Source organism: Corapipo altera, unplaced genomic scaffold, assembly GCF_003945725.1.
Source record: "Corapipo altera isolate COAL_440 unplaced genomic scaffold, ASM394572v1 61411, whole genome shotgun sequence".
In the NCBI taxonomy this organism is placed as follows: domain Eukaryota; kingdom Metazoa; phylum Chordata; class Aves; order Passeriformes; family Pipridae; genus Corapipo; species Corapipo altera.
In genome coordinates, this window is record NW_020884875.1 from 20638653 (window position 1) to 20766195 (window position 127543).

General features: G+C 38.8%; 3 protein-coding genes across 12 annotated transcripts; all 3 read left to right on the forward strand.

Annotated features, from left to right (window-relative positions):
* The first annotated feature begins 13400 nt into the window (after window positions 1-13400).
* DAB2 (DAB2, clathrin adaptor protein) lies at window positions 13401-38128 on the forward strand. Its single transcript, XM_027635397.1, has 15 exons — window positions 13401-13624; window positions 25364-25492; window positions 26641-26780; window positions 27493-27591; window positions 27905-28036; window positions 30005-30088; window positions 30333-30356; window positions 30624-30662; window positions 30843-30905; window positions 31698-32324; window positions 33170-33308; window positions 33897-34465; window positions 34941-35032; window positions 35844-35908; window positions 36666-38128. The coding sequence occupies exons 2-15, from the start codon at window positions 25390-25392 to the stop codon at window positions 36692-36694; spliced, it is 2205 nt and encodes a 734-aa protein (XP_027491198.1). The 5' UTR covers window positions 13401-13624; window positions 25364-25389; the 3' UTR covers window positions 36695-38128.
* Window positions 38129-39975: 1847 nt separating this feature from the next.
* C9 (complement C9) lies at window positions 39976-62287 on the forward strand. 4 transcript variants are annotated; one of them, XM_027635392.1, is made up of 11 exons: window positions 39976-40110; window positions 46516-46633; window positions 47238-47385; window positions 48778-48925; window positions 50570-50708; window positions 52343-52558; window positions 55896-56136; window positions 57525-57653; window positions 60733-60911; window positions 61117-61345; window positions 62102-62287. In XM_027635392.1, the coding sequence occupies exons 1-11, from the start codon at window positions 40025-40027 to the stop codon at window positions 62266-62268; spliced, it is 1800 nt and encodes a 599-aa protein (XP_027491193.1). In that variant the 5' UTR covers window positions 39976-40024; the 3' UTR covers window positions 62269-62287. The 4 variants fall into 4 exon arrangements, with proteins under 4 accessions (XP_027491193.1, XP_027491196.1, XP_027491197.1 ...); XM_027635394.1 differs by having other exon boundaries at window positions 39991-40110; window positions 46540-46633; XM_027635395.1 differs by lacking the exon at window positions 57525-57653.
* A 2523-nt stretch (window positions 62288-64810) lies between these two features.
* FYB1 (FYN binding protein 1) lies at window positions 64811-117539 on the forward strand. Of its 7 annotated transcripts, none has more exons than XM_027635385.1 (20): window positions 64811-69063; window positions 71926-71998; window positions 82173-83304; window positions 95336-95483; window positions 97134-97183; window positions 98309-98328; window positions 99205-99251; window positions 100276-100393; window positions 102485-102641; window positions 103661-103805; window positions 106660-106688; window positions 107823-107895; window positions 108442-108582; window positions 109260-109291; window positions 110349-110415; window positions 111699-111804; window positions 112057-112219; window positions 115835-115868; window positions 117040-117071; window positions 117184-117539. In XM_027635385.1, the coding sequence occupies exons 1-20, from the start codon at window positions 69032-69034 to the stop codon at window positions 117210-117212; spliced, it is 2628 nt and encodes an 875-aa protein (XP_027491186.1). In that variant the 5' UTR covers window positions 64811-69031; the 3' UTR covers window positions 117213-117539. The 7 variants fall into 7 exon arrangements, with proteins under 7 accessions (XP_027491186.1, XP_027491187.1, XP_027491191.1 ...); XM_027635386.1 differs by having other exon boundaries at window positions 95339-95483; XM_027635390.1 differs by lacking the exon at window positions 108442-108582.
* Window positions 117540-127543: the final 10004 nt, after the last annotated feature.

Genomic DNA, 127543 nt, shown 5'->3' on the forward strand with positions numbered 1-127543 from the left:
CTGTCCAGTTCTACTGACTATCAAGTACATCTTCCTTGTATATCTATACTAATTTGTCTTTGTTGTCTGTGTAGTGCACTATAGTTCTCTGCATTCATATAAACACATGTGTACTTGCACTTAATCAGTAATATGAGTTTCCAAGCATATAGCTACTTTCTTTGGGTCCTTTTTCCTGTTAGGAATGCACTTTTACACAAACAGAAAAGTAGCTGAAATGGGGTTTGCAACAGGTTGAAAACAGCCAATCTACAATCCATATAGTCTAAGTCAGTTCTCCTTGAAGAAAAGAAAAATATTAACAAATTAGATGATTCACAAATTCAAAACAGTCATTTTCCCATAAAATTCATTTGGAATGCTGAGTTTTTAATGAACAAATATCCTCCTGTCATCGTTGTCTTACTCAACTTTCACTTCTCCATGAACCAACTTTATCTCAGTCCTGGAAATGGTGTGTGAGTCACTGTATTTTCCAGGGCTAGTCACATTCATAAAGCTGCAATTTAAGAGCGGGATCTAAGTAGCTTGGACCAAATTCTGCAGTCTGTCCTCACTGGTCCAGGGAAACATGCAAGCAGGACCTTGAATGTAGCTCCTCCACTCTAGGAATAGGTGGTAAAAGTCTAACAGGAGGTAACCCACCTCTATTACCTTATCTGGTAGAAGTCCTCACCAATAGAGACATTCTGACATGCACATACTATCCATGAAGACCAGAAGAAGAGATAGGACAAGGAGGGAGGGGTGTTGAGAAGGTTTTGGGGGTAAGGCGGGGGCACGCAGTCCCAGAAATCAGAGAAACAGATAGTGGAGTTCCACAGAGCAAATTTTGCTCTCTCAACAAAATCAGATTATTTGAAAACATGGAAGTGATGTATAATAAGTTAAATATTGGAAAAAAATCCTCCTTGTCCCTACCCACCGCCTTCCCTCACCCCAAGTATAGTCAGTTAATGGTTTCACAATACTTTGTGATATTACAATATTTTTTAGTGTTGGTTTTGAAAAGAATTCAAGTATATCACTCATCATGACTATGTACCGACTTAGCAGAAAAGTCTTACTTAACTTCAACTTTGTCACACAGACAAATTATGGGATCCCTCAGTTTGTCTTGTACCCCTGATGCAATTAATTATTAAATAATTGAACAGCAGTGGAGGAGTGCAAATATTTGTCTCAAAACAGTAGACTGGAAAGAAATAAGTAGAAGTAGTAAATGGAATCACACTTTACTCAACATTTCTCTTTTTCCTTTACTTCTGACATGGGCTACAGTAGCTGCAAAATCACCTGGCCTGTGTAGTAAAGGACCTTGCTTTTCCAACCTGACACCCAAGTAGATGTCAGCAGGGTGTGAGAGTTAGGCTGGTCCTGAGTCAGTTCCACTGTGTGAATTTGCAATCTAGATAGATAACAGACTTCCGTCCTTACCCTTTATTATATTTTTGGACTTATATATGAAACAGGAATCATGCCAATTTCATAGAACTTCATAGAATATGCTGAGTTGGAAGGGACTCATCAGGATTTTTGAGTTCTCCGTTTAAGTTTCAGAGGTTGGTGATTGGCTTCCAGGATATTTTTACTGAACTGAACTTGGATGATCTTTCCAGAAAGCTGGAAGGGAACTTGTTTGTTTTTGTCACCTCATGGAAGAAGGTAACAAATAAACTGAAATTTTCTAATACTCTTTGAAAAACATTTTTTTGCCTGGACTTCATGCTTCTGTAAGTGTCAAAATGATAAAAGCAAACAGTAGAGAGTGCATTATTTACAGAGCAGATACACTGAGGTCTTTCGGCACAACCTGCAGGTGTACATCACCCCTCACCAGGGAGAGCAATGCTGTCATCATGGTCTTCCTGCAGTGCCGTCTCTTCAGGAACTACAGCTCACTAGCACTAATTCTGATAGAAATTTGGGGTATACTACTAGGAATTAGACTGAGATCAGTCACAGTATTTCGCTTCTAGACTACACAGCTGACGGCAGCAGTGACAGCTTTCACGAAGGACCTCTTGCCAGCTGAGTCCATACTGCAGTGTAGCTGTGGTTCTGTTTTCAGCTTGTCCCAACATCCTTGGCCACCACAAACTTTCCAGATGGGAACATGCATGCAAGCTGCAAGTTTTGCTGAATTTGAATGTCAGGTGAATTCAGTGAAGGTCCGTTTTGAGCTCATGTAGTTATATCATGTACTATAAGATGGAGTTTATAACTACCTATTTTGCAAGGGTACAATTAAGTTACTGTAGCACTTAACAGCAGCTCTGACAGTCCATGTCTGGTCTTCTCTCATCACATTTCCATGGCTTTTCAAATGTCATCATAAGTATTGTTAATTTTAGCCTTCTCTGTGCCTCCTATTTGTTCCAGTTTTCCCTCTGTTGCTGACCTTATATTGGCTGAAATTTTTCTTTCCTATCTGAAAACCATTCATATACTATTTCTGCTGTCCAGAATTTGTACAACATGTTCTGCCTGGCCATGTCTTATTCAGTTTTGCATAATGATATTTTGGGGGTCCTGCTCTAGGTTTTGGTCACAATTAGCTGTATTGTTAAAGACAATGCAGGAAGCTGGGGCACTTTGCCAGTGATGGATGGGAGCAAATGACAAAGCTTTTTGCAACATTTTATCCTGCCTACAACAAGGGGTCCCAAATTTGCTCAAATTTTGCTCAACTCTCTAATCCCTACCAAAACAATGCAGTGAGTAGGTAGCTAGGCCATTGCCTACCTGTATTTTGAATTGTTAGTGAAAGTAATCACAAAAAAATCACCAGCCACCTATGCAAATCCAAACATCATAACACCTTTGGGCATCGCTACAGTTTAACCAGGGAGATGAAACAATAGGGCTGCTCTGTGAGTGAGGGTGGGCAGGGAGCTGAGGGAATGGCAAGGCAGGAGGAATCATGGCCTTATGACAGGGGCCCATTCCCACAGTACCCTAAACACAGCAAAGAGAGCAGTCCAGTGGCAGCAGCAGGGTCAGGGCCAAGCAAGGTGAGGATCAGAAGCTCATGACCACCAGCCCAGCACATCTGCAGTGTATCTCCAGAGAGCAAGTGCCTGATCCAAGATTCCCATGCTGAGGCCTGCCCTAGACCAGACATCTATCAGCTGTTTTCACAGCAGCTCAGTCCAAGGTTACACAGCTGTGCTCTATCAAAGCTGACCTTGTATGCATCTTCCTAGGATGGGAGAAAAAAAATCACTATTTTTGTATAAAAGCTATTTATTTCCCAGACAACAGGAGAAGAGCTCTTAACCAAAACATTAAAAAAAAAAATAAAAAAAAAAAAAAAAAAAAACATGTCAGTGTAAAAAAAATTGTGTTTCAAAACATCTTTTTCTGCTTGCATTTTTTGTTAAAAATAATACAGAAATCCTGTGACACTTACATGAGCTGCATGGAAACCGAAATGGAAGGTGTTTTCTGAACTCCAAACAGACCTTGTGGACAGTACAGTCTCTAAAGCTTTCAGTGACAAGTAGCTAAATAACTTCTAAGAGCTAGTGCTATCCTGGATCCAGATTCTTGAACGTACTGTGAAACTTAAGGACATACTTAGAGAAGGTTAGAAAGAGGAGAGAAAAACATGGGATAGGTGAAGACAGGACATTATGGTACATAACTGCTTCCTCTTTTGGAGCACTGCACAATGAAGTGTGTATGGGCCCTGGCCAAATACCTCCCTCCAGTACAGGATATACAGGTTCAAAAGGGGGGCTAATAAATTCAGCTGAAGAAATTGTTTGCATCAGCCATTATCATTCCGGTAAGAAATTCCATCCTTGTAGAAAGTGGACATGCTTAAAAGTGTTTGTCTTGTCACTAAAAAAAGATGTGTTCTGTGCAGGACATTGCTGCAGCAAACTCTTTGTGCCCTTCATCACTTCCTGTGCTCTGATTCACAAGGACATTGACTTTGCAAGATCTTGAGAACAGGGACTTTGGGTATTTGTACCTGGCTCAGATGGTATAATGTAGGATGATGGCTCAATGTAAATCAGTGAAAGACAAGTCCTTGTTTACAAAATTTTTATATGTATTTGAATTTTGTGGAATTTGAATTTTTAAATATTATGGGTCTGTCCCTTTAAAAAGGAATTTAAAAATAGTTATTTAAAATCAAAAAATGCATATTTTAGCCCAGAACCAAGGCTGAACACAATCACAGAATATACTGAATTGGAAGGCACCCAAAAGGATCACTGACTCCACACAGGATCCTCCGTAACAGTCACACCACATGGCCAGGTTTTACCTTCCACATTTGGGGAGTCTCAAAGGCTAAAGTGGCACAACCTCTACCTGGAGTTTTGTGAAATGCCAGTGCAACACCAGAAAAACTAATGGCCACCTGTATTTACAAGAGTCCACACATAGCAACCTCTGCAGGGCAACACAATTCACCCTTGAGATCAACTCTGTTGAAAATGAAAATCACAGTGCTGGAGAGGACCATGAGGCCAGGTTCCTACAGTCACAGACAACTATGCCAAAAAGCTCTTTAGTCCAGAAGGGTCCCCACAAACCACAAAATACTTCCCAACACCCTGTAACAAGCCTATGACCTATGGTGCAAAAGACCAAAAGCCACAAAGACTCCAGTGTGGCACAGGAAGAGGGAAGGAAAGCTCCAGCTCACCACCACCACCTTTGGCCTGGAGAAAAACAAATAATGCTCCTTGGAGAGGAATATTTTGTGAACTTATCTTTAGTAATGTCTTTTCAATCTGAAAATTATTAGGTAAATACATTTCCAATTGTGCTGTAAAACAAGCCCAAATAATATTCAGTTAGGAAGACAAAACTAAATAGCCATGAGTCCCTAAAACTATTTTCCTTTCAACTCAGTTTTGCTAACTGCTGCTCTGTTGCTTTCCACAGGAACTGTGCATCAGCGAACATTAAATACAGGACAGGTTATACTGAAGCGTCCTTCCTTGTCCTTCCCTGTCCTTCCCAGTATTCCTCAACCTTCTTTACCAATTGTATTTGTGAAAACCAATCAGAAAATGTATTCAAGACACAAACCTGTGATTTTCCTTATTCTATTTAAAAGCTCTCAAATTTGGAGTGAAGCCCAAATTTGGATTTTACGCCCTCAAAATATCCTATGAGCATCTGGCTGGGTTGGTGGTTGGTTTGTTTCTGTGTTTCCTACATGGTAAGTTATATTCAAGGTCGCATGTAACCTAACACATATTTTTATTGCATTTGCAAAAGAAAGGCAACAACAATAGCAGTAGAAGTTTGATTTCAGAGAGATGTAGAGCCAATTTGGATTTGGCAGGCAAATGTTGCTTTAAACGTGGCTTGACAGACCTCCCAAAACATAACGAATATGGCATCAGAATATGCTGAAGTGGGAATTTTGGTTTGTTACAAAATTAGAGTGTATTATTTTCCCTTCATTCCAGTTTTGCTGTCTAGTATATAGACTATTTTCTTCAAAAACTCAGAATCCTGCTATTCTCAGTAGGAGTTGCATATTATGGCAGTGCTGTTGGAAGTCTTACTTAGAATGACTGTAATGTTTTTGCAGGGTGTCAACTTCCAAGTCATCATTAATGTTTACAGTCTCAATAGCAGCTTGTATTGTTATAGCAACCCTTAAAAGAGCATTCCTTACAGAAAATTAAAAGAAAAGGAAGTTACATTTTTATCAAATGCTCAGAACACAGGGATTGTTCCTGGGATATTTCAGTAACTTGTATTTTAAACAAATGTGACCTAAAGAAAAAGAGGGCCTCGCATATTAGCAAATTATTTTTATATACTGCCAAATGATGGGATGAGACAGAACTTGGATAGATGCCCTCTCTTAAAAAATATAACCTCTGTCAGCTCTGACTGAAGCAAGTATGGAAAAGGGGTTAAGAAAATTTAGGCTTCTTGCCAGCAAATTTTTTTGTGAGGAATTCTGTGCCTATTAATACAAAAAGAAAAGTAAGAATTCTACCATGATTTTTCTATTTACCTCTAGGCTAACTTACAGAAAATCAAGCTGTTTTCTGAGTAATTAGTGCCATGCACTGTAGAGGGATCATTGATATAGTAGTTTATAGCCTATAACGTCACTTCCTGAGAGTGAGCTACAGTATATGCAGTAATAATTTTCCCAAGCAGAAGCAAATTGTGTTCAACTCCATACATTTGTATAGTTGGATTTATGTAGATGAATCTGTGCCATGTTTCTCTAATATTTCACACAATCAAAAATTCAAATTTCTTTCATAAAGCAATAACCTAGTAATTTGCATTTATTACAAAAGCCTTGAACCATTTTGCAAAGCATTCGTCTTCTAATAGTGACAATGTGTTCTTATCTTCCAGACTGCTTGGAATGCTATACCTGGGGAAAGGCAGTCAGACTTGAATGTTCTCAAATTTGTCAAATCATAAGCACTTTATGACATTGCAAATGTTTTTCAACAGTGTTTTACATCAGTTGTAAAAAAGGGAAGCACAAAGTTTAATTTGACCTGTAAAAATATCAAACTCTGAAAAGCACCAAGAGAAAGCTTTTCAGGAAAAAAACTTTTGCAAACAGGAAGTTTAGAGGAATGAGCAAATTCTGAGAAGTAAGAGTCATATCCTAACGCTGATCTTACAAGTACCCTACAAACTTTATTTAGTTTGAACTCAAAAATGACTTTGTCCTAACTTTCCTACTAATCTGAGTAAAGCAAGCTAAAACTGATGTGGTCAGAGCCACAAAGCAAGCGTCAAAGCTCCAAGACCTTGGTTGCCTAAGATGAAAACATTTCAGACTCAGCAGGAATCATCTTAGTCTGTTAAAGCTCAGTAGCCCAAAGAAAAGTAATAAAAGATCTGTTCAGACTATGAACAGCTCAGATCACCATTATTTCTTCATAGGCAAAACATAACAAAGTTGAGCCTCCATATTCTGGTATAGGTTAGCAATATGTAATAGCAGTTTGCATAATCATCCTCTGTGTCCTTTTCAGTAAACTAAACCCACAAATATTAACTCTTGGTGAAATACAAAAATTTTTAGATGGACGTAAGGATGGGTCAAACTGAACAAAATATTACCAGCCAAACTTCATAAACTTTAGAATAAATGAGAAGACACAGAGGTGGGAAGGGATAGGTCAGTGTAGATGGTCTCCAAATGTCATTGAACTGGAGATTTGTCAACTCACAAAGGCTAATATAAAGCTCACATTTGATGAGCTGAGGCCAGAGACTGACAAACTAAAAAAGAACAAAAAGGAAGGGGCAGCAGTTTTACTTTCCTCATGATGCATTATTTACAAGGTAGAAAAGGAAAATGCAAAAACAGGGGTTGATAATTAGACAGCAGTGCTACCAAGCTATTCTAGAAAATCTGGATGTAAGACAATGGGACAATCCTAGTTGAAGATGTAGTTCCAGAGAACTAGGGAAACAAGGACCAGGGAACAAGCTAAGGTAGCATACACTGTCTTATGTGAAAAGTGTAGAAGTAGTTCTAAGAAATACCAAGAGACAAACAAAGTGAGAAGAAAAACTTAATGAAAAGTAAAGGACAGAAAGAGGATTGATTCTTCTGCATAGAGAACATATCACATAACCAATATTTAAATACCATAAATGTATGGTTAATTTTCTAGAAGTTATCACCTCTGTCACCTTGAGGATGTTAAATGGGACTAAAAGTATGGAAGAACAAAATTTGTGCCAGGCACTGTTAGCAAACAAGTGAAAGCCTTTACTCAAGCAGATTATTTTTAGTACTTGCACAGGAGACCTGAGCTCTAAGTCCATTTTGTTGTGAAGTTACTCTGCAGCATAAACTACACCACTCTATCTAATCCCAGGCAATAAAAACAACTACTTACAGAGGAGTCTGTGAATACAAAATACAAAAGTTCTATGTTCTATGTTCAGACAGAATTGGAGGTTCACAAAAATCACCCAAAATATATTTCACAACGTTATATGTTTCTAACTTAGAGGAAAAAGTTAGCTGGACTAAGAGAAAGATGCACAGACAAACAAAACTGTTTAAATGAAAACTTTTCACATGTCTGCATTGCATATTTTCACCCAAAAAAGTTTTTTTAAAGTATTTATGCCACCTTTTGAGTATTGAGAAATATTCCAGGGCTGGCCTTCCAGAGCAGTATGTTACTCTAGGATGCACTGACTGAATCAGGATGAGTTAACCTGTAAAGTAAATGCCGTTTGAGGAAGATTTTGGACAGCACATGATCTCAGAAAGGCTGTGACCAAAGTGCTTCTTTACAGACAACAGAAGAAAGAACCATATGTGTTTCTTCTTTTGGATGACTGATCCCTACAGTGTTGTTTCCTGGCTTTGACTATTTATGAGATAAACACAAAAATAATCACAGTCTCACATAGAGGTAGCTGACACCTTTCAGACACTAGTTTGTACTTGTTTGGGTTCCTTAGTTACATACTCATTTACTTGGACAAAATGAAAGATGAGGTTTAGTTCCTGAAATTTCAGAAAAATTTATTTTATCTCAGGTTCCCTTTTGCTCAATCTATCTACTTTATAACTACAGAGACAGTCTTTGAGAAATGCAATAGAAACCATATTGGCAAGGGTGTCTACACCTGATTATGTTACATCAAACAAGATTCTGTGGTCTTTAATACATTTTTCTAGATTTCCTTAGATCTAAATTGTGTACAATGTCTAATTTATGCAACTTTGCTTCGCATATCACAAGGGTTAAGGACAAGCTTCCGCAATGACACATACAGACAGGGAATTGTGAAGGGCACCAGACAGGTCTCAGACTGTCAGGAGTAAGACTAAGTTTGTAAAATTATTTAGATTATTAAAAATCAAGGCATTTTAACCAGAATTTACAAACACGGCTAAGCAAGTCAACTGTCAAACTCCATTTAACAGGTTCAGAATGATGAGCCAGACCCCAGAAGAGACTTACATGTTTGGACGCTAAATATTATGAAGCCCAAAAGTCAGGCACCAGCTGTGGACTCAAAAAACAGAGCCAGAATATATAACACACACAAACAGAAGGAGCTACAGCCAGCCAACATGAATCACTGCCAAGAGGGATGAGTCTGAAATTCTCCCTCTTTTCTGGACATAACACCTCTCCAGGGAAGAAGCACACTGTGGCCAAAATCCTTTCCTGAATCCAGGAACGTATGTGCACATGTACTGTTGTCCAGGTCACAGAGTCTGGCCTTTTTTTTTCCAAGACAGAAAGCAGTCACCTCCCGCTATTCACAGAGCATCACAGCAGACAACATGGCTTAGGTATGGCCTTTCTTGATCTTGATGGCTGCCAAACAAAATGTTGTGTTTATTTATCTAACATGGGTGGAGGTAGTGCACTCTTTCAAATGAGATGATATTGCCTACCAGCATAATTTTTGTCCAGACTGATTCATGGTCCTGGTTAACCATACCAGTGATCAAGCACTGGGTTTCAGTAATGGAAATGTCATTTCTGCTTCAACTAAATTAAGCTGGCCATTGAGCCAGGCACAGCCACGCTAGAAACAGAGGCACTACATGGTTGTACACCATGTCCGTGTTGTGCATATAAAAGGATACCTACCCTCCATGTTTGCACACATCCACAGACAGGTCTGATGAAAACCATGGCTGCAGATGAGAGGATATATGAAAAACTGCTGAATAACTCTATATTTCTCTTGTTTTGGAAGAACTGGAGAGCTGCAACGCTATAATGGTAAGGCATATGCTTCTAGGCCCAAACTTCACCATCTCCTACTGAAGTATCCCTGTGTGGAGCATGGCAGACAGTAAAGCACTATTGGAAATCATCCATTCTCAGCCATATAGGAGTAGCCATCAGCTGAGAGAGAAGTTCGCTTTACCTGTTAGCAAATACCACTGAAGGCAGTTTAAAATAATTGGGCTTACCTCACTGGTTAAGGCACAGACTGAGAGTGCTGTTGTACTTCATCTGAGGCTCAACAGTTCTCACAGTTCTCCTACTCAATCACTTCTGAGTGGCTGAATGTATTACCAATTTAAATCCCTATGGAAGTCTAAGTCTGAAATACTCAAACTTGGGCCTCAACAAACAAAGCTTTGATTAAATAATTATTCAAGTCTATTCCTTATTCCAGGATAAAATATTTTCAAGATAAGTTTGAGGTCTGTTGATGAACCAGTATTTGGGTACTTAACCTATCATTGCACATTTCCTAGAGTCATACTGAAATAAACTATAGATTGTAATTTAAGATTTTAAAACAGCAAGGATGCTTTTTGCTTCATATATTCTGTGGACTTCAACTGAATTTATAAAAAGAAGTGGTCAGCAAGTCCAAGTCACATGAGAAACTTGGCTGAGAAGTCCAAAGGCTGAAGTACAAATTCTTCCTTTGTGTTTCCTTTGTCATACTTCGCCTTTTCCAGCTGTCAGCAGTGAAGCTTCACTGAAAATGTACTTTCTAGGGCAGTTTTCCATTAATTTTTATTCCCACATATTCCAAAGTGAGAATACTCTAGGGACAACATGACAGTCTGAACAACTACTTCATTCCTGCCAGCCTTTTTTTAACTGTAAGACACAAGTTTGCAGGTCCTCTTACATCCATTCACTTATTGTGTCTGCAACATCTGTAGCAGTGCAGGAAAGTCTATAGGAGCAGACAGTTTACCTTATGGCAAATTCCAAGGCAGCATTTAAAGTTCAAATGAAATTCCAGCTTTCATAGTGGGAGGTTTAAGGAAAAAAAAGTCCCAGGTCTGTCAGTGAAAAGTTTAATTATGGACAAGATGACATACACATAAGTAAAGCCCACAAAGGCAGAAATACCACTGTGGAAGCACATTCCAATAAAATCTTAAAAGACTACTTTAATAATAAACCATGCATTCCTGAGCAAGCCATCGCAAGATTAGCTACCAGATTGCTTTGCTGCAAGCAGATTTTGCACAAACTGTTATTGATACCGCTTTCGAGGCATTCATGAAAGTTGATGTCCCCTGTTTCTACCCAGACTGGAATCCCAGTGATCTTAATGATGGTCTGTGGTTTGGACAGTGTTAATGTCCAGAAACACTATAGAAAAACTCACTGAGGTGAAGATTTCCAGCTGCAACTTCAAGATAATTTTAGACCTGCTGAAGAAAGGCTTGTGTTTGGGAAGTGCTGATACTGATACTGTTCTGTACAAAAAGCAGTTAACTTCAACAAAAAAATCCTTGGGTAGAGACTGAGTCTGTGCCAGCAATAGTAAAATCAGACACAAAAATAGAAGAAAAATGTCATCACTCTGAGAACCATAGCACTGCCTCTCTACTACAATGTTTTAACAGTCAGTTTAGAATCATAGCAGCCATTGTCCACTTGATTCTGGGTTTACTGTAGAGAAATAGAAATGCTTTTACTTTTCACAAACTGCAAAGTAGGTCCTCTAATTACTGCTCTGCAGTATAGATGAAATAATTGAATTCCTGTGGGGCTTTCTGCCTGGATTCCTCCTGCATTTGGTAGGCAATCCTATTACATATGTTTAATGTAACAGTTCTGAATTTTAGCATGTAGCTTAACAATGAATGACATCAGGGAGCTGTTCTAAGTTGATTTACTAAATAAATAGTGCATTCCTTCAAGCCTTGAGATTTTTTATTTTCTAAGAAAACTTTAATTTTCAAGTTAGTTATTAAATACTTTTCAGTAAAAAAAAGTTTTCCTGTGAGGTTCTTAGTGATGTCCTAACTGTAGGTACACAGTGAAGGACCTCTTACTATTTCTGTAGTAGATGTAATTTCATTGCTCCTCAAAAGGGTTCTTGAAAAGCATTTTCATCTCTTCCAAATTCAACAACAAATAGTATGAATCATATTTGTAATCATTAGTTAAACTAGTGAAGGTTATTTCAGTGAAATGTGCCTGGGGATTGTGTTGGGCAAAGCACAAATGATAATCCTGCTTATGCCAGTATCAGGCTGGCCTGTTTTATAGAAGTTGCTTTGTTACTGCACCATGTTTAAACTAGGCACAACGTCATCCTTCATGTGAGGCAGTCTGTGTGACTCCCGTAAAGCACGCTGAGCAAAGTATTATTCTTTAAAATACACACTGCCCCAGGACCACAAAACTCCAGTCCTGCTGTGGGTGTTTAGCACAAGTTGTTCAAAACAATGTACAGTGGAGTGCAAGCTGTACAAAACCAACATTGTTAAACATGAACATGACTGTGTCCCAAGGAATTCAGATCTAATCCTGCAAATACCAATGTGTGTGTAGCCAGCAACCTGTTAATTTTAGCAAATGCCTCCTTACTTACGCGGCATGCACTTCCTACCGTGAACACTAGGCTAGTATATAAAAACACGTCCCTCGTGTCCTTTTTGGTTAAAATAAGCACTTCTCAAATGAAAGACAGATACAGGCAAGTGAGACACAACTACTAGCTTTTCATCGCCTCAGGTACAGGGAGGAATAGCACACTTCTGCTATTCATAAATAAATGATAAATACCATGCCTTATCTAGGAAAGTGGAGTATCATTTAGGAGCTTTGGACGAGGATGATTGCCAAATGCATTCACCAGTTTTGAACCCCGAACTACTTGGTGGTAAAATAATTCTGTGTTAAATATTTCCTCTTTTGAAAAACTTCAAAATACCTATCAGATGTATTCAACCTGCAGAAAAATGAATATTGCAATATAGGGAAATGTCATAATTTTAAACAGAAATATTTTACACTGTTCTGAGAAAATAAATGTTAAGTTAAATTTACAGTCTTGAGAATGAAAAAAAAAAGAAAGTTCTGCTACAAGGACAAAAATGTGATTTTTTTATCAGAGCCTCTTTCATACAAGTTGGAAAGCAACTGTACTGCTCTGGGAAACAAAATATGATAGATGTTGAAATAAAGTGAGTGAGAAGTACAAAGGTCAGGTCTGGATGTGACCCGCAAACTGAATTGCACTGACCCAATATTTCAGTTCAGTTAGCCACAGATTTGGGGATGATGAAGGAGGGAGAGGGTGGTATTTTGGTTTTGTGGGTGTCAGAGAAAAAAAATGGGGGGGAAAAAAGAAAAATAAAAGAAAAGAAAAGCGCTGTTGGTTTGGGCTTGGAATTTTTAGCACCATCACCGCGCCCGCGCTCGTGAAGGGGACCCGTTTTCTAAAAAAGCATACTGGGCCCATTGCTGCCTGAGAAGGACAAGTACCTGTGCCCTGCAAATTGTGGGTGTCACAGGATTCCCTGACGCCGCAGGGTCCACCGTTTTCCTACCGCACCCTGCTTCCCTCCCCGCGTGTCCTCCCTGGGGCTCCCGCCCCTCCGTGCCGGGGCTGTGCGGCCCCAGCTGCCTCCCACTCCCGCGGCAGGGGCCGGAGCCGGTGGCTCGCAAGGAGTTAATGTTGTGAGAACCGACACGTTGAGGGGGAGTAGCCAAGACCAAGCAGCAAAAACATCATAGCGCATTCCTGGGTAGTGCTCAGCTGCCAGCATCTGATTAAAACCATATCGCTCGCTGTGAGTGGCTAACTTATCTGAAGGCGATAGTGCAACAGAATATTTAACCAGTCCCGCGGTCCCAGTCAGGCTACCGGCTACGGTCACTGGATCATGCTCGGAGCGGCACGGATCTAACACGTAAGGAGCTTTGCGAGCTGGGCTCTGCTCTAGCACAGCCCGGGGAGGCAGAGGGAGGGGAACGGGGGAGGGGGGGGGGGGGGGGGGGGGCGGTGATGAGAGGGAGAAGGAGCTGTCACCGGGGAAAGAGGGGGCACAACTTTTCCCAGGAGGACGTGACAGCTGGTGGCTGTGGTAGGGTGAGGATGATACCCCTGCGGGGTGGGCGCTAACGCGGATGAGGCGCCGGAGGGGCTGCGTGCGGCCGTGTCGGGGCTCGGCTCATCCCCGCTCGCTGCCCACATCCCGCATCTCCCGCAGGAAGAGGCGCCGGGGGAGCTCTGCTGCCGGAGAGGCAGCGGCGATGGGGCTGTCCCGGTCCCGGCCCCACGGAGGGTCCCGGGCTGCTCAGGAGCGTGTCCTGGCCGAGGGGGGGTGGAAGCCGCACGTATCCTGCTCCCGGCTCCGGCAGGACTGGCGGCTGGGGGGAGGCAGGAGGGCAAAGCAAAATAAACGTGCAGTTTCGGTTTTGTGTGTAGAGAAGGAGGAGGATTCAAATCATTAAATATAGTAAAAATTAAATGTATAAAAACTAAATTTCACATAAACATCTTTTATGAAAGAATCTCTCTAGCAGCAGAGATTAGCACAGGATGCTGTGAAGACGGGGTAAGGTTTTGTTTTGGTTTTGGATGGAGTATCTTTGCTGTACACTCTCTGTCTGCTGATGAATTTCAGGATGCTACTTCTGCCTATGGTAAATGGGTATAGCTGTGGATGTCATGGATTGTCTAGAATGAATCTTATACCTGGACTGAGAAACTGACTTCTCAGGTGGTGTGTCTTGAAGTTAATCATATGGTGGTACTTAAGTTGGGGTAGTGTCTGTGCACTGGGTCATGGAATTAATGCAGGTGTCGCCAATATAGCTCATCTTCAGCTGGGTGTCCCTGTAGCAGAGCTTTTACCCCTCAGAAAAGTTGAGTCTGATTACCTGAACACTTAGTAGGAAAGCATGCAAACCCACTGGTAAGGTAGGATTAACTTGATTTTTTTTTTTCTTTTTTTGTGAATGGGAAATTGGTTAAATCTTCTCTTAATGAAGCTAGTATGCCTTAAAAGGCTATATTTTTGCTTCAGAAGTCTTCTAAAAGGCTGCCCGAAATGAATCAAATCTGAGAGCATGCAGGTTTAGATTTACCCACTGTATGCTAAAGAATAGGCATAAGTATACTTGGGGATGGCAACACCTGTGTAAGTTGACAAAACAGAGATGCAGATTCAATTACAGAAAATTAATTATGAAGCTGTGTATTCCAGTTGGCTGTGAAGTCTTGCCAGGTAATGTTAAATTGAAAATATGTCATTGTGTCTGGTAGTGACCTGCTCTGCAGTTATAATGCTAGTGAAGTCCTGTGACTTATGGTACTTCTCAACTCTTGTGCTCTTACATTAAACAAAGCTGTTGGATGAGCACCAGGGGTTGTACTCAGAACTATTGGTTGGAAGGATGGGCCAAATGCCAAAAATCTGGCATCAGTTTCTTTTTATGAAGGTAGAGATGATTGTTCAATCTAACATAGGCCTTCTGCTACATTGCTAAGAATTTCTAAAAAACTGCAGTACACAATCCACTTGTTCTGAGTAGAGTATTGCTCATCAAAGTACCTGCATAACCTGCGTAACACTGCAGACCAGTAGCTGCTATGGCTATACTTTTATAATTCTTATTTAAGGCCTTTATTTCACAAGCAGATATGAAAAGAAACAGTCTAAGCATAATATATGCAAAGGGTAGATTTTTAACTCTGCGGGAAAGCAAATAAATGCAATTAGTGTCAAGGAAGGATGACTCAAGGGCTAATGCTTAAAGAATTAAAGGATGTTTAGAATAAAAACTATAGCTTGAGATATGAAGTAATGAAAGTACACAATATACTGTGGTCATTGAGTGTTGTTGCCAAACACATAGAATTTTCTCTCCTGTTGATGCTTTCCTTTCCTGGTAAACTTTATGCTGCTAGGACATTTGTGTGACCTGCTGGATTAACCCAGTCCTTAGGAATGCCTATGGACTTTATTCAGCAAGGCTAGCAATATTCTGAGTACTACAGAAGCATGAAGTTGCTTGTACAATGAGGCAATAAATTCCACATCCAGAGAAAGCTTCTTCTAGAAACAGTGTTGATGGTGCAGATCGTGCTTACTGAATAGACTCTGGCAAAATAAATGAAGAGATAGCATGGATGTAAGTTGTAATCTGCAAGGATTTTGGAGAAAAATCTTAGATCTTGCATGTAGACTAATGGATTGTTAGTAGAATCATTATGCTGCCACAGGAGGTGGATGGGGGAGATGTCTTAGTAAGAGGTCTTAGTGAGCTTCTGCTCTGAAACACAACCAGACATAAGCTACTACTCCACAACCTCAGCATGGACTCCACAGAAGCAGAACTTGGGGTTGTACTAGGAAGATCAAATAGGATAAGGTATCCAAGCATCGTAAGTGATAAGACAAACTGACTTTAGAAACCTTATTTTGAGCATTTGGGTTCAAGGGTCTCAGGGCTATAAAGAAGCTGGATGAAGCACAGTGGAAGGTCTAGTCAATAAACAAGAGGTACCAGTTTCAACAGGATTACCTTGTTTACACAAGCTGGGCAGCTGAGTGCTGAACAAAGCATCTTCTCCCAACTAGCCCTTCTCAGCCCTGACTGATGGGGACATAGACCATTCTAGTCTCCCTCACCTAAAAGACTTTGTCTTGCCTATGCTCTGGAGTCCTCGAGGATGAAGTGTCTCAGCTGAAATGCCTTGCAGATCTTTAATCCCAAATACCTGCAGGAATTTTTAATTAGTTTTGAAAGTTTTTAATACAGCTTCATAGCTGGTGTATGTACACTTAAATCTCAAAGTTCAGACATTACAGGGCCGGTTAAGGACAGATTATTGGCCTTAAAGCTGAATTTCCTGCTGCTCTGTCAGTTCATGTTGCATCCTGAAGCAATAAAATGAGAGGTGAAATACTTGATGAGGATTATCTCTTCAACAGAGCAAGTAAACCTATGGGTGAAACTTTCTTCCTAGGAAGGGACAAGAGTAGTTGGGAGCTCTAAGGATGTAGTGTTAGTATTGTAACCTGTGTTTCTACCTTATAGTTCTCTTCTGTGTTTTCTCAGACCACGGTTGTTTGTGCTTTGGGGGAAGGCACAAAGGTCACTCTATGAGTAAGGACTAGTCTTCTAGTAGCTTGAATCATAGATCTGTCTGCAAACAACAACTAGCCTGATTGATGGAAGGCAAACTCTTGATCTGACGCTTGTTCTTCCACGTTTCTCATGGATGGGGCATTCCTATAACATGCTTTAAAGATCATCATAGAGATGTGAAATTAGAGAAATCCTGGTCAGGATTACTTTATAGTCTGGTTTTAGGAGCAGTAATGACACTTCTAATAAAGTACTTCTTCTAACATCTGTTGTAAGTATGTGTAACTACAATTACCAATAGGGAAACTTACCGCAGAACAGTCATCTGTGAAACTTTACTAGCTGTTTAGTAGGACATCTACTGAAGAAGCTGCAGTGGAGCTCTGAAAATCCTGAGTAATCCTTTCTAATGTCTGATATAGATCTTTCTGTACCACCCTTTTAGATTGGAATCTTGATTAGTTATTCATTGCCTTTCTTCCTGCATATACAAAGGAGAACTGATGGCCTTTGTAATGACTAACCTTGAAGGCAAGAGTAACCCTTATACTAAGCAGTATGCTTCATAATACCTAACAGGACTGAAACTGCTGTAGAAGAGCCTATCCTCATTAGGTGCAAGCGGAATTTTCATGGGTCTTCTCATAACACACAAAGAACATAATATGCATCTCTTACAAGAGGCAGCATGGAGTGACTCTTGTGACAGTTACTGCTACTACAATTTATGGAATGAGAGGTACACTCTCTGAGGGCTAGGTGGAGTGTTTTTCAAAACTGCTGAAATGAATATTTAATGATGGGCTTCTTATGGGATAATCAGGCTGGGTAGCAAACTGCAGCACTCAGTGGTGTGGCCATGACTACCTAGTTTTAGGTTGCATGAATACAAGAATAACACAGGAAAATCCTATTTTTCATACAGATACATTTATGAACAGGTAAGAAAACACAGTTCAGCATAAACTGTGGAGAACATATGTAATCTGACTCAGTACAGCTTGCACACACCCAGACTGTGAAGGGGGATAACTGCGCCAGCAGTGGACAGTTAACAGCATGCAGCTGAAATAACCTATGATAACAGCTTCAATATGTGTCAAGTTCCTGCTCTGAGAAGGAGGGGTGAAAAGCATGGTTGTTGGCAAGAGTCCTTTACTATACTAACTAACAAGAAGATCAGAAACAGGCCTTCCAGGCAGGAGGGCCTTAGAAGTGCAGTTGGAAATGAAGTGTTTGATTTGTTGTCCAGTTCAAACTCAGTTGCATCTGAGTAAACACTAGCTGCCTTGAATAACAACTTCTTTGCTTCCAGGTTGTTTAGTATCTTCAGTGAGTCTCAACAAGGAGTATTGATAGAAGATTGAGCTGTAGGCACTGCAGCTACATGGTTTGAGATTCCTCATTCTGTGAGTAGTCAGGTGATGCTTTCTTTAGCCATGGTTAGAACAGACTGATGAGCTCTGGCTCAGGTGCACTGATTTATGAGGCTTCAAAACAAGCAATTGGAGAGAGTGGTATAGAAGAGTGGCCCCTTAGCATATTGCAAAACATTTTGCCTTTCTGTAAGACTTATAGGAAGAAAACTTTTGTGGATAATCCCAGTATGTTATTTAATAATAAATCTATGTTACCAAATTAATCACTCTCTATCAAGAAAAGGCATACTGGGATACCTGTCAATTTCTTTCTAAAGGAAGGATCTGGAGTTGAGATGCTGTTATTGCTCATACTAAAAGTGAAGGGGGTTCTTAATCCAAAAAATTAATACGTTGGAATGCTAGATAGTGAACAGAGGTTGGAAAGGTTGGTATCAAGACTCATCGCAAGATGCTGTCTTATTCCTGGAACAACTCATAATTTGAGATGGTCTAGCTAGATGACTAGACACTACCTTTGGACGCTGAACTTTCTGGCTGAAAAATAACTCAGATTATGACAGTGCTAGTTTCCTTCATCTTGACATGAAGTCTTCAGGGAACCAGGTAGCACTAGCTCATTAAATGCTTTTCACTTGCTAATTTATATTGTTCTAAATTTTTCATCAGCTTCAGCTTATTTAAACTGGTCAATACTTCCCCTGAGCCCCCTGTTTTAATATTCCTGCAACAGTTGTATTTACTCCCATGACAAGTGCAAATAAAATCCAAAATAGAGCTACTGTGTTAGCTGGGTTGAGAATTGATTATCTTATCAAAAATCATGTGCTTAAAAGCACAGTTGAATGACAGAGAGTACCAGTTCAGTTGCACCACTTGAACTGAGCAACCTGTTCAGTTCCAGCTGCTAACTTAGTGATATTCTCTTGGTTGTGATTAAAGTGTGCAGAAAACACTTTCGGGAACTAAGTTTAAATTTGTGTTCTTGCTAAAAACCAAAGAGCTCAGAATAGACTTATGCAGTGATGTGATGAGAACAGACTGTTCTGTTCAACTGATGAAACAGCAGTTGGCAAGTTGGCTGAATGGTAAAATGTCTGTGTAGCTTCACAGACATGATCCTGCGCCAGCAATGGTACATCTGTAGCTGACATGACTAATCAGTGTACTAAAGCCTTTATCAGTGTTGCACTTGGTAATAGGAAAGGGAGCAGAATGAAAGAGGTATTCCCTAATGTGTCCAAGATCATACTTCTGTCTTACCAAGCAGATGAATGCCACCCTTCCCTGTTTCTCATTACTGGTTGTATGAGATGAAGATGGATGGACTATGTTCTCTATCCTGCAATATGTAAGTACTGTTGTAGCTTATTTCAAACAGGTATTCCTGTTGACAGAGGAAGTCCTTAGAAAAAGTCTGCCTTTACACCTCAGCAAGGTGTCAGTGCACTCTTTTAGGTAAGAAGACAAGGCTTAAAGCAAGTTGCACAAAAGATGTTCCCTAAAATAAAATCCTGTTATTCTACTGTGCTTGTCCAGCAGGTGAGTTCCTGACTTAACTGATATCAAGCAAATGATCTCAGCCATAAATCATGTTTCTACCTACCTACAGCCTAAACAGGACAGTTAAACAGGCTCTTTGAACCTAGTGATGGGTGCATTGCTAATCTAGACCTTACTGAATTGTGGGAATGACAGATAGCTTCGCTTGCCAAGCAGTGTAGTTCAATATCCTTTTCATTATCTCTCTTACAAGACTAACTACAGGACCTTGGGTTAGTCTCTGCAGTGTAAGAACCTGTATTCAGTCACCTTTCTGGCAAGTAATGCTACTCTTGCATTCCAGACATGGAAAAAACTGGAGGGAAACAGTTCCCAAGCTGTCTGTGAACTTACTTCTACCACTAGTCTTCAAGAAGGTACTTGTTATGTGTAAGTGTGAACATGTCAGACATAACCTACCTGTAGATAAGCCTGTTACTTCTCCTGTATATTAGTTGTTGGATGTGCTGGTTCCTAAGAGAAAAATTTGATTGTTGTAGTAGAGAAAACAGAGTAATGGTAGTGCTTGCATCAGAACAAACATCTGGAATTTTCCATCAAAATCACTATAATCTCTTGTCACATTACAGAACATTTATTTAACTTGAACTCTTAAGACACTGTCAGATACTAGAGCAATGGGTGTTCTAGTAATGAAACAAAACATTTAAGATTATATTTTGACTCCTCAGGATGACTGACCCTGTTTAGAAAGCAAAAGTCGGATTAGCACATTAATGTTTTTGATTTAATAATGCATGCCTAGTGCTTCTCAAGGCTAGTTGGGGTACTATCATTGCAGCAGGAACTAGGCAGAAAATATAGCAGTTGGGAAGTTGTTAGATGCAAATGTCAGTCACTCATACTGGAGCTCTACATAAATACACTATTATACTTCTAACATGTGTAGAACTCTGCCAGTCAAAATGGTCCATTATTAGTAAATTATCTGGCTTTACATCTTTGACTCTTGCTAGTCATTTTATGTACTGCTGTGTAGCCTTTAGTCTGTTTTCTTAGCCTGAAAACTAAAGTTTTGAATTTGCTCAAGTGGAAAGCTTGTCTATAAGCCTTCTGAAAATGAGTTTACTGAAATGAGGTTACTGTTTACTGAAAACAGGTTTACTTGATGGCTAGAGATATTTCTAAGAATACCTTGTGCAGGTCCTGATACAACCTTCTAACAAGAAGAACTTAACTAACCCTCCAAGAGTGCATGGGGGAGGGAACAACCTGCCTCAGAATCATGTTCAGCACTTGAACTATTGCTGTGCTTCCTCTTAGTACTTCGTTCTGACACTTCACACTTGGCAGTAAAAGCTTCTCTTGTCCTCTCCTGGCCTTGCAGATTCTGATTTGAGGTTAATATTTACGTGTAATAACTCTTTAAGCTGAATCATGTACTTGCAGGGACAAAGAAGGAGCACAAGCTGTGAAAAGGACAAAGTATTACCCTTCTGAGCAGATGTTTAGCTTATCTGGCTCTGACTTTTTAGGTGTCCCTAACCTTTTCTCAGATAATCTCTCATCAACATTGAGACATTTGTCTTTGTCTGCTGAGAGGAAAAAAGCCTGTCTGTTCAGTCCTTACTCCCATGACAGACTACAGCCATAATTAAGATTCTCAATTGCCTTGTGCACAGGACAAAACATAATCATTAAGGGTATCCACTGTGTTGCCACCCCTTACTCAAAGAGAGGATATTGGTAAAAGCATCACTAAGGGAAACTAAATGTTGCTCAACAAAATTGTTTGGCATGTTCTTCCAAGTCTTGCTAAGAAACAGGTATTTCAAGGATGACTTGTCATTTCTTACAGCTCTCCCTGTAGAGAGTTCAGAGAAAACACCAAAAGCACAGTATGCCAAAAGTCATAAGACCGGGCTTTCCTAAGGTAGACGTGTGGAAATGAAGTACAGTGCTTGAATTGAGAGTAGCCTGACTTGAGGCAGTATGTAAGTCATGCTTCACGCACTGTGTGTTAAGGGCCTGACATGGTCTTTCCCTAAGGAGGGATCCTCTCATTCTTCAAAGGAGAGTCCCTGTAGGAAAGGAGGAAGATTCTACTTGTGGTCTCTTAATAAGACTTTTCTGGAGTAAACTGAAAAGTGGGTGAGAAAAATGCATATGGTGCGTACCTACTGATACAGTAGTTTGAGCTTGGGGCACTTCTCCCAAGGTGTAAATCTGTAGTCTTTAGGCTTTTGAAACAGTGCATTTAGCATAGAAGTTTAGATGGATCATACAGTTGCATAGTGAGTAATTAAGGTGTGATAGTAATGGACTCATCTACATGGAGGAGATTCAAACTTCTTTAATTCAACAGTGTTGACATAGTTGCTGTGGAAACGATCTTGTTCTTTACTGTGGCAATATGTCTGAAGGCATGACTGCCCTTGCATCCTTGCATAAAAGCACATGCATCTCTAATCCTGTCATATTTGCTGGCTGACTCTTTGAAGATGAACTCAAAATTGAAGTGTAATAGAATAATGCTTTACACCTGCAGCTGGAGTAAGGAAATACTAAGAAAGTGAGTACTTTGAAAGGAAGTCTCTAAGCAATAGCAAGATCTACAAACAGAAGATTTTAACTTCATTTTAGTTACTTGCATGTAGAGCACACCAGAACTTTCCATTAAGACAAACTGAAGTGCTCTTCGGACCTTGCTAAGCTTTGGCTTAGGTCTGAAGCACAGAATCTATATTTAATTGTGGTTGAGACTCCTTTATGGTCAGCAGACTAGAATACTGCTAGCTTAAGCTATGTAATGTTGCCCTCCCTATTCCAGTGAAATTTTAAGGTAAAGCCTGAGGCAGTTTTGTGCTAGTCTTGTGGCTTAACTCCCATGTCATGAAGTAGGTATTTAAAATATGACCAAATATTAAGATCAGCTTTTTCTATCCTTGCATTCTTTAGTTTCACTAATTCTCTTGCTCCTGAGATGATTCTCAGAGACACAGAGCTCTCCAGAGGTACAACAACTAACTGTCATGTACTGTGAACTCTCATCAGGGGAGATGAGCTGTGCCAGATCTCAAATATGAAAGTTTGTCCTGTAAACTGGTCAGAAGGCTCTCACTAATCTAAAATTGAATTTCTAACACTGAAAATGACCTTCATAGTAAGACGAGGTATTTGCAAGGGTTCAGCCAGACTTATGTGTAATCCTGCCCGTCTTCTCCCATCTTAAGGTATTTTGCTGTGTGGTTCTAAGTGGTCTGGCTTCCCTAGGAAGGAGGTGGATGACAATGATGACTAGAGATGCCTAGAGCTTAAAGATGGCAGCTGCCCACCTTACAGGTGCCAAAGTATGGTCTTGCTTGTGCATATTTGCTCCTTCCTAGGTTATTTACTTGTTAATACCTCTTAACTGTCCTTCAACATGAGATACAGTAGCTGTGTAACACCAGAGCTGTGTGTAGCTCTACTTAATTAAATTGAGGAAACAGGATCACTGGCAGTCAGGACTCATTGCCTCAAGATTGTTGTTTCTTCTTTTCCAGCGTAGAGGTGGGCAAAATATCCTAAAGCTATAACTCAGCTTCTTGACAGCGAGTCCTGGCTCTGTCTCTTCTGGGCCCTTTCCTTCTATTCTCTAAACAGTAACCTTCCAAATGGCGGTGGTTAGTTAACTACTGATCCAACCTTAACACTCTTTCCTTTATCCCTATTTCTGAAGGACTTGATAAATCTAGGGAGAGGCTCCCTATGCTTATGTCTAAAGGCCATCTCCACCCAAAACTATACTATCAGGCAAGCTAGTTTAGTTTTAGAGTAGGCTTCATTTTACCTGATTAAAATGCAGTTTTCAATAGATACAATCTGTTTTAGCACTGTTGCAAGTATCCTGCAAAATCCCTGTTGGCTTTATTAAGCCCCTTGATCCTTTGTCAGAATGGGCACACAAGCCACTCTTTCAGTGATAACATTTCTTAAATAACCATGGCTTGCTATATAAACTCTTCCTCTGACACTTATTACTACTCAGAACCACTTGAAACTTTCACAGCAACACCTTTGTTCTCTTGCATCAAATGTACCCTAACTGTGGCCAAATAAGTTGCTTACAGAGAAGAACAGGTACAGCTGACAGATCTTGGCCATATGAGTGCTTTTATCTCTGTTGATTTACTTGAGCAATGCTAAATGCAATTCACAAACTATCTGTTAAGCAGCTAGATCTAATTTTGCTTATATTAACAGCCTAAAGGCCTCTCTCCTCGTTAAATGAAAATGGAGGCTTTCAGAGTGAAATTCTCTCTTTAACATATTGGAATCTGTGTACTTCCTAGTTTAAGAATCAGTTAAGCATTGATATCCATTACTCAGTTAGCTAGCGGCAAGCTGGGTAAGTCAGTGTGTAGCTATTGACTTAGTAGTGAATTGAGGAAGAGTGGAAGGCAGGAGTGAGAACAAAACCCTGAAAGTGAATTTCAAGTAATGCATAAAGCACCAACTGTAACTAAGGCAAATGAGGAATAGGCTGTTGAAAATAACAAACTTCTAATGCAAGATGATATACAATGCTCCAGCACTTGTATCTGCAAACACAGTGTGTCTCAAATGCTGGAGAAAAGCAGTGGCTTGATCTGTGACCCTTTGCCTGGCTATAAGGGGAATTAGAGGGTAGCCCAACTACTTAATCAAATAAAAAATTTCTTGACTTCATTAATTACCCTAAAAGTCAAGGGACTAACTGAAGCCATTGCAATATCCCAGACAGAAGATTGATAGCATGGTTTCTGTAGCAGATCTGAATGTCTAATTCTTTCTGGTTGGTATCTTCATAACTCTACAAAGCCACACTAGGTGGTAAGTCAAATCCAATCTGTTTGGTAAGTGTGAATCAGTGCTTCAGCTGTGTAGGAACAAAACATGGTGACTGCAGATTATTTTCTAAATTTGTGTCTCAGAGGCAAAAGGGTTGTATGGTATAGAGTGGAGTTCTAAACCTCCATAGTTTCTTGTCAACTTGCATGATTTCTTGAAAACCTGAAGGTTACTTGATTACTGTTAAGACAAGTGGTGGGGGGGGTGGTTTGCAGTTTTGTTGTGTTTTTCCTGGAACAGTCTGTCTACAACCTAAGGAAATTATTTGGTTTTACCTGTTGGGTGGTATAACCTCAGACTTCTGCTAGTTATAGAAAAATGAATAATATCTACTTGCTTCTTTTGGGTGTTTTGGTGTCATCTTCATGGGTGTTTGGAACAGATCCTACCACATGTTTCTTGCATTCTCAAATATCCTCCTTCAGAGATGTAGCTGAAGAATAGAGCAGTGCTGAAGAAGAATAGAGCAAAATATCTGAGACTCTATAAATAGCTTTAAAGGGTAAAAAAGCTAAATGTTGACAGATTAAACAGGTAGATGCAAATACAGCCTGTTGATGTAGATCTGTGTGATCCACTGTCTAGGTATTACTGAGGTGAGGGTTCATCACCTAGTGGCCATAACTTCGTGGTCTCTGTAGCCTGCCATGTCACGGTTTCCTATATGATCACCATAATGCTTTCAGGCCTTAGCAAGCAAATTAAGCTAGACTAATAGGTCTAATAAGAATATTTATTCTTCAAGGTAAAATATAATGTCTGCCTACTAATAGTTATTTGCATTTTTTAAAACTACAGAAAACGTAACTGGCCACCATTTCATCATGTCTACCGAAGCTGAAACAACTACCACCACCACCATCACCGGCCAGCCTGAACAACAGGCTCCACCAAAAGCACAGTCTTCAAAGAAGGAAAAAAAGAAAGGTAAGTAATGCTTACCTCTTGAAAATCTCCTCTATTTAGTGTCCTTAATCTTTTACACTTACCTAAACCAAGATCACTCTATCACTATAGCTAAATCCACTCTGAGGTTTCAAGCTGACTAGAAGAGTGAGGAAATAAGCTAGTATAATGAACCTAACCAGAAGGTAGGCTTTTAGTTTTAAAAGTTTTTTTCTAACCTTAAGTTCTAAAGCTCTCAGTTCCATTTGTTAAATGAGTCATTTGCTGAGCCTGGGGAGTTAGCAAAAGCCCAGAGTCATGAAAGCCTCCTGAGGAGGTGACCAGACCCTGGACCATCAACGTAGTTATCAGTCTGAACCTGAATTTGACTCTTCCACTCCCTCCAGAGAGAGGAGTTTGTGCTGGACACAGATTCTAGTCCAGAGAAGCTAGAAAACTCATTCCATGAAAATTATTGTAGATCAGATAATATATTTTTGATAGATTAGATCGTGTAAAGATAATTACCTCCCATAAAAATAGATACCTAGGTTCACACTTAAAGTATATTGGGCATACAGAGAAGAAAAGCAAGCAGTTCCTACTAGCAGGAACAGCAGAAATAACAAATTAGCTAAAATCCCAAGTGATTAGATTGACAGGAGTATCAGGACTTGTAGACAAATGATGGTGCTGATAGAAAGTTCTAGTGTGGGAACTAGGAGATTGTTCTTGCACACCAAGGAGAAATATGCCTACACCAGAACAAGGAGATAACACCTGAAGGCCTTCTTGAACATCCTGTATGGTCATGGGAAGAACCACTTCTGCTTGTTCTTCTTCCTTAAAACCTGTATCTACTTGGCTGTTGCCTGCAAATATTTTAGTCTTTTAAACGATGAGCAGTTGTTCTGAACCTCCCAGATATTAAGCACTGGGGTCTTTGAACTGAGCCATATTCTGCAAGAGCACTGTGACCTTAAAGGAATAACCATCTTGCAGCACACACAGGACTGAAAGAGGTAAGGATTGTTAGTCAGCTCTACTCAAGGGAATGTTTTACCATGTACTTATATGGCATATATTTTTTAAAGATCTCAAATCCACAACACAGACATATCTCTTAACAAAGATAAAAAACAATTTTAAAACAAACAAACAGACCCACTAGACCTCTTCTCTGTCTCCAGGGCCAGAAAAGACAGATGAATCTCTCTTGGCTAGATTCAAAGGTGATGGTGTAAGATACAAAGCTAAACTGATTGGCATTGATGATGTCCCAGAGGCAAGAGGAGACAAAATGAGTCAGGATTCAATGATGAAACTGAAGGTAAGGGCTTGAGCTGTCACGTAAGGAATCTGTTCCTGTTAGCTTTCAAAAGGCTAAGGTCACTGGCACAGTTTCAAATACAGTTTAATGGTAACATAGTAATAACAGCACCATCCTAGATGGATGTTATTTCTAAAGCTGTAATCCCTGTTTCAAAGGACAATGTTTCTCCAATAGCTTGGGAACACTCCTTTGGGTCTGTAGGTATCCAATGTGAATGCTAGTAGCATGGATTTGATCACAAATGGTAAGGTTGGGTTTTGGATGGGGAGAAGGGGAATACTGTGCAATGTAACACTGACCTCAAAGCACAAATTGACATTCTGTGTCAATGGTGACACCAAGAGATACAAATAAACCAAAAAATAAATGAAATACTGAAGCAACGAAGACTATTACTTCTAGAGTGTGGATCACTCACATACCTTCAAAGCAGGCCAGAAAAGCAGGTAAAGATGCTGCCACTGCAGCAGTTTTGTGAACTAAAATAAGTTTTAAAGCTCTAAAATGCTTATAAAGGAAACTAGTTCTGAGTATCACTTCAAACCTATGCAGGCATATATTGCATGCTGCTCTAACTCTACAGTTGCATGGGAATAACTAGATTAGCACTAATAAGGTCACAGCCATAGGCCCATGAGGAATACAAAGGATCAAGTTAAAGCTCCATCTGCAGAAGTCTCATCGATATTTTGATACTCATCCTCTTTAGGGAATGGCAGTGGCAGCCCGTTCCCAGGGTCAACACAAACAGAAGATCTCGGTAAACATCTCCCTCTCTGGTATCAAGATAATAGATGAGAAAACTGGGGTAAGATATAACACATTTTCTTAATGTGATTCTTAAAACAAGTGAGATACTTGGAGGTTAGACCAATCTGAACTAGATTCCTTAGTGGCACTGTGCCCCACTTCACATATAAAAATTGGCTTGCGAAGTGGGTTGTAATGCTAAAACCTCCTACCAGAAAGAAAGTTACATCCTATTGTGGTTAGTTAAAGGGTGGGAAATCTGAGACTTGAACTGAAGCCTTTTGACAGTCTCAATCATTTTAACTACAGAGAATAGCAGCTGTTGTATCTCCTGCAATTTAAACCAATAGTTATTTTTTTCCCAAATCTAGGTTATAGAGCATGAGCATCCAGTAAACAAAATCTCCTTTATTGCTCGGGATGTAACAGACAATCGTGCCTTTGGTTATATATGTGGAGGAGAAGGCCAGCACCAATTTTTTGCCATAAAAACAGCACAACAGGTATGGATCAGACACCCTCTTCCATTTGCTATGAAAAGAGGTATTGTGTAAACATTTAATATGTGATAAGGGCGTAGTGTTTTGCTGGTAATCCTACAAAATTCCTATGGGGAATACCAGCACAGATGGGGAGGAGGACCATAGGAATTGATTGTATCATCACCGGCTTCTGTCTTGTACAGCTTCTTTGTAGTCCAAAATAAAAACGCTCAAGTAGTCTTGCTTACTCTGACTAACAATGCTTAATATGTCCATGCACCATGCATGGTCACTAGTGAGATGAACAGAGCCATTATCATGGGCATCTCTCAGTGAGAATGCTAATTCTTGAGTAAAAGAGCCAGAGCTTCAATCAGAATTAACAGGAATATAGAACTACACTAGTCTAGCTCTTGTAATGCTTTGTCTTGTGCAGAGAAATCACTTACTCAATTGCAAGAGTGATTCTGCGGCCAGTGAATGGCAGGCCTGGTCCTTCTAGAGTTGCATCCGTGAGGTATTCAGATCCTTCTATGATAGGTTCCTCCCATGCAAAGTTCCTTTGTGCAATGTTTCCCTTTAAAGAAGAGTAGGAGATTCTGTACATAAAGAGTAGTGCAGGTAAGCTACTTAAATACTCCTGAGAATCATGTAATATCATAAACTACCTGAAGTTAGGCATCTATTATTTATTAGCTTGTCATTATATTCTTTTTATAACAGTCACTATAATGATGAATCAAGACTTCAAAGCTAGAAATTTCTTTTACGCATCCCTGCCTGCCCTCCTGGAGAACCTGTTGGCAGCTTCAGGCCCACTACAGGTGGGACTGAGGGGGTCCTTGTAGCATGTTATTATTTCATTAGCAAATATAGAGGACCCTCTCCTAAGTCTGTTTCATTAGTTTATAAATGTTATAAATGTTGTACTGGTTTCATTGGAATTATAGATTAAGTACAAAAGCCTTTTGTATGTACTCTGTAGTCTGTTCCCTCATTTCACCATGGTATGCTGCTTGCCAGCCTCTAAGGTCAGCCAACCTGTAGACAGCCCTCAACTTGCTTCTAGTTGTTTTTGTCACAAACTTTTCTAGCTGAGAAGTAAGGACTTCTGGAGCTCTAGTCTGCTGCAGCTGTACTCTTTGTTAAAGCTGATAACTTTTTAGATGGCTCTTCCTGCAGTTTCATGTCTAAACCCCTTGATTTAGGAGAGGATGGTGTGCAGATGTAAACAGTGAGATCTGTTCAACGAATTCTCTACTTGAGCCAATGGTAGTGGCTGAAGAGGGGGACCTGTCCTACTGTAGATGTTGACACAGCTGCTGCATGCCTAAAGCAAAAGTTCCAAAGCAGTACAGCTGAACCTGCCACCCTCTCAGCAACAACATTCTTATTAATGGATGTGCAGGAAAATCCATGATTTCTAACTCACATTAGACTGTCATCATGACACAGATCTCATTTAAAGCTGGTCTCGGCTTTACACATTTGAGGTGATAATAATCTTGCCTTATGCTGGCCTTGCTCATTTGCTATTTGTATGCTTTTTAGAATAAATGCAGTGTTATCTGTAGAAGCTTTCTCTAGGTTTAGTACTAGAGTTTGTAAAAAAGACACAAATGTAAAATGTTTTTCCTCTCAGGAGACTGCCAGAAGATTTGGATAAATTTTTGCATTTCTAGGACTTACTATGAACTTCTGAAGTATTGCACTCCAAGCTTTTCAGCAAAAACATAGCAGGCTTAGCACAAATACAGCCACTTTTCTTGTGGAGTTAACAACTGTTCTAAACTGATTGTACTCCATTTCCCTTAGATTCTGCATAAGCTCTCTTGTATAAAGACTAAAAAGGCCTTTAAACTCTTGCTTTTCCTGTTATCTCAACATAACTCTTGCATCATTTAGGAAAGTTTGGCTTGCAGCACAGATTTCTTCAGTTGAAGTACAGGGGAAAGTAGTACATGGCCTAAAAATCTACATTTTTTTCAGGCTGAGCCTCTAGTTGTTGATCTTAAGGATCTCTTCCAACTGATATATAACATGAAGAAGAAAGAAGAAGAAGAAAATAAAAAGGTGAGCAAAAATATAGCACTGGCATTATTCTGAATAGAAATAAAACTTTCTTCAATTTTTCTGAGTTTTGGGCTCTTCTAAGATTTGACACTGAGGTCTGTCTAAACCCAGGAATACTTGAATTTATTGGTTGCTAGTTGTACTAGCAGTCTGATTACCTGGGTCTGGTAACCTTCTCCAAAGTGAGAGACTTTTGATGTTCTACATGATATCTTGGTACTAAAAGCCTTCTTTTTTTCTTTAGAGTGAAGAAGTAAGTAAGACTGAGGTAAGTCACTCCAACTCAGCCTCTCTTGATTAGGTATGCTGCTGCACCACAACTAGCTTTGACTTTCTTTACACTATCAGCATTACGGAGGCAATATCAGATGCCTAATTACATTGAAATGGGACTAAAAGGGTTGTGTGGAACTGAGTAGTCATCTCCTTCATGCTTCCTCTTTCCATCACTTGCTCTTTAAAACCTGCAAGTCCTTTACTTGAGGCTAGTTTTGATATTCTAGTTATTGCTGACATTTATATCCCTCTGTTACAGAACAGTGGTGAAGCCGATCAAGCTGAAAAAATGAAACTGGTAGGTTAAATTATAGAACTTTATGCTGATGCCGTTAAGGAGTTCTTTGCTGGCTTTCTCCATATTGCATGGGAAATGCAGTATTTTTAGATGCATTTACAGTAAATCTGCATAATGTTTGATTCTTGCTCTTGTAAGAGCTCTAACAGATACCAATTCTTTCAATATTTCTGGCCTCAGGTAGTTGACCAGATGGACTTGTTTGGGGATATGTCAACACCTCCTGATATGAGCAGTCCCACAGTAAGTAGAGTCTAGATTTACTGTCTTGGCTTTTGCTTTGAAAGCAATGTTAGTCCTAGTAATAGGTAATGATTTTACTGAGACATCTCTCTAATGATCATTAGTGTATTAGGGGGTAGGGCTATAGAAGTACTCACTTACTAACTAGAGTAACTAACATTATTCTAGTAGGTCTAGCTCAGAATTTGGCCTAATTGCACAAAAGTGTGCATAAACCTTGTCATACCACAGTATGGCCCAAAAATCCTATCACTTTCAATTCTGCACTGTAGGCCACCATCAGCCATGACACAATTGGTGCTGTCAAACCAGCTATAGAGACCAAGTCTTACCCTTTTACTGCATGCTTGGTGGAGAATTAACATATTTCACTGGCAAGTAGCTCTACAATCTTATTCTGAAATTGGGACTGCAACTTGAAGTCACACTAAGACTGTGTGATTTGACAACTCATCAAAACAAAGACCTAGAATTCAAACAGGGGTTCTTGACTCAAGTGAAAGCCTAGGCATAATTAGTGCTTAATGACCCTACATTCACTAGACTGAAGAACAAGTATCTGATATTTAACTATGGGATCTGTAAAAAGGTGCTTTCAGAACTGAGTTTCAGAAAGCAAGTAGCTGTGATTTGACTACAGACAGCAGTGCCTGCCTGTGTGACTTTGAATATTTACTAGTATAATGTATTGGATGCTAGAATGTCTTCTTTTGCAGCTATTTTCCTTGAGCTTTTGCACCGTGCAGCAAATCCTATATAAAACTAACCTTATTTTTCTCTCTGAACAAATAGGAGGCTAAAGAGATTCTGTTAGTGGATCTTAATTCTGAAATTGAGACCAAACAAACTTTTGCAAAAGAGGATCTCTTCTCGAATGGCATCACAGCCTCTCTTCCACAAACAAAGGCACAGCCACCCTTCTTGCCTGAGAGTTCTTTCTCTGCCAATCTCAGCTTCTTTCCCACACCTAATCCAGACCCTTTCAGTGATGATCCTTTCACACAACCAGACCAATCTGCACCGCCTTCATTTGATTCTCTAATACCTGATCAGAAGAAGGAAAGTCTGAGTCCCTTGACATCAGTGGGTAATGGTGCTTCAAATGGTAATGCTGACTACTTCGGTAAACAGTTTGACCAGATTTCTAATAGAACTGGCAAACGAGAAGCACTAGCAAGCCAGTGGCCGCTTGAGAATAAGTCTGCAGCAAGAACTCCAGATGAGGTACCAGACAGAGAACCAGACTTTAAGAAAGTCCCATCAAACCAGTTTGTGAACTGTCCTTCTGAAAGATTCTCTCCGCAGAATGGAGTAAAGCTGGATTCTGAAAACAATATCCATTTCATGACACATGAGTCTATAACAATTAGCCCACCACCACAGAGTACCAAACCAGGAAGAGGAAGGAGATCTGTCAAGGTGAACAATGTTCAAGTAATTTATGGTGATATGCATGCTTTTACTTGGAGAAGCTGGGTGAAGGAAGCTTTTCTGTCTTCATGCTGTGTAACTGGCTAAATAGCTTCACAGCACATCTGTTTCTCTTCTGCCTGCCACGCTTACTCAAACCTTTCTGCAGCCATAGTACCTTTTAATATTCATGAATGCTTCATAGTACTTGTGGTCACTAAATTCTATACTTTCTTCCTTAATGCTGCCATACTTCCATAAAGGTCTGGTAAGTATGCTGTTAAGCATATTGACACTTAATAGAATGCCTGAACCCTTTATGACAGCAGTATGCCCATTAACCTATGGTTTCATAACAGTGAGCTACTAGTATCAACTTACAGATCAATATACTTTCTGAGTATTTGCCTCTTGAGGGCAATCTCAATGACCTGTCCAATTAGACACAGGGTAGCTCTGGGTCAGCTTCGTTTGTCTTGTACTAAAATGATGCAAAACTCAGTTGCTGACCTTGCCACAACTGTAGGGGTCACTGCAGACTGAGCAATAGTGTTTAAAGAGGTGGGGTGCAGAGGGGAGCTTATTATGATAGCAAATAATTCAGTCATTTCAAGTCCTACTCTTCTGCTGTGACTTGTGACTACTATATATTATACCTAATTAATGCCATGTATCTCCATAGGCATGAACAAAATAGCGATGTTTGAAACTCTTATACTTGGTGTCTAAATGATACATCAAAGCTCCCTACTCTGCTTTAGATGAAATAAAAGCTTGTAGCTCTGGGTTAGGAAGCCTTGATCGTGCTACATATGTTCTGCCGTGGCATCTCACAAAAACTTTTTTCTTCCTAGACTGCACCGAATGACTTATTCAGCCCAGACTTCTTTCTGCCAACTACAGAGAGGCTTAGCTTGAGCTCAGTGCCACAAACAGGACCTGCACTAACTAGTCCACTGGACTTCTTCACAGCACATTCATTGGCTTGTCTAGGTTAGTTTACAAAGTGAAGGTCTTGCTTCAGTCTGAGCTATCTGTTAACATCAAAACAGGGTTTCTAGTTTTTACTTTATTTCTTGTATAGAGCTGTATCCTCTAATCCTTTAATGTGGCCTAAACTATTTAATTCTGTGAATAGAGGCCTAAACTCTGAATTCTTAACTGAACTGGGGGTTTTTGCTTTAACTCTGAGAGTAATTTGCTGCTTCAGGTACCCAAGGCTCACCTGAGCCAAGCAAAACTTGTAAGGGTAATATTGCTGCAGAGTCTTAATAATCATTTACACAGAAGTACCTATATGGCAAATGCACCTGTCACTTCTGTGCTAGTACTAAGTATGTTCCTCCTTTTGTTATGTCAACCTCAATTTTGTTCTTCCAGCATTGAAATGCAGCAAAGTAAAAAATTAACCCTCTTCCCCCACCCCTACTTATCCCTGAATGGTTTGATTTGTAAGTGTAAACCAAGAGATTTTTGCAAACAGTATCGGAAAATGTTTTGCTGGTACCCTCTGTGGAATTCACACTCCTGCTTGTGGTCTTCAGATGACTGAATTGTTGTGTAACAACAATCTCCCCCCAGGTGGCTTGCCAGTAAATTCATCAGCATGGACTACACAGACACCTTCCTTCACTCAGACTACATCATCAGTCTTTCCTGGGTCTATGATAAGTGCTCAGTCTACAGGATTTACTCAACCACTTGCCTTTGGTACTCAAGCAGTCTCAGGCTGGAACCAATCTGCATCTTTTGGTCCAGCAGCCACTCAATCTTCTGGTCTCTGGTCACAGCCAGCACAAATCCCATCTAGTTCTTGGTCACAGCCATCCAGTGCTGCAAATCCCTTCCAGAGCAGTATGTTCACATCTTCAACGCTACCTACTCCATCACCATCTGTACTGCCCTCCCTGTCAACAACAACCAGCACACCTCAGCCACCACCCAGAACTCCACCACTGAAGGAGCCATCCAAGAAAGAGAGTGATGCTTTCATTGCTCTGGATCCACTTGGAGATAAAGAGATGAAGGATATCAAGGAAATGTTCAAAGACTTCCAGCTGACAAAGCCACCTGCAGTACCAGCAAGGAGAGGAGAGCAGCAAAGCCTTTCAGGTGCTTCTGGAGCTTTCAGCAATTATTTTAGTTGTAAAGTAGGTATTCCTCAAGATAGTACAGATCATAGTGATATGGAAGCTAGTGAGTTGTCTGCTAAAATACCTGGTAACATTTTTACTTTTTTTTTTCCTTTTCTCCTCTCTTCTCATTGGGTGGCTGCTCATAGAACCAAAAATTTGAGTTAATGGTTACTGAAGCAGAGGGTTGAAGGACTGTCTCTACCAACAAATTGAAGAATTGATCAACTACACTGGCTAAACACTGTCTCCTAGTGCCTAAACTACTTGACTAGAACGAGGTGCACTTAAGTTTGTACACTGTTAGAATTTCCATCTAGCTTAAGTCTAGTGAGTGACAAGCAGGAGTTAAATCTGTGAGGTCACTCTAAGAAAATTCCATATACCTTTTTTTGTGTTTCTAATTATATGAATGTTGTTGTTGCTATACAAGTAGAGCTGAGTACTGGCTACAGCTGTTAAGTGATTTTAGGAGTATCTCTCTCTTTCTCAGAACCACCAAAGCCTGTTCCTCGGCGAATTGCGCTGCCAGCTGATGGTCTGTTTGAAAGTCAAGCTAAAAGAGATCTTTTCAGTTCCTCATCTGTAAGTAGTAAAAAAAAAACAACAACATCACCACCACAAAAACTCACCCAGGACCTTTCTTCCTCCTTAATTACAGGGGTACCTATATTTGAACACTGGCTTAGTTCTAGCTTTAGAGGCCTTACAACAAAAACATTTTGCATGTTTGAGGTTAATACGTAATCTAATAGGAAGCATTTGTTGCAAGAAGGCTAACAAAGTATTATTCCATTTGGCTTGACTCAATAACCAGTTCCCCAAGTTGCAAGCACTAGCAGAAAGTTCTTTAGTATTGGGAGCTTCTACAAAAATATATAAAATAACATAGCTGCAGACATATTCCACTTCAATTGTACTTACCTCTCTTTAGAGTAGACTGAGCAGTGTGGATTGTGTAACTCTCTAGCTGAACGTATGGGAGATTCCATGTTCAGTACTCCTTGGGTGAGGAAGTGGCTTCACCACATTATTCCCTTTGGGACACAGCACTTGAAGCCCCTCGTGGAAATTCTGAACCAACTTCAGAATACTGACTTTAGACTTCTAACATTTGAAAGAGATGTCAATGTGACTCCCCTGTCTCAGCTCTAAAGGACTGTTCAGTAACCACACATGGCTTTTCTGAAAGATATTTTGCCTTTTACTGGGTTAACTGCTAAGACAGCTTAGAGCCCTCTTCTCTTGTTAAAGCAGTACAGTTAATGTGCATTTAACAGAGACTCTAAGGTATTCTTTCCAGGTGTTTGTAACATGAACTACCTGATAAAGCCATGCATAGTAATCTGGTGAAACCTGGAAATCCACTAACAGCTTATTTCTCTTTCCTTAAAAGGAATCTCAGAAACTACATTCTGATCCTTTTGGTGATAATTTTGGCAACCCATTTGCATAGATCAGGTAAGTCTTCCACTAATTAAACAACTTACATCATTCTCTGAAATTGATTGAGGAAATCTTTGGTAAAGAGCTGGCTAAAACTACAGTACTTTAACACTAATGGTCTCCAAAGTATGACAAACAGTCCCTAAAAGAATAAGTCTGCTAGAGTGCCTCTACTCAGACTTGTACATAGCTGCATTTTGTCTAAGCCTAGACAGCTTTACTTTCTTAGAAATAAAGACTTTTTTCTTCCACAAACTTAAATCTCAATCCCACAGTAGATCTAGATTTCCTTTCCTTGAGGAAAGTTAATGAGTAAATATGTGCTGTAGAACTCAAAGGGACTGACTTACTATCTTCAGATAAATGAAGGAGCATGTTAGCATACATGTTAGCATTGCCCTATACATCTTTCTGAAGTTCAATCACCTAAATAATTGCAGGTTTGGACTCCAGGTGAATCAGAGTAAAATTAGAATAAGGTTGTTATAGCCTTACTCTGATTTTAATCAAAAGCTGTTAGAAGAGCTTTTGTTACTAAAAACTAACATAATTCTAGCTTTTATACCATTGGCTAGAGAACATGAACTATTGATCCAGCAAATCTACTACTCTTCCGTACTCTGTCTTCCCCTGAAATACTGTCTAGCTTTTGACAAAAGACAAATGTTGGTATTTATTGCTTTAGTTTTGTTCTCAGTGGCTCTAAGCTAGTTTAAAGAATAAGGCTACAGCTTACAGCCATCCTAACACTAATTCCTTTCCATCATTCTAGGTGTAACCAGAAAAGGACAAATGGAATAACTGGACCTCTTCTCAACATGATTTTTCTACATGTTTCACTTTACTGTCTGTCATTCTTGCTGCTGTTCCATGATGTCTGCAATCTAAAGCATATCCAAGGGGATTAAAGCATGAACACTCAAAGAACATGCTGTGAAGATGATAATTCAGGGCAAAGCAAATGGGGATATTGACTCACGCTGGAAACCCAAATTCATATTGGTGGATGTTAACTTTACTTTAGTTCTTTGCAGTCTTCTGTAGAAGAGCTCAACAGCACTAAATCGTGTCTTGTAAATACGATCATCATTTTCTTTTATGTAGCACTTACTGTCCCAAAATATAGGAACTTAATGTACCTGGGGAAGAGGTGTTACCTTCAGCTGAGTTGAATTAGTAGCTAAAACTCCATACCTTAAACAGCTAGGTCTGTTGCCTGTTATCACAGCAGCATCCAGCTGTAAAGTTGAGTGGATGCTACTCAGTTCTAATTGGTGACTGGGCGCATTGCTTGGTCTCTGAGCCACAAAAATTTAACTGTATGTAGAGGAAAAGAGTCTAATACTAGTCTATTTCACTAAAAGTAAAATTATCATTCTACCATAAATGTTTAATAAAGGGACTGCGGGGTCTGTGACAGCACTGCTGAAGCCCTGAGTACTAGAGGCCTACACTGTAGAGTCAGATAAGCAGAAAAACTTCTTGCAGAACTTTGAGGTAGTTGTGGACGCTAACAGTTGTCTTGGTGCTAATATGGCATTTTTCAGGGAGGGAAATCTACTAAGATTACTTTACTATTAAGGTGGCTTGGCAGACAAATGGAACAAGCAGGTAGGCTTCTTGCTTATGTCTCAGTGAATGTTGCTGATGTTGCTCAGTTTGAGTTGTCTCATGGTGTAGTGTAGCATGTTTCCATTAAGTTAGAAAGCAAAAAGACAATAATGGCTTCACTCCATGCCTAGACTCCTTGAGAACAGGTGCACCACCTATTGCCATTAATGTGAGGTAATGCTCTTGAAAAACATATCTTTCCTCAAGAACCTCTTTACTTACAGATTTTTAAATCAGTTAGTTACAACTGACTGTAACAGTTACATTCTTGGCCAGTGGTGATGTGTCAGAGGTTTTTCTGTTAATACAAAGTATAAACTTGAAATGTTATTGTTAAATCAAATGCCTAAGCAGTTGCTGAACTGCAGAGCTAAGTCAACTTGAATACAGCCTTCATACCCAATTCAGCCATTCACTCAATTAGTCTTTTATATAAACCTCTCTTGCACTTTCAGCAAATGCAAAAAAAAAAAAAAAAAAAGAAAAAAAAAAAGGCACAAATTTAAGCGTTTGTCTCAAACTGGAAATGTAGAAACTTATGGATGTTACATCGTTATATAAAACTGTAGTATCTCAAGTGATGTTACCTAATGACATTAAACAGAAGCAACTCTTCATACCAAATGAACGTGTGGCTGTTTATTCTGTCCTCTATAGCTCAGTCTTGTGGTGTATTTGACGCTGCAAGTTCAATAGCTGTCTGATGGCAATGTCTTTCTCCAGCTTCCTGCATTGGACCTGTTCAACAAATGCCATGCCACATTAAAAAATGAAATCTCCGACTGATTTAGTAAACTGTCACTAGAACCTTGTCCCATTAGCTGCTTAACCTGAGCAGCCTGCTACTAAATATGCTTTCTTGCTCCTTTCTTTAGGACCATGGAATCTGGGTACTTAAATTGCATTGCGTTTGGAAGTTTCATTAATTCAGCCTGTGTTATCCAACTTTGCAGAATATCTAAACTGATACTGGGAAAATTTAATTAGAACATGTAACTTATGTTCAAATTATATAACTCCTTTAATAGAGATGGTGATAAAAAGATAAATCCACTAGAAAGCCATTGTTTTAGACTAGCTTTCTTATTTTTAATACTATTTGATGGTTGAAAATAACTCATTGTGAAGGAGTTGGTGTCCAGCTTGAAATATAGGTCTTAAGGGGTTTTACACAGAATCAGATTTTTAATTATTATCATTTTTTTCCTTGACTGCATGGCAACATGTAATTTAGTTCCATTAGAAATAAAAAGACAATTGGCTGTCTTAGTGTCTGTGTGAAGGAGTATGTTTACCAGCAGTTGAGTTAAAATTCTAAATCACTGTTTGCTGGTCAAGGAAAAGTTTACAGTCCTACTATGCTGGAATTTTGAAATGGCTGCCAGGATGATCACTCAGAGCTTGGTAGCAGGACCTCTTACAAGCTGGCCAAAGATGCTTGCTGGTCTGCTAACTTACTTTGAATAGCTGTTTACTCTGAATCCCTGTCTTAAAGAACCACAAATTGTGATAGCAGGTATGATGAAACAATACAGTATTGCAAGTGTCTGTGTCTTGCATTCTTGTCTAACAAATGAGTTAAGTGCAACTGGACTCATCAGGCTGGACTGGAGCTGCAGCAGATTTAAATTCCTTGAAATGAAATTGTCCCAAATCAAGGCTTGAATAGGGAAAAAATTGCCCTGCCCTATCTCACACACTCCCTCCTCCCTGCCACAAAAAGCAGAAAACAGAAAATATTAAAAGTACCCTTTTTTTTTTTTAATTACCCATGTTAATTTGTGATATCCTTATACTGGATGATTGTTTTAAGCTTGCATCCAGATACTGAATTCTTAACAGCTAAACAGCAGGTTATTTATGAGTGACTTGTGTCTTGTGACTGTGTCCAACACATGATGCCTTAAATCTAGATTACAGCAAAGTACTCAAAAGGAGTGCCCTTCTAAAGAGCTAGCTTGTGGTTTGGATGTTAGTGACAGAGTAAAAGCTAGAAGAGTTTTAGTCTCCTTCAAAACCACAAAAAATGGTGTGTTGCTCTTTTATATTGGCTGGAGGAGGAATAAAAAAAGAATCTTGGGACTTTAGTCCTCCATTACTCCAAATGAGGATTCCAAAGATGTTAGACAGTAAACTTGCTCTTGTACAAAGCTCTGCTTTAGGAACTCTTTGTTCTTTGCGTGAGTCACTGCTATGACAGCGTTTTTACTAAGCAGCTAATGGTTTTCTAATTCAATACATAATGTCTTCCCTATATTAGAAAGATACTATTAAACAAAACTTGTTTGTTTTTAATCTTTAAACTACTCCACAGTATTTCCCAGTCCCCATTCAGAGGAAAAAGTGGAATTTTCTGAAAAGTGGACTTTAGGGCATTTACCATAAGGCAGTTTCGGCCCATTACTGGCATTCTTCAGTAAACACTGCTTTTTGTTTGTTCTCTTGGTAATAAATAACAAAAGGAACAGATAAATAAATTGCAAATTCGGTCATGGCTATTCTAGTCTATTCAGCTACAAAATGAGAATCATGCTTGTTATCCTGCAGTTTATATCCATACTATGCAACTTAGAGATGGTTGTCTCACTTTTGGGGGAAAGCAGAAGGTAAGTGTTCTTTGTCTTCTGCAGCTGTCTCTACTATTTTATTTCTCTTACCACAGAGTATAAACATCCAATGCAGACATTTCTTGTGGCAGCTTGCTTAGATACCCTATGAAAAAGCAAACTATTTCTTGCTGTATTTCAAGGATTTAAATAGCAATGCTGTATCCATTTATTCTGGATGTGTGTGACACAATAAAGGTAACTGGTAGCAATTGAAGCCGTATTCTTCCAGGGTGGTGAAGCTCAGATGCCTGTTTTCTGTTGCACACTGAGTGTTAAAATACTTAATATATTTCTTTCTGAAGATGTACAATTTTATACTGACAATACTTTTCTTACTATTTAAAGTCTGCCTATTTCTAATCTTTGGAAATATAGCCTTTGTGTTTTCACTGCAAGTATCACTAGGAAGTGAACGAAGGCTTAGTCCCTACAAAATGATCACATGAAAACAACTAAAGCACTACTCTGTCAGAAATGTCTATATGTCATTTACTAGAATGGCCAATATGAATGATGAAAAAAATGTAAGTCTTATGCTGGAACAAGTCCAGAGGGCCACAAAGTCAATAAGAGGACTGGAGCACCTCCTCTACAAAGACAGACTAAGAAAGTTGGGGTTGGTCAGCCTGGAGAAGAGAAGGCTGTGGAGAGACCTCATAGCAACATTCCAGTGTCTGAAGGGAGCCTACAGGGAAGCTGGAGAGGGACTTTTCAGCAGAAACTGTAGTGGTAAGACAAGGAGTAATGGGTACACACTGGAAGAGGGGAAATTTAGGCTGGGGACCTTAAAGATCATCTAGTCCTAACCAGACTGTTATGTGCAGAGACACCTCCCACTAGACCAGGTTGTTCAGAGTTCCATACACCCTGGCCTTGAACACCTCAAGGGATGGGGCATCCTCAACCTCCCTGGGCAACCTGTTGCAGTGTCTCACCATCCCTACAGTAAGAATTTTTTCTGAATATCTAATATGAACTTACTCTCTTAATCCGCTTTCCCTTGTCCTGTCCCTCCATACTCTTGTAAAAAGTTCCTCTCCATCTTTCTTGTAGGCTCCCTTCAGGTACCAGAAGGCCGCAATTAGGTCACCCCTAAGCTGTCTCTTTCTAGGCTGAACTATCCCAATTCTCTCAACCGTTCCTCATAGGAGAAGTGCTCCATCCCTCTAATCATCTTGGTGACCTCTGCACTTGCTCCAACAGGTCCATACCCCTCTTGTGCTGGGGACCCCAGAGCTGGATGCAGTGCTCCAGGTGGGGTCTCACCAGAGCAGAGCTGAGGGGAAGAATCCTGTCCTTTGCCTGTTGCCCACACTGCTTTGGATGCAGCCCAGGATGTTTGACTTTCTGGGTTGTGAGTGCATGTGGCCAGTTCGTGTCCAACCTCTCATCCACCAGCACTCCCAAGTCTTGCTCTCCAGGGTTGCTCTAAGTTGTTTATCCCCCAACCTGTGTTGGTGCTGGGGATTACCTTAATCCAGGTGCAGTACCTTGTACTTGGTCATGTTGAACTTTATGACATTTCCATGGAGCCAATTTTTGAGCTTGTCCAGGTCCCTCTGGATGGCGTCCCGTCCTTCAGGTGTGTCAACAGCATCGCTCCACTATGTGTCATCTGCAAACTTGTTGAGGGTGCACTTTACTTCACTGTTTATTCATTAAAATATTAAATATATATAAATATATATAATAAATATATATAATGACCATGTTAAATAGCACTGTATGGACCCCTGAGGTACACCACTTGTCACCGATGTCCACTGGGACCCTGAGCCATTGACCACATCCCTCTGGATGCAACCATCCCAACTGCTTCCTTATCCATCTAACAGCCCACCCACTGAAACCATCTCTCTCCAATTTAGAGAGAAGGAAGTTGTGGGGGACTGTGTCAAAGGCTTTACAGAAATCCAGATATATAATATATGTAGCCTTGTCCACTGATGTGGTCACCCCATCATAGAAGGCCACTAGGTTGGTCAGGCATTTGCTTCTTATGTTTTGATGATTATTATTATTTTGGCATTCAGATCCAATTAAAGCACAGGGTTGATATGTTCATTAAGAAACAGTCCTGCCAGAATATACAATTATTACGGGGAATCCATAGCAGGCAACTTTGGCCAGCAGCTTGGCTTCCCAGTGTACCAAAGACTGTGCAGCTTGATGATGGGGCTAGCAACTACAGTTGGCAAATGTTATGCCCTCATGTGATGCTATCATGTCTCCAAATTCAAGAGATCCATGCTTTGTCTCTTGGTCAGTGATAATTAAGCAACCAAGGCTTTTTCTTCACTCTTCACTTTTGTCACTGATGAACTCAACAGTCCTCTATTTTGAAGTATGGCTCAACAATAAATCACCAGAGCTCTGTGGCCTGATGCTGTACAGAGTGTATTGTGCAATCCAAGACAAGGTGCAAACAATTCTGTGTTCTGATTGTGAAATGGCTTTTGCTTTCCAAAGAGTACCCTCCTGTCCCTCAAACCTCTCAATAAAGGATTGCAGGGAATGTATTTTGATTTCCTTGCTTGTCTGCAAAGTTCTTGCTTTCAGCTGTCACCTTCAGTGAAGTTCAGAAATATGTTTCACTACAAACTTCTCTAACACCTGAATATGTGATGATCACTAGGAACAAGATGTACATCTGCCTTTAGAAATCCTCTTAGACGTCTCAACATATCTTTAAGGAACCTGTCAGTCTTTAACCTGAGGTGTCGGAATACATGTTGTTACTCAGAGGTTTACAGTCCTACATCAGTAAGGAGATGAAAAGATCATATATGAAGGCATCTTGCAGATATAGGAAGTGCTGATTCTCAACCATTTGCTAGAGCAGTAGATTTTAGTTTCTTCCCACTGGTGATGCTACTGTCTGCTAAGTGGGGGGAAAATATTTTGTAGAATGCTGCACAGCAACTTTTCAAGCATTATTTGTTTACTATTAAGTATCTGTAAGATGAGCTAATTACAGATGAAAGTTGTTTTTGAAGACACTGGAGAGCTGTGTCAAATTTTGAATACACTACAACTTTCCAAAATTTCATAGAGCTGAAAAATACGTTGAAAGGGACCTCTGGAGGTCTTCTACGATGTTCTGTTCAAAACAAGGCTTTAGATTAGGTTATCCAGGGGTCTTGTCAAATAGTCTTGAATAATTCCACGGTAACCTGTTTCCCTGCATTTCCCTGGGTAACCTATTTCAATGTTTAATGGTTATAATCATAACTGTTGGGTTTATTTTAATATTCAGATGACATTTCTCCTGAAGCAAATTCTGTATGGGACCTTTATCTTCTATATAACTATCTTCTAGAACTTAGCCTTTCCTATAGAAGTTTCTAAGAGTTGCTGTACACACTTCTCTTTTTCTTTATTACTTTTGAGTTATAAACCTTAATATAACATAGGGTAAGTGTTACTGAAGTGGAATTATAATGTCAAAAATCTTTATCCTTTCCCAGGCTGAATTATCATTCTGATCTATGTAAGCACATATGCTTAGTCAATGTTTGACGTACACACACCTTGTAGTAAACCTCAACAGCACTGGAGAAAAAAAGCTGGCTCCTAATTGGTCATGTGAAGGAAGAAGAAAGGACTCATGTTAAAAGTACCGTGTTGAATCTAATCACAGTCTTTCTGTGTCAGGGTAAAGAGACAGAATCACAGAATCATGGAATCAACTGGATTAGAAAAGACCTCCAAGCAACACCACTGTGGTTACTAGACCATGGCATTAAGTGCCACATCCAGTCACATCTTAAAATCCTCCAGGGATGGTGATTCTACCACCTCCCTGGGCAGCCCATTCCAATGCCTGATTACCCTTTCTGTAAATAATTTCTTTCTAATATCCAACCTAAACCTCCCCTGGCACAGCTTAAGACCGTGCCCTCTTGTCCTACTGTTGGTTGCCTGGGAGAAGAGACCAACCCCCACCTGGCTACAACCTCCTTTCAGGGAGTTGTAGAGAGTTATGAGGTCTCCCCTGAACCTCCTCCAGGCTAAACAACTCCAGCTCCCTCAACCTCTCCTCACAGGACTTGTGCTCGAGTCCCTTCACCAGCCTCGCTGCTCTTCTCTGGACCTGCTCCAGCACCTCAATATCCTTCCTGAACTGAGGGGCCCAGAACTGGTCACAGTACTCGAGGTGTGGCCTCACCAGCACTGAGTACAGGGGAAGAATCACTTCCCTGGTCCTGCTGGCCACATTGTTTCTCATAAAGGCCAGAATGCGATTGGCCTTCTTGGCCACCTGGGCACACTGCTGGCTCATGTCCAGCTTCCTGTCAATCCAAACTCCCAGGTCCCTTTCTGCCTGGCTGCTCTCCAACCACTCTGTCCCCAGCCTGTAGCACTGCAGGGGGTTGTTGTGGCCAAAGTGCAGGACCCGGCACTTGGCCTTGGTGAACCTCATCCTGTTGGAATCAGCCAAACTCTCCAGTCTGTCCAGGTCCCCCAGAAGAGCTCTCCTGCCTTCCAGCAGATTACCCCATACCTGATAGTGATCATTAATGGATACACAGGTAGAAATGTAAGAACAAGACAGATGTTGAAAGCCATCTCCCTCATTCCCAGCACTTTCAACTGCCAGATAGCGGGTTATAGATTTAGGTGCACAGAGTCCACCAGAATATTAGTGAAAGGGAGTTCTGTGTAAAATGGACTTCTTACAAGGTTGTTTCTACATCCTCTATCAAGCGCCCCAATTCCTGGTGTCAGGGACAAGTAAAGCTTCATGTTTCCCTACCAGGTAAGAGTTTGGAAGGTCCCTGTTGTATGGAGAGAATTCTTCATTCTTTATCTCATTTCTCCTATGTATAGAGATTGGGCATACTTGTGCTCTTCCTTTTTTTTTTTTTTGTTCATAATCCCACCTGTTAAAAGCAACATCCTCAGCCAAGGACATATTTACTGCAGGTCCTGGGTTGAGGTCAGGGGACTTCTGGGAAGGAGCTCTTTAGGAGCAGCAGGGAAGGCAGTTGGGAGTCTATGATACAGATACTTCCAACAGCAGCTGTGTTGCATTTTTACTGCTTGTTTGTGTGACAGTAGAAAGTCTGGGGCATCAGAGCCAGTCAGGTCAGCAGATTATATAAAATGTTGCACAGCAACCCTGTGATCCCTGAGCTGTTTAAAATTCAATAGCTAGAAAGAGGTTGATTTATCATCTCGATGACAACTTACTACTTATGTAAACTGAACATAGAATAAATGGCACAAGGAAGTTAGAACAACTGTTATATCTTTCTTGTTCAAACTGCAGATTTCTTAATCTTGTGGAATCAGGTTATATTTGTTTAGAATCCTGACGTATTTGTACAATGTGAGGGGCTCAAAGAGCAGAGGGTAAGGCCCTGCCTGCAATGAATACCCATATGTACATCAGACTGCAACCTGCTGGGCTCAGCAGAGAAGGTCCCAGTGTAGAGCAGAGGCAGCAACATTAACCTGGAGAGACGCAGAGAGGGTGAATGAATATGGAAGCATGTAAGGCCAAATTGGAATAAATTACTCAGAGCAAACCAAGCAAGTCAGACTTTAATGATCCTTCATTCCTCTGCTGTCTAACATTGTTACCTGTGAAGATAAGGTCAGCAGTAAACTAATGGCCTTTTTTAAAATTAAAAAGTCATTCTACAGTGCATTAGTTTTTAATATCTACCAGTGAGTGCCTTAAAGAAACTTTATTTCTATTATGACCTTTTACTTAATGACAACTGGAAGTTTGTTGGTGTTTAAAACTGAGAACCAAAATGAAGAGTCACTCTAAAAGAAATAGGCCTCACTGCAGAAGTATTCAACTTGACAAACTGAACAACAGTAAGATAAACACTTGTCTGTTTTTTTTCCAACAATGTTAGTCTGTTACTAAGTAATACCTGTATTTATGAGTTTTCTTTCAACTCAGGAAAATATTTACGCTTTTATCCAGGCTTAAGAGCAATGCCATTAAAGTTAATAAGCTAAAAAAATCACAAAAACATGTATTGAAGTACTGCATCTATTCAAGATGTGCTGCTGTGCCTTTGTCTTTAGACTTACATATTGGGAAGCACAGCCACTGTCTGAATGGGGGACTGCAGATGTTCTCTGTGTATTATTGTTTCATTCTCTTCAATAACATGACCCATCAGAAGAGCATTTGTATGCATGAAGATCTAAAAAAGGGGAAAAGACCTGGCTTATTAAGTCTTCAAAGTGTTTTTAATGTAATTTTAAGCCACGAAAGAATTTAATATTAGGCAGCTGTTTATACAACTAAGTACTGCTATGAAAGTGAAACAGAAATCAGCTTGAAGATTCTTCCAAAATATTGGCCCACGGTTTAAATACAAACTCACATGTGATTTTAGTGTGCTGCCCAGGACTGTACTGGAATGTTTTGTTTGACAGCTCTTCAGAAAAAGCTTTCCACAGGGGAACAAGAGAACTGAATGCTCCATCTCCAATAGATTGTAAACTGAGCAGCTGGAGCGCGTGGGGGCCCTGCGACCCATGCACCTATCAAAGGGTAAGCTGTTGTTGGAAGTCTTTGTTCCAAAGCCACAATCAAAGGGATGCTATCTGTCTGGTTGTTGGTTACGAGAAAACATCAGACTGCAACTCTTGATACTGTATGTTCATGACTCAATGACACCCACAATCATTTCAGATGTGAAGCCATAAGAATAAGACAATAATGTAGAATACTGTCAAGTGCTCTCATTCAAAATGTTTTCTTCATAAAAATTATCTATTTTGGCCATATGGATGTTTCTATTGAAAAGTAGATTTTTATTTTCTTAGGGGAGTGGTTCTTACGAGACTTTAGAAAATAAAAGACTTGAAAGCATACAAAATATAAGTGATGCACTGCCTCCATGGAATGAAATAAAAAAAATTAGTGAAATAAAGTAATTAGTGAAAAAATAGCATCTGTATGTACCAGCTGAATATTGATAATTATTAATTCAATATTGTTTTAACCATAAGATGTGCCTGTGTAATTTCAACCAAATATTTCACCAAAGATGCTTCATTTTGAAAAGTTCTCATGTTCACGTAGAAACCCTTCAGTTCTGGTAGAGTTCTCTTTTCTCTCTGGGCAATGTTAATAGTGTTATTTGTCTTTCAAGTTTCGCTCTAGACGTATTGAAAGATTTGGACAATTTGGTGGAAAACCGTGCCTGGAGGCCTTGGGAGACACACAGACCTGTGAAACCAGTGAAGTCTGTCCTGAAAAACCAGAAGCAGACTGTGGTGCTGACTTTCAGTGCACTTCTGGTGGGTCTTGTTTTTGTGTCGTATAATGTCTTTACTCAGAAACTACACTTTACTTAGTGCTGTAAGTTAAATCATTCTCCATTGAAGACAAAATACATACACAAAAAAAGAGATATATGCTTCATTGCTTTTCCAGCTGGAGGTGATTCCCTGAATCAAGGCCTTATGCCAGCACTTAAAGACAGTCTGTAGGCAGCTGGGTTCACAACCACAGTGACAAAACCACAGCATGAACAATGCTTAAGACAGAGTACATTCCTTTTATCTTCCATTATAATTTCCATGTAGTTTAAATTCTTCTGTAATTTCTTCTTCACGGTTAGAGGCTGACCATACTGCGAGTATCCTTTCTTCTACCTTAACTGCTCCACCTGTTACTGAATCACTATGTTTTATGAAAAATCACCGGGGGAGGGGGAAAACCTAAGGCTAAAAGAATTTTAACAGAATGGATATGGAAGTTTACTGATCTGAGGGTTATGATAGATGCTAGCTGGAGACCAGAATGCATCTAAATTGAAAGTAAGATATAAATTTGTAAAGCGATGCAAGCATGGCATACAAATTAATGTAGTGCTCAAGACTCATCAAAAATCAAAACAAAATAGGAAAAGTTAATAGTAATAAATCTAGTCAAAAAAAGAAATGGAAAGATTGTAACTGAATTTTGAGCACCGAGACATTTTTAGTATTGTTTTAAAATCAGAGTAGTGCAAAAAGAGAAATTAAAAATTGGAAAGTAGGCCTTTAGCTACTAGTTCACAGGCATTGTGTGTCTTTACTGGAGAGGTAGATGATATCAAGTAGTGATGTTTTATCTTGCTAGGGCTAATTCATCTAAATCTTTAGATCCTATGGTGAAAAAAAATGAGTCTTTGTAAAACTTGTGATATGCAGCCTCAGGAAAATTACTACTACACTGTTGCTATAGAACACAAATCACTACAGTTTTAGACACTACAGTGGCCATAGTATTTAAATAATATTGTCCAAATTACCACGGTTTAAATAATTTAGAAATAATTCTTTGTTGATGTTGAATTGGCATTTTCCTGTACTCTCATAATACAAAAAAAACCAAACCCAAAACAAAACAACCAAGCTAACAATCAAATTTTAATATAGAAAAAATCTCAGGTTGTAACAACTTTCTTCATAAGACAGCAGTTCTCCTGTGACTTACTTTTCTCAGCCACCCTAATAACTCCTACTTAAATACAGTAATATGCAGGGGGCTTTTCATTTGAAAGAGACAGAGTGTAGAATTTTAATCCCTCCTGACAATAATAGAAATGTATGTAGAGGGAGATCTCAATAAAGAGTAGCTGAGGGTCTCATTTATAGTCCATCTTGACAAAAATGCATTCATGCAATGTTTTATTCTTTGATTAGGTCGGTGTATAAAGCAACGACTTGTGTGCAATGTAGACAATGACTGTGGAGACTTTTCCGACGAAGATGCCTGTAAATCTGACCCACGATCACCATGCCGTAACCACGACATTGATGTGTCTGAAGTTGGTAGGACTGCAGGGCATGGGTATGTATGAAGTAAAAGGTAGTATTGGGCCTGGTGAAGAGTTTAGGATTGTCTCGAAAGCCGGCTGAAAATACTGGGGCACACTGACATTCCCAAAAGTGGAATCTCAATCATGTTTGCATTTGTATTCAGAAATGCTAAGTAGCTTTTGGAAGAACGCTCAACTACCATTTTATTTTGTATACTTGTGGAGGATAAAATATTTATGCAGACAGTGAAAATCAATCATAAAGTTAGTAAACAGAATCATACATAGATATTACATGAATTAACTTAAAATGTATATTATTCAAATGTAAAGTTCATAGAGATATAGATATGTTTCAAGTGATATTTCATAACAAATCAATAATTCCCAATTACTTTACTAAAAAGCATGTGTAAAAGGGAGAAAATATCTCTTGATTGTTTATACAATGAGATGCCTTACTGCAATAACACTCTGCCTGCAGCTTTTTTGCACCATTGAATTCTCCACTCCCCAGATCTTTGTTGTTTACAGGAGTTTTCATCGTTAATCTAAGTTATAAATGAATCTTTCTATTCTCAGACTTTGCTGCATTTCTTTAGTTTCAAACAAAAATAAGAATGACATATTGTTTATCTACAGTTAGAAGACAGCTATCTAAACTGAATAGATGAAAATAAAAGTGTACAACAGCACCACTCTGTGTTTAATGAAAAGGATGATCCTTTTCATTTAATTTCTTACTGTGTAAGGGAAAAAATGCTTCTGTTTAAGCATGGGGAAGTAAACCAAGTACTTAGGTAATTTTAGAAGTAGCTTCTTTATTATTTCTACAGCAACCTACTACTAGAATCTTCCATAAGAAAACCTTGTATAGAGATGCAGTAGTGATGTTGGAGACTTTGATGATTCAATTACCACTTTCTGCACTCAGATAGGTACAGGCATTTCTCAGATGCATATGTTGTAAATACTGAAAATATTCAAATGTATGAACCAGGCACAGAAGAGCAAAAAAATCATGCAGAATCCTCCAAGAGGCAATTATTTTTGGAAATATTTCTTGTGCATCAGTATATAGATGCACAGAGTTTTACAGCCAATGTTCTTGCCTCCCTTGTTTTTTAATGATTCAGATTTCCTCTCTTATGCTGCAGGAAATACTGCTATTTCACCAGGTCACACTCTGAAAGAAGAGACAATACTAGGAGTAGCTATATATTCCTTCTACAGATTTGATGGGTGTTATACACGCTTGATAATGGAGTTCCTACCAGCAAACAAACTAACATAAGTTATGAAAAAACCCAAACCAAATCCAGGTTAAATACAGGTGTTGAGATGTACTTTTAAATCTATAAGGAGTGCTTTCTCACAAATATATTGGTCAAGCAGAAATTATTTTAACCTCCTTTTATTCCTAAGGTTCTCACTGTGTTTGATGTTTAACATTTTTTATTTGTTTATTTCTCACACATGTAAAGAACTTTACAAAAGATGTTACCTGATCTTCATTACACAGATGAGAAGACCACAAGAGATGAGTCAAGCTGCCTAGATGAAGCAAGATTCAGTTTCACAGCTACAGTCCCCATCTCTTGCAGAAAATGACATTTCCAACCTTAATACCATTGTCTACAGGTGCTGACACCTCCTGTCTTGTATTTTTCTTATAGAATCAATATTTTAGGGATGCAGCCAATGGCCAGCCCATTTGACAATGAATTTTTCAATGGTCTTTGTGAAAGGGTGCGTGATGGAAACACACGGATATACTACCGCAAGCCATGGAACGTGGCTGTTCTCATTTACGATGTAAGTTTAAGTCCTGTGCAAACTAGGATGTGTTTAACTGAATGCTGAATCCTGACATCCTCCTGGAAGACTCAGCATACCTCTCGAGTCAGGCAGCTGAAGCTTTTTAGCATCAAGCTTGTGCTGAAGTCTAGAGAAAACCAAATTTTGTTATCATTTACTTTGGGAGTTAAGCTCAGTTGTGCCAGATAAACTCCCACATGTTCATTGCTGCACCTTTGCACAACAAATGAAACTGTCTGGAATGTTTACAGTATGAGTGGATGAGATGAGCAGAAGCTGTACAGAAAGGATTATGATATCTAACTTTTACTCAGTAGAGAAGCAATTAAGCTACTTTTTCAAAGACACTGAAAAAAAAAAGGCAGGAATGGTATTAGGATACTCTGGTCCTACTTGGTTTCCCTCTGTCCCACTGAAAAAAAAAATCTGATAGGCTTTTGAGTTTCAGACTATGACTTCAAGTGAGGCTTGAAAACCAACAATGTTGATGATTGTTGAAACATAAATGTCAGATGCATTTCAGAAATCAAAGCAGTATTTTGCTTACCAAAGATTTTGCCTATTTCTTCAAGAAGGAACTTCATAAAACAAATACAACTTAAACCACCTCCTGCCCAAAATATAAATCTGACCCAAGATGATGTATTATATTTGATTTTGAGGTAGAACCATTTTCAGTTATTAAAATTCTATGTTCTGGTAAAGTATACTAAACAACACTGAAATAGGTATTTCTGAATTAGCTACTGTCTGCCGTAAGAAAAGAAGACAAAATCATAATTCTGACTTATTTCAGATGTCAGGACCTATTAGCAAATCTTATCTCCATTCTAGGAAAGAGATGGAGACTATTATTCCTTACACAGAATCACAGAATCTCCTGAGTTTGGAAGGGACCCACAAGGATCAGCAAAGTCAACTCGTGGCCCTGCAGAAGACCATCCCCAAGAGTCACACTGTGCACCTGAGAGCATTGCCCAAATATTTCTTGAACTCTGTCAGGCTTGGTGCTCTGCCCACTTCCCTGGGGAGCCTATTCCAGTACCCAACCACCCAAGATGCTGGGTGAAGCACCTGTTCCTACTATCTGACCTAAACTTGCCCTGACAAAACTTCCTGCCATTCCCTCGGGTCTTGTCACTGGTCACCAGAGAGAAGAGATCAGTGCCTGCCCTTCTGCTTCCCCTATGAGGAAGCTGTATACCATGTAAAGGAACTCTTAATTCACATAAGTTACTTGGACAGTTTTACATGCTGAGATTTAATACTCGCTGAAATGTTGTCATTGCAGCTTTCTCTTCACCATTGAACCACTGAACTGATTGAGATAAGGTGGTTTGTGGAGGGAATGGTATTTCTGTTTCCATTTGATTTGTTTTAAAAGAAAAAAAGAGGTGTAAGAAAATGTATTGCTAAGTGATGTAAATTATATAGCTTTAAAGTGCTACTTAGATTTTTATATTACTGTCTGCTTTGTTTTCTCATACAATCTTTCATTATCTTTTCTCATACAAAGGCAGACAAAACCTTGAATTTTTTCTTACACAACCTTTTCGTTATCTTTTCTCAGACAAAAGCAGACAAAACCTTGTTTTGTTTTCTCATGCAACCTTTTCATTATTTTTTCTCAGACAAAAGCAGACAAAACCTTCACATCAATATTCTACCATGATCGCTCAAAAATGTTGCAAGAGGTCTACATGGAAAACCAGAAACACTTTAGTGTTGGCCTGTCTCTGAAATATACACCTACTGATGGAAGCGATATTGATGTAGAAGGAAATTTCAAGTATAATTATAGAAAGAATGCAACCTTAAATTCCATTCTGCAAAGCTCCACTGAAAGGGTGAGTTTAATTGAACTAAAGGTTTTAATGAAAATATTCTACAAATAGCACAATTTGTACAGTGTTGGAATAACAAAATAATATTCTTTCTAATTATTCTAATCAGCTGCTGCTTTTCTGTCATTTATTAAAAAAACAATGGTAATAACAGGGTTAAGATTTCAGATGTGGACAAAGGGTAACCAAATGTAGCTTCTTTTTCGCACTGTTTCCCCTTGGCTAGCAAACACCCTCATCTCCATCAGGGGTTGAAGTTAGAAAGGGTCAAGACCTTAGGTCTCATCTTGATTAAAGAGCAGCTCTGATCTAGTGCAATGTGGGCAAATTAGGTCAAGTTTTGTGGCAAAAACCTGCCACTGAATAGACCTACACTATGTAAACAAAATAAACCCGTAGAATAATGACTGAAAGGCCAGATCCCAATCATTTGGGTACCTCTGTACTAAAGAACTGGCCAGGGCTAAGAGGCATGGGCATTAACACTGGTACATGGCAGTCCATTGTTTTTACTAGCATGGTTTTGGCAGTGTTTGCTCTCATGGTCTCATAAGCAATGCCCATCCTGCAGTTCCCTACAGCATGTTTAAAGCAGATGTTCTCATAGGCAGTCTGGAGAAAGGAAGCCTATTTTGGGGTTGCACAAAAGCCGTATCACTACCATCACTTTGAGACAGGGGAAAGACCCATTTTATTTACAAGTAAAGAATTAGCCTTAGCATTTAGTGAAGCCCAAATGAGAAAGACTGTAAAAAGTGACACTATATGTGTTGTGGTTTAACCTCAGTCGGAAACCAAGCCCATGCGGCCACTCCCTCATTCTCCCTCCTTCAGGATCAGGGAGAGAATCAGAAGGGTAAAAGCTAAAAGTCTCATGGGTTGAGATAAATACAGTTTAAAAGGGAAAGCAAAAGCTGTGCACACAGGCAAAGCAAAACAAGGAATTAATTCCCTGCTTCCAGTGTGCGGGCAGGTGTTCAGCCATCTCCAGGAGAGCAGGACCCCATCACATGTAATGCTTACTTGGGAAGACAAACACCATCATATCAAACATCTACTGCTTCCTCCTTCTTACCTCCTGCTTTACGTAGTGAACATAATGTCATATGATATGGAAAATTGCTTTGATCTGTTTGGGTCATCTGTCCTGGCTGTGTCTCCTCCCAGCCTCCCATGCAGCCCCAGCACCCTCCCCAGTGTGGCAGTACAAAAAGCAGAAAAGGCCTTGGCTCTGTATAAACAGTGCTCAGCAATAGCAAAAACATCTCTATATTGTCAACCCTGTGTTCAGCACAAATCCAAACCACAGTTCCGCACTAGCCACTGTGAAGAAAAATAACTCTATCCCTGCCAAAAAGCAGCACAACATGGCATTATGGCCTATTCCAGCAGCTATGTGCTGGGTCATATACCGTTCCTCACCCTGTATGCTAAGGTCTGTGATCACGATGCCATCGTGTACAAGGTACATCAATTCCATAGCGCTGAAGTGCACCATGTGAAAGCAAGAATAGATTTGCCTCAACTAATTCAAATTTTCAAGTTTATCAGCCTTGTTACCTAGGACCTGTTCAGAGCTCTGGAGATCAAGTGGATATAGGGGAAAACTAATATAACTTCCACAACCTGTTAATTAAAATAATGCTGAAGAGAGAGGTCTGTACTATATAGATAATTTGACACACAACACTGACTTTGTGTTGGTATGAGTTTTCTTGGGATGGAAAAGAACTCAAACCATAAATCTCCACAGACGCAAAAGATCAAGTTCTGTAGCTTAAGGTATTTTATGGACTGCTTAAGGTATTTTATGGACTGCTTACAGTCAAGTGGGGACCCCTGGTGCTCTAGTGGTTAGGATGCAGCACTCTCACCGCTGCAGCCTGGGGTTCGATCCCCGGTCAGGGAAACTCCCCCAGGCAGATGGAGCTCGTCAGCCCTGTAAGGCCATCCATCCAAGAGAAGGTCACTCTAAACAAACCTACGTCCTGAGGACTTCACTGCCACTGTCCAAGCTCGCTCGGCCCCAGCAGATGAACCTTAGGATTAAAGGGTGGGCTCAGCTAAGCGCACACTATGTCTCACCTAAAAAATCCACTGTGCAGGCTCGAAGAGTAAAGACCTTTCCCAAATCCTTGTTCGCGAAGACTGGCCATACATATACACAGTCAAGTGACCTGTGATAGGAATTTTGGCCTCAAATTCTTTCTCAGAGATCAATTCAGAGAATGAGTCACAATCGGTCACCAGCTGAGTTCTATCACTGTAAACTCACATGGCTGAAGGGCAGTGGAGTGGTAGCCTCTGGCTGGGAACCCTCCAGGGCTCACCTGAAAGTTAAAGCCAGGAGGAGCCTGGAGGCACCTGGAGATCTAAGGATTTTGTACATCCTGGTTTGCAGGAGTATTGCACCTGCAAAAATTTCCTCACAGTCATTTAGATGGCTGCAGACTTCTGTTGGTCTCAAGCAGCCTCTGAGTCACCAGTTTAAGATCCTTTAAGTGGTGCCAGCTAGTATGATGGTCAGGTGCTAGATCCCTTTTACAAACCTCCTACTGGGCACTACTGTTGAGGGAGTCATATAAGTACTGCAGATAATAACGGAATTTGGAAGGCATGCGTTTGGTTAGATTCTTAAGTAACTCTTTCACAAAATTTTATTTCACAAGTTAAGGGTAGTAGCTAGATCCTAGTTTTGAATATGATATAAAACCACCTGGAGTGTAATTTACAGACATATCAGTCGCTGTAGCTAGACTTACAATGTATGTACGGGTCAAATGACTTATGGGTTTTTTTCTGTCATTAATTCTCATTTTATGATGTTATTTGGGGAGCTTTTGTTCTTAATTGGAGCTGTGCCCTTCCTTCTGATGGTCTGAGAATAACAGGGAAGTGATCCAAAAAAAGAGAGAACTTAGTTCTGCTCTGACTATAAATGAAGACAAAACTCCATCTTACCCGGAGTTGGCAGCTTCCGTTGTCTATATAGAATTACTTTTCAATGTTATGAAAGTCAGGAAGCCACTTTCGGTAGACATTGTACTTACAGAGAAGACCCTATTGTCAAATAGATCACAAAGGGCTTGCTGAAATTAGTAAGGGAAGAGTTCTGCAAAACTGGAAGAACTGAAATTATGTCAGTCTCTTGATGCTTCCTCAGTTTAAATCAGAGAACGTTTAATTTTAATCAAACAAGTTTGACCCTCTTCCAAAACACTAGACTGAATGCCATGTTTAAAAGTGCTGCAGCTTTTTTACAAATAACGTAGAACAGATTTTCCTGCTGTGCTGCATACCAGAATGGCACTCTCACCTCTTTTCTTCTTTCTACATTCAGAACCAAACCTTTCTGCATGTAAAAGGAAAGATTCAGCTGGGAAGATTCCAAATTCGGAGTCGTGATGTCCGTCTCACAGATAGTTTCCTAGATGATTTAAACGTTTTGCCTGCTGAATATGATAAGGGGGAGTATTTCAAATTCCTAGAAGATTATGGAACTCACTATGCGATCTCTGGAACTGTAGGAGGAAAATATGAACTTGTGTATGTGCTGGATGATTACGCTATGTCTCGAATAGGTATGCACTTTCTTGGTCTCCCTGTGGTAAAAATGTTCTAGCCAAGTCTCCAGACATTCAAAGAGATGTATGATGATCGATCTGCCTATATGATATGTGGAGCAATACTGAGAACAGCACAGTTCAGTGTGTGCTGCTTGTGGTACACCAGTGGCATTACAGAATTACATGAGTTCAACAGATATTAGAGTCAGCCTTTCTAACTGACAGAAATATTTGAAGTCTCTATTTTAAGTCTATAACTGAGAGGCATTTAAAAAAATTAGAAAGATCTCTTGAAAATATTAGGAATTGTAATTGCTGAGACATGATTTACAAGAGATCCCCAAAGCCTAGAAACTCTGCCTAAACCTTAAATCCAATTTGCTAGTTGGTACTTTTTGTGTTGCAATCACTCTAAGAGTACAGTGGTGACAAAAAGCAAGGATGAAATTGAAGTACTTCCTAGAAATCACATGGTGCACTTGAGTGTGTCGAAACTGATTTCGTAGCCTTTAGCATTCACACTGGAATTTTCCATGTCCTAGTTAAGATAGCAAAGCAGAAATTTAATCCTCCCTCATGTGCAGTTCAGAAATATGTGGGTTTGTGCTGGGTTAAAGTGATTACTCCGGAAAAAATTTAAAAAAGGCAATTCTCATGCTGATTTTGGAAATCAGAAAATAATTACCTGCTGCATGCAGTGTCAGCAACAATATTACTGTCAGATATTCAGGCTATGCAAAGGTACATAGGAGAAAGACGTCACATATCCTACTGTTAGTCTGTTCAGAACCTGGAGACTGTGGTGCTAGATTTTTTTTCAAGTACAAATTTTAAGCACAATTCTTTCTGAATACAAAAGTGAAGTTGCAGATGATATGTCTGAGTTTAATAAACAGAAAGGAGGTGTTGGAGGCAGTAGTGGATAGATGAGGATTAGAATTAATGGGAGTAGTGTACTTGTAAGAGATTAGTAACCTTGATTAATTTTATGGGGAAAAGGAGTGGAGAAACTTGCTTGACATTAGGAGAGAGAGAGACTGGGAGAATTGAATGATTTGGCCCATAGAAAGTGTATATGTTAAGCAGATGTGAAGGAAAAAAATCTCAGTATAATAATTGGAAAGAATGGTTCCTAGAGGGCCATTTGCTTTCAACTAGATCAAAGAAAAGAGAAATCCATTTTTAATATTTTCCTAATCACTATAGATCTTACCTGCATCTGTGCAGGCACTTCAATTACAATCATCCTCACATTCATTTCGTAGAAGAGGACAAAGCAGAAGATAAATGGGAGTAAGAAAATCACAAGCATTTTCAGTAGCCCCCAAAAAATTATTCTCTATGAATAATATCACATTATTTATGGTCATGCAACTTCTCTTATTACTTTTTTCTACTTCCAGGTATCACCGTAGAAGATGTGCAAAAATGCCTTGGTTATCACTTAGATGCCAGTATTGCATTTAGAAACTTGCATGCCGATTTTAATATTGATAGTGGCAAATGTAAAAAGATTCATGTGAAGGACAAATGTAAGTATGTCCTTCATTTACATTATGTCTTTTGCTTAAGAAAAGATGATAACAGTTGCTCCACCTTTTATAATCAATATAATCAATATAGTTATTGCTTTTAGTAGACCAATACAGGTGAGGCTGACATAATTCCATGCTCTTGAGACAGCCTGAGAATGTGTTTCCAGCACACACACACACACACAAACACACTTACATGATGCATACATACGTGCACACACCACTGGCCACACAAATAAATACAGAAAAAAGCACAGCACTCAGGCATCAATGGTTTCATCCTGTTCTCCCCTCCATCTGACCAAGGTGAAAGTCTTTTAGTGGGTAATATCACAGAAACACAGGATGGTGGAGGTTGGAAGGGTCCTTTGGAGGCCATCCAACTCTCCATCTCACACAGGTTCAACTAGAGTAGATGTTCTTCCCAGGCAGCAATTGAATGAGCAACTGGATTGTTATAGTCTCCTGTTAGTGACTCTTAGATATACAACACCAGGCTCACAGCTGTACTCCCACTGCTGGTACAGACCACCTGATGCACACCAACACACACCCATACACACACTGTGGATGCCTTCAGTAAGTGGCCTTAGGTACCCAATCTACCCAACAATTGTCCCTTGAATCCTCTTACCTCCATTTGCCTTAGGCAGATATACCCTCACATACCAACAGGCCTCAGTCAAACCAGGGACCTTGACATCTCTCCAGTATTTGGCCTAGAAACCCTGGTCACTCCAGCAGTCATCTCCTCCACTTATTTCACTCTGGGGATATAGAATCATAGAATAACAGAATGATTTTTGAATGAGATCATCTAGTTTTAACACCCCACTATTGGAAGGAATTCCACGCACAAGATCATGTTGCTCAGGGTCCCATCCAACCTAGCCTTGAACACTTCGACAGATGAGGCATCCACAATTTCTCTGGGCAACCTTTTCCAGTGCCTCACTGCTCTTTGAGTAAAGAACTTTTCTCTCCTCTTTTAGTTTAAACCATTCCCCTTTTTCTGTCACTATCTAAATGTGTAAAAAACCCACTCTCCTCTCTTTTTATAAGCCCCTTTTAAGTACTGGAAGACAGCAACGAGGTGTCCCCAGAGCCTTCTCTTTTCCAGGCTGAACAACCCTAACTCTCTCAGCTTGTCCTCAGAGGAGAGGTGCTGCAGCACTCTGTCCATTTTTGTGGCCCTGCTCTGGGTTTGCTCCAACAGGTCCATATCTTCCTTGTGCTGAGGACCCCTGAGCCAAACACGGGTGGTGTCTCATGTAAGCAGAGTAGAGGGGTAGAATCCCCTTCCGCAACCTGCTCTTCTTACTGCTCTCAATGAAGCCCAGGACACGCTTGGCTTTCTGGGCTGTGAGTGCACATGGCTGGGTCATGTCCAGCCTCTCATCCAGCAGCACCCCCAAGTCCTTCTCACCAGGTTACTCTCAATAAACTTTTCTTGTGGTCTGTACTCATGTCTAGCATTTCTCAACCCAGGTGTAGCACCTTGCATTTGGGCTTGTTGAATTTCATGAGGGTTTGGTGGGCCCACTTCTCAAGTTTGTCTGGGTCCCTCAGGATGAAATCCCATCCTTCTATTGTGTCAACTGCACTCAGCTTTGTATTATCTGCAAATTTACTGAGGGTGCACTTAATCCCACTGTCTATGAGATTGATAAAATCTCATAGACCACTGGTCCCAAGACAACCCTGAGGGACACCACCTGTCACTGGCCTTCACTTGGACATACAGCCATTGACCACAACCTTCTGGCTGTGTCCATCCAGCCAGTTCCTTATCCACCAAATGGTCCATCCTCCAAATCCATGTCTCTCCAATTAGGAGATAAGGATGTTGTGTGTGACTGTATCACAGGCTTTACAGAAGTCTGGGTAGATGACATCGATTGGTCTTCCCTTGTTTCCATTGCAGTCACACCACCACAGAAAGCCACCAGATCTAGGCCAGAGAAACATCTGCTTTGATACCTGGCTCCCAAGCCACTTACTTGCTTAATACCTGTTAGAGATCACACCTGGCGTATATATCCTCACTTGCTCCACTTACTGGCACCACAAACACCAGGTCCCCATCAATCATTGTCCAATTCTAGATGCTGGCACACAGATCTCCATACACATGAGTACACACAATAAGGTCCCCCTGCCCTAGAAAATAGTCAGAAATGGACTTTAATGGTAAGCCAGGACAGACTGCAAAGATGAAAGACAGTACATGGTAGACAAGCTCACTGATCAGTCACCTTTCTATATGCAATCAGCCCCCTTTTTTTGCTTTTGTCCCTCTGTCTTCCTATGTTTATTCCTCCCAAAGCCACCATGATCACCCCTTACCTCTTCATTGGCACTTCTCTAAATATATACCAATTATTTAAATTTGTGCAATCCCAAAATGCCATTCTTTGCATTCAGAGAACCTTTCCATTGACTCATCTTGGTCTTGACTCATCCTCAACCTCATCCTACAGGGCTAATGGCTCTGCTGGGACAAGGTCTGAGAGGACTCAAGGCGGGGGCTTCCTTTCCCTGATTAGCCTACTTGTGTTCCTTTGCCTGTCACTGGTCATCTCTGCTCCCTTGTGTGTCTGGAGATGGGCTTTGTTTCACATGACATTAAAGTTGCAGAAAGGAAGGAGATTTACTACTGGGTGCAGAAGAGGCAATTAATTTCAGTCCTCTGCTGTGTTTGTATTACAAAGTAAAAGATGCTACTCGTCAAGTCCCTGCCCTTTAGTGGTTCTGCTCAGGTGATACAGTAGCATTACTCATATTATCTTTGGCTTGTTATCAAATTACTATGATCTCCATAATACCTTTCAGTTTGTCCTATTCCTTCTTTTCATTTCAGATATAGGGTTTTCTACTTAAATTGCAAAATAGATTTCCTCCCACGTAAAAGGTAGGAGCAAAGAAAGATTGAATTGTATTACAACAGTGAGTGAAGGGGTCTATCCACAATCATTTTAAAAAGAGGAACTGGCTGAACTAGAAGGACAACTGTGCTTCCAGATGCAAGGGCATTAAACACTCTTCTTCTTCATCCTCTCTTTTTTTCTTTCCGTAGCAGAATTAAATGATGATGCTGTCATTGATGATGTCCTTTCCTTAGTTGAGGGGGGAAAGATTGACTTTTCAGTTAAAATAAAAGAAATGTTACTACGAGGATCTAAAATGGTTGATGTGGAGGATTATATACAGTGGGCAAAGTCTTTGGTTGATGCTCCAGTAGTGATACAGCAACGGGTAAGTACAGCTTCTTCAAAGCTGTGGCTTTTATAGTTTGAAAGTTTTGTTCTAAGATGGAGGTAAGACACCAAGTTTATCATGAACTTTCAGGTATTTTCTCATCTTGAGAGTTTCTTCAGATGCTTACGCTAGTGATGGCCATATAAAAAGGATTCAGAATTGTGGAAAAGTGTGTTTTGCATGGGCTTTTTTTTTTCTACAGCCTTCTCCAATACATACACTTGTTCCAGTTAAGATGAGAGATGCACATTTAAAGAAACAAAATTTGGAAAGAGCAATTGAAGACTACATTACTGAATACAGTGTGTGCAAATGTGAACCCTGCAAAAATGGAGGCACTCTTGTGCTGGTAGATGGAGCCTGTACATGCCTGTGCTCAAGCTATTTTAAGGGAATTGCTTGTCAGATTCCCAAATCAACATTAATTGAAGGTTAGTAAGTACTCTAAATAAACTAAAATGAGTATATTTGTTCTTGACAATATCCTGGCAAAATGAGCCTTCACAAGGACAGAAGAATTTCATAGTACTCCATTATACCTATTGCTGTCAAATCTCATGGGTATAATGGTGTGGAAATAAGTGTAAGTTACTGTGTTCTTCCCATAAAGAGGGTACTCTAATTTAGAGTTCATTGTCCCACATACATTATTGTGTCTGGAATGACATCAAGTTCATTTGAATACACAGGAGCGTTACTGAAGCATGGTGTAGTAGTGGTAAACTGATTTCAGGAAAAAGCAATCTCACCATGTCTTAAACTATTTTGTCTTCAGCCTTCTGCAAAAGTGCTGTGTTTGCAAACACATGATCACATTTCACAATTATTGTGCTAGCTTAATTTTAGGTTGATCTACAAAATGGAAGAGGGAGAAGAATGCAGTTCCACAACTGACAATATAAAAAATTTATTGTATAGTAAATTAATTCTCTGTGGTCGGGTTTTTAAAGCACAGGTGCCCAAAATTGGCCTTAGAACTTGATTCCTAGGATGAAATATTGTTGAAAGCCTGGGGCTCTTAAACAGTGCCACTGACAAGAACATTCTCAAAAGCTAAATCTGTGCTTTGGGTTGTGTGCTGGAGGCTGCAATGGTCTACAGAGTCACCATAACTCAGAATGTAAGAGTTGAATCATGGTCTCCTTGAGAGAGGTGGGTGGACTGATCTTAATATTATGGTGCCTTAGTACCAGTTGTCATCGATGGAGGCTGGAACTGTTGGAGTGCCTGGTCCACCTGCATTAATGGAGAAAGCACTCGAACTCGCCAGTGTAATAATCCTGCACCAGGACCTGGTGGCAGACCATGCCAGGGAGAAAGCATTGAAAAACGGCCCTGTGAAGGAAAAAAATAGCTATGCTCCTCAAAAACAGGTAAACAGCTTCTTTAAATGTGTTATTGAAGGTTATATTAAATGATCAGAAAATACTTGGAGCATTTCAGAGACACAATTGATGAAGTGGTAAGTCCACTTTCATCTTTCATTTAAATCTGTTCTTTGATACAGCTGATCAGCCACCTTGTATCAAATTCAAGAACGGTTAGATTTGTATTTGAATGTCTTGATAAGTAATTTTATACTATAGAACTCAAGATTAGAATGGATTTCTGGATAAGAACAGACTAAAAATGCAATTCCTAAAAAAAGAGATTTCATGTCCAGTCAGACTTCAAGTCAAAAAGTTTATATTTCAGAGAGAGGGGAAAAGATGTATTTTACAGAAAAAAAATATTAAGACAGTTTGGGAAACTGAATTCTCTTCCTTGATAAATAGAATAGTTAAATCTAACAAAGCTAGTGTTCTGGCAGTTTCGGAACTTTTAGCTTAGATAAATTTCTTCACCTGTTGAAAACAAGAAGCTTGTGTGCTGTCGGATGTGACAGTAATAGTTTTCATGCCTGGGAGGAAGTGTTTGGGTTTTCTGCTTAACATGTTGCCATAAGTTCTTTATCTTCTGGAAGTCACAAGAAGAAAACAGGTGGCAAGATAGGAAAAAGACGTTAAATGTTTTCCCACCAAAAGTCCTTGATGAGAATTCTTGCAATATGACCTCGACTTGCATAAAAAATATATAACAGAAGATTTCTTGTATGCCTCCCCTTTCTCAGCTTCAGTACAGTTCAGCTACATCTAATATTTTACTGCAACCTGAAGCATGGCCAGCAAGGCTTAACAGCACTCATGGGCCATCTAGCCATACATAAGGGAATTAAAAAAAAAGGAATTAATCACATTGCCAGGCTACCAGAGCTACTTATTCCATAAAGTGAAAAAGAGAAGACTGAGAAAAGAGCTGGAAAATCAAGAGCAATATAATGAAGACAGGTATAAAAAGTGGAGTAAATTAAATAAAACAGCAAGTGGCAAAGGAGACTACTCCTTCTCACAATGGGCATACCAAAAGTAAATATGCATTTTAAAACTTCAAGAGAAAATAATGGAAGGTTCTTAAACATGTAGGCAATCATGCTCACTTAGGAAGTCTCTGAGGCATCAATTTTTGCAGGATCAGAAAGTATTCTGGAAAATATCATATTTCTGTGTGTTTCCCTACTCCTGGACCTTCCCTAAGTCAGTGCTATTTTCTTAAAGATAGGATATGAAGTCAGTCTTTGCTTGATCCAGTTATTAAAAAAAATTAAAAATAATAATTTAAAAAATCTCATAACCAGCTTAATTTTATTCCTGTACTGTATCATTAACATATTCCTGTTCAGCCATGAGAGCAAACACGATGATAATTATTCATGACACATGCATATTCACATATGTTTCCTGTGGTATGGCATAGTAAAAACTCTGAAAAAGCAATAACCTAAATTTGGCTTCTGATATTTATATGGCTTCAGCCATGTGGAGCACTCACTCTTCAAGCAGAAGTCTGGTAGTTCAGTTTTCTGAAAATCACACAATCACTAATCATACTTCACAGAATTACAGAACCACAGAGTGGGTCAGGTTGGAAGGGATCACAGTTGGTCTTCTGGTCCAACCTCACTGCTCAAGCAGGTCCATCCCAGAGCACATGGCACAGGATTGTCCAGATGGTTCTTCATTAGAACCATTTCACATTACAGTCATATTTGAAACACAGTGAGCCATAAGACCGCAATTTCTCTTAAATTTTAACAAGTATATATGTTGTGGCTACTACCTTCTATCACTGCTTCACTATTCTTCCTTCTTTTTTTAGAAAAAAATAATGGATTTCAAACGAATTCCACCAATCAGTTTCTGCTGTCCAGCTAGATACCCAAGAGCAGTGGAATGGCATGATAAAAGTACCTGCAGCTTCAGTGATCGGTAATCAAAACGAAGTAATACACCAATAAACGTATTAACAGTCATAAGCTGATACACTGGCTGTGGTCCACCTTTTATTCTGGATCCCTTTCCCCACCCACGACATGGGGCGGCCCGGTTCTAGTTCCATTTCCATCTGATGAACCCTTAAAGGAAGGGGAAAGGGAACTCCAGGGGTTTCTTCAGGGTTTTCTTCTGGCCCTGAGCCTGGAGGGGAGAGGTGCTCCCCCCTCCCCCCCCACACGTGGCCCCATGGCCGGCACAGAGACAGGACACCGGGCATGGAGAGGAGGCAAGAGAGTGTTTATTGTTGGGGATGCTACATTTATAGGGTTTAGGAGGAGTCACAGAGTAACCAATTAGAAGTCTCAAGGGGCTTACAGGAACACCCAATCACAGGAAGGGGTTAACAAAGGCCAATGGGAAACACCTCAGGACACCTTCCTAGGACATTCCTGCATGGATAACACTTGTCGTGGGGGGTGCTGGGAAGAAGAAACATGTGTTTGCGAAGAGACTACCAAAAGCCATTTTAAGACATGTTTAAACAACAGTTTCCCCATATAATGCAGGTTTAGTGCTACACTTTTATTTACCTATGGCTCCCATTAGAGCATCTGTCCTCCATCACTGGCATAATGGTGTCCCTTTATCAATGTTTTTTCATAATTCTTTGTGGTATGTTTTCAAACTGATTTTCAAGAATTCAAATCCAGCATAAGTATCAGAAAAATGTATATGACATCCACTGACGGATAGTATATTAGTGAAGAATCTGGGAGAGTCTTCATCTTCAGCAAAATGCCCTTGTGGATTTTACATTTTACATCTAATTCACGCTATGAATCACCAGCCTGTTTATGAAAACATACAGTTTTGCTAGAGTTATTACTCTTACTTCTCTCAACATTTGCTGAACAGTCCAACTTCTATCTTGACTATGGTAGTGAGTCAAAGATATGAAATCAGAGGCACATTACAAAGAGATAGAGGAATTGTTATACTACCATCTATATTTTTAGCAGAACTTCCAAAGGAAACAAGGCTGATCCAATTGTATTGTCATTGCACCTGCCTGTGAAAGTCCCTCAACTATTTTTGTACCTAGCAGACAATTACTGGAAAATTTATTTGAAGGGGGGAGGAAGGATAGTTCTCAAATAGGTTTCATTTGAAAAGGCAGCTAAGCTGAGAAAAAAAAGGAAATTATTGTCCCTGTTGAGCAAAAGATATACATATTAACTTAGCTACACTACTAGACCTCAGAAAAGCTACATGGAAGCAAGGTTTAAGGAAACAGTCAATAACAAAGGTATATGAGGGCTGAGTGGTTTGGAAATACAGCAATAGTAAAAGCCATCAGAACAGTGAGATTGGTCCCCTCCATATTGGCAGTCCAGGTCTGGAAAAATCCAGCAGAACTTTGTTTATCTGCCTACCACCCACCACAAGTGGCTCTGAAGACTCTGAGTACCAAGATCAAACATTAGAACGAAGGAGAGAGAACTGTTTCCCAGGTTCCTATGGTAGGAGAAAATTCAAAAAGTCAAAGTGTGCTGACACCCTATGCTAGAAAGGCAGAACAGAAAAGGTCTCCTCACCATCATTAACAGTTCCTTTCAGACCATGGGAGTGGCAACAGTTTTCCACCTAATTAATAGGCTTCCAGTGGTTCATGTTCCCAAGTGCAAACACAGGATTTTTTTGATGGATGCAGCATACATGCACCTAGCAACCCTTCAGTCTTCCTGGGACATTTCAGAAAGCCTCAGACCTAATACTTGGGCTCTTTAAGACACTGTGAACCTGTAATAAAGCTGCTTTTGGTGGAAGATCCAATGTTACTATCTCACAGTGAGAACAGCAGAAATCTTCATCAAGAGCAGAGCTATCAGGTATCAGGAAATTCCTACCAGACAGAGTGATTCCTAAGGAGCTGGACATAAAAACATTCCTGCTTAAAAAAATACAGAGGATAGGTCTAGGGAAACCCACCACAGTCTAAGATTTAACACTCAGTGTGAATAGACATGGTTCCAAACATCTTTCCACACAATTAGCATAGTTAGTGTTCTCTATCTGATAAACAGATTTTTTTTCTAATAGCAGAATTCTCCCTCTACTGTGATTAAGCCTCTTTCATAAATTGCTCATGTAGCATGCGGAAGCCTTACTGGTCTACTTCCTCCTCTACTCTTTTTGGAAGATCATTCCTGAATACAAATGACTAAAAATGAATATAAATTCAGCTTTAAATGTACTCCTAACCTATTTATACCTGTTTGATTTCAATCCTATATGTTTTGTATAAATAATCATTTTTCTCTGATACTTGCAAACCTTTTCATAACCATTCATCTCCACTTTCTTAAGGTACCCAAGGTAAGCTCTTTCAATGTCCTTTCAGAAGCCAGGAACTCCTTCTAGTCATAATAGAAGACTTCACTTTTACTTGTGTCAGTTTAAATTCATGATCACTCAACATAGTTGACCAGAACAGCACACGAGACTCTAACTGAGCTCTCATCAGTGCTCTACACAAATTCTTTCCCTACATCTCTCAAACATCATTGGCCTAATGTGCACTCGAATTATACACTCTTTTCACATGGGCATGTCATTTTAGTGACTCATTATCTCCCTGGCACAAAGCAAAAAATCCTTTTTTTAGCCCTAAGTATATGACTTTATTGTTAAACTTTGGTTGACTTCTATCACTTCTATACAAAAACTCTTCTTATCCTTCCTGTATAATGACTTGATTGTCCCCAGGACCATTCAGATAACGTTGCTATAGGCCCAGCTCTTGAACCACACTCATGATCCAGGTAATGGATCAGACAGGATTAGTCCCATGACCAATGCCTATCTACTTGCAGAACACTGCAAGTAATCCCAGTAAAACTCAGTAATTCCCTTCCCAGTGCTAAAATGATGCTTCTTTAGCGATCTCCTTATTTACCTTGCAGTCCTTCTGACAGGTTACATCCTCTCCCTGTTCCCATCACTTAAATTTCAACAAAGAACATTGTACAAAATATTCTGTTTAAGTCTAGATGGATCAAGTTAGTTGTATTACTTTTGCCTAAAATGTCAGCTAAACTTCACTCCTCTTCTTCCTTCCTTTACCTCTTTTCTTAAGCCCTCTGTTTTAGTTTTTGGTTTTTTTCTAGATCCAGCTCAATGCAGTTATGACCATATGTCCTTTATTCCTTCAATTTCCGTGCATAGGAAGTCTGCAGCACTGCAGAATTTCAATATCCTGGCAGACCAGGACAACCTTATGTTTCTGGTAGTGTCAATTATGGAGACATGAATAATTTAAAAATAATTGGTAGAAATATAGTTCAGTTTATTAGAGGCATAAAATTACTTCAGATTTTAAACATCTATGAAAGTTTGAACCAGAAGGAGACATGCATGAGGTTGATAAGGGAGTCTAAATACATGAGAATTCAGGAACCCTGAGTAGGAAAGACAAAACAAACCTTTTTAGTTGAGTTGAAGATTACTGAAAACATAGCTATATAATTTTGTCAGCAGCATAGACCTGATTTTCATAACAATCTTTGAAGTAATAAAAGGAATAAATAAAACCCAGTTGCTATCATCTGTGCTTCAGAGGATTGCAGTGTAACCTAAAAAAAATAGCCATTTGAAGTTCACTTAGGTCTCATAACCTTGAGGTAAGCATACTTGTTTAGACCATGGTTATCCTGATATTACAGTTGTATTCTTCTGCGGTCATCCTGTAAAACAAGAATTTGTTGATAAGTTTTCCTACAAAATCTGGTTAGATTGCATAAACTTTTGCAAAAAGGGACATTAACATCAAAGGGTGAAGAACATCTTTGACTTCAGTCCAGGACATCCTCTTCAGCAGACTTGTGGAGACAGAAATATCATGGCTATAGTAAGTACAGAGCTCTATTCATTTTCTTTTTATTTCATGGATGCATAACATTTAGTTATAGCTGCTATGGATGTGAGAGCAAAATTTTAAATTTATTTCTAATAGTTTTCAAATCAATTCTTTGCATCTGACTTCCTGCTTTTGGGGGCATGTAGAACCCTCTTGTTTTAGCTCCATCATATAAACTGGTTTGTATGTGCCTCAAAATTCAAAATTAAGGAAGAGAAGATGGCTTCTTTTAAGGACAACCTGACAAATTATTTTGTGTATCTGGAGGAATTCCACAGTCAAGTATTAATGTGACATTGAGTAAGAAATGGGAATGGGTAGCACCTTCTAATTAGACTTTTCAGAAAGCAGTTTTGTTGTCTTATTTTGATTCAGCAGGACTTTGTAACTAAAAAGATAAAGGGATTTTTTTCTGTCTGAATCGTCAGTATAGTTCAAGGAGAAGTGTGGTATGTTTAGCTACATTTGGAGCTAACATTTTTTAACTTGTATTTAAGGAGCCCAAATATATGTGGAACCTTTTGTTTGCAAAACCCTACTTTAGAATTTGCACAGCAAGCACACTCTTCTGGTATGATTCAGTGTCTTGCTGCTTTCACAAAAGGTTTGGTTAGAGCCATTGCATATGTAAATATGTTGAACACAGAACTTTTGCTCTTGCCAAATGCAGCTTGAAAATAAACAACAATTTACAGTCCCACTATTTTTATTTGATTTTGATTAGTTGGACAAAATTGCTTCCAGAAGTCCCTGCTTGCCTAAATTATGTTGGAAGGCTGTGATTTGTGTCGGCTGTGATTTGTGACTTATCCACTGGAGGTCACTGTTCTGCAGAAAACCGGAAAAGGCACCACAGGAAAAACACACATAGTGTTTCTACTCAGAGCTGCATGGAGAGGTTCTCTTCCCTCATAGTTACGAGGTGAGATCCACCAAACTGCAGGTGCGATTCATCTCACTGTGTGTGACGGAATGGGGGACACACGGCCCACTTATCTCTCATTTCCCAGGTAGCACATTCCAAATACCAGATAAAAAGGGGAAAGGTGAGGTTAGCAGAAGAACCTTGGAGAGTAGGGCAGTAAGAAATAAATGTTCTTTTTGAAAGAAACTCTGTATACTAGTAAGACTTTGTGTACACTTTTTGCCTAAGCTGGCTTTACCGAAGTGACTTCTAGCAGATGGAAAACTGATCATGGGTCTCTGCTGTGATTGACAGAGGCACAGATGAATGCATTCTTATTTAACCTGACTTGCACTTTCTTTTGTTTATTGATTTATATCACAGGCTAATCAGTCACTTTAAAGAAGGTTTTTATTACCAACTTGCTACCACCTGCTAAGGATCAGGGATCAGAATTCAAGTGGATAGTCAAAATAAAGTTTTTTAAAAGGCTAAAGGGTAGGGACGTAGAAAAGGATGTCAGGTATTATGCAAATACAGGCAGAAAGCCTTAGGAAATTTTTTTTTTGAACCATTCTTCTTAAAGCTGTTTGGATTAAACTGTGTTTTCATTTTTAACCTTTATTGTCTTTGATTAAAACTGCTTCTGAAGTTACTTTGTATTTTGAAATGCTTATGCTGGGGGGCCATCCTCTTCGTTGTTATTTAGGCCTGTGGCAGTTTGAGCCACATTAGAAATCTAAAATCCAATTTTTAGGCTTCTTCCCACCCCTTCCCACAATTTATCCTAACACTGGAGAGAAACTTTCAGGCCAGAGACTTCTGTAGGGGAAGGGGGAAGTATATACATTTATTTACACAAATAAATACTATGCAAACTAAAGGCAACTATATATATATATTACATTACTATCAGTCAGTCCTTTCAAGCCCCTCCTTTAACTTTAGTCCAGGAGCAGCCTTTAAGGCTGATATGTAACACAGTCTGCAGTGGGAGTGTTCTGGCCTCCTGAACATTCCCTCCTCACCAAGTTCCAGAGTTGTTTGTTGCAGTCTCTCCTCATGAAGTCCGAGAAGATAGCTTTGAGTCACTACTCTTCTGCTGCTGGTGATTTCTCCCTCTCGGTGTCTCACCTCTGTTCATAGGCTGCTGTACTGCAGCTTATCAAGCATCCACATTCTGGAATCTTCATTCCTCCACATCAGTTCTCAGCTGCCCCGAGTCAGCTTCGGCAGGTAGCTCCCGAGCTCTTGGTTTGTCTCCAATTTTGCCTGGGACTCTTCTCCCGAGCGCCGGGCCTACCTCCACGGCCCGTCCACTTGGCTCAGCTTCAGGGCTGAGCCTCTCCTCCACTTACAGTGGAGGGAAAGGAAAAAGCCCCCCTCTACAGCTTCACTGCAGAAAAGGAGGGGGGAGAGGGCTTGGCTGCAAAACCTGCCTCTCTTCTCTTACCTCAGGTGCTGCGAATCTCTTCCTTCACAGCACACACTCCAAATGCTGACTCTAAGTCTAGCTAAAGGCTGAGTTGGGGGGTCACAGGGCTCCCCCTCTCCCCCCCCGGAGGGGAAGAGAGGGAGCCCAGCCAGCCCCTGGCCTTGTCCACCTACCCGCAGCAGATACCAACAGCAAAACAACCAAGACAGAACTGCCAGCTGTTTCCAGTGCAGTATACGATTTTGAGCAGAAGCGAACAATATGAGTGGTGATTGGCTCTCCAGGGAGCACTGTCCTGGCACCCAATCACCTCTGAGCCCCCCAGCTTCTCAGGGGGGCCAATCTCAACCTATGACAGGCCACATCACTGTCTTTATTACTGGTTGTGGTAGTTTGGTCTAGGCCTTCCTTGGTGACCAGTTTGTAGCCAAGGAAGGGCCCAGATTTACCCAGTATTCCCTACGATTTTTACATAAGCCAGGCTATAAGAAGAAAGGAGGAGAGGCCTTTGTTCTCTTTCCTTCTGGTGGTTTGGAGGTGCAGGTTCCCTGTTGTTGAGTCTGTCGTGTTGGGGAGCGAGGCCTGGTGAGGCCTTGCCGACCTTGGGAGGCGGAGGTTGCCGGTGATCGTCTCGGAGCGACTCTCGGTTGTCCCAAGGAGAGTCGTGGGATATTTCTTTGCTAACTCTTTAGTTACTAGATCTCGGGCTACTGACTGGGATATATATATATATATATTTTATTTTGGTTTTGTTCCTTTTCCCTTCCCCCTTCCCTTTCCCTTGTGAAATTGTATATATTTGAAATTGTATATAATTGTAATATAAGTGTAAATATGTTTATATCTATCACTTTAGCTGTCTCTCTCTTGTTTCGGGTTTTCTTGGTTGTTTTTTCTCCCTCTTCTCCCCGAGGTTGGTGGGGGGACTTCTTGTGGTAAGGTTTGGAGACTTGGCAGGAAGCCAGCTTCAAACCATATCACTGATGTCTGGAATTATGCAAAACTAAGAAATCTGATAAAGGGCTGCATTTATTTTTAATTAAACTTTAACATTCTAGACTGAATGTTTTTCTAGACACCTAACTCTATGTCTGACAACCCTTGAAAATGTGTTGCTCATGCAAGAAAACCAACAATAGAGAATGTGAGATTGTCTACATGAGAGAAATTCTGAGGTTTGGCCAATTCTGTGACTGGTTAAAAGGTCCAATACTCTAAACACGTCTATTCCTCTTGCTTTTGCACTTCCTCTTCCTCCTGGTATCAGCAGCTGGGGGGGATGCCGAGGAGGAACCAGCAGATAATCCCCTGCCCAACCACTTACATGAGGGTATATGGGGAGGAAACTGAAGCAACTTCCTTGAGAAAGTTTCCTTCCACTCTTACTGCCTAATATCTCCTTCCCCCATTTTAGACTCTCTCTCTTCTCCTCTCCCTGGTGCCAGGGTGCTGCTGAGCCACGCCCATGCTCTCAGGCTTGCACTGGCTCCAGCCAGCCCTGGGTACTTCCATGACAGGGTGAGTCTCAGCAAGGGGGAACACTCAGGGCACAGGCAGGGCCATTCCTGAGGGGTACAGGGGAGGGGTCTGAGGGACCTCACAAGGGCGGACTGTTCCCAGCTGCAGAGATCCTTTCCCCACACAAACTGCTGGTGCTCAGCTCCCAGTAGCCCTGCCCTGCTCCTCCGTCCTTCATCTCTACCCCAGTCTCTACTGATTTTCTCTCATACACAGGTTCTAGCAACTTCCCAGCCAGAAACTTCCCTGCTTGTTTGCCAGCCTCCCAACTGGCTGGCTTGCCTTACAGAGATGGCCACCAGGTCCCCTCAACATCCCGCTTGCCTCAGACCAGAAGTTGGTTGCTGTAAACTCAGCCATCACAGCTACATACACATCACCTACAATTTAGCTCATTAAATTGTCTCTCCAAGCCACCAGTGGAGATCAGTTGTGGCACTCAGTGAGGCAAAGCTGTGGGATGTGAGAAGCAGTGGTGCTGCGGCCTGCTCTGCAAGCCCCCTTAGCCCCTGCTTCGTGGGGCTGTGTCTGTCTGCATCAGGACATCTTCACCACCATGGTGAATGCTATGCCTTCCAGAGTCTACCCTGGTGCCTGTGGGGGGTTTAGTGAAAGCTCAGTGTTCCTGTTTATTTTGTCCGGAGTGTTTTCTGCTGCTGCACAGCATTCAATTCCCCCTGAACTGCTGCTGCTGAACCCAGGCAGGCAGAACACATTTTTCAGGAAGTCTAGGCCTGCCTGCAGACACAAAGATAATGCAGCCTGACACTGCCAGAAGCTTTGGTTCTCATCGCGTGCTGTAGCAATTGCAAGCAGAAGATCCTGACAGTGTTCAGGAACATCACGTTTTTACTGAAAATCAGTTACTTTTCAAAGTGATGCTGTAAAAGGATCACTGCCATGGTGAGGAGGTACTTCTCTCCAGATTTCCTGACCCTGGGGAGTGGCACAGCATTGTAAGGCAGGACTTCAGACTCTTTGACTTGCCTTCTGATGAGGTTTATGTACTCAAAATATTACTCTGTAGCTTTTTCAGTACAAGTATGTATAGAGATTATCAATGGAGAAATATGTCATTTTTGCTGCTGTGTCCAGTCTTTCACCAGGAGACAAAAGCCTTGTGAGAGAGAGGAGAAGGAGGCAGGAAGCAAAATTGCACTGAAAAATGTTCCTAGCATTTACTTTCTCTTATCAATATTCCACGTATTTGCGTGCATTGTTATATTAAAGAACAACACTATTCCAACTTACAAAGAAGATTTTCAAGTTTGCTTTAATGATATTAATGTACCTGTCTAAACGTGGTCTCCCACATACTTCCCTCTACCTCCTTCCCCATATATACCTGGTTTAAAGATTATGTGCTCCAGCCAATCATTTCTGCCTTTTCTTCTCCCATGCTCACTCACCACTAATTCTGTTATGCCATCTCACCTAATCTAGGATCATGTAATATACATAAGGTCAGTGAAATTAAGTAGGTTAAAAACAATATGAAAAGAAAAAGATTTTTTGTGTATGTGTGTATCATGTCACTTCAGTTTACACCAACTACAGCAGCAGTATTGACACAGCTGTGAAGGTAACAAGATTCCAACTATGATAATCTTTATGACCACTGAATTGGAAAACCAGAGGTGTTCAGATGGAAGTGCCTGACTTTTCAAACCTTTTCAGAGCAAGGGACAACATCAGTAGATGAAAACAAGGCAACTCAAAAAGGTGGACTAGCACTTTTAGCAGAGAAACTCAGTGATACTCACAGAATCACAGAGTCACAGAATCCTTGGGGTTGGAAGGAACCTCTGGAGATCATCTAGTCCGAGCCCCCTGCCAGGGCAGTGTCACTTAGAACAGATGACACAGGAGCTCCTCCAGGTGCCTTTTGAATGTCTCCAGGGAGGGAGACTCCACAACCTCCCTGGGCAGCTGTTCCAGTCCTCTGCTTAATGCTATGTTTCTCCCCATGTTGAGGAGGAACTTCTTGTGTTTTAGTTTATGACCACTGCTCCTTGTTCCATTGCTGGGCACCTCTGAAAAGAGTCTGTCACCATCCTCTTGGTACCTACCTTTGAGATAGACGTATTAATGAGATATTCTCTCAGTCTTGTCTTGGCTAAACAGGACCAGCTCCCACAGTCTCTCCCCTTAAGAGAGATGTTCCAGACCCCTCATCATCTTTGTGGCCTCCACAGGACCCACTCCAGTACCTCCTTGTCTTGGAGACTAGAACTGAACACAGTAATCTAGATGTGGCATCACTAAGGCTGAGAAGAAGGGGAAGATCACCTTCCTCAATCTGCTGGCCACACTTTTCCCTCATGGCCAGTGTTCTGACTCTTTTTCTTTCCTTTTTTCTTTCTTTGGTTTTTGATAAATTTAATTCCAAAGCAGGCACTTTTCCCAAAGGTACATGGAAACAGTTGAATAAATGGCCTGATAAAAAAACATATTTAAAGTTGCAGTCATAAAATTTGCACCTTGTAACAATAACACACCATTGCTGTGCTGGGATTTAGGTGCTGGCTGTGTTCTACACAAAGAGTGTATGGCATGTTTATAGGTGGCATGTTTATAGATAAGAAAACATTATCATTCTTGATATTCTGGTCTTGCTTGAACATTGTCTTGTGATTTTGTTGCTGCTGCTGTTGTTTTTGTGAAAAATAAAAAAGGCAAAATAACTTCACATTGATTTCAGGCTTGAGGCTCCTGTTCCTGAAAGTATTCTTCATATTCTTTCTTCACCTAAAAATAGCTAATTTCTCTATATCACTCACAAACATCCTTCAAAGAAATACATGGAAAAAAACCAGAGAAGTTTCAGGAAGCTGCTGCACCTGCAAGTGTAAAATGAAGCATATGGGCATTGCAGATGGGCAACTTTCACAGCAATTTCACAGCATAAACTGTTATTTTCATTGTGTTTTTTGCAATTTTTATTCTCAGCAGCATTCTGTCAGTCAGGGTTATACTTATTTTTGTGTACAGGATAAAAGAGAAGACAGCAGGAACTGTCTAGCATTCAGAGCTGCAGAGATGAGCTAGTTCTTTGATCGTTGCATGATTTGTCTAGAGCTGATATTGTGACCAAACACTTGCAGTGGTTTTTACCCATGCAAAATGACTGTATTGCTACAGTTAGCATCTTAAAACAGTCAAACTGTTTTAAGACTGCCAGATATAATAGCAAGCCACAAAGTCTAATCTGCCATAATACTAATAATAAATGCTTTGTCATCTGTGATGATTGTTTATTTTCACAAAAAAATATTATTTTATAAATAAAATATAGTGTTTAGCAGAATGAATAGCATAAAGAACTGCATTTCTACCACTACGAAAAAAAACCATTATGTTATGTAACCAAAAAATCAGTTATCTTTGGCATTAACAGTGTCTTTAACTCAAATAAGTACCATCCAGCACTCTAATAAACTTCTGAACATACTAAGATAGAAGTTTTAGTAAAATAAAGCTGGAAACATAATGCACTTCCAATGTTTTACTTTGACAACCCAAATCCTTTCAAAAATACTAAGAAGTTTGTGCAGAATAACCTTTTATTAATTCAAAGACACACAGCTTTTCTTCTGCAATCTCATCCCTGTGCAGAGCTCCAGCAACTTCACTGAGCTGTATTTTGTAGAGGGTTCCGCCTTTGTGGTTTGGGTTTACCTTCAGCACAAATACAAGTTTAGAATTTCTTGTGAAGCTTATTTTCTCAATGTCGGCTTTCCCATTCTATATCATCCTTCCAACTCTGACTTGTGTAACAAGCACCCTTCTGAAGAAGGACAGAAGAAATGTATGATCATAGTTTTTAAAAAAGATGTATCTCCACATTGCAGAAGTTTTAAAAAACTGGCAAGCAGAATCTCTCGAGATCCTGCTGGCATAGGTCATAGCAAATAAACACGTCAGCCAACACGTGATGAGTGGGAATGTATGCAGGATTCTTAGTGGGAGCAGGGCACTAGACTTGAGGTCAGCCCAATCTTTATGCCTGTAATTGCCACACATGTTTCCTTAGCTGCTATTCTGTAAAGACTCGAGCTTGTGTGCACCCATAGAGCTTCACGGGACTACACAATATGGGGAAAATGCAATACTTTTGAATATCACATGGTGCATACTGCTGATGGCAGCAGCCAAGCAGTCTGAACACACTTTAGTTCCCTTTTCCTACACCACTTCTTGCCTAATATCCTGAAGAGAGCAGTTCTCTCTACTGTTCATGATAATGAAAACCACAAGCGACATTCTTATGCAAACCCTCTGAGAGAAGCAGAACTCCTCTTAGTGAACAGACCAGGCTGTTAAGGTAAAACATCTGTGGATTGTCACATTGAGGGAGCTAGTTTTTCTGCCTGTATCAAAATACTGGAGACCTTTGGGATATCCAGGTAAACTGTTGTATAGTTTGTCTTCGAAATAAATGTGCAAAGTTCCAGAAGAAATAGAATCAGTACAAGATATTACATATAATTTAATTAACTGGAAATTTATTTGTAGATTCTACTTGGAATTCATTTAGGAGCTGAAAAATGCTAAGCTGACATAACATACTTTTGTCTCTCGAAGTTTTGTTTGCTGAAATTTTACTGAGTGGTCCTAATTTAAGTCAACTTTGCATTTTGAATAATGGCATAAATGGTATCACTCAATGACAGTTATTTTTTTGTTATTCCTTTTGCGTTATTTGTGCTTTGTTGCTTTGTGGGTGGGATATTTTTGTAATATACCATATTCTGGACTGAGATATCACTCTGTGTACTTTGTTAGTAGTTGGTCATGGAAAATATTTTTGTTTCCAGCTATGAGTCTAAATGGTACTCAATGCCCTAAAATTGCATGAAATTTCCTTTAAAATCATCTGGGATTCTGAAATTCTAGAAATAAGGGTAGGAACTTTACAGTGACAGGAATCCGAGTTTTTCTTCCTTGAATCTTAGAGCTGTTACATCCACCTTAGTGGGATAACCAGTGAAATAAGACATTCATAAGTCACTGTATGTACTGTATATGAATAGGGTTCTGAGTGAAGAGAGATCTGTTTGTTACATTTCTGGGCAGATCACTAGAGAGTTGAATTATTCTGAAATAAATAATTTATAAAGAAACTATATGAGAAAAATTATTTAAAAAAGAAAATTATTAAGTTTAATGTAGTTCTGTGTTTATACAAAGCCATGTTACAGAAACGTAATTGTTTTTCAGAAGGAGTATTAAACAGTCTGGTTTTATTGGATGGAAGCTCTTTATGGAAAATTAAAAACACCAGGTTTCTCTTGTTGAAGACTGAGTTGCCAATGGTTGATAGTTTTTCTGATTTTGACTTAGATAGGTACCAAAAATAATCAATAAGGGAGAAACTTTGTGGTGAGCTTATCAGGACATAGGATGAAGAGATGATCATGCATAGATTGATGCTTAGACCTCATGCACAGCCTGTGACAGCAATAGTTTGGGACTAAGCTGGGATGTCATCTGGCTGTTCTGATCCAGCCCTGTGCCCTCACTAGTCCTGGTCTCAAACTCATCTGGAGCTGTCCATTTATGTTCCTGCAATATGAGTAGTTGATCTCATGATTAGATAGAAGGTGAGTAAAAGTGACAAGAGAGAGGTATCAAGGTGCAGAGCAATGCACCATGGAGAAGATACAGAATACACTGTGATCAGGCTGGAACACTGTCTTGTGTAATTTTGACAACTGCACATTCTCACATATGAGCTGTTTTTGTCTTGTTCGTGCTACAGGGATGTTTGAAATACTTTCAGGGTAACATAGAGGCTGTAAGCCTTTCAATGGAGAATCCCTTCGATTTCTGTCTACCCTTTCCACTCTAGCGATCTACCTTTCATAAAAACTCCAGGCAGCAGAATAGCCTGCCTCTGTTGGATGAGGGCTGGTTTCTCTTTATACCAACCATTGTATGAGAAAGTCTTGTTTGGGCAAACTCTGTTTTTCTGTCTTCTTTTCATATTTTGCTACCTACATTCATAGGTACAGAGCATTGCAAAACCTCAACTCCACTTTCCAAATGCTGTGCTTACTCTTAGAGTGAGTCTTCTTTAACTAGAAATTACAGCTAGACTCAAGAGGAAGAAAAGCAGTGTGGAAATTATTTAACTCTTCTGGAAACAACAAAGTTGCATAATGGTAATTCTGAAGCCTCTCTGTCTGGAAAAGGAAATAGTCAAGCAATAATTTATCACTAATTCAGAATAGCACTAACATCCAAACAAGCAGCTACATTGCCTCAAATTCATTAAGTTCAGTAGAAGTTATATCAGCCCTTCATAAGGTTGCAAAATAATTTTCAGATCTGTATTTTTCTATAACTTTTATACGTAATTTTCCTTGTCTTTTCTGTCCAGTTCCTTATTCCGTATATCCTGTTTGTGGGTTAGAGCTCAATTCCCTTACTGGTTAACAGTTTCTCTGGTTATTTCACTGTCACAGAATTCATGCGGACAAACACTTTTCTTCTTAAAGGGATAGGTTTATAATCTTTATTTCATTACTCTCTAGCAAACTCATCAAGGTCTACTTCTACTGAAAGACTATGGATTTTTTAAAGGCCTGTTTAGATCTTATCATTGGGGAATAGAAAGGAAAAAGTTACAGTTGAGAAGCAAACAGATGGGTTTTTTTTCCTTTATAAATCAGATCTGAATGCATTTTGAAGAATTGCACAATTCCTTGTACAGTCAACTGTTACATATATTTCATTTGCCTGATTAATAATCCCATGCACACACATCTGCTATTCCATTCACTGATGCAGTGTTGCTGTTTGAAGAAAGAGTAGCCTCCAGGGGAAGTTGAAGTGAAATGATCTTTTGCTTTCACCAAGACAGGAAAGTAAATAATGAGAGTATATGTATTCCCAGGCAAAACAAATATTTTTCAATCAAGCTTCTAGCTGAGATGGAAATACTCATAGTAAATTCAGGAATAATGTAGTTGGAACCTTCATAGTTTCTGTGTTCTTGTTACACTGCACTTCTGTACAGAAATGAGCAGTTATTTTGTAAATTATGGAGAATTACACTTGTTAACACTGAGGTGTAGTTAAGATCTCGTTGTGAAAGAATTCTGTACAAATGTATCTTGGTACCTCTGCGAGTCTCTACTGAAGGCAGTGGCAGGCTGGAAAAGCATTGTGTATACAAAGGAATGTGTGGGATGGGAACTAAAACCTGGGGATTGCTCTAGATTTGAACAAACACATTTGAATAATGCAAACATCTTGTATCAAAGCAAATCTTACTGTGCTCCTTACGTGCTACTTCCAGTTCATATCAGAAGCTGAAAAGCCAAAAATATTTTGCACTGAGTTTCCCGGTAGAGAACAAAGAGAGAGGTTAGAAAATAATCCAAATATTTCTTGCATGAGGCTCCTCTGCTGCACAGGCAGTTTGCATTTTAGAGAGCAAGGGTAGCAGGAACTTAATCTCACTTCAGAATCTGTTCAAGTTCCCATTTCTTGATTTACAGCCTACTGTATGTGATAACGAAATAGGTAACTGCTGTCACTTCTGAGAAGGGAAACACAGGAACTGCGGGGATTACTCTATGAGCAGGGCCACAAAAAAAAGATTTTCTATTTTTCCCAGTTCCCAATCTGTCTATCTAGCCTGTCAGGTTGTGCATTAGAATCCACAACATGGCGTCTAATATAAGGTAGCTTATGAAGGCAGAAACCAGTGAGGTACATTAAAGAGAAGCAGAAAGATTTCACCAAGTTTCTTACTCTCTTCTGACTCCTAATGTTCCCTTTACCATTTACTACTCATTTTAACTAAACAAAAGAGAGTCTATTGGTGATTGTAAACCCTTCCACATGTCCAGCAGCTTTTTAGTCTTGAAGAGCTTGTAAATATGCATGACAAGGACAAGGTTTGTTCACAGTGTTGGGAAGAAACTTACTTAAAAAAATCCGTTGGCAATCCTAACATGGCAGTAGTGAATGTTTCAGTGCATTTTAAAGCATGTATGAATGTAATTCATGTAATTTTGTTATTAAAAAGCTGTAGAAAATTTCTCAGAAACCATATATCTAATAATAAACTTCTTCAAGGCCGCATTCCCAGCTTTCAAAGTTTTACGTGCTGAACGTTGTGGGAGACCAAACAGGTGTTCAGGATGAATGTCTCTTGTCCGTAACAAGTGTTGTCATTTGCACAGTATGTTTTCTTAAATTTCAAATAGAAAAATAGCAAAATAATCCATTTATTTCTATAACTTTTAAAATAAATTACCTGTTGAGTTGGCCAAGCAGCTGATCAACTTAGAAGCTCTGAAGACTTCAGATATGAAGTAAAATTACATTATCTCTAAAGTAAAATTACATTGTCTCTACTGGTTTAGTTTTGTTACAGAACTTAAAAAAACCCAAAACATGCATTAGTACAAAATCAAAAGGATCAAAGACAAAACGCTTTATTATACTCTCTGGCCTTTCAATTGGCTTAACTTTCTGTTTAAGTGGGTAAAATCAGTGTTTTGCAAGGTATTTTGGGAGAAATCTTAAACGATTAGTGGTACATATATGTATGTCTGCAGTGGAATTCTGTGTGTGTATGTGTGTGTGTGCATATGCATCAAACAGCAGTGGATGGCTTAAACCTGATAATTTCCATAGTAAATGTGCACTTCCTCCCTTCTCTATATGTGCAAAAGAAACAATGTGGTGCTCTGGGTATAAGTTTTATTATGTCAATCTCGTTTTGGGTGCATTAAATGTGAGTAATTTGTACAACAATACAAGCAGTTTGGAAAGACTGAATTTCTTGGCAATGTTGAAAGACTGAGAAAGTTAAATTTAGGTTACAACTTTAGGTACAACTACTCCAACATGACAGGCCATTTATATAATGTGATACAATCAAATGGAAGGCAAAAGGAGCAAAAGCCCAATTGAAAAGCTCTTGTTAATGAAATTAAAAAAATCGCTGAACACACGCTGAACTGTACTGATTGAAGACACAGTTCATTCCTCAATATTTAAATTTTTTTCAAACACCTGTTTATTATGCTTTGTAGTGATAATTCCTTGTTTACAAACAAATTATTCAGAACCCTTCCTATCAATAACATTCCTGCTTCATGCTATGAGTTTTACATATTAACTCACACAAAAAATCCAGATCCTACTCAAACAAGTTGTGAGTTGGATATGTCAGTGTATTTGCCATAGCTACACACCTGCTGCCACTGTCAGCTGGGAAAGGACTCCTTCTTTCAGGGGGCCCCTGGAGCCCAAAGGTAGTCCCAGCCCAGCACAACAGGACCAGCTCACTCCCTTTGCTCCCATCCTTCACCATGCTGAGTTTTACTTGTGCGAAATTCAAATGTATTGAGCTTTTGTTTTCAGTTCATAATAAAGACTGGTCCAGAAAGTTACTCAATATGGCTGTTCAATTCAAATATTTATTTCTGAATAAGGCTGCATTTTATCCACTTGGAATTGTTCAACTTTTTTTTTTTCCCCAAGAAGTTCAGTATCTTTGAAAGTATCTGGGTGCATTGTTTGTCATTTCTTCCCATTTCGCTTCAGATATTTTCATTTTCCATCCACACATGCACCATGTTTTTCAGATATAAAATGGAGAAGAGAAAGAGGGACAAAGCAAGGGTGGGGGGAGCAGCAGGGAAGAACACTGCTGAGAATGGAAAGAAAAACTCACGCACACACCCCTCAAATCAGAAAAATTTTTGTTTTCATGAAGGAACTTGCAGTTCTCCAAAGACTTGGCAGGAATAACCCTAATATGGTACATTACCCAGGTCCTAGTACAATCTGTACTTCTCACCACAGACACTCAAATTTTTAGGTATGCATTAATTTTAAAGTAGTATTTTTTTACATTTATTATATGTCCAATTCCCAATTCCAGATATAAACAGAAATTATAATAAGCCCAAAAGGAGCTACATGGGCACTCTCTAAAGGCAGTGCCTGAATGAATATTTTAAAAGATTGTATCATCAAGGTAAGGACATAACAAAATGCTCAGCTTCTCTTAACTCTACAGGAAGATGTGCCAGCCAATCAGCAGTACCACAAGCCTCAGACCAGGAAACTCTTTAAAGTACAGTACGTGTGAACATTGTAACAGGACTTTCTCATTGCTGCTTTGTTTTTCTCTTCTTTGTGCTTGTAGCGTAGGAAGTCACATTTGAGGTTACTCATGGAAAAATTTGAGAAGGGTAGCGAAGACAGAGAGGATGATCCTGCTCAACGTCAACCCTTCAAAATCCCAAGAGAAGAAATTCCTGAAGGATTACAACAGGAAAGGAAAGCAGCATTTGAGAAACTAGCAAGTCAAGGAAATGTAATGTGTACTCCAGGACCCAGTACCTCTCATGAAACTGTTAATCCTAAGCCTCTCCTGGCAGTCAAGCCTTCAACTGATGACAAAAGAGAGTATGATCCAAAGCCATCACATTTGAACCCAGTGGCACAAAGGTTTGGTGTTCATCTTCAGCCAACTAACAGAGAAAATTATGGAAAAACTGAATGCACTAAATTCCCCATCATAACCTGTGACTTGGCAAAAGGAGACCCAAAGCCTCTATGTCCAAAACCTGCAAGGAACAAGTTCCCCAGCTCTGCTCCTCCTGATAAAGAAGAAAATACTCTGGGAGCAAAACCAAATTCAGATTTGGCATCACAGAAGAGTGAGGCAAAACCAGCAGTTCCAAACGTAACAAGAATTACGAAAAAGTTAATGTCTGCAGCACAGGAAAATGCACCCAAGCCTTCTCTCTTTAAAAAACCTTGTTTTAACATTGGGGTCTCTAACAATTCAGACACTTCTAATAAATGTGGTTCTGTTCAAAGCAGTCTATCAGGCCCTAGAACAAATACACACTTACTTAAGAAAGTAAAGGAAATGAGTGAAAATAACTCAGCTGTAGAAGCTGCAGGCAGTCATCTTCCTAAAATATCTCTGAAGCCTGCTGGCCACTCGCAGTGCTTATTTCAAGCCACCTCAAAAAACGTGGAGGAAGAGACTGAAGAAAAGGGAATGAGTGTTACCAAGACCACCATTGCCAAGAAAGTCAACCAGGAAGGATCAGATTCTTCTCCTAAGTTTCATAAAATCAATACAGCACTTGGTGCAGAAAGGTCATCAGATGAATCACGAGAGAAAGAGGATGGACACAGGAGTTCAAGACGCCCCAGGCAAAGGGTTTGGGGCCCAGTGGTCAAGATGGCCCTGAACCCACCAAAGCCCAACAGACCCCCACATGTGGAACTACGAGGATACCAGAAGAGCGCCCCAAAAAAGAGTAAGTCCACTCTCTTCTTTCTTTCTTGAGTGTTGGCTTCTTGAAGCATTTAGTACCATGTTAATTTCAGATGGAATCCCCTCTTCTGTTCAGAAATAACATGGCACTTGTGCATCAGACAACCCCTTAAAACTTTAACTTATTCTTGTGTACAATTTATGTTTCCGTACAGGACAGAAATTAAAATTATGTTTTCTATTCTCCAGCGATAAAAAGCAGGATGAATGCTTTCTGTATTTGGTTTATTTGTGTCAGGGAACATATTCTCAACAGACATTTAAGTCCTGATTTCCTATAAATGAGATGTTGATGTCCTGTTCTTGACAGTAACTTCATGGCCACAGGGCCATCAAAATATTATATATATAATATTGCATATATTAAATCATAATCTGTAGTAACCACACTTTTTTTTCCCTTTTTGCCTTTCACAATGACTAATCACAGCAAGAGTCTAGAATGTGATGTATTTTAAAGTTTGTGACCCTGGAATTTGATGCATTTTAAATTTTGTTTATAAAATTGAACACTATACAAAATGACAGAATTAAATGTTCTTACATGGAACTGCAATGATTTTATACCCAGATCTGAATTTGGACTCCAAAAGCATCTCCCAGACTTAGCATTTTCTGTTGGGTTTGGATGACTTCAGTAATGTGGCAGCTAGTAGTACCTGAGGATCTGTCTCATTATTTTTTTGAAGAACCAAGTCTCTGAACTGTATGATGGCCCTAATATTAAGGCTTGTCACTAGCTTTCTGTAACATTTGAGATGGTCTTGCATCTGACAAGAATGTCTGTAAATACATTTGAAATATCTGACAGGACACAAATCCATGTGAAAAAAAAAAAGAAATTGCTGTGACTCCATTTCTGCAAAGACTACTGCTTCAACAAACTCCGTTCACTGCATGAGAGAAGCTCAACAACAGTAGAAGCTGTTTCTGAGGCACTCAAAATATGCCTTTGAAAAGCTCACATAAAAATGTAGATTTCTGAAGTCAGATCCACATGTTCACTGTGACCTCCTTGAAGGAAAGACCTATTTGCAGAGATTCCAAATGCCTTTGATTCTCCCCTAGATCACCTGTATTTCAAACTTTTGGGTTAGGGTTTTTCCTCAACAGCTTTTAGTCACTCTTTGACAGTGCCAGCTGACAAATTTCTAAGTTTTATAGTAGCTGAAGGAGGCTCTCTGTTTTTCTCTTCTAGCAACAGGTGTTCACAACTATGAATATGTAAGAAATACTGATTGCATTTAAAAATCAAAGTTTTAAATTGTATGGTGGACAGGGAACATCCCCCTCAGTGCATGAGAGAAATAAGAACTGAAATAAAAAATTATTACTGTGTTACATTTTTATGGGATTTTCTTTTTTTTTCATTTTTTTTCTTTTTTTTTTTCCCCTTAATGCACTGCTGTCTGTGTTGAGCACAGGAAGAAAAGAATATATTCTATCCCTATATATATATTTTTTAGGTCACATAATTTTAACCTGTTGTGTCCTATGTCTAACTGTGTACAGTTAGACACATTTCACCTCTGTTAGTTTGCCTTAACCATTTCTCTTAGATTTCATTCAACAGATCAAACTTTGATTCTTAAATTTTTGTTGCAGTTAGTGGGAAAGGGAGATGCCCGACGGTGTGATTTAGAGCTCTAAAGTAGCTGACAGTGGATGCTCTGAGTAACTCCATGCTGTGCATGTGCAGTACATCAGGTACATTCATGTAATTTTGTAGATACATAGTTTGCCCTTGTACTTTCTGTATCTAGAATACAGTATGGGTTGTGCTTCAGCAGTTCTGAATACATATAAGGCTGGTTTTCCTGAGACAGAAGATATGAAAAAGCTCGGAGTTGTCTTTCTCTACAGACAAAAAACCTTCCTAAAAACACAGAGTCTGCATGCAACTATATATTGTATTACCATTAATTCCACTCAGAAATTAGGAACATATCAGTAGCAAAAAAATGTACTTTCTTGTCAGCTGCCATATTCTGGTTTTTACCTGTTAGCCTATAGTTGAGGAAATCCAAGATCAGGCCAAGATCCTCAAATGGTGCAAATTTGTGTATCTCTTTAAAAGAAATATACCAATATACAATGTCAATATAGAAAGGCAGAATTTTCAGCCAATTACACCAGCAAATATTCTGATTAAATAAAAACAGAAAGAGCTTTGCTGGCTAATATTTTAAGAAGTCCTGAAAAAGGCTGGTAACAAAAAATGACAATTTATGTTTTAAAAAATACATTTTATGGTTTAAGTAATTAATAGAGGAATTATTTTATTTGTTTGCCTGTTTGCTCTTTATTCAATTTTTTTCCTGATTTCCATTCAGTTATAGACACAAAGCATTTTTTTCAACTTCTTTTTAAAACTGAGGGTTAGAAATATTTCTCCTGTGCATTTTAAATTAACACTATGAGCAGGGCTGTAAGAATAATACCAGAACTTTTGCTAGAAGTGGGGTCTCCAGTTGTCACTAACCAAGAGTTAGTGCAGCCATTAGATTGGATGAGTCACACTGGGTACTAAGGATGGAGCTGCCCAGCATGGTGGCACGGGTTGTTTTCCAAACGTTACAAAATGCACACCCAACTAAGTAGAACAAAAGAATCAGACATGGTCTTCTCTATCTCACAGTCACAGGCTCAGGACAAGACTGAAAGATTTAGAAGCCACATTAGTGAGAAGCTGTTCATAGAGACCCTGAACTTCAGCCTTCCCCCACAGAGCTGGCATGAAGACCCTGATGTTCTTTAATTATCTTTAATTAATGCAGCTCATTTCTTTGTGGCCAGAAGTCTGCATAGAACAGTTCTGGTGGACAGCCCAGGGGACCTAGAGTGAATCCTGAACAAATTCCTTTTCAGATCAACAGTTATTCACTGTTGCTGTATTTCTTAGAACATAAGTAACAAAATCTACCTGCTTTGCAAGAGCAGTTAAACTGAAATGTATTCTCTTTTTCTTTTTAACTGTCATTTCAAGAATCAAAGTAACGTCAGGAAGACACCGCCCCCACAGAACAAAGTCTTCCCGCTCATTACTGTGTCCTGATAAACAGCAACTTGCCATAGTTGCTTAATTTGGCACCATGATTCAGGTGCTGAATAAAAGAAGAATAAGCAAATGCAAATAGTTTTCCCATGCAACAAAGCTTTCTGAGATCTAACCTTCAGATCTTTTGGTCTGTATTAGGGCAAAGGTTAGGCTTTGTGTTGTCGTTTGAGAAGAGAAAACCTTTGCACATGGTGGTGGTTACATTTGTGTTAGGGGTATGTGCCTGCACAGCAGAAAACCTTGTACTGCCTGATTTAAAATAGGACTTTGAATTCTGCTTTCTCAGAAGTATCAGTTCACCCCCTTTTCTTTGTTTGTTCTCCTTTCCCAGGAAAGCTGTTTTAATGGGTTTTATACATAAGTATTCACTGTGCATGAAGTAACATTAAATGTTAGATGCTGAAGAACGTACCTTTGGCGCAGCAGTCTTAGTCGCACGTGGGAGAAGAATTTAAACCATCCACCACGTCTGCTTGAAAACTCAGGGATGCTAGTTTGGTGTTGGCATTGTTGTGGATTAGAAATTTTCACCTAGTCCTGAATAAAACTTGTGTAGATAACAAAAGGCCTTTTTGAGGAAAGTTTGACTACTGATGTGTTACCATTTTTCAGTCAAGTCAGTCTTTAAGAAATTCCTGTCTGGACCTGTGAACGCATGACAGGCTGGTAAATTCCTCTGTTATGTCCCATTACAGCAATTTTCCCTGAAAGGAGATCATATTTACGTCAGCTAAGAATCAATAATTCTGAACCACACATGTGCTCTCTAGTTCAGAAAATAATACCAACTGTACTCTTTTATAATAAACATCTGAGATCTTAGGAAAAAGAAGAGAAGTAAAGTCATTTTGCTGTCAGCTTTCCATGTGGGGTCACAACCATACTGTTGCTTCCAGAGGAGAACCCCATCTGGGCTGACCCCAGTGGGATCATACATGTACTGGTGAAGTCAGTTGGAGGCTGAGAACCCCTTGTGCTCCACACATCCCTGAACAACTGGTGAACCATCAACACTGGGGCTTCAGCTAGGGAGAATATTTTGAGCTGTATGGTGACCAATAAAAGGATGCTCTGCACAGAATTTAGGAGGAAAAAAAAGAGATATGTAAGAAAATTCTCACTATTTATATTTTGGGTTATGTATGTGCAGTTCTTGTTGAGGTTCTGTTCTGTGATGGACTGTATACCCACACAGTGACATGACTCTTTCAGTTGGGTAAGACAATCAGAGAGAAAGGAGGAATTTGAGGTGCATTGTCATAGTTATCACAACACTCTTTTGGCAAAGTAATTAACAATAAAGCCCCACTCCCAAAGACAGTAAGTGTCTTAACTGTCTTTGCAAAGTTGTTTAGAACAAGTCTGTTGCTGTTCTTACTTGATGGTAAGATGATACAGCAGCTTCCAAAGTTATAAATAACTGAGGATTTTTATTTTTTTTTTAATCACTTGGTGTCATGGCTATTTACTGCAGAATTTGGATTTATATCTTAGAAGATTTTTCTTTTCATACCTCAGTGCCACACTGAATAAAGTTATGCAACAACTCAGTATTAAGGTGTAAGGGGATAAAAGAGAATTGTAACTCGAGCAAACCCTCTGCTTCTAAGATAGATGAAACTAGAAATAGGTGATGATATCTGATGACACTGTTCAGGGTGGGGTGGCAGTCACTGTATGTAATGATGTGATGCCAGTGATTGCATAGATGAACTGCAACATGCCATAAAACCCTGTATGGCTCAAGAAAGTGTCAAAATTATGATCAGAATAGCATGATAATTATGTGTCTGGATTTTGTTATATATAGATTAAATGTTGAATTTTAAGCAATATCAAAAATGTACTGGAGTTAGACTATTCATGAGAATTTGAAGATCTGCAAGGCTTTTTACGTATTGTATTATTACATTTCATGATGTTGATGTCTACTTTTATTGGTCCCCCATATATTTAACTAAAAACTATAGAAGTGATAATCACATAGATCTACTGAGAACTTAACTTTCCTGGATCTGCTTGAAAACAACTACAAAATCTGGAGAAGCATTTGTTTGTAGTTTTTAGCAATTCAGCATTCCTCTAAGGACATTCCTTTTTCTCCTTCTCTGAGAGAACCCAAACCGTTCCTGTTTCAACAGCATTATTCTGAGAAACAGTACACCTTTGACAAATAGCAGAGTCAATCTTTAAAGTTCCTAGAACTGATGAGTGATGCTCATCTGGAATATAGTCAAAGTTGTGCGTTTATCATGAAAGTCAGACTGCAGCATATGAAATCCCACACAATGTACATGGTTTAGTACAAGTGCAATGACATCACCTGTGTGGGCCCCACTCCAAAGCAGTCATCTTGCTCATGAGATTGGTATAAGGTCAGTTTCATTCCTTCCTCATTTCAGTATTGTTTCTTTGGCCATCTTTCAATAATTCAACCTGTAAGTTCCACAAGACCTGTTGAATTAAATTTCTCTCAGTCTTTTAGCTCACATCTTCATTCTCCAGCTATAATTACATGCACCGTAACTACAGAATATGCATGTAAGACCAAATTTTTCAGTGAGCAAGACAGAAAATTTTTCAGAATTTTTAAGAGGTTCCACAAGAACATTAAAGCTATGGAGGAAACCCTGACACTAAAGTTTTTGAAGCATTACATTTAATTGGTCAAGGGTTTATCATCTAACTGTGCTAAAATATGTGGACAAAATTGTAAATTAAACTGCTAGTATGGCTTACAGAACTGAAAAAAATAAATCACTGCAATTTAAAAATTAATTCAGCCATCCTGATAGAAATATACATGAGACAGTTATTTATCTGCCCAAGGAAACAGATAAACTTAATATACATTATAGATGAGGAATGAAGGAAACCAACACTGAGTGTTTCTTTGCAGGTGATTTTCTGAGGGCAACTTGCTGGTTTTGTGCATTAGGAAGGAAAAGTACACAAAAAACATTGCAAATTGATATTTAAATTCATTTTCCTTGATTATTTCCTTTAATGTACTGAAATTTGTCTTTGAGCTGAAAGTCCTAACTGTTCAAATAATATTTCCTTAGCAGCTCACAGATGTAAAACCTATGCAGTATGCATAATGTTTGAATTTGAAAAAATAGGTATTATACTGGAGCAAGCACTTTTATCTTTTTATTTTCTAGACCTATTTTGGTCCACAGAAAGAATCACTTTTAATGAATCTTCATCATTCGGTTGCATTACATGGGTGCAAAAGTTAATAAGTTGAGTAGTTAAGATAGTCATCTAAATACTTCATTATAGAAAATATATAAACAAATAAAAATAGTAGTTCATGATACTTTATACATAGAAAACTTTCAGTCATTCCTGAAAGTTTTAATTATTAAATGTTAAAATAAATATTCACTATTAATAGAGCTAAACAAAATACCAAGCATTTCATAGCAAAGCTGCTAGGAAGACTTTGAAATAGTATCCTAAAAGGTTCATTTTAATAATGAACATTCCTGAAGTCATTAGTTTCCACTTGAAACTGAACCCTCCCAAAATGTGTCCATTTGGAACAATGATGTTCCTTGTTTGCAGATGCTGAAGAGAAAACCTGCAAACCTCTAGTATCTGAATGCAAGACTTTGTTGCCTTGGATTTTTTATGAAAATGATGTTTTATATACCATGTATGATGTAATTATTTTTCAGATTGAAAAATTGGTTTATGAAATTATAATTTTGTTAGTTTGGGAAATAGATAGTCATATTTCAAGTAAAATTCTACCTTTTCATCATTCTACACAATTTTTTTGCCCTCTCTTTCAAATATAAATGAGTTATGAAATATTTTAAATTATTACTATCTTACATGTCATCTGTTCCAATTGCTTTTTTCTTGCATATGAAATGATACCATGCAATGTAAAATTGACTGGCTCAGGTTAATACTTCTTATTAAAAGCAGAAGTAATCATTAAAGCTTTTTATCAGACAATGAAAAGTTTCAACTCTAGTTCAATTGAGAATTAATTCTTCATGTTCCCCTTTACATAAGAATAGGCGTCTGTGTAGGATTACACATCTGTAATTTGAAATCACTTATGCCAGCCGGCACTGCCCAGATGAAGCTTTACAAATATCTAACCTCATATTTAGACACAATAAGGCTCAGTACTGCAAACTTTACATACTGAAGGACTTTGGAGAGCAATAATCACAAACTTTCTATGGTCTTTGTTTTGCATGAGCAGCGTCGCAAATGAACTTTGTGTCTCTGTTGTCACGGTATGTCTGTCAACAGTATAATCAAAAGCACTGAGCTTCAGCAGTGTTTTACGTTTACCTGCTCACTTTGAGCAGCTCCCAAGCAACATAACTGTGAAACCTGAAACCATGGCTTGTATCTAAACGAAAATGCAGTTAGGGAAGCAGAGCAGAGCACAGCTCTCTGCACATTACGAATTAGGTAGGAAGTGGGTGATCAGCTGCTGCAGATGTTGTTGTAGGTTCTTAGCAAACCCTCTGTAAAACCCAGAAAACTTCCCAGATCTTGAATGTAGAAGTGGTGAAATGTTTTGCAGTAAGACTGAAAAACATGTTGTGTTTGCAGTGTAGCTCAAAAGTGTTTTGCATTACGGAACTGTGCTTCTTTCAAAATGTAAGATTGTTTACTGTGTAGCTGCTTCAAAAATCCTTAAGTTCTTTTTTACGAAAAATATAAAAATTCATTAAAAATTTTAAAATTCCAGGCATTTTTTTCCTGCAGAATTTTTGGAGTCTCCCTGTTGTACCTGATCATTGTCAGGTCTTCTTTAAGTTACTAAAAGAAGGAGTCAGCACCGCATCAGGAGCTCACTGCGTCAGGGGTCAAAGGGAATAAGCTTTCACCAAAGGCCATACTCTAGGCCAAAGGAAAAGTGGGGTAGTCTTCTTTTTAGGATGTGAAGTCAAGAAACAGTTTTCCACTTGTGTGTGCAAGAGAGTGTCTTGTTTCTTACATATGTCAATGCATTTAAGGTGAAGCAGATGCGATGAGAGTGAACTCGAAATGGAAGGTAGAGCAATATGCGTTGCTGTTTGGTTTTAGTTTTGTTTAAAAATTTCTAATTCAGTTTTGAGCCAGAAATTTCTGGGTTGAGGAAATTAACAGCTTAGATGCTACAGTCTGATACTTTAAACATCATTAAGAGTTCATTCTTTGCTGTTAAGTCTGGACTGCTTAGAGGCTGAAGGCCAGGCTATTGCATTAGGAAGAAAATGTGTTGCTGATAAAATCAATACAGCTATTCTGAGCTAACTGGGATTTCTAAGGCACTGTTGGCTTTGAGAGCAGGTACACATTGTTGCTGCAATTCAGCCAAGTATGAGAAAAATACAAATAGCTGAATCCAGATCACTCTCTGCTAGGATGGGATATTTTCCTGGTTCAAGGGAGATATCAAAATTAATATTTGCCACTATTGTCAGGTAAAACCTTTCTGCCAAATAACCACATTTCATTGCAATACAAATTTGATTGATCAGTAGAGATTGTATCATCAGTGAATGGATGTTGAACTGCAGGTGTGAGTGCTAAAAAATGTGGCTTTTTTTCTTCTACTCTTTCTGTTCTGGTCAGGTTGATAATTGGTTATTCATCTTCATCTGCATCTCTTTATTCAGTGCAGTACAGAATGTGAAAAGTTCAGTCCTAAGAAGAGGGGAGAGGCTATTTGGAAGCTGAGGTGTTAGTGGTCAAAGCTACCATACAGTGATCATCCCTAGCACTGTTTCCTGTGATGAGAATGCTTTAGGTGCATGTGAAGCCAGAATGTAGTTTCAGTTTGAATTCTTGATCTAAGTGTCTGCAGCTGACTGCAGTTCCACTACCTGCACAGAGCCTTTCCGGGTTTTCAGAGTTCCAAGTGTCCCAGACACAAAAAAACCCAAACCAAACCAAAGAAACAAAAAACCCCCAAACTGGAATCAAAATTAAATGCTCCACTAAAATAGGAAAAAACACACTATTGAAATTTTATGATAGCTTTGGCTTATCAGGCCTGATTATAACAGCGTTTTTATACAGCTTGCCACTTTCCTACCTAACTCATCCTGCTATTTCCAGTATTCGAAGTAAAGCATTTTACACCTACATCAGTCTCAGTCATAAGTGTGGCTAATTACAACTTTAAAGGCAGAGAAGAGTCCATTCTAATAGTTAGACAATAAAGAGCGTTATTTCCATTATTATGATGATCATTTAGTTACTGTTAGATTCCAATGTACATAAAAAAGTACAGATCACTCAGCCCTTATACTTAAAAATAAGCACTAAATCTAAAATGCATGTGGTGTCCTTTCCTGGCTCAGTTTCCTATTGCCTGGATTTAGCTTCCAAGGCGTATCAGATCAGAGAAGTGTTATGCACTGAGACTTGGGTAGAATTTTTACCTTAGTCCTACAGACTAATCACAATGAAGTAACACAATATGATGACATAATGCTTTTATGCATGTTGTACATATACACAACACTCCATAAGGGCAACAGAAATCTAACCACAGAAAAACTATATAGGATACCCTGTTAAAACACAAAAATAAATTTGAGAGTATATTAATACCAATTTACATGACTTTTATGGAAAGAAAAAAAAAAAAGAAAAAACAAAGTAAAAAAACCCTTCTTTCTGGTTGCCTTCTTTGGCTAGAATCTAGAACTCAGCTGCAGATATATGTTTAAATAGTCAGTGCTATTCATCTTTATAAGGGGTTTCAGAACAATAAGAGGTCACAGGTGATGAAACCTGTGGATGAATAAAGCCTGTGAAGAGTTAAATGCTACCACATCATCGTATGAGACCCAGATACAAGATCACAATCATGTGTAACCTTGGCTCATTTAAGCAAAGTTTGCCTTTATTCAAATGCAAGCATATGTGTTGAATGAAGAAATGTGTTCCTTAACAAAAACACAAAAGAATCCACCTGTTTAATCAGCAGTGTTGGGGCTATTAGTACTTTGCTATTTAAGTAATGAAGGAATTTACAGGTTTCAAATTCACTCTTGTTGATATGTATGTTGGCAGGTTGGTCTATCCAGCCAGGAAGCAAAATTTCTCCATATATTTTTGAGTTCTTTGGTAATAAGTAGACAAACTGTCAAGGCTTGATAATTTCACTTTGATTTCCACATGAGACATGAGAGATCCTTCTGAAAGTTACCAATTTCCCTTTTCTTGTCTATCCCAAAGACAGAATTTCAGACATCTCAGCAGCTAAAAAAAGGTCTTCCAGTAGTTTTTGTAACTTTATGTCTTGATATTAAACATTACTAAGTATTTGTTGTTGTTCTGTGTTTAAGGCAATTTTTTCCAGTGGTGTGAACATTTTCCTTCTTGACAAGATTTTAATTTCCACTATACAGATGTGAACTTAAAGAAAATCTCCAGAAGAGAAGGGGGTTTCTTTTCACTTGTAGTTTGTGTTAACTTAACTCTGAATTTCCTTTTTCTTGCTGTTCTCTTCTTCCTTGGATTTTGTTGAGCTTCCCCCCATGTGACTGGTGACAATTCTTTTTGGGTAGCTTTTAATCCACTAGTGATGATTCAGAAAAAATTCTAGGTTTAATATCATGACATCCAAACAGTGATTGAATTTGATTGTGTTGAATAAATTCTCTTGACATGAACTCTCAAAGCAATGGTTACTATGGTTTGTTTGTGACTTGTACATGGAGCATGAACTCAGTCCAGCACATATGAACACCAGCTCACTCAAGAAATTATGGCTTCTCTGCCTGGTGCACAGCATCATCATTTTTTTAAGACTACACCTGTCTGTTGAGATAGCTTCTGTGCAGATTCTTAAACTGCCACTTTTCTAGTGGAGGTTTGCTAGAAAATTATGTCCAGCCTTGTAAAACTTTCATTAAATACATATTTGAAGATGTTCGGGGACCTGTATATCTTTTAATAAATGCCAAAATATCATTTTATCTCTCATCCTTTCCCTTAAAACTCTGAGCAAGAAAAAGTCATCAAGACTGCATGAGTACTCACATGAAATTCTGCAGCTGTTTTTTCCAAGTACACTGTGGAATTATATTACAATTTAGTTTCAAAGTGGGGGACTTCCTGAGGTGCAGGTTGATGGAGAACCTCTGTCCGCTGCCTCTGTACAATCCTAAACATCCACTGGTCAGATTTTGTGAGCAATACATCTGTTCTAGAGCAAGCGGCCGTCACAAGTATAGAGGCCATGTTGATGAGAACACAGCTGTGCTGGGCAGGGTACATCTCCAGGATGAAGGACCTCTGCCTCCCCAAGATCTTGCTTTATGGTGAACTTGCCACTGGCTGCTGCAAGAGAGGAGCCCTGAAGAAAAGATACAAGGACTCCCTGAAACAAGATCTCAGCCTTGACCATATTGATCACCATAACTGGTCTACTCTGGCCTCAAATCGGGAGGCCTGGAGACATGCCATCTATAACACTGCTATCTCCTTTGAGAACACACGCAGGATCACTCTCGAGGAGAAAAGGCAACGCAGAAAGAACCGTGTTTTGCAGAATATACCATCTAAGGAGTCTTTCTGCTGTGCCTTTTGCAATTGGATATGTCTGTCACGTATTGGCCTCACAAGTCACCAACATACCTGTAAAAAATGTGGATAGAGCCTTCCCAAATCTTCATTCGCGAAGCCCAGCCATGATGATGGTGATGATGATGATGATGAGTTTCAAAGCACAGGTACTTGTATATACTGGATGGCCTGTGAAGTTTTTTCATCTTGTTCATGTCTTGGCAAAGACATTTTCAAGACCTTGTGCAGGCAGTACATTCTTCTATGTAGAGCCTCTTCCTCCCCACTCTGGTAAGATAATGCAATAGAGATTTATAAGAAACATGTGTTCAGTACTGATATTTTACCCAATACTACATGTAAAACAGCAAGGTTCTGTCCTCAGCTTGATACATCAGTCTGTTCTTCTTTATTTCAACAGCTAAAGGTTTGAAACTGACAGCAGCTTCCTCAGCAGCATCTGCCCCACAGTTTCCACCTCCTCCACCAATCTCTTACCCAGCCCTGCAGGTTAAGGTAGCTCCCAGTCTGCCTCCCAGAAACATCAAGCCCAGCTCTGAAACAAGGTAAGTGAACGTAAATCTCAAGGTCTTTATTATTTCACCTTTTTCTAACTGTTACTTTGCTCATGCAGCTGCAGATGAATACTACAGGAGTCCCAGGTTTCTGGGGGAGTGAAGTCTTACTACTTTCCTTGTCTTGCCCTGGCCTTGTCCTGTCTGGAATTTGTTTTTATTAGTTTGAACACTTCATCTATTCAGTTGTTTCCCTGAATTGCCTTAGCTATAAGAACACTTTTTTTGCCCTGTTGGGGGGGACGGTGGGGAGAAGGGAATAGACTGAGTTTTTATTTCAAACCTGTTGAAAGACTTCATACATGGGTAGAAAATCAGTTGCAATAAATAACTGAAGGTTTACCCTGCATTTTTCTGGGGTAAGAGAGCAAGGACAGTTATGTCTATGAGTCGATAGCCCAGGAAGTAGCTTTGCAAACCAGAGGAACTGAGCTCAACCCTGGTTGTGAAAATGTACCGCGAACACAACATGGCCTTATGTGATAACTCTGAGAAGCCTCTGTCAATACAGGGCTTCCTTCTTAATCCTTCTTTGAAGACTTGCATACAAAAGTGGAACCTCTGGTGAAAAAGAGTTATAAGTACTTTAATCCTGTGTCAAAACTGACTGGAATCAAGCTGAGCCTGAATAAGGAGATGCTCTCTGGCCAGCAGTTACTGCAAAGGGCAGCAAACAACAGACAGGGAGAGTTGGAGAGGCGTGTGCCAACACAGGACTGTGTGTCAGTGTGGCCAGAGTGACAGCATCGCTGCAGTCTCAAGGCCATGGCACCTGCAACAGCCATCCTGGGTATCCTCATCTTCACCTTTAGTGACCTGCTAAATTTACCTCCAGATGGCCCTTCTGGTCTTCCGTTCCTGTGTGCCCTCTGGGGTCTCTCCCCCACTGAAAACTTGTGCCTGGGTGCTGACACCTGTGCTTTCACCTGTCTCTGTGCTTTTGCTATGAGGCCAATTTTAGAACATCCCATTCTGCTTCAAAGTCCATTCTTTGATTACCCTTCTTGGATGATCACTATCAGCCCTAATTCTCTTTCAGCTGTTACAAGACATATTAAAGTTAAAAACCCCTGATATTACTAGTTATATTCTCAATTTCTTGCTTCTCTCAGCTGGACAGCACTTTTAAATCTAACATCAGAGACCTTTTACCTGGCCTAACCTTACACTACTGCTTCTCTTGTCCCTTGTTTAGACTTTAAGCCCTGCAAGTCAAGGAGTAGTCTCAGAACTATATTTAACATTGAGCAAAAGTCTGGCGTTGTGCTTGTGTATTGTGTAAGAAGCCTGCACCTGCAAGGATAGTTTAAAAGCCCAATATATTTTTTTCATTCAGTCAGTCCACCTGCTGACTGTATTTTTCATACCATACTCATCTTCATGGTATCTGAGTGCCTTTGGCTTATTTTGACCTTATATTCTCAAGATCAAGGTGTCCCCATCTGAAACACCGAGCCACAATCAGGAAGAATAATTTAAAGAATCTTTTTTCTACTAAGTAGGATATAGAGCTCAATAGACTGTCCAGCCATTGCATAAAATAGATGGAAAAAGGAGCAGGACAATGGTGGATGAAAATATAAATATAAAATATAAAACCGCCTTCATAGGTTTCACATGTCTACTTTTTCATACTTACAGAAATCCAGAAAATGAAGAAAATTATGATGATGTGGAATTTGTTTCACAGGGTAAGATGCATACATTTTAATCAGTGGCAACTATGAGAAGCTGCAAGAAAGTTGTATTTATAAGATAAGCAAAAGAATATTGTTTTCTATGTGTGATTTGTGTAACTAATTATACTGGTTCTGTAGTTTCATGAGTGAAGATAGTTGTCTCACAACAGTAACTGTTCTACTGTTCTATGATTAATATGACAGACTTTCAGGAACTGCTATAAATAACTTCCCTCTTACCTCCCTCCCTCCCTCCTTTCTTTTTTTTTTTTCATTAGAAATATACCAGGACTGTAAATTACCAGATTTTTTAAATCTGAACCAAAATGAATACTGTTCTTTCAGAGCTGAAGTTGTGTGGTCTGGTGAAGGAGGCACTGGTTTATACTTGCTAAAAAAAAAGTAAAAATTGTTGACTGTGCTTTTAATGTTGTTTTGTGGTCTGCCTCAATTAGAGGCAGTGAGCCGCTATGTTGTACCAGGAGCAGCAGAGAAGCAGATTGTGACATAAAGAATTTCAATCTGCCCTCTGATCTCTCTTTGGGGGGACTCAGTCTGTGCCAGGCACAGGGTGCATCATTTAGTGTGCTGGCCATCCCTGACGGACAGCAATGCAGACTGTGGAGCTGAAACTGAGCTAACTCCCTGCAAACTAAGGAGGAAGCAGGAAAGTCACAGAGCCTCTTCTCCTGCAGCCCAGGGCAGACACTGCCTTAGCCAAAGGGCCTTTGGCCTCCTTATTCAGCTGTGGGCCTGGTGTAAAAAAGTTCTTTGAGATCTGTTTGGATTTCTTAGGTTTTTAACCATGACTTTCTCATATAAATATGCATTTTTGTAAACAAATAGCATAGGTAAATATTTCAATGTCATTAAAGAATCTTTAAAACAAATTTTCCACTTTTAAAATACAGAGTTAAATATGCTGTTTGTAGATATTTTTATTTTAGAGTGCACTGTAAAACCAATTCGGAAGAATTCTGATTTTTGCATTCATAACCTCATTAAAAACCTGGAGTCTGCACATACTTCTGATTAATATCACTTGTATTATTAGCGGTTTAAAACAGTTAATGCTACAATTAATTGTTTTGTGTACAAGAAAAAATAAATACCCTTTTTTTATTTTTTCTCCTATAGGTCATGGAAGTACACAGGGGGTAAGTGCTATCCTCCAAGATAAACCTATCATTTTTAGCAAAAAACTTCCAAATTTATTAAAACCTCTTAAATAAATTAGAAAATAAATTGCAGAAATGATCCAGTATATTGACAGTAATTTGTAGAAGCACTTACTTATTGTGAAGGACAGAAATAAATTCAGGTAAGCAGAATAAACCAGAACTAATTTTCAAAGCTGGCTAGACAAGAAAAATTGATTAAAAAAAAAAAAAAAAAAAAAAAAGAGGCAAAAGTACACCTTCTAATACCACTGACATTTCATTTCGCTACAATTTTCCAGAAACAAGGATCCTGCTGCATTCTAGTAATAGAATATTTCAGTTAATATTTCAGTTAAGCACAGTTTTATATTGGTATGCTTAAGTACCTGGTTGTAGGAAGACTAAAACTGTCTCTTGGACCCTAATCTTAGCCTCATTTAGATCATTAACATTCCAGTTTAAATAGTGCAAACTCTGACACCTTCATCATAGCAGTGCAACCAACAGCATGGATGCAGATTTTCCAGGACTAACGTTGTAATTAAAATGTCCCCTTTGGATTAAATAGTGCGCTAGTGTGATTCTAACAATCCAGGACTTCATAGCTGTGGTATTGTAAAAACAAAGGCAGGGGGAAAAAGAATAGTGGGATTGTATAATATAGTAACTTGTTTTGGGAAGATTAAAGGAATTTGTGTTTGCATTTTGCTAGAAATGTATTTTATATAGTTTATATGAAGCTTACCTAGCAGGCTCAGTTTCTTCATGTCTTTCCAATTGTACTCAGACCATTTAAAACTGATTCTTTTTTGTTTGTTTGTTGGTTTGGTTTTTGTTGGTTTTTTGTTTGTTTGTTTGTTTTTTGTTTTGTAGGGCCAAAAAAGTGATGTAGAGATGTATGAAGATATAAATGACATCAGGTAGCAATTTTAAATTCTATAACCTATTACATGTTTATTACTATCTTTGTTAACAAAGATATTTCATCTGGCACAGAAGTGTCATTCCACTGCAGTCCCTGCCAGGGATTATTGTGTTCATTCATTTCACCTAAAGAAACTCCAGTTGGTCTAAGGTTCTTTTCTAGTTAGATCTGCCATGCCTCGTTCTGGAAAAACTCCTGTAACGAACTGATGTTGTTACTGTGATTGAGGTAACAGAAGTCTGATTTCTGATCTGAGGAACATGTCCGAACCACTTGTTGGAATTACAGTCTAGTTCTCTAGAAAATAAGCTCAGCCTAAGGTACTATGGTACCAGATAGAATTTTGTTGTGGTTGTTTTTCTTGCTTTTCAGATAAATGTTATCAGAACTCCTGTGGGAGGCTGGATTGACAATTTTCATTGCCTGAGTACACTAGCCAGAATACAAGCTCTCTTATTCTTCTTCCATTTAGACCTTTACTCTGAGGACTCTTTTGCCCTGGTAATATCTAAATGTATGGAATTTACTGTATTACGATAGCCAATTCCCTTCAAATAAGTAATAGATGTAGAATACTTCAGATTTAGAAGGACTTTGGTGAATTTATTGGTGAATTCCCTTTGCAAATAAGTGATTTTAATACATGTTTTATAACCCAAACGAATGATCTTCATTCAGCTTACCAAAACTATCCTAAAAAAGGAATGAAACTACTACCAGTTTCCAAGCTTGTTCAACACAATTAGGTCAGGGACATTTGGATACACACATGTAGAGCTGATATTTTGCCTCCAGGTAACCTTTCGTGGTGTGCTGTCCCCTTAAGGACAGCCACTTTATATATGTAGTAAAGGATTCTTTACTCTATTTGTTGCTGCTTCACTAGAGTTTAGAATCCATAGCTTTGATTTCACTTGGAGAAGTCTTTTTTTATCACATGTAATTTTTTATCAACCTTGAGTAAGGAAGTTCTAGGGAAGATTTGCTTCACACATTCATTCCTGGCAATGCACTTTCAGATCATCAAGGGAAAAAGAGAAGAAGCAGAACAAAGAAGATAAGAGAAGAATGGAGCAAGAGAAAAGAGAACAAAAGGAAAAAGAAAAGAAAGAACTGGAATTAAGGAAGAAGTTCAAAGTAAGATTTTTGTTTTGTAATCTGGCCAAAAACATGTAAGAAGGATTATTTAGCATTGTCAAGTTCAAAATGCACTTCTCATCTAGTTACAAAACTATTTTTTATGGTAGGTAGTTCAAATACCTGAATAAATTCTGACTAAAGTTTTAAACTACCCTTTTATGTTGGGCATATGCTTGACTTCAAGCTCTGCACTGATGACAAGGACTTTGTTCAGTGCCTTTACAGTTTTCTTTAAATTACCTTCACAGCTTCTTTCCATGTTTAAAACAAACAAACAAACAAACAAACAAAAAAAAACCAACCAAAAAAAAATTTGTTTTCACTTTTCTGTTTCTAGTGATTTGCATCATTAGCATAGCATCACAAGTCTTTAATAAAAGTGGGAATTGTATCCCATATACTTTGTGTTACTTGCTTCGCTGTAGTCAGATACAAAAGTATCTAGCCCTTGAGAGATTTCAAAATTGCAACATATTGCCCTCGCACTTGGCATAAAGGTATCTAAATGGATTTACAGCTTAAGTGGGGAGGAAATGAATAGGGCATGTGTAGGGGAGCTAAAGTCTGTGTCTCAGGCTAAATCATGAGGCAGTTCTTTCTGTTATTAAATAATATTTATATATCTGGTGGTCAGCATGCTCCCACAGTTTGCAAATCAGCCAGTCATTTTCTCTAAACTAATATCTGTTCACAATGCTCCACTGTGCTGCTTTCAGTGTCACTGTACATAGTGGGTAGCTTTGTTTTATTTCCTGTTATGTTCAGTACACAGTAAAGCCATGGTGATTGTCTCACATTGAGGCCTTGGTCAGCTGTGGAGAGACTGGCATGAGTTGATAAGCAAATATTAAAGAACCACTTAGTTAATAATAGTGGGTTAACCACTCCTGTGAAGTGTAGGTATTAGTGCACAGAATGCTTTTAGCTTGCAGACTGTTGTCCTACAGACATTAAGGAATGTTATTATATTTAAAGGCAAACAAATATATTTTAGTTGGCATTTTCTTTCACATTTATTCGCCACCTACACACCTATATTCCTGACCTATTCTCTAACTGGCAAGAGCACTATGCCTCTGAAACGTCATATATATCTTAAAGTCACAAATACTACAATCCAAAATCGTTTCTCCGTAATGTAAAGATCCCACAAAGCAAATCCTAAACTCTAGTAAACAGTGTGATCATCTCTTGTGAGTACTTGCAATATCATTTATAGAAAAGAATTGTAAACACAGAGGATTATGTGACAGACTCCTTAATGTTAATGAATTTTACTCATGTGATTTGTATCAGCAATAGTGTGGCCAGCAGGACCACAGCAGTGATTGTCCATTTGTACTTGGTACTGGTGAGGCTGCACCTTGAATCCTGTGTCTGGTTTTGGGCCCCTTGCTACAAGAAAGACATTGATGTGCTGGAGAGAGTCCAGAGAAAGGCAATGGAGCTGGTGCAGGGTCTGGAACACAAGTTCTATGAGGAACAGCTGCAGAAGCTTGGGGTGCTCAGCCCAGAGAAAAGGAGGGTCAGGGGAGATCTTATAACTCCAAACAAATACCTGAAAGGAGGTTGTGAGGTGGAGATTGGTCTCTTCTCCCACATAACAAGGATTAGGACAAGAGGAAGTAGCCCCAAGTTGTGCTGGAGGATGTTTAGTTTGGATATTTCTTCTATTGAGCTCAGTGATCTCAGAGGTCTTTTCCAGCATAAAAGACTCTGTTTTGGTGAGTGGTTCTGCTGGAAATACATGGAGATGGGCACTGGAATTAAATATGTCTGTTTTGTAAACTCATGAAAGGCTCCATAGTTAGTTCATTGGTTTTAGTCTTTGCATTTTTGTGATTTTGCCAATCAGTTCAACTGGTCTACTTCCATGCTGTTCCCCTCTCTTTCAATCTCTGATTATTAATCCAAACTAGGTAGTTGTGGAGGCAGAAAACCTTTCTGTTTATTTGCCTAGGCCACTTTAAATGTCAATGAAACAAGCAATCATCCTAACTGTTATTTTTTCTTTTATTCTGAATGTCTGGGAGAAAAAAATCTCCATTTTCCACATCTGTAATTTATTTTGTTCTTTCTTTTCTTCAGTTAATGAGACCCATTGAAGTTCTTCATCTGGCACGAGCTTGTGTTGACTACAAAGGGGGGAAGAATGAACTGACTGTCAAAGAGGGGGATAAGATTGAAATCATTCGCCTCACAGACAACCCAGAAGGAAAGTGGCTGGGCAGGATAGGAGGATGCTGTGAGTTCTGTTTCTTCCTTGTGCTCCTGAATGTTTTCACTGTATGACAGCAAACAGGTGAGCATTACACCAAAGAGTAGCCTTACCAAGGCTGAGTCACTGGCCACCAAAGTAAGTAATTATCACAGCTCGCCCTCCTGTGCTCAGCTAGCATGAAAGGTTTAGTTCATACTATGAAGTTATTGCAAAACATGATGTAACATTTATAGGCACTAAAATAAGTCAGGCACAATATGCTGGGACCTTCATTGACACACTGAGAAGCAATTCCCTGTCAGCTTTCAAATAGCATCAGAACTGGGCACCCTGCAAGTAACAAGGATTGCATTTTTTCCTGTCTTTCTCTTAATCATAACATTGGTGTTCCTAAAATAGAAATAGAGACTATAAGGACCAATTCTAAGTCTTTATCTTGTTTCTACTCCTACGGAAAGTTTCTAACTGATTTTTAGTATTTATTTTGTCTGAAATCCAAGATGTTTCTCTAATTGTATAAGTATCATCAGTGGATCTGTGAGAGTGATAAAGGGATTGATGATCTGGCTCCTGGGTTATAAAAGACTGATCCATTAAATCAATCAAAATTATTAAAAACACTTGCATGATTTTTAAGAGGACTGTCTAAAATTCCCCTCAGGAGCTACAGAGTTCCTCATCTCAGGCCAACTGTTCTGATGACCTAAAATATGTGCAGGACTGCAGTGGCTCCAAGGTTAGCTGAGAAATGGAGTCTGCCTCATGATTCTAGGAGTCTGCACAGAAAATTCTGAGCTGGCAGCTGAGAAGCAAATAAGGGTGAAGTTAACTTGGCACCACCTGAGGAAGGTTTAGTGGGGAGACAGATCTGAGATTTGTATTTGTGTTGACAGATGAAGAGTCAAACTTAGGTTGCTTGGAATGAGACACTTTGAAAGTTTTGAAAACTCATTAAAAAAAATTCAGTTCTGAATCTTCTGTTAAACTCATCCCTTTACCATGACCTTTAAAACTGTCTCTGCCTAATGCTTTCATTCATTTAGATGGATACATTAAAACAACCATGGTAGAGATTGATTATGACTCTTTAAAAAGAAAGCAACGAGCACCTACTGGAGCCGATGTGGAATTTTCAGAGAGTGACATGGAAGTGTATGATGATGTTGGAGGGCAGGAGAGCTTGATGAGGTATGTATAAGGAATACATGGAAAGAAAAAAATAATTCATCCCAGTCAGCCTAGCCAGGGGAAGTTTTACAACAACAAAGCCAACTCTTGTCACAGAACAGTCATTTGTATAAGAAACATGTAAGCTGGTTAGAGGAGTACAAATGAATTCTAGAATCCATCATCTGTAAGCTCCCATATTCAGGAGGAATTTGTACTATTGGAAGAGGACCTACACTATTGCAGTCCAAAAGAGAACGAAATGCAAACCATACAGGATTACAAATCATATGCAGGAAGTGCAATTCTCTTCATTCCCTCTCTTCTCTCATCCTGTCTTTTGAAGTCATGTAGTCCCTTTTCTAACATGAAAAAATAAAAGACTCTAAAAGCAATTCACTGCAAGAGGGAACTCCTGATCACCCCCATTGCTTTCATGAGCCTCAGTCTGAGTCTATATGTCTTCTTTTGAAGAGAAGGGACTTCTGGAATCAAGCTTAGGATGGCCCTTCAGGAAAGAGTGTGGCTAATGAGTTTAATCCTGAAAACAAGCCCTCTCAAGTTCCATGAGATGGGTATGAGATTTTTTTTGACTTTTTTGACTTCACCAGAAGCTTCTTCTCTATGGAATGGTCTCACACGCATTTGCAATGCAGTGCTCCACTGCATACTCTCTACTTCAACGTGTCATCTTTTTCATGTCAAACAGATCCGCAGTTAAGATCTTCTTAGTACACTTCTCTAAGTGCCACCTCCAGCAGCAGATCAGATTTGCAGGCTGGGAAATACCCTAGTGACCTTGTGACAGGAGTCAAAGCTATCACATAACCTAGTATGACAGTGGTACCCTCCGTTACCAGACCTCACATAAAAGCCTGCTTCTGAAATGTGATGCAACAAACCAGTGCTCAAACTCCACTACGTGTCCAGATGTGCAGAAACACATAGCCTGGGACAAGGGATTTACATACAGCTGCAAAGAATTTCCATATGTAGGACAACCATCTTGAAACAGCCATTACCCCTGATTTCACTGCTTCCCATGAGGCTTCTTAACTTTGTAGGCCTGCCTAGGATTAAAAGGACTGAAGCTGGCTGGCTGCTGAGTGCAGCTGATCCTCAGTTGATAGAACATTCCCATTGAGCTCCAGAAACAGCACTTGGAAAAGTCTTGCCTTCAGGCTGGCATTCTTAAGCAACAAATCTGATACTTTGCCAGCTTGCTCCATATCAGTTTTCCTCCCTGCACATTGACCTCATGGCATCATGACCTAGCCAGGAGACATGAGTTAGTTCTACATTTTAGGTAATCTCAGCAATAGTTACTTCATTGTAAAAGTATCTTTGGCCAATCCTTCTCACTATGGCAAGAATCACAATTAACCATCTCAAGGCAAGGTATTTAGAAAATCTGTTGAATGTAAAAGCAAACAATAATACTGACACTGTTGTGTACTAAAATAATAGTGTATTCCAAGGAACTTGGAAGGATGAATTATTTGCTCAGATTCATTAAATCTTTTAAGCTGTATTTTGACATTTTTATCTTCTCTAGTGATTAATAGCATTCTGTTAAGTTCTTGAGTATGAATTATTGGAAGGTCTGACATACATCAACACGTTTTGAAACCACTGTAAGAATGCCATTCTAAAAAAAAATCTCTTGACCAAATAGTATTAGCTCATTATCAGCAGTATTGTTAATATTCAAAAATTAATAAGTGATCACGACTGTCGTATTTCAGGAGTTCTTGGCGCAAAAGTTTGACAAATAACTTGGTTCGATGTATGGTTTTAAATAAGACTCTAACTTGGAAGTAATCTCAGCTACTGTGAACCATTCAGGGTTTTTTCAACTACTATTAGAACACTGGGCTAACACGGAAACTTTGAAATGTTAGAAACATGCAGTTAGAGGTTTAAATTGTACCCAATGAAAGCTGGTTGAGCAATAAATTAATCTGTTTAACATTTCATTTCAAGAAGATCTCTCATAAGGGATGAATCTAAAGGGTCTGGATGCATTCTCTAGTGTTCAGTTGGATTATATTTTTATTCCCATCAAGTTAGACTACATGACCCCCTGAGGTCAGTTCCGACATAAATTATCATATGACCCAAAGGCATATTTTGTACTTTAGTTTAAAGATATGAGCAAGAATATAAAATATATTCTAAATATAGTAAATCATTATAGCTGTAGACATCAATTTGCATTTCATTGAAAATGACACTTCATTGGAAATTGCTAACAATTGCTAACAATTAGGACCCAATATTCTGCTTATATGAAAAAGTGCACCTTCACTGGCTTGAAATATCTGCATTGATTTGTGAAAATAAAGAATTTGCTTCACAGCTTTACTTATAAAATACTAAGGATTGTACTGATAACCCTCTTATTCCCCTTTCAATTCTTTTGAGTGATGTATTAAAGCACTCTTTTATGATTTGTAACTAATTATTTCCTGGGAGAAAAGCAAAAAAAATGAAGCATTTTTCCTGCTTTACCAGAACCTACTAAGAGTCAATTTTTCTTCATCTAGGAGCTAGTTCATGTCTGAACTAGACTACACATTTTCTTTGGCATTAGTAAGAATACAAACTACTTATTTGACTGTAAGAAATTGATGTGAGTGTGGTGAAAGCAGACAGAAAGGAAGAGCTGGCACATTTAGTTATTCCCCACATAGAAAACACAAGCATGTGTCTGAGCTTCCAGTGCAGAACTTGTAATGTTCAGCTGACATGAACATGAGTGTTAAGGCCGAAAGTTTTAGAATTAATAACTGAAAAAGGGATGGGTGATCATGATGTTTTCTTTTGCTCAAGGATGACTGCTCTTCTCTAAAATGTCTTTTGTTTGCTTTTCCAGCCTAGGTTCTGACAATAGCGGAACAGGAAGTAAGTTCTACATATACATTTTGGGGGAGTTGTTAGTGTCTATTTTTCACAGCTTCCAGATAATGCACTAATTACCCATAAGCATATTAAATGTTTGCTAATGGGCAACAAACAAGGAAGTATAGTAGCCAAATTACCTTCCCCACCACTTACAGGAACTTGAGTGAGATAGAAGTTTTGTCTTCAGATACTGTGAATCACTAGCAAGACAGATGACTGAACTTAGTTTTTGTGTGTGTGTGAAGGTAAATCATCCCACAAAACAGCACAGATAGAGCTGTCAAAATACTAAGATGAGCAAGGGTTTCTGCATGGGAGAAATCTGGTTCTGAAAAAGCCAGAAATACTACCAAATAAAGATGCATTTTGCTAACAGAGATAAGGGCAACTTCAGTTACAGTAATACGCTGGAGTCCCAGATGCAGCAGCTCCACGCAGTCAAGAACACACATTCGAACTCAGTTTCCCCTTTGGTAGCCTATATAACATTCTCTGTTGATCACAAGAGCACAGGTCATCTTCTCAGCTTAGAGTTTAGATACTGGTCATGGCAGAAGCATCCCCTGGCAGTACTGAACGGAGTTGCTGCCAGCTAAGTACAGATTTCAGTGATTACTCTGACCGGTGGCTGGAATTGCACATGCAAACGGAGCTAACTCTGCACTGAAGGAGGTGGGGCCCAAAGGTCAAAACTGAGGCCAAAATGGGTAGCTTACATTGCACTTATCTCTGACTTCCATGGATGAAGACAAGATGTCCCTTACTAAGAGTATTGGTCTGGCATCTTCAGTTATCACTTGAGTCACACATGAAAATTTAAAAGTCATCCTAGTGTCTGGGTCGAATCAGCCATTTAGAATTTCATTGACTACAGTGTAGAAGCATATGTATTCAGTATCCATGCTCTTGTGATTGGCAGTGCCACATTAAAATTGTGTGGATGGCATTCCCAACTGAGATATGTCTAAATCACTGTTTTAATAAACAGACTGTGCTGGTTTACAGAAATATTCCATTTACAAGGATATTGCCTAAACTGCACGCACGTCTAATATAGTTAAGAGGCCTGTAATGAATACCCTATTCTGCAGCATTAAATATATTTGCATTAATTCATTGTTTCATCTGTTAAAGATGTGTTCCCACCTCCTCCTCCTTCTAATCAAGATATTTACGATGAAATTGATGATGGAGATCCCATAGCAAGGTAAGTTTTTACATAATTTAAATAATTTTCTACTTTAACAGAATGTTTTCAGGTTTTAGTATTTTTTAATTAGATGTAATAATCAGCAAGTATTAGGATGATCAGCAACTGGGTATATATCAGTATGAATTTGTGAAGCTAAACTAAAAAGGTTCTTCTGTCTTTTGGAGAAATTTTGTTCTGTAATTAATTTTAGTAAGTCAGCAAAAGCAGTTGCAGTCATGAAAATCTCCAAATCCCCAAGTAGACAGAATAGGTCTGAAATGAAAATAACAAACTTAATTGCTAGCTAGCTAAGTAACAGCATGAAAACAGTAAGCCACTAGATTAATATATATACTACAAATATAACTCAGTATCTACAAGTAACATAACATACATATTTCTAGTTTAGCATTTTACCATTTGGGTAAGTGACCTCACTTCATGATATATATACATTGTTGGCATTAATGATAATTATGTGCACCAATGGAGAATTTAAACTGGGCCTTTTAAAAAGAACATTACATTTGACATTGTGATAATCGCATGCATACTCCAAAGGTCTGTATCACAGGATGAAGATAAGAATGGTATCTGGTCCTGGGGAATCTTGAAGAGGCTAAAGGTCAAAGATGACAAAAAGAAAAGTATACGAGAAAAAACAACCAAAGTCAATGAGGCAGAAGATAATGGAAATTTATTGTAAGAGTCTGCCAGGAAATCACAGTGCACATTAACCAATTCTAATAAAGCATTGATCATATGCTACTAACATGTCCTCACAGCAGCCTAATGAATCATGCATAAAATTGCAGCTCAGGATGATACTTTTCTGCAAAAACACTGAGCTTTCTTTTCACCTGCATAATTATTCTCTTAACAAGCCGTACTTTTTGCAAAAGTCTGGTAACTAAAATACGCCAAATTTTCTTTTCGGTGAAGAGCACCAAAATAATCCATCAGCTTGTGCCACTCTGGTGATGCAAATTTGCTGTATCCTCAGTTAAAATGTACTTTGCTTACCAGTACAACGTACCTGAGATAAACTGGTAAATCTAGACCCATTAATCCAAATTTTAGGAATAATATGCCAAACAGAAAAATGCAAAGATTGTCTTCTACTCATCTTACCTACAGTTTAGATCAGCAACTGCTGTTTTTACCATCTGCCTCAGTCATTCAGTTCTGAAAAAGTTTACTTTGATTCAGTGGTAAAAATACATTTAGTCTCAAAGCATTGGTGGTGTCAGTGGCACCTCAAAATTTCTGGAGAATATTTGGAGCCCTGGTGTCGCAATTTTTTAGATTATTTAGGTTACAAAAAAGCCTATGAATATGTTATAAATACTTAATAAACTCTCTTTCACATCCCCCCCCAGCACATCTTCTTCAACAAAGCCGTCTGAAAAAGGTAATTAATAGTCTATTGTTCAGTCTCTCTATTGATTCCTGATCCTTTTTTCTGTATACGCTGCTCTGTATCATTCTAGTCACAAAAATACATCCAAGGAAGGAAACAGGATTTCCTATTGCTTACCCAGTTCTAGTAAACAAATTTCAAATATTGTGACTTATTGGCTACAGACAAGGTGATACATATACATTGCAAACTCTCTAGAAAACAATTTGATACATTTAATGTGATTTTTCTATCTGAGATTTACACTAGTTCATTTTATTGGAACTTAATTTGAACAGATATGCTTGGAAAGAAGCACTCAGTAAAAGACTTCAAAAGTAAAAAAAGGTGCTTGTTGTTACTTTTATCACTTGCAGTATCCCTGTAAAATGATATATAACTCATAACCATTGGCTCAGCCATGGAATAAAAAGCAACTTCTTCCAATTTTTGAGGCTGTTTCTAGAACTGAGTTCTAAACCTTTTATAACCTACTGATTTCTCTAGGCAGTGATTTGATGAGTTGAAGAATTGCTTACTCTCTACAAATACACTGAATGTGGTTCAAAGATTATTCCTGGGCTAAGATTTTTTTCGTTGCTTTGGTGTTGCGATATGGCCTAAAAACTAACATACACGTGATTCATATCCACTTTTAAGCAATGTTAGATTGACAAGAGTGCTATACAAGTCCTTGAATATATGTTAAAATCAAATTCCAAAAATATATTTTGATGCACTATAGTGGGACATGGATTAATTAAAGTGAAGATTAAAGGCTATTGCATTACCCATCATGTGCTAAAACTTGCTTAAACTTCAGAAGATTAAAATTTCAGTGACTACTGGTTATTGCTATTAAAGAGTCTTAATCTGAAAAGATTGGGTGGTGTTGCACAGTAGATCGTGCTAAACAGAGAATCCACAGTTACTATTGACAGTAAATGGCTACAGTACTTGCCTTATTTTCTTGTCAACTTCAGTAAAATACCATAGACTGTAACACAGTGTATTCACTTCTCAAGTTTCACATAATAACATTTCATTCTCCTAAACACTATTATTTCAGATTGTGGAGAGGATGTGTACGATGACGTGGATTCTTCGGACTTCCCTGCACCGCCGCTTGATGATATGTAAGTGGAAATATTATGATTAGAAATCTAACACATTGAGAGACATTTTTAAAGTATTTACTAGAGGCAGACTGCTGTTAATGTCTGCTTTATTTAGTGTTGTCAGGTTTTGTAGTTCTCAAAAACCACATGGCAGTTGAATGCTCTTTCCTCCATTTCAGATTGGAACAATAATTAGACCATAGAAAAAGTAAGAGGTAGAAATGGATGCATGGCCTAAAGGTATTTTTCAATGTAGATTCTCTGCACATAGTTCTTCTATCAAAATTTGGGGACTGCTGGGATACATACTTGATCTCAGCTGCTACAGTATTTTAAGAGAAAGGGAGACAGGGCTCTGTGTTATAAGTAGGAAACGCATCTGGAGGTGTAAAGTTCAGCTAGGAAGACTTTTATCCTGGATCAGAAAATTGTGGTCATCTCTGAAGCACAGACATGTTATGAGCACAGATGCATCTGTGATGATGACTGCAAAATGATGCATTCTGGTGTCACTTACTCCACTCAGGTGGAGCAACAGAGTGGACTACGATAATCTAGTCTGGAGACGTTAAAACAGAGAGAGCTCTTATCCAAAGGAAAATATGTGGCCCTTCTAACCTAAGTCTAGATTAGTTCACACACACAAACATTCATCACTAATGAAACTGTCATCCACAACTCCTACAGAAATCAGCAAGGATCAAAAAGGAGAATCAGACTTTACAGTCCCATATACAGCATCAGAAAGGACAGTTAGGGCATGAAACACTTCCATGCTTCTTGGCAGAAGTCAACACTATCAGGGATGTGGAAAAAAAACAACAGAACCTGAAATGGGTTATGTAATGCAGATTCTCTGGTGCAGCAAGGTTTTTTATGGCCATATAGGACTAACATATGTAAGGCTAAGATGTTCCAGCTGCCTCCACAGTGAAATACACTGTTATTCAGCTTATTGCCAAAAGATACACAGATTTCATAAAAATTGCTCCTTGCTGAGAAATTCTAAAGTGCTGTAGCAGACAGATACTTAAATACTCAGTACTTGAATACTCAATACCTCAATATTCGCTTATGTGATAGATACATTAACATCAGAGAAAAACACGAAAGACAACCCCAGTTTTTTTATTAATTTTGAAATAAAATCTGTATTGTATTACCTGCACTATTTTTACAGAGCAACAAAATCATGATAAAGACACATGAAGGAAAATGCATTTTCACCAAAATTATCAGAAAGCTTTCCAATACCTCAGATGTGTTGCTGATTTGGTTTTGTCTGTAACCTCTTGCTTTAGTTCATCAAAAGTAGTAAGCTTTGGAAAAAGGAAATCAGATGAAAAAGATGTACAAAAGCATGAACAGATGGAAAGAAAAGAGAAAGAATTCCGGAAAAAATTCAAAGTAAGTTTTGTTCAAAGTAAGTTTTTTTCACAAAATATAAAAACTAAAGTATCTATATGGTATGCTCTCATTTGCGTCCCTTAATCCTTTGAAATAATACTTGTAATAATAGTGGTCTGAGCATCTGCAAGCGTGGGCCCATACTACATAGCATATACTATTATTTGCCTAATTTTAGAAAATTTAGTAAAAAATGCATGAGCACAAGCTGTACATTAATGATTTTTAACCAGTATTTTTCTTTTTTTTCAGTTTGTAGGTAAAATAAAAGTTCTTTTTTCTACTACTGTGGTTCAGAATTTGCCTAAAAAAAGATGGGGATCTAAAGAATTGCATATTAAACCAGGAGAGTCTCTTGATATTATAGAAAGTACGGATGACAACAAACTCCTGTGCCGCAATAAAAAAGGAGAATGTAAGTTTTATGAAAAAACTGCAGCACATATCAAATTATCAAAGAATGATTGAGTTGGAATATGCGAAAACTCTCTTCCACAACATATTCAAGTAGAATCTAGTATCTGTCTTTTACCTTGTCTGGTAGTTGGCAGGAGGCAGATTGTTTTTATTTCATTATCATGTTTTAAGAGTAGTTTGCCTTAAAAAGAACTAAAACACTCCAAGGAGCAAGATATACGAATACGAGAAAAATAGACAACTTGATTACAGAAATTTTGCTTTGCATCAACTAGGATCAGCAGATGTTTCTGTTGCTTCTGTCTCTCCCTCTTTGCCAAAAGGAGTATAGCTATGATACCCCACAGAGTCTACTAAAAGTAAAGTCCTCGCTGCACCTTTGGATAGCACTTCCTCATTGATTACAGCCAAGAGAAAATCAGTAACAATATTCTTACTTTTGGTTGCAAGAGATGCAGTTTAATCTTTTCAACTGGCTGGGAGGAATATTGCTTAGGAGTCTTCCCCCTAAACTCTAGCTGATCCAAGGCATATGTCCTTGTTGGCGTGTCTACTTGTTCTGGGAGCTGCAAGAGGCCTTCCAGTGTTTCTTTGAAACCTTTGGCTACGGTTTGCATTGGCAAAAGTTTTTGCATTTTTGAAGAATTCTGGACCATCTCCTGATGGTTTCGATTTCTTAATGAACTTCTGTTACAATACTTTTCAAATCTCCTAACGAAAATTCATTTTGTGCTGGAACAGCCTAGGTTCAAAGTATCCTTTGAATAAGTAACATTTTCTCACTCATTTTTACTTTTTACTTCTGACCTATGTCGAAGAGAGTCCAATGCTATAAACCTCTGAAGGGGATTCAAGCACTTTCCTAATATTTTTTTCCCCTCTATACTCAACTCTTACAGTTTGGAGTACAGCCTTCTTCCTGGCAGGCCTGCAGGGTGAGGAAGAATTTCTTGCATAACACACATATGTTTTTCAAAATATGGATTTCACTAGTAGAGCCACTTCCCAAAAAAACAGCTTTCAAAGCTCCATTTTTTGAACCAAGCAAATAAAAAAGTAGAAAGTAGTTCATGTTGGCTGTTTTCCTCTCGTAGTCTTCAAAGCCTTTCAAATAATGACAGGAGCTATGCTTTGCTATGCATAAAAGAGCAAAACAAATAAAAATATCCTCCCTGGAAACCTCTGAAGAGATCTCTGTCAATTTCCACATTAGTTAGCAAAGTTTGAATTCTACTTCAGTAAATGCATGACAGTTTTGGTTATTTGCTGTGATTGATCGAGTTCCTCAGATCTTAAAGCTATGATTTTACCTTCAGAAGGCCAGATAGACTGAAAATCAGCAATTAGAGATGACTTTGTTACTTTCTTGCACATGAATTCTTTGATTTAATCATTAACTTCTGAAGCACTTCCATTGCTTCAAGCCTCTTCCAACAGTTAAAAAAGAATTGCAAAGTATACTGTAATGTGTTTACACCTTTTCAAGCAAGGGCTGATGATCTTAGGAAGACATTCTGCTATCACTTATTTTGTTATTAAATTATTTGAAATGTCAAAAGTGAAACAAAGAACCGATTTTCATTTACCCTTTTAAATTCCTTCTTAGTCTGAACACATACATCTTTAAATACACAAAAACTTTTAATTCAGGTTCATAGATTTTGCTTAAACATTAGGCTATAAATGGATTTCATTGCCTGAAAGTTTTTGTCCTCTCTGAGCTTCCTTTATGATGCAAATGAGCAGCTGGCATGATGTGTCATAGCTTTCAGTGGTGCAAAGTAATTAACACAGAGTGTGCTGACCTGCTGGCTTGTTCCCTATTTGGAAGCCCTATAAAAATTAATGAACTAGTTAGAAACTGAAACTTTGGACATATAACTTGGGATTAGTAACTCTGAAAGGCTGTGAGATAAGCAGGAGCTGTATTTCTCACCTATTTGAGGGCCAGGGACCATCAAAACTTAGATTGTGCTTTGCCATGATCTAAGCACAGTCACATGCACATGACTTGCAAGCACACTGGGTTTGTATGTCATGATGGTGAGTGAAGAAGCTTTGCTTTGGTGTATTTCAGAAGATTAGAATGATTTAGCCAAATCATTTTAAATTACTCCCTGGAGACTTCAGAAGTAATGGAAATTATTGGACTGTCCTAAAGAGAACTTTAAAAAGATGACATCTTTAAAAAAAATAAATAAAATTAATCCATTTCCATTACTTTATCCCAGATAATAAAATCTGGGGAAGGACAACCAGGCTAAAAAAATCCTGATTAGACAGAGCTTCTTCAATGGGTTCCAGCTGGCATTCAGCCTGAGACAATACGCAGGTGACTGAAAATTTGGAGCACTGGATTCTTTGACTTTTGAAGATTACTTGCAGCTCAACAGTTTTAGTAGGCAAATGTTACAGAAGAATTCATGTATGTATCAAATCTTCATGACACCAAAGATAGAAATACAGGCAAATCAAGCAAATTTTATCCTATATAGCAGCAATCAAATATTAAAAGCAGATAACTGTTTTTTAATTCATGTAATTGTTAAGTCTTAAATAGTAGCTAATGTAGGTAAGTGTAAAATAAAATATTATCACGCAAAATTAATGCTTTTTTAGGCAACTTCAGCTCTAGCACAAGACAGAAGTTTTCTTTTAAAATCCCATGTTTGTAAATGTATTATGGCTTTTACAGGTCAAATCACTAATCCACTATATATAGCATATTCTAGAAAAAAACCCCTTACGTACTTTGAGATTTATATAACATCTGATATCGATCTATTTTAAGACGGAAATATGCCAAGTTAAAGTGAATTATACAAATGTTTGTTTTTGAAGAAAAGCTGCTTATTATTGTGTTCTAAGAGGGGCTTGCCTTAAAAAAACCCCACAAACAAAAAACTGTTGTTAAATAAAAGTTTTTCATTACTACTTGCATTATTTGGGGTATTAGTCCTTTTGGATAGCTTTTCCAATTTTCCATATAGGAAGCATAGGATATTTTTATATATTAAAACACTTGCCAGTTAAAGACTCTAATAATTTATCAGCTTTTGGGAACAGTTCTAGCTTATTGTATCTGACATGCATTTACAAGGCATGGTTCCCCCTACTAGTATATTTCCAGATCTTAGAAAGGACAATTTCAGATAGAATAGAATTAGGGTTCGGACGTAAAAAAGCCTTAACAAAAAATATGAGATTCTTTAGCTGGACATCACCGTGTATTTAAAAAAAAAGAAAAAATACTTTCATGTCTTGTGTATCAGAAAATAAAAATTATTGTGAAGGAGGAAATAAGATAAACAACATTTTATGAATATGTAAAGTATCCAGAACAGTAGATACCTAACTGATCTCACAGCTACTACAGTATTCTGATTTCCTATCTAAGACACCATGTTATACTAAACAGGCAAATAAGAATAACTAAAACACTGGATATAGTAAAAGCTTCATCAAGTATGTATCCATTTTACATTGTTATCCATCTATTATGTTTTTCTGTCTGAATTATATAAAAGAGAAATAAGGCATTTCACTAGTGCTAGCAACAGAAGTAATAAGTATTTAAATTTAACTTAGATGCATACATATTTTACTTTTACAGATGGCTATGTCTTGAGAAGCAATTTAGTTCAAAAGTAAGTATAAAGTGATCTTTTTGAAAAAATTGTTATAGCACTCAATTTTTTTCTAAACTCTGTTAAAAAAAAAATGAAATGTAATTATTTTAGTCTGTCATTCTAGTCTGGAAAATTGAGTTATTTTTATGAAGTTATAATTTCTCAAGAATTAATCACATGCATCCACACTGGAAATTTACCAGGGCCTCTTTCCTCATTGTATAACCATAAACTCTGATTAAACCATAAAAATTACATAAATTAAGCATTATTAGTATTAGAATCTATTAGTGAACTGCAAGTTAATGTGATTAGGTGTATTGATGTCCTTTTCAAATGTTTAACTAAAATTGATCAAATTTTCTTTAGGTTTAATTTTATTTCAGTCTTATGACGATTGAGCAGATTTGGCCCAGTGTTACTCTGAATAATTGCATGGAGTTCAGCATTTCGGTTCTACTCCAAAACTCTTGTCAGACAAAGCCTTTCCATTTCCTTCAACAGGCTTTATATGAGACTCTTATATATCAAATCAGATGTCACATTTATAATTGTCACATTTAGAATGGAGAGGCATCCAAATACTTACACACACATTTGAATTTTTAATATATATATATATATATATATACACAAAGCCTTATTGACTTCCATGGGCTTCTTCACATATCTAAGTGAAATATTGTGAAAATTCCTGTTCATAAAGCATGTATTTTTTATAGACATTACCTAAATTCATTACCTAAAAAGAAGCACCTCCAAAATTATGGAATTGCCAAGTACAGAAACAGAAAGAATTTCAAGGGCATACTGGGTTTTTTTTATTCTTTATTTCTGGTGTTCAGTTAGAAAAACCAAGGAAGTACTTCATTTTTTTAAGGAAATACCTCTATGAGAATAGCTGCTTAAAAATTTAATTGAAAAATCGCACCCTTTTAAAAAAGCCAGCCTTTCATATTAAAAAGAAATGTATCCAGGTCAACCCTTTGCTGAAAATCCTCTGATCTGACCATCCTGCTAAGCACTGTTCTATCACCACAAAGGTTGCACTTTCGTAATTAGCAAATTAATTACTTGATAGCTTGTCTGTACCATACTACTACTCTATTTCATATCTACATGCAAACAGTAATTTATATCTGATGTCTCGATTTTTAAATGTATTGTTTTTCTTTTTTTTAACTTACAGCGAAGGAGAGATTTATGACAATGTTGCTGAGGGTATGTTGAACATTTCAAACAATACAGTAGCTACATTCAATTACAATTAATAACTTTCTCCTTGAGTCAAAGTACACAATACTAATATTTTTTGCATTTTTTTCTATTTCAGACATCTATGATAACGACTCAGATGAATGATTCTGTTCAACTAATGACTTAAATAAAGATCACCTCTAGTTTGGACTCCTACTTGTGGAAGCTCAATTACAAATTAATTGGTTTCACCCCTGTAAATGTAGAATTAACTTTTCTTAGGAGTTCAGCCTTTTGTCCTCCATTGCTTTAAACTACATTACATTGCTATTTATCTCAGCCATTAAAATTCCCTTTATTGATGTTTTAAATACAATCAAATACAATTCAAATACATCTCAGAGGAGTGATATGGAGATATTAAAAAAAAATAACTGTGAAGATAATAGCCTAAAAACGACTTTTGTACTGTATTTAAAATTACTGATAAAATACTGAAAAGCCGTACACAAACTTGACTTTCTCCCTTTATATTTGCTGTTTAACCAGCATCTAGGCATAAAAAACTAATGGTATTGTAAGTTTTTTCTTTTATTTTACCAATGCCATTCACTGGATGCATTTTTTTCTCTCTTCTGAAATTCTTTTGAATAAAAGCATGCTTTCTGACAAGAAATGTGTGTACACAATCTTCTGTCAAGTAGAACAACAGTAGCTGCACAATAACTTCTGAAAATTATCACTGAGCAGCTAACCGAATGAAAAACAACATTCTTATTGTTGTAAAGGCAACACGAATACAACATGGTATTTGTCAATAATTGCTACCCAGAAAGTGAAATGTAAGCAGAAAATCTGCCAGATAGGAAAATCTATACTTAGGTAGTCTATATTCTAAGGGTTTTTCACCTGTAATTCATTCTATTTTCTTTTAAAAGTCATAAAGAAAGAAAAGGAAAGCTGTTCATGTAATATTTTTCCTTCTACAAATTCAGTCTATCATTCTGGACTATTTGGCTGTGCCTGCTAAAACATTCAGCAGTGAAAACATCAAAATATTGACATAAAAATTAGGCTTCAGCATGAACACCCCAGTTAATGTAAACAGAGCTGGTGTTGTATCTCTACGCTGTCCCAGTAAACAGGTTAAGCAAAACCAAAACTGGGAAGGTAAAAAAGACTTCTCTAATTCAGTAGCTTTATAGCATTTCTCTGCTGTTACCGCAGGCTCTGGATTGCAGGAATGCAGCTGATCTCCTGCACATTCCTGTGTAAGAGGTTTATATTCTCAACCCACATAATTGCAGATCCCCTGGCTACTCCTCCTACAGCAGTAACAAAACCTTCCTCTATGTGTGATCCTTTTGCATAATCTGTCTCAGCTGTAAAGATCAATACTTTAGTAAGGGGGAGGAAATTCAGTGGAGGAACATAGATTCTCTGTATGATTTAGATTACCCCTTACCACTACACTATTTTATAACAGACACAGGTGTAAGCATATGCATGTGTGCCTCAGTGTGTTTGAGTATATATTACGTCAAATAAGACAACTTCCGAGGAGACTAATGGACCCATGAAAGGGTACCCTTATGACTTTTGTTCAGCAGCCCCAGACCATCCTACATGGAAAAGCTCTTGCATGTAGTGTGAAGAACTCAAATGGTAGGAGAGGCAATAAACATGCTTGTATTTGCACAGCCTCAGTTCTGACTCCTTGTGTGGATTCATCGTTAACTGCGTGCCCACTCTATAATTACATGATGGCTCAGTACTTTTTTCCACAGGAAAAGGTTTTTTTCCACATTTAGTGCACGGGCTGGATGAGAGCTAACAGAAAGGGCAGTTGTTCAGCCCTGCTCATTCAGTTTCTGGCCACTCCTTTATTTAGTGCAAATCTTCCCAAGCTTACGCTGCACCCAGAATTATTAGTTTCTCATGGCATTCATCACAATGGTATCTCAGATTCCCATGAACAGGAATGGACCTATCTTGTGAGAGGAAAACATTTTATCCCATTTTAACATTTGAAAGGAAGGCATGAACAGAGAACAATTTGTGGCAGATGTCCATTAATCCTGGATATAAAACCAAACTGCTAAAGCTAAATTAATTAATTTTTTGTACTTTCCTAAATTAGGACTCTCACTATTTTATCTTCCTTTTCTTTGCTTTTACTTGTGGTTAAACACAGAAGAGAGAAAACACCTTGTATTTTAAAAGCTTGCAAAATTTGTATTATAAATATACCACAGAATCACAGTATTTCCTGAGCTGTAATAGACCCACAAGGATCATCAAAGTCCAACTCCTAGCCCTGCACAGGATAGGCCTAACAATCTCACCGTGTGCCTGAGAGCATCGTCCAAAAGCTTTTTGAACTCCATCAGGCTTGGTACTGTGACCACCTCCCTGGGGAGCCTGTTCCAGTGCCCAATCACTTTTTGGGTGAAGTATCTAATCTAAACCTCCCCTGACACAACTTCAGGCCATTTCCTTGGGTCCTGTCACTAGTCAAAACAGTGCCTACCCCTTCTGAGGAAGTTGTAGATTGTGACTGGTCTCCCTTCAGACTCCTCTTCTGCTGGCTGAACAGACCAAGTGCCCTCAGTCGCTCCTCATACAGTTTCCCCTCGAGGCCCTTCACCATCTTCATTGTCCTCCTTTGGACACTCTCTAAGAGCTTAATGTCTTTTTACATATTGTGGTGCTCCAGACTGCACACAATACTTCAGGTGAGGCCACCACAGCCCAGAGTAGAGCGGGACAATCCCCTCTCTTGACCGGCTGGTGATGCTTTGCCTGATGCTCCCCAGGACACGGTTGGCCCTCCTGGCTGCCAGGGCACTGCTGACTCATATTCAACTTGCCATCAACCAGGACCCCCAGGTCCCTTTCCGCAGGGCTGCTCTCCATCATTCCTCAGTCTATACACACAACCAGGGTTGCCCCAGCCCAGGTGCAGAATCCAGAACTTGCCCTTGTTAAAATTCATAAGGTTGATGATTGTCCATCTCTCTAATTTGTTGACGTGTCTCTGCAGGGCCTCCCTGCCTTTGAAATAATCAACAGTTCTCAGTTTTGTGTTATCTGCAAACTTATTTAGTGTCCCTTTGAGCCCTGCATAGAAGTTGTATACAACAATGTTAAAGAGCAAACAGCCTAAGATGGGGCCCTGCAGAACCCCACAAGTGACCAGTCACAAGCAGGATTTTACTCCAGGCACTAAAATGCTTTGTGCCCAACCTGTGAGCCGGCTGCTCACCTGTCATGTGCCAGCTGTATGTTGGACATTTTGTCCAGAAGGATACTATGAGAGACACCACCAAAATCTTCTCTGAAATCCAAAAAGATTAAATTAACAGCCTTTACTTGATCAACAAGGTGGGTTACCTTGTCATAAAAGGAAATCAGATTTGAACCATGTTTACAGTAGTAAAAAGAGGGGTAGATAGGAGATACCAATTAAAATTTAATGTAAATAATAGGTTAGATTATGTTCTGAAACTTAATAAAAAGTGGGGACTAATTTTAGAATTAAATGGTCCATGTTATTACCTCCACTTACATGATTTGCTGTCTCCCATCTTCCATATTGACAGTTGGTTTTTTGGTGTGGTTTTCAGCAACGTCTATGGCTTTTGCCAAAATTAAAACCTTCTGTGTGTATGGTCTGGACATATCCTAGGCTGAGATACCTAAACCAGTTCTGAAAGAGTCAACTTATTTATCAGAAGCAATTCACCCAGGACACCAGCATAGCCCAACAAGCCCTCCACCTCGACTGCTTAGCCTGGCTATGAAATAAGGTGGTAGTACAGCTGGAGGGTCATCCTAAGCAGTTTCCAGCATCCCAGGCAGTTGGAAAACAAAAGGATATTTCAGTGCCACTCCAGTTAGCTGTGGTACTACAGAACACCACTACTGCGTGTTGTAGGCTTGTGCCAAACAGCAGTGCAGTAGTCCCAGGTCCCCTTCTTTTGGCTGTGTGCAGCAAAATACAATGATCTCAGAGTTTTCCTTTTTGTGTTTCATTCTACCTAGCTGACTCCTACATAGAATTTGGTAAGTCATCTCTATTCGCCTTCTTCTAAAGTACATGGAGAGAGAAGATTAAGCTATTACTAAATGTACAGAGTTTCTTGATTGAGGCTTTTCATATTGTAGGCCTTATTGAAAAGAATATGGGAAACCGTGCATCTTTTTTCATAACACACAGACTCATAAGTATTGCTTAAGCTTAAAATGGTTCACTATTAGGCATAAAGAAAGTATGCAAAATGTCAACACAAACATGAATGAAATGTGAATTAGATGGATACCAAGGGTTTTAAGAAATATTATATAATTTGCAATACTTTAGTAATATCACCAAATCCTACTGCTCAGGCATCATGAGACAGATAAGGAAAAGAAAAATCAGCATTGGTTTTTTTCCCTGCCTTTTTTTTTTTTGGCCCGATTCCTGATTTTCTAGTTCTTAACAGGAAAAGCTACCTTCATTTACGTGTGGGTGTGCTTCAGGTGGAAAATGTACACAAAACATAGACACAGAAACCGTGGCTCCCATCCATGTTTCCTGCTGACAGAAGGGACACACTGCCAACCTACCTTCCCTTCTCTTGCATCTCAGCTTATTTCATATTCTCCTACCCTGGACAATGTTGTCACATACCTTCCAGCTCACACAGGTGAGGCCAGTTTCTTCTTCTCTATTGATCCAAAGAAATCCTTATATTTTTATTGTCATTACCTCCTTTCACTGCCTAGGATGTTTTTTGTCCTACTTTTTTTCTTGATTACTTCCTGTTCCCTATAATTATTCCTCTTTTCCTTGACCCTCTGACCATGGCATTCTGTTCTTTGCTTTTCTGCTTCCTTGTTCCTTTCTCATTTTATACTTTTAAACTGTTCCCCTACTTCTGCATTTGTCCCTGGCACTTTCATTTTTATCTCAATTTTAAAAGCTGCTCTGTTTAAATGCTCATTTTTCATGCAAGATTCCTAACTCTGTGGGTAACACCAGCAGAGGTTTCATGACTCACCAGGCACTGAGGAGACTTACAATCCTTGTATTTTGAGTTCTAGGCTGTTTATCCCATAGCATTTAAAATCAGGTCAAACGCACCTTCCCTCTGCACTTAGCATCTGAGGAAGGTTTTTTTAGTACTTAAGATGGAATGCTGTATGTATAAATAAACCTTACTATTGCCAGTTTAAATTTAAAAATTAAGAAAAAAATCTTTTCTATCACATCCCTTTTTCTGGTCCTGTATTCATAGCAAGCTACTTTCTACTGGCCATGTAAGAGACTGAAGCATGTTCTAAAGACAGCCACTGATGGCTGAGAATCTCCAATATCCAAATATTTCAGTATGGATACTGTGATACATAACAGCATTGCTGCTAAAATGTTAGCCAGACTTTGTCAGCCAGTGCCCAAAGAAGATGCTAATGGGCTTCTTCAGTTTCTAAGGAAAAACACTGAGTTACAAAAAGTACTTTCTGCTGCCATATGGATTTTGAATTGGTTAATGATAAATTATCTTTACATACAGCTTCAGCACTATTACCAGAGTTTATTTGGACTGAAATACTTAACAGCTGTGTTTTTTTAAAGTTTTTTTGCTCAGGTCTAATTAATATGCCAACCATACCCAAACTCAACACCTGTTGCTTTTCACAGCTTTCAATAGGATTATGCAGTGCCGAATGCTTTGAAGAATCTTACATGAACGGGTGCCTAGGTATAAGGTTGCACTAATTAACAATCTGGTTAGCAACCTGCCCACTTAATCAGGAAGACTTGTTGCATCACTTGTCATTCTGTTATTTTCCTGCTAATTTTTAACACTTTAGTATGGAACTCTTGGATAATTTCATGCTATGCACTCTAAGTTCACTTTTTAGTCTCTTCCACCGTGGCATACTGAGGAAATATTAACATTACACACAACTGCAATCAATTCTGAATGTTATTAATAGTTTTTATTTATATCTGTATTTAAGGGTACTATCTTCATGAATTAGCTTAGATTATGATATTTTTCAAAATCAGAGAAATTCTAGAAAAAAAATGATCTAAAAATTTTGTTAGGAGTTGGAGATTTGTTTTTAGCAAATCATGTTACTTCTGCAAGCTATAGTACTGATACTTAAAATACTTAAATATATGTAGAACCTTTTTTGCATTACAATATATGTAGAAACACACCTATTGGGTTGTATTTGAAAAGGCTAGCAAAGGAATATATTAGGAATATACCACATAAGCCAGGAGAGTATTTGCACCCCAAAAAGCAAAGTCAGTGGTAACAACCTTCCTGGGGAGAAAACTCCAAATTGCCCTTTTTTTTTCTCCAAGCTGGTGAACATGAGACCAAACCAGACAAATAAAAAAATTGAACACATGGATCAAAAGTTAAAAAAAAAAACATTCAGCATCCACGTATAACCAGTGGTTAAATACTAAGGTCCTCCTTGCTTGACTTGCTCTCAGCACTGTCTCAGTTTAAGCAGTTCATCAACCCACACCTTGCCTATAAACTAGATGCAGCCCAAAGTTGCATCCATATTAGTCACTTAAAACAGTACCAGTGAACATCCCTGGGCACAGGACCTTTATGGCCTTTACTGTCACATTGGCTTCATTAGACAGTTTTGGTTCATGACCAGTGCAAGGCTGTCCAAAGAATTTCCAGTACGTATTTATAGGATCTCCGTGGCACCACTGCTCTCTCCAAGCGACATCATGACCAGCTGGATTCCCAAGGGAGTAGATATGTGTAAAATGCAATATCCTTGATTTCACATTGCAATTTGGTTTTGAGACCTCTTTCCTTCCCAATATCCCAAATTCTGCTAGCTTTTCAATCAAGATCTAGCCACATTGACATTTTCTCAGATCTTCTGGCAGCATCCACAGCAAAGAAACTCTGTTCCCAGGAGGCCTACAATTTTATATACGGGACGAAGGACCTTTGCTAGTTCTGGTTGTTGCTGTATTATGGAGACACAGAACAAAAATCCCAAGAATGGCAGACATTAAAGGACTTTGATTTATGCAGAATAAACTGCAGCTAGTAGAGTCACCCTTTTCCCCTTGTTTCCTTTCCCATATACTCTGGAGACTCAGCTGTTTTCATCTTGCAGCACAACCCTCTCCCTAGCAGATCCTACAGCCTTCTGCTGCACACAAGCCCAGAGCTGCAGCTCCATCCTCCAGCACACTGCTCCATGTCACTGAATGGAGACATGGCGTTCAGGCTTGTACTACTTTATACAAACTCTGAAGCACAGGGAAGTCTGAGAGTATCACTGTGTGGCTGCCCACAGGTCAGGCATGGTGCAGGTCTGCTCTCGCACCTGTGTGTTCCTTCAGAGTGACCACTGGTATTTCAGAGCTACCAATAACTTAATTTGGTATTATGCATTTGTCCAGCTGCTAAAAATGCACCGATGAGCTGGATTTTATTTGTCTCAAACTGTGGAACCTCTAAATCCTGCCAGGACCCATTCTTAGAATCAGAGAATCATTTAGGTTGGAAAAGGCCTTTAAGATAATTGAGTCCAACTATTAACCACTGCCAAGTTCACCAATAAACCACGCTCGGAAACACCATGTCTATATGCCTCTTAAATACCCTCACAAGATGGTGATTCCACCACTTCCCTGGGCAGCCTGTTTCAATGCTTGAACAACTTTTTAGTGATGAAATGGCTACAAACGAAGAATGGCTACAAATCACAGTAGCTCAGTTGAATTCAGTAAGTTAAGTTCTTGTCTGCATATCTTAATTCAAGTTTATATTTTTCTTTCTTCTACATCTACATGACAGGCAGGCTGCAGCTGGTGTACATTGCACATCCTTATTCATTTCCATGGAGTTTAAATGATTTAGGACAGTTAAGGCTCTGCCCCTAGCTTGTCCTTCATACCCATGTTTCTTCATTTGACCCCAAACAAGTGAAAAGCTCTTCTCTTTGATCTTTATTTTGGATTTAAATCTTGACAATTTATAATTCACATAGTAGTATCCTCTATAGCATACTGCATATTCCTGTTTAGCATTAGGCTGCCACAACATGGGTGCCATAAAGGACAATTTTCTGATTGGACAAAGAAGGAACAAAGAAGGTTTTTTGTGAGTCCTTTGCACATATACACAAAAATATGTTTCTAGCTTTAGAAGCCCCTTTCTACTCCCTGAACATGTAGAAACATTTTACCATGGTTTCAAGATTAACCTGCCTTTCAAACCTCCGGGTGACACTAGAGGTTTGTTATGGTCTTGTGTGACATGCTCTGCAGGTGGGAAAGGAAATACACCAGCAGCTCACAGGAAATTCTGCTTTCACACTGTGTTCTCAGCTACAGGAGATTTACTTATCTATATAGAGACTCTATACTCACATAAAATTATAAAGCAGGACCTCAGACTGAAGTATTCTTATTCCCCATTTAGCCATTACAACATCTTTTCTTTAACTGGATTTATAGGATTCAATGTATTGTGATTTAGACACTGAAAGACAAAAAAAATAAACTGAAGAGGCTGTCATATGCTGGATCAACTGTAATTTGTGACACACAAGCAAAGTGCAGAAGTTAATTTTCTCTTTGGTATTAATTTCCCTCCTTCAAATGAATGAGATAGCTTTTTTTTCCTCTCTATCTTTCTCCACCCTGCATACTCAGGAGCAACAGTGGATGATGAAAATGTGTAGCAAATTTGATGGGTAAGGAATGTTTATAATTTTTTAATTAGACTGTTGTGATTCTTTCCCCATATTCAAGGGAAGAACAGTACATAGGAAAAGCTCTAAAACCAGATCCCATAATGTCCTCTACTCTCACACGGTGAGGATTATTCATTCTCACACCAGTTGTTTTTGTTTGATTTTTTTCGTTTTGCTTCGTTGGTTTTTGGGTTTTTTTGTGGGAAGCTCCTGTGGTAGTTAAGTAGTTAAGGTTAGTGCATTTTTCCCATTTTCCATTTCATGATAACAAAAAATTAAAAATCTAATGTTCTGTTTCCTTTTTTTTCCCAGTTGTGGCAAATATTAATTATACCTCAAACTACCTTTAGTGTAGACTTAAAACTGACATCATGGCATTCTTCTGTGTGTCATTATCAGAGACAATCTCAATTTTGTCCACAGAATTCAAATATAACTAGGGTGAAAAAGAAAGAGGAAACTGAAGCCCCGCAAGTTAAACATAATATTTTGATTATTAAAGGGTGTCTGCAGGAACAAAGCTGCAAAAGGGTACTCTGGAATTTAAACCTTACCTCCTTTCTTACTCTCCCTTATTGGAAGATGATGTTCAGATTCTTTTAAAATATATCACTCTGTCTGACTTTCTATCTATAAGGGAAGAAATAAGTGTTGTATGATAATAATAATAAATGCTAACTCATACGGCAATAGTAACAAATGCTAACTCACAGTATTTGGCATGAACGTCCAAAGCATTTTACATGCAGGTTACAAAGTTCAAATCCAATTCAGAGTGGGCCAACCCTGAGTGGTGTTTCAAAGCTTATGTGAAAATAATTAGACACTGGAGAATTTGTAGTAAACAGGATACAAGACTAATACCACTAGCAGTAGTTAATTCGGCATTTTTAGGGTGTCAAGGGTTTTCCAGACATGAAATTTTAAAAGACAGCCCTGAAGCATATTGATGAAACTCCTCAAGGATGTTTCACATGTTTTGGTCCTGTGGATGGATGAGATTTTACTACTTAGAGCTTTTAATTTTGAGAACCTGTGATTCCTCCAGAACATTAGCTTCATATTTAATAAGCAAAAATTATGATACAGAAGTTTTTTAAAGTGGTATTTTAAATTAAATACGCTTGATATAATTCTATTGAAACAAGATTCTCATATGTGTGATATTAACTATGTCAGAAAGTTTTTCCACTCTGTCTTAACAAATAATTATTTTACTCATCTAAATCAGTATTAAAGTTTTAGAAGTGCATCAGTAACTGTGAAATCTAATTTACCAATTTTTAGGTGAAAGTTATTGTTCATGAATACTTACAAGCCCCAGATTTTTATGGGTAGTGCAGGATCTGAATTGAAAGACCTCTGGAGAAGAGGGAAAATTCAGAGTGGAAAATGATTGACTAGAAAACAGGAAAGCAATTATCTAACCTTGTGAAGCTATTTTTATACGTCTGGCTACTTCTACACTTCAGCTTGAGTATTATTTGCTGGTTTTGTTCCCGAGAATTTCGGAAGTCTGTGTGCAAGAATTTGCTTCGTCTCTCTGAAGTGTCAGGGCACGACGTAAGGTGTTATCTGCGTATCTAAACTCCTGACTAAAAAAGACATGATCGAGTAGGTAACTACAAGGTTTCTTAGAGTGGGACTTTCCGAATTCTTTTTTTTTCCTTTAATATATACACTTATTAGTTAAGCTCAACAAATATAAAAGTAGCAAGAAATAGACCAACACTCGAGCTGCAGAGAGGCCCACCTCG

Excerpts from the sequence above, each read along its gene's own strand:
- DAB2 (XM_027635397.1), top strand. The coding sequence starts at position 25,390 with ATGTCTACCGAAGCTGAAACAACTACCACCACCACCATCACCGGCCAG. Across the intron at positions 27,592-27,904 it reads TAATAGATGAGAAAACTGGG|GTTATAGAGCATGAGCATCC; the intron begins GTAAGATATAAC and ends TCCCAAATCTAG. Across the intron at positions 30,089-30,332 it reads AAGAAGAAGAAAATAAAAAG|AGTGAAGAAGTAAGTAAGAC; the intron begins GTGAGCAAAAAT and ends TTTTTTCTTTAG.
- C9 (XM_027635392.1), top strand. The coding sequence starts at position 40,025 with ATGAGAATCATGCTTGTTATCCTGCAGTTTATATCCATACTATGCAAC. Across the intron at positions 50,709-52,342 it reads TGGCTGTTCTCATTTACGAT|ACAAAAGCAGACAAAACCTT; the intron begins GTAAGTTTAAGT and ends ATTTTTTCTCAG. Across the intron at positions 61,346-62,101 it reads CAAATCAACATTAATTGAAG|TACCAGTTGTCATCGATGGA; the intron begins GTTAGTAAGTAC and ends ATGGTGCCTTAG.
- FYB1 (XM_027635385.1), top strand. The coding sequence starts at position 69,032 with ATGGAGAGGTTCTCTTCCCTCATAGTTACGAG. Across the intron at positions 98,329-99,204 it reads GTCATGGAAGTACACAGGGG|GGCCAAAAAAGTGATGTAGA; the intron begins GTAAGTGCTATC and ends TTTGTTTTGTAG. Across the intron at positions 109,292-110,348 it reads AACAAAGCCGTCTGAAAAAG|ATTGTGGAGAGGATGTGTAC; the intron begins GTAATTAATAGT and ends CTATTATTTCAG.